The sequence below is a fragment of the Bombina bombina genome, chromosome 8, assembly GCF_027579735.1.
Source record: "Bombina bombina isolate aBomBom1 chromosome 8, aBomBom1.pri, whole genome shotgun sequence".
Lineage (NCBI taxonomy): Eukaryota > Metazoa > Chordata > Amphibia > Anura > Bombinatoridae > Bombina > Bombina bombina.
The window spans coordinates 28,102,939-28,247,117 of NC_069506.1; the positions used below are offsets into that span (position 1 = coordinate 28,102,939).

The 144,179-nt window shown below is 40.2% G+C and overlaps 2 protein-coding genes across 3 annotated transcripts in view; both read left to right on the forward strand.

Moving 5' to 3' along the window:
* The first annotated feature begins 13,590 nt into the window (after window positions 1-13,590).
* SH2D5 (SH2 domain containing 5) lies at window positions 13,591-74,658 on the forward strand. Of its 2 annotated transcripts, XM_053690239.1 has the most exons (11): window positions 13,591-13,612; window positions 13,900-13,988; window positions 31,222-31,312; window positions 39,876-39,956; window positions 40,960-41,034; window positions 43,067-43,213; window positions 43,790-44,032; window positions 57,772-57,949; window positions 63,802-63,889; window positions 65,231-65,390; window positions 73,242-74,658. In XM_053690239.1, exons 2-11 carry the CDS (start codon window positions 13,939-13,941, stop codon window positions 73,464-73,466), a joined length of 1,338 nt encoding a protein of 445 aa, XP_053546214.1. In that variant the 5' UTR covers window positions 13,591-13,612; window positions 13,900-13,938; the 3' UTR covers window positions 73,467-74,658. The 2 variants fall into 2 exon arrangements, with proteins under 2 accessions (XP_053546214.1, XP_053546215.1); XM_053690240.1 differs by lacking the exons at window positions 13,591-13,612; window positions 13,900-13,988 and adding an exon at window positions 14,549-14,901.
* A 22,499-nt stretch (window positions 74,659-97,157) lies between these two features.
* Window positions 97,158-144,179, forward strand: part of KIF17 (kinesin family member 17) — a 53,270-nt gene continuing 6,248 nt past the window's right edge. The window contains exons 1-13 of the mRNA XM_053689847.1: window positions 97,158-97,294; window positions 108,287-108,522; window positions 109,674-109,820; window positions 109,908-110,009; window positions 133,948-134,137; window positions 134,293-134,739; window positions 136,112-136,200; window positions 137,165-137,312; window positions 137,974-138,023; window positions 138,727-138,872; window positions 140,031-140,262; window positions 140,672-140,930; window positions 142,240-142,304. Coding sequence (XP_053545822.1) covers window positions 108,292-108,522; window positions 109,674-109,820; window positions 109,908-110,009; window positions 133,948-134,137; window positions 134,293-134,739; window positions 136,112-136,200; window positions 137,165-137,312; window positions 137,974-138,023; window positions 138,727-138,872; window positions 140,031-140,262; window positions 140,672-140,930; window positions 142,240-142,304 — 2,106 coding nt within the window. The 5' untranslated portion in view covers window positions 97,158-97,294; window positions 108,287-108,291. The remainder of the gene's footprint in view (window positions 97,295-108,286; window positions 108,523-109,673; window positions 109,821-109,907; window positions 110,010-133,947; window positions 134,138-134,292; window positions 134,740-136,111; window positions 136,201-137,164; window positions 137,313-137,973; window positions 138,024-138,726; window positions 138,873-140,030; window positions 140,263-140,671; window positions 140,931-142,239; window positions 142,305-144,179) is intronic.

Below are 144,179 nucleotides of genomic sequence, written 5' to 3' on the forward strand. Positions count from 1 at the left end.
CCCCACCCAGTCATTCTCTTTGCCTGTGTTAGTGATAGGAGTGAGGTGTTAGTTTAGATTCTGCAATCAAGAGTTTTTTATTTTTAAATGGTGCCAGAGTGTACTATTTTTCTACCGGGCAGCTTCTAGATCCTTTTAGGGGAACTTGTGAGGTTTTAGTCTCACTATGCCTCCCATATTGGTGCTGCCTGGATATGGACTTAGTGAACTTTTCCTAAGGCCTTTCTTTCTTTACAGGACCTCAGGAGGAGGAGTGGACCTCTTGACACTGAGTATTTTCATGCTGTTCCTCAGCATAGAGGCAAGTGCAGTCTTTTTATTTCTGGGGCTTTGAGGCATATTCTCAGAAATGGCTGTACTATACTATTGCACTTTGGGATTATAGGCTCTGATAGGGGTCTTCCTATGCTAGTATGTTTGATATCATTATAAAGAGACAGATGACAACCCACACACTGTTAAAAAACATTCCAGACAGTCCGGCATCATTTTACATTAGCCAGAAGCGCTGGGAGGTTAATTATAGTGCTTATCTTCGAGTACGATAACGGGCATAATTTTATTTGTGGTTGGCTGACGCTGGGGAGATATACTGTGTAACTGAACTACATGGCGTTTTGACATTCCTTTTTCCCGGGTTCGTTGCTTGTTTACACCCATGATGGGCGGGACTTGATTTTGCGCACTTAGCTCGCGCAGTTACGCTTCCGGTGATACAAGTACTTGGAAGCAGTGTACTAGTGCAGCCCCTAGGTCCGCTTGTCACTATAATCTCCAAGCGGTCTTAGGCTTGCTGTTGGAGGGTAACGGTGGTCACGGAGACGGGTAGGAGCTGCAGCGGAGAGGTGACCCTGTTTTTTCAGGGACTGGTGTGTAAGCAGGGAGTGTGGGGTATACATCGGTCTGCTCCTAACTGATATTAATTTTGTGACTGATACCCCGGCTACCCCGACTGGGTAGCTCTGCCAAACGGGTCCTGCTGCCCACTGCAGCTATGTAGCTGTCAAGTGACCACAGCCTGTAACCAACCCTGATGCCTGACAGCACCAGTACTCAGGATCCCACCCTGTGGCAGACTCCAGCTACCAGACTAGGTAGCTCTGCCAGTGTCTCCTTCCTCTGCCTGGAAAGGGCTGCTATGTAGCCCAGGAAAAGTGATTTTAGCTGGAGCCAAACCAAATAACTAGACCGACTAGCTTTCAGGTTGGACACAAACTGATTTTATTGTAAAACATACACTCCTTTTATACACAGAGCTCATATTGATAACACAAAGGACAATCCCACAATTTTCCCGCCCCTCCAGACTGACCGGCGCCTCCATAGGAGCCACAGTCCCACATAATCTCAATACTTAGGGGTGGCGGCTTCGGGGTGATCCATTTTAAAGCTCTCGGTCTCCAGATTTCACAGTCCAAAAATCAGCATGATTTGTTACTGGGGACCGGAGTTACAGTCCGTTGAAGTTAGGGGTGTTCAAAACCCCCGGTTCCCAAAGGAGCTCCCCTCCGGCAATTCCCCCACCCCTTGTACTCAACAGGGGCTACTAATCCCCAAAAGAGCGGAGCTCTGGGGCACATGGTTGCCTGGGCGACCTGAGTTAAATTTAGCAGGTGTTCTGCTGTCCTGTGGCCGACCGGGAGTTCCAGGAGCCTGGCCAGCCTGAGAGCGATTAGGCGGATGTCCATTGTGAGGCGGCCGACCGGGAGTACCAGGAGCCCGGCCAGCCTAGGAGGGTTTTCCTGGTCATAAACCATCTCTCTTCTCTGAAGATAAAAACAAGCCAAAGAAAACAAACAGCTTCCAGAGATGGTGGTTGCTCTGAGGAGCCCAAAACCACTGAGAAACAGGGGTGAGGTTGTAGGGGGGTGGGGGATAGCCTTAGCCGTAGTATCAGGTGTCCGTGACAAATTTGTTTTAGCTTTTTTTGGGACTAATGTAAAAACGTTTTAAAGACAACAGTACAGGTGGATCTCGTTTTACAACGGTTCAATTTACACAGTTTCAGAATAACAACCTTTTTTTCCAGTCATGTGACTGCTATTGAAAAGCATTGAGAAGCAGTGCATTTATTAAGATAGCCAGTAGGTGGAGCTGTCCTCTTGTGTTGCAGCAAAGCCAAGCAAGCTGAAATTAATCAGTTTAACCAGACCTGAGCTATCGAGCAGATTTCAAAGGAACAAGATCTTTCTGTCTATAAATCAGTCCAGATTGGAATGCATAGAAAGAACTTTGCAGAAAAATGCAAGTGAAGTCTGTGTTGTGTGATTATTTTATTAGGTTTGTAATGCTGTTTAGCAAATGTTTTTGTTCATTTAACTTAGTTTAATTATATTTTCTGTGCTGTGTGGTTATTTTATTAGGTTTATAATGCTGTTTAGCATTTAAAGTCTTCATTTCAAAGCTTTAAAAATAATGTATTAGGTGTTACTTATGACAATTTTGAGAGGAGCCTGGAACCTATCTCCCTCACTTCCCATTGACTTACATTATAAACTGGGTTTCAATTTACAACGGTTTCGATTTACAACCATTCCTTCTGGAACCTAACCCCGGCGTAAACTGAGGATTACCTGTACACTATTTTTTGTTACACTGATTTTTTTATTTATCAGTGACTTGACCACGCTTGCCTTGAAATCTGATAATATGGAGGACGTTGAACACAGTAGATGTCCCATGTGTTTGGATGTCATTGTGGAACCCCCTGTTACACTTTGTGACACTTGTATTGAGAGAGCCTTACAATGTAAAGAGAAAATATTCTTTAAGATACGTCTAAAGAATGTTCTCAGACCAATGAGATTCAGGGTATGCCGCAATCTTCTCCCCAAGCGTCACAGCCTTTAACGCCCGCACAATCGACGCCATGTTCTTCAACGGCGTCTGCGTCTTTCACTTTGCAGGATAAGGCTGCAGTTATGTCATCCACTCTCAGAGGTTTTGTCTAAGTTGCCAGTGTTGCAAGGCAAACACAGCAGGGCAGAAACCCATGTGGTCCCTGCAAATTCTGATGCTTTGATGGCTATTTCCGATGTACCTTCCCAGGGATCTGAATTGGGGAGCAGGGGGACACTTTCTGAGGGGGAACTGTCTGACTCAGGTAGTGCATTGCCTTAGACAGATTCGGACGTCACGTCCTTCAGATTTAAACTGGAACACCTCCACTTGTTGCTGCGGGAGGTTTTGATGACTCTGGACGACTGTGATTCTGTTGTGTTACCACCAGAGAAATTGTGTAAGATGGACAAATAGAAACTCCTTCTTACTCTGATGTCTTTCCGGTTCCTAAGAGAATTTCGGAAATTGTTTCGCGGGAATGGGAAAGACCGGGTATCCCTTTCTCTCCTTCCCCTATTTTTAAGAAGATGTACCCTATAGTTGACACCGTTCGGGACTCTTGGTAGAAGGTCCCTAAGAAGGAGGGAGCTATTTCTACCCTGACTATGCGTACGACTAAAAGTTGGAGGGTCTTCTAAAATAACTTAGGTGCAAAAGGTCCCTAAGTTGGAGGGTCTTCTAAAATAGCTATTTGTTCATCAAGGGTCACGACTGCGGCTGCCTTTTGGTTTGAAGCCTTAGAAGAGTCTCTTAAAACTGAGACTTCTTTAAAGGAGATAATGGATAGAATTAAGGCCCTTAAGCTGGCTAATTCTTTTGTCTCGGATGCCGCCTTTCAGATCGCCAAATTGGCGGCTAAAAATACTGGATTTTCCATTTTAGCACGCAGAGCCTTATGGTTGAAATCTTGGTCTGCGGATGTGTCCTCTAAATCCACATTTTTGGCTATTCCTTTCAAGGGAAAGACCCTATTTGGGCCTGACTTGAAAGAAATCAATTTCTGACATTACGGGAGGTAAGGGTCACCTCCTCCCTCAAGATAAGACATCTAAGCAAAGGGGACGACAAAGTAATTTTCTATCCTTTCGTAATTTCAAGGGAGTCCCCTCTTCCGCTAAACAGGAAGGGAATTATCCTGAAGCCAAACTCACCTGGAGACCCAACCAGGCTTGGAACAAGGGCAAACTTACCAAAGGAGCCCGCTGCTGCTCCCAAGACGGCATGAAGGGGGGGCCCCCCGATCCAGGACCGGATCTTGTAGGGGGCAGACTTTCTCTTTGTCCAAGCTTGGATGAGAGATGTTCAGGATCCCTGGACACTAGAAACCGTGTCTTAAGGGTATCAGTTGGAGTTCAAAAATTCTCTCCCAAGGGGAAGGTTTCTTCTTTCACGATTGTCTGTAGACCAGACAAAATGAGAGGCGTTCTTAAGTTGTGTAAAAGACCTCTCCACTATGGGAGTAATTTGTCCCGTTCCAAAACAGGGGCAGGGGTTTTACTCAAACCTTTTTGTGGTTCCCAAAAAAAGAGGGAACGTTCCAACCTATTTTAGATCTCAAGAGTCTAAACAAGTTTCTCAGAGTTCCATCCTTCAAGATGGAGACTATTCGGACTATTATTCCATTTATTCAGGAGGTTCAATATATTCCTACTGTGGACTTAAAGGATGCATATCTTTATATTCCTATCCACAGAGATCACCAATTCCTAAGGTTTGCCTTCCTGGACAAACATTTTCAGTTCGTGGCTCTTCCTTTTGGTTTGGCCACGGCACCCAGGATCTTCACAAAGGTTCTAGGGTCTCTGCTGGCGGTCCTCAGACCACGAGGCATTGCAGTGGCGTCTTATCTGGATGATATTCTGATTCAGGCGTCTTATCAACTGCCAAAGTCTCATACCGACTTGGTTCTGTCTTTTCTAAGGACTCACGGGTGGAAAGTGAATCTAGAAAAGAGTTCACTAATTCCACAGACAAGGGTTCCTTTCCTGGGAACTCTTAATTGACTCTCTATCCATGAAAATCTTCTTGACGGATGTCAGAAAGTTAAAGATTCTGACCACTTGCCAAGCCCTTCAGTCCAATCCTCGGCCGCCAGTGGCTCAGTGCATGGAGGTAATTGGACTGATGGTGGCGGCAATGGACATCATTTCATATGCTCGTTTTCATCCCAGATCTATTCAACTGAGCATGCTCAGTCAGTGGAATGGAGATTATGCAGATTTGTCTCCTCAGATAGATCTGGAACAGGAGACAAGAGACTCTCTTCTTTGGTGGTTGTCACTGGATCATCTGTCCCAAGGGACGTGCTTCCGCAGACCTTCATGGGTAATAGTGACAATGGATGCCAGTCTGGAATTCCCTGAAGATGGGGCAGGCTTGGAGCTGGATCTTATGGCATCTTGTCAGAAAGCCAAGCTCCCGAGATATAGATCCTCAGGCCGAACTGATAGGCTAGGTTGAACGACCAAGGCATCTATGTGTTTCCACCGTTTGCTCTCCTCCCACGGGTGAGTGCTTGGATCAAACGGGAGAGGGCTTCAATGATTCTCATCGCTCCTGCATGGCCTTGCAGGACTTGGTATGCTGACCTGGTGGACATGTCATCTCTGCCACCGTGGAAACTTCCATTGAGGCAGGACCTTCTCATTCAGGGACCCTTTCATTATCTGAATCTAATTTCTCTACAGCTGACTGTTTGGAGATTGAACGCTTGATTTTATCTAAGCGAGGGTTCTCTGATTCGGTCATTGATACTTTGATTCAGGCACGTAAGCCTGTTACTAGAAGAATGTACCATAACATATGTCGTAAATATCTTTATTGGTGCGAATCCAAGGGTTACTCATGGAGTAAGTTTAGGATTTTGTCCTTTCTCCAGAAGGATTGGAGAAGGGGTTATCAGCAAGTTCCTTAAAGGGACAGATTTCTGCTTTATCTATTTTGTTATACAAACGTCTGGCAGATATCCCGGATGTTCAATCCTTTTGTCAGGCTCTGACTAGGATCAGGCTGGTGTTTAGACCAATTGCTCCTCCTTGGAGTTTGAATTTAGCTCTTAAAGTTCTTCAAGGGGTTCCGTTTGAACCTATGCATTCCATAGATATTAAGTTGTTATCTTGGAAAGTTTTATTTTTGGTTGCTATTTCCTCTGCTCGCAGAGTTTCTGAGCTTTCAGCATTACAATGTGATTCTCCTTATCTTATTTTTCATTGCGATAAGGTGGTGTTGCGTACCAAACCTGGTTTTCTTCCTAAGGTTGTTTCTAACAAGAATATTAATCAGGAAATTGTTGTTCGTTCCTTGTGTCCTAACCCTTGTTCTAAGAAGGAGTGTCTGTTACATAATTTGGACGTAGTCCGTGCCTTGAAGTTCTATTTGCAGGCAACTAAGGATTTTTTGTTAAACATCTTCATCATTTGTTGTTTTTGCTGGGAAACGTAGGGGTCAGAAAGCTACGGCTACCTCTTTCTTTTTGGTTGAAGAGTATCAGCTGTGTTGCATATGAGACTGCTGGACAGCAGCCTCCAGAACGAATTACGGCTCATTCTACTAGGGCTGTGGCTTCATGGGCATTTAAAAATGGTGCTTCTGTTGAACAAATTTGCAAGGCTGCAACTTGGTCGTCTCTTCACACTTTTTCCAAATTTTCCAAATTTGATACTTTTGCCTCATCTGAGGATGTTTTTGGGAGAAAGGTTCTTCAAGCAGTGGTGCCTTCCATTTAGGTTCCTGTCTTGTCCCTCCCTTTCATCTGTGTCCTATAGCTTTGGTATTGTATCCCATAAGTAAGGATGAAATCTGTGCACTTGTCATATCTTGTAAAAGAAAAGGAAATATATGCTTACCTGATAAATTTATTTCTTTTACAATACGACAAGTCCACGGCCCACCCTGTTGTTTACTAAGACAGGTTTTTGTTTTTTTAAACTTCAGTCATCTCTGCTCCTTGGCTTTTCCTTTCTCTTCCTAACTTCGGTCGAATGACTGAGTTGGGGGGGAAGGGAGGGGCTATTTATGCAGCTCTGCTGTGGAGCTCTTTGTCTCCTCCTGCTGACCAGGAGGCGATATCCCATAAGTAAGGATGAAATCCATGGACTCGTCATATCGTAAAAGAAATACATTTTATCAGGTGAGCATAAATTTCATTTTTGTTGTTTTACACAGAAGACACAGGAATTTGGCACTAAAACTGGTATCTGCATTTTATTGGGGACTTAAGCTCCTGTTGTTAAACAGGTGTATTAGGCAGGAAGCAGGCACTTGGGCTTTGAGAGGTTAAATGTATGGGGAGAACCCAGGCACTTAAAGTGGTTCAATGTAGTTCTATCTGGAATGTGTTGGAACTTAGATATGACTAATTCCTGAGACATGTTCACGGAGTGCTTTTCTTTTTTTATACTATTTTTGTCACCAACATGATAAAACCGAATGCTTTTACACATAGAGAGAAAAAAACATAATTTATGCTTACCTGATAAATTTATTTCTCTTGTAGTGTATCCAGCCCACGGATCATCCATTACTTATGGGATATTCTCCTTCCAAACAGGAAGTTGCAAGAGGATCACCCACAGCAGAGCTGCTATATAGCTCCTCCCCTAACTGTCATATCCAGTCATTCGACCGAAAACAAACAGAGAAAGGAGAAACCATAGGGTGCAGTGGTGACTGTAGTTTAATTAAAATTTAGACCTGCCTTAAAAGGACAGGGCGGGCTGTGGACGGGATACACTACAAGAGAAATAAAATTATCAGGTAAGCATAAATTATGTTTTCTCTTGTTAAGTGTATCCAGTCCACGGATCATCCATTACTTATGGGATAGCAATACCAAAGCTAAAGTACACGGATGATGGGAGGGACAAGGCAGGATTAAGGAACCACTGCCCTGAAGAACCTTTCTCCCAAAAACAGCCTCAGAAGAAGCAAAAGTATCAAATTTGGAAAAAGTGTGAAGCGAAGACCAAGTCTTGGCCTTGCAAATCTGTTCAACAGAGGCCTCATTTTTAAAGGCCCAGGTGGAAGCCACAGCTCTAGTAGAATGAGTTGTAATTCTTTCAGGGGGGTGCTGTCCAGTAGTCTCATAGGCTAGGCGTATAATACTCCGAAGCCAAAAGGAAAGAGAGGTTGCCGAAGCTTTTTGACCTCTCCTCTGTCCAGAATAAACGACAAACAGGGAAGATGTTTGACGAAAATCTTTAGTAGCTTGTAAGTAAAACTTTAAAGCACGAACCACGTCCAGATTGTGTAATAGACGTTCCTTCTTTGAAGAAGGATTAGGACACAAAGACGGAACAACAATCTCTTGATTGATATTCTTATTAGATACCACCTTAGGTAAAAACCCAGGTTTGGTACGCAGAACTACCTTATCTGCATGGAAGATCAGATAAGGAGAATCACATTGTAAGGCAGATAACTCGGAAACTCTAAGAGCCGAGGAAATAGCTACCAAAAAAAGAACTTTCCAAGATAAAAGTTTGATATCTATGGAATGAAGAGGTTCAAACGGAACCCCCTGAAGAACTTTAAGAACCAAATTTAAGCTCCAAGGTGGAGCAACAGGTTTAAACACAGGCTTGATTCTAACTAAAGCCTGACAAAATGCCTGAACGTCTGGGACATTTGCCAGACGCTTGTGCAAAAGAATAGATCGTGCAGAAATCTGTCCCTTTAAGGAACTAGCTGACAATCCTTTCTCCAATCCTTCTTGGAGAAAAGATAATATCCTGGGAATCCTGACCTTACTCCATGAGTAGCCCTTGGATTCACACCAATAAAGATATTTACGCCATATCTTATGATAGATCTTCCTGGTGACAGGCTTTCGTGCCTTAATTAAGGTATCAATGACTGACTCGGAGGAACCACGCTTTGATAAAATCAAGCGTTCAATCTCCAGACAGTCAGTCTCAGAGAAATTAGATTTGGATGGTTGAAAGGACCTTGAAGTAGAAGGTCCTGTCTCAGCGGCAGAGTCCATGGTGGAAAGGATGACATGTCCACCAGATCTGCATACCAAGTCCTGCGTGGCCACGCAGGCGCTATCAAGATCACCGATGCTCTCTCCTGCTTGATTTTGGCAATCAGACGAGGGAGCGGTGGAAACACATAAGCCAGGTTGAAGGACCAAGGCGCTGCTAGAGCATCTATCAGCATTGCCTTGGGGTCCCTGGACCTGGATTCGTAACAAGGAAGCTTGGTGTTCTGGCAAGACGCCATGAGATCCAGTTCTGGTTTGCCCCAACGATGAATCAATTGTGCAAACACCTCTGGATGGAGTTCCCACTCCCCCGGATGAAAAGTCTGACGACTTAGAAAATCCGCCTCCCAGTTCTCTACACCTGGGATATGGATAGCTGATAGGTGGCAAGAGTGAATCTCTGCCCAGCGAATTATCTTTGAGACTTCTAACATCGCTAGGGAACTCCTTGTTCCCCTTTGATGGTTGATGTAAACCACAGTCGTGATGTTGTCTGACTGAAATCTGATGAACCTCAGAGTTGCTAACTGAGGCCAAGCCTGAAGAGCATTGAATATCGCTCTCAGTTCCAGAATATTTATTGGAAGGAGTAACTCCTTCAGGGAGTTCCAGACTGCACCCCAACCTAGAAGGCTGGCATCTGTTGTTACAATTGTCCAATCTGGCCTGCGAAAGGTCATACCTTTGGACAGATGGACCCGAGATATCCACCAGATAAGAGAATCCCTGGTCTCTTGATCCAGATTTAGTAGAGGGGACAAATCTGTGTAATCCCCATTCCACTGACTGAGCATGCAGAGTTGCAGCAGTCTGAGATGTAGGCGTGCAAACGGCACTATGTCCATTGCCGCTACCATTAAGCCGATTACTTCCATGCACTGAGCCACCGAAGGGCGAGGAATGGAATAAAGAACACGGCAGGAATTTAGAAGTTTTGATAACCTGGACTCCGTCAGGTAAATTTTCATTTCTACAGAATCTATCAGAGTCCCTAGGAAGGAAACTCTTGTGAGGGGGGATAGAGAACTCTTTTCCTCGTTCACCTTCCACCCATGCGACCTCAGAAATGCCAACACTATGTCCGTATGAGACTTGGCAATTTGAAAGTTTGACGCCAGAATCAGGATGTCGTCTAAATAAGGGGCCACTGCTATGCCCCGCGGCCTTAGGACCGCCAGAAGCGACCCCCAGAACCTTCGTAAAAATTCTTGGGGCTGTAGCTAACCCAAAGGGAAGAGCTACAAACTGGTAATGCCTGTCTAGGAAGGCAAACCTGAGAAACCGATGATGATCTTTGTGTATTGGAATGTGAAGATAAGCATCCTTTAAATCCACTGTAGTCATGTATTGACCCTCCTGGATCATAGGTAGGATGGTACGAATAGTCTCCATCTTGAATGATGGAACTCTGAGGAATTTGTTTAAGATCTTTAGATCCAAAATTGGTTTGAAGGTTCCCTCTTTTTTTGGGAACCACAAACAGATTTGAGTAAAATCCCTGTCCCTGTTCCTCCTTTGGAACTGGATGGATCACTCCCATAACTAGGAGGTCTTGTACACAGTGTAAGAATGCCTCTCTCTTTATCTGGTTTGCAGATAATTGTGAAAGGTGAAATCTCCCTTTTGGGGGGGGAAGCCTTGAAGTCCAGAAGATATCCCTGGGATATAATTTCCAACGCCCAGGGATCCTGGACATCTCTTGCCCATGTCTGGGCGAAGAGCGAAAGTCTGCCCCCTACTAGATCCGTTACCGGATAGGGGGCCGGCCGTTCCTTCATGCTGTCTTAGAGGCAGCAGCAGGCTTTTTGGCCTGCTTACCTTTGTTCCAGGCCTGGTTAGGTCTCCAGACCGTCTTGGACTGAGCAAAAGTTCCCTCTTGTTTTGCATTAGAGGAAGTTGATGCCGCACTTGCCTTGAAGTTTCGAAAGGCACAAAAATTATACTGTTTGGCCCTTGATTTGGACCTATCCTGAGGAAGGGCATGACCTTTTCCTACAGTGATATCAGCAATAATCTCCTTCAAACCAGGCCCGAATAGGGTCTGCCCCTTGAAGGGAATGTTAAGCAGCTTAGACTTTGAAGTAACGTCAGCTGACCATGATTTAAGCCATAGCGCTCTGCGCGCCTGGATAGCAAAACCAGAATTCTTAGCCGTTAGTTTAGTCAAATGAACAATGGCATCAGAAACAAAAGAATTGGCTAGCTTAAGTGCTCTAAGCTTGTCAAGTATGTCATCCAATGGAGTCGCTACCTGTAAAGCCTCTTCCAGAGACTCAAACCAGAACGCCGCAGCAGCAGTGACAGGAGCAATGCATGCAAGGGGCTGTAGGATAAAACCTTGTTGAATAAACATTTTCTTAAGGTAACCCTCTAACTTTTTATCCATTGGATCTAAGAAAGCACAACTGTCCTTGACAGGGATAGTAGTACGCTTTGCTAGAGTAGAAACTGCTCCCTCCACCTTAGGAACTGTCTGCCATAAGTCCCGTGTGGTGGCGTCTATTGGAAACATTTTTCTAAAAATAGGAGGGGGAGAGAACGGCACACCTGGTCTATCCCATTCCTTAGTAATAATTTCTGTAAACCTTTTAGGTATTGGAAAAACATCAGTGCACACCTGCACTGCATAGTATTTGTACAATCTACACAATTTCTCTGGCACTGCAATTGTATCACAGTCATTCAGAGCAGCTAAAACCTCCCTGAGTAACACGCGGAGGTGTTCAAGCTTAAATTTAAATGTAGAAATATCAGAATCAGGTTGCATCATCTTCCCTGAGTCTGAAACATCACCCACAGAAAGAAGCTCTCCTTCTTCAGCTTCTGCATATTGTGAGGCAGTATCAGACATAGCTCTTAAAGCGTCAGTATGCTCTGTATTTCGTCTAACTCCAGAGCTATCTCGCTTTCCTCTAAATTCAGGTAGTCTGGCTAATACAGCTGACAGTGTATTATCCATGACTGCCACCATGTCTTGTAAAGTAAACGCTATGGGCGCCCTGGATGTACTTGGCGCCATTTGAGCGGGAGTCAAAGGATCTGACACGTGGGGAGAGTTAGTCGGCATAACTTCCCCCTCGTCAGATTCCTCTGGTGATAAATTTTTTAAAGACAATATGATCTTTATTGCTTAAAGTGAAATCAGTACATTTGGTACACATTCTCAGAGGGGGTTCCACCATGGCTTTTAAACATAATGAACAAGGAGTTTCCTCTATGTCAGACATGTTTGTACAGACTAGCAATGAGACTAGCAAGCTTGGAAAACACTTTAAATCAAGTTAACAAGCAAATATAAGAAATGGTACTGTGCCTTTAAGAGAAACAAATTTTGTCAGAATTTGAAAAACAGTGAAAAAAGGCAGTAAATCAAATAAAATTTTTACAGTGTGTATAATAAGCTAACAGAGCATTGCACCCACTTGCAAATGGATGATTAACCCCTTAGTTAAAAAAAAAAACAGATAAAAAAAACGATATAAACGTTTTTTAACAGTCACACCAACTGCCACAGCCTTGCTGTGGGCCTACCTTCCCCAACAAACGATTTTGGAAAGCCTAAGAGCCCTTTAGAGATGTCCTATAGCATTCAGGGGGCTCCTGGAGGAAGCTGGATGTCTCAGTCTGTAAAAGTTACTGCGCAAAAAAGCGCAAATTAGGCCCCTCCCACTCATAGTAACAGTGGAAAGCCTCAGGAAACTGTTTCTAGGTAAATTTAAGCCAGCCATATGGAAAAAACTAGGCCCCAATAAAGTTTTATCACCAAAGTATATATAAAAACGTTTAAACATGCCAGCAAACGTTTTATATTGTAAATATAAAAAAGTATTACCTCAGAAAGTAAGCATGATACCAGTCGCTATTAAATCGCTGTATTCAGGCTTACCTTACATAAATTTGGTATCAGCAGCATTTTCTAGCATTCACATCTTCTAGAAAAAATCTTAACTGCACATACCTCATAGCAGGATAACCTGCACGCCATTCCCCCGCTGAAGTTATCTCTCTCTTCAATCATGTGTGAGAACAGCAATGGATCTTAGTTACAAGTTCAACCTGCTAAGATCATAGAAATCACAGGCAGATTCTTCTATTTTTCAGCCTGGGACAAAATAGTACAACTCTGGTACCATTTAAAAACAAAAAAACTTTTGATTGAAGCAAGATAACAGCTACATTTCACCACTTTCCTCTTACTACCTCCATGCTTGTTGAGAGTTGCAAGAGAATGACTGGATATGGCAGTTAGGGGAGGAGCTAAATAGCAGCTCTGCTGTGGGTGATCCTCTTGCAACTTCCTGTTGGGAAGGAGAATATCCCACAAGTAATGGATGATCCGTGGACTGGATACACCTTACAAGAGAAACAGTTTACTTTCCAGTCATAATACGAGTGCAACCCGATGAGCGCAAAAAGCTTACTTCTAGCACAGTTAACGCTCGAGTGGGAGTGTTACTTAGCACGCCACATGTAATCTGGCCCATAGTAAATTAGGGTCAGCAATGCAGTTATTTAGGGCATGTTATTTTTCCAGTAGACTGTCCCTTTAAAGCGTCAGAATTAACAAAAGGAATCCTTACAGAAAATTGTATTACATCATATTTTATGATATTTGATAAGTGATGCTGTCTGGATATGTCTATAAAGTTAGAGCCCAGAGAAAATCTGTGTCTTCTGGCGAGGGAAAGTGAGTCATACTTGCTGGCGCATGCTGAGACTTATTGAAAAACGATTTTGTCTGCTTGTCACATCTCTCTCACTAACTGTACAAATATCTTTAGGATACAGGTAAGTAAACACATATCCAACATGAAACATGTAAAAGTAAAAAAGGTATAATATTGATACAACAAATCCATTATACAAATTAATAGAAAGAGTAAAAATTGGGGTGTTAGAACTTAAAAATGGCATGCTGTGTGTAGAGGTCATATTTTGATTTATAGTCCTGCTTTTCTTATTGAAAGGGGCATAAAACTGCAAATGGAAGATGATCTTATGCGTTAGCATTTTATTATTGCACAATTGCTTGTATATAACTGTGTTTAACCCTTGCAATGTGATCAAACACATAGCTAAACTCAGCTCCAGAGCAGCAATGCACTTCTGAGCCAATGAGAAGAGGCATGAAGGTGTGTAGCCACCAATCACTGAGCCTACGTAGGTATGCTTTTCAACAACGTATACTAAGAGAATGTAAATTTGATGATGGTAGTAAATTGAAAAATCTCTTAAAATTGCATGTTATATGTGAATCATGAAAATTTCATGCCCCTTTAAATGCTTCATTTTTCCTATCTATTCCTCTCCTAAATAGGGACGTGCTTGCAAACTTATGGCTGACAATTGGAGGGCGATACAAAATGATGGAATAAGCAGCTCAAAGCACCCCCCCCAAAAAAAACAACCAACAATACAAAGGCAACAAGCAACACAATGCAGAATAATATTTCTATAGATAAGGAAAGTCAGTACAACAATTTTGTATGATAATAATAATATCAGCTTAAAAACACATTTAAATAATTACTAATAGGAGGTTTCTGTGTAGCATCCCAGAAGTGTGTATCAGTTCAGAATTCAGTGTCCAAGAGGAGCCTCCTATTGGGGTTCAGTGACCTAGAGATGTTCCCCATTTTATGGATGTAGTGGAGTTTAGAGGAAAACCCACAATTTTCAGGGTTCATTTATTGCAAAGTTGTATAAACATTTAAACATATTTTATATTACAGCCTTGAGAAGATTCATAGGAGACTAGAAATCCCCTGTGCACTCTGATTATGCTGGACAGTACATTGTATAGCTGTATTACATGACCGGCTAAAAAGGTGTATCTCTGAGATGAAATCGCCCCTAGGTAGCTGTCTGCATTGTCCAATGACAAATCCAACCCTGTCTGGAGGAGCCCCTCACCAGGTGATGTAGTGTCCTACAGGTACCTCCCACTTGGGCGTGTAGTACCCTAGAGGCGCTTCCAGGCTCAGTCTGCACACACAGGTGAGGGAAGGATTCTCAAGAAGCCACAAACACTGTACAGGAGGGAAACTGAGAATCAAACTGGGGCTGGAACTGCACAGGTCAGTGAGTGTGTGAAAGGCTGGGGTATGAGACTGTTAGTGTGTGAGTACATGACAGAGGCTGGGGCATGAGACTGTTAGTGTGTGAGTACATGACAGAGGCTGGGGCATGAGACTGTGTTAGTGTGTGAGTACATGACAGGGGCTGGTGCATGAGACTGTGTTAGTGTGTGAGTACATGACGGGCTGGTGCATGAGACTGTTAGTGTGTGAGTACATGACAGGGGCTGGTGCATGAGACTGTTAGTGTGTGAGTACATGACAGAGGCTGGGGCATTAGACTGTGTTAGTGTGTGAGTACATGACAGGCTGGTGCATGAGACTGTTAGTGTGTGAGTACATGACAGAGGCTGGGGCATTAGACTGTGTTAGTGTGTGAGTACATGACAGGCTGGGGCATGAGACTGTTAGTGTGCGAGTACATGACAGAGGCTGGTGCATGGGACTGTGTTAGTGTGTGAGTACATGACAGAGGCTGGGGCATGAGACTGTTAGTGTGTGAGTACATGACAGGGGCTTTTGCATGAGGCTGTGTTAGTGTGTGAGTACATGACAGGGGCTGGGGCATTAGACTGTGTTAGTGTGTGAGTACATGACAGGGGCTGGGGCATTAGACTGTGTTAGTGTGTGAGTACATGACAGGGGCTGGGGCATTAGACTGTGTTAGTGTGTGAGTACATGACAGGGGCTGGGGCATTAGACTGTGTTAGTGTGTGAGTACATGACAGGGGCTGGGGCATTAGACTGTTAGTGTGTGAGTACATGACAGGGGCTGGTGCATGAGACTGTTAGTGTGTGAGTACATGACAGGGGCTGGTGCATGAGACTGTTAGTGTGTGAGTACATGACAGGCTGGGGCATGAGACTGTGTTAGTGTGTGAGTACATGACAGAGGCTGGGACATGAGACTGTTAGTGTGTGAGTACATGACAGGCTGGGGCATGAGACTGTGTTAGTGTGTGAGTACATGACAGAGGCTGGGGTATGAGACTGTTAGTGTGTGAGTACATGACAGGGGCTGGGGCATGAGACTGTTAGTGTGTGAGTACATGACAGAGGCTGGGGCATGAGACTGTTAGTGTGTGAGTACATGACAGAGGCTGGGGTATGAGACTGTGTTAGTGAGTGAGTACATGACAGAGGCTGGGGTATGAGACTGTTAGTGTGTGAGTACATGACAGGGGCTGGTGCATGAGACTGTTAGTGTGTGAGTACATGACAGAGGCTGGTGCATGAGACTGTTAGTTTGTGAGTACATGACAGAGGCTGGGGTATGAGACTGTTAGTGTGTGAGTACATGACAGAGGCTGGTGCATGGGACTGTTAGTGTGTGAGTACATGACAGGGGCTGGGTCATTAGACTGTTAGTGTGTGAGTACATGACAGAGGCTGGTGCATGAGACTGTTAGTGTGTGAGTACATGACAGAGGCTGGGGCATGAGACTGTTAGTGTGTGAGTACATGACAGAGGCTGGTGCATGGGACTGTTAGTGTGTGAGTACATGACAGAGGCTGGGGCATGAGACTGTGTTAGTGTGTGAGTACATGACAGAGGCTGGGGCATGAGACTGTGTTAGTGTGTGAGTACATGACAGAGGCTGGTGCATGAGACTGTTAGTGTGTAAGTACATGACAGAGGCTGGGGCATGAGACTGTTAGTGTGTGAGTACATGACAGGGGCTGGTGCATGGGACTGTTAGTGTGTAAGTACATGACAGAGGCTGGGGCATGAGACTGTTAGTGTGTGAGTACATGACAGAGGCTGGGGCATGGGACTGTTAGTGTGTGAGTACATGACAGGGGCTGGGGCATGAGACTGTGTTAGTGTGTGAGTACATGACAGGGGCTGGGGCATTAGACAGTGTTAGTGTGTGAGTACATGACAGAGGCTGGTGCATGGGACTGTTAGTGTGTGAGTACATGACAGAGGCTGGGGCATGAGACTGTGTTAGTGTGTGAGTACATGACAGGGGCTGGGGCATTAGACTGTGTTAGTGTGTGAGTACATGACAGAGGCTGGTGCATGGGACTGTTAGTGTGTGAGTACATGACAGGGGCTGGGGCATTAGACTGTGTTAGTGTGTGAGTACATGACAGGGGCTGGGGTATGAGACTGTTAGTGTGTGAGTACATGACAGGGGCTGGGGCATTAGACTGTGTTAGTGTGTGAGTACATGACAGAGGCTGGTGCATGGGACTGTTAGTGTGTGAGTACATGACAGAGGCTGGGGCATGAGACTGTGTTAGTGTGTGAGTACATGACAGGGGCTGGGGCATTAGACTGTGTTAGTGTGTGAGTACATGACAGAGGCTGGTGCATGGGACTGTTAGTGTGTGAGTACATGACAGGGGCTGGGGCATTAGACTGTGTTAGTGTGTGAGTACATGACAGGGGCTGGGGCATTAGACTGTTAGTGTGTGAGTACATGACAGGGGCTGGGGTATGAGACTGTTAGTGTGTGAGTACATGACAGGGGCTGGTGCATGAGACTGTTAGTGTGTGAGTACATGACAGGCTGGGGCATGAGACTGTGTTAGTGTGTGAGTACATGACAGAGGCTGGGACATGAGACTGTTAGTGTGTGAGTACATGACAGAGGCTGGGGCATGAGACTGTGTTAGTGTGTGAGTACATGACAGAGGCTGGGGTATGAGACTGTTAGTGTGTGAGTACATGACAGGGGCTGGGGCATGAGACTGTTAGTGTGTGAGTACATGACAGAGGCTGGGGCATGAGACTGTTAGTGTGTGAGTACATGACAGAGGCTGGGGTATGAGACTGTGTTAGTGAGTGAGTACATGACAGAGGCTGGGGTATGAGACTGTTAGTGTGTGAGTACATGACAGGGGCTGGTGCATGAGACTGTTAGTGTGTGAGTACATGACAGAGGCTGGTGCATGAGACTGTTAGTGTGTGAGTACATGACAGAGGCTGGGGCATGAGACTGTTAGTGTGTGAGTACATGACAGAGGCTGGTGCATGGGACTGTTAGTGTGTGAGTACATGACAGGGGCTGGTGCATGAGACTGTTAGTGTGTGAGTACATGACAGAGGCTGGTGCATGAGACTGTTAGTATGTGAGTACATGACAGAGGCTGGGGCATGAGACTGTTAGTGTGTGAGTACATGACAGAGGCTGGTGCATGGGACTGTTAGTGTGTGAGTACATGACAGGGGCTGGGGCATTAGACTGTGTTAGTGTGTGAGTACATGACAGAGGCTGGGGTATGAGACTGTTAGTGTGTGAGTACATGACAGGGGCTGGTGCATGAGACTGTTAGTGTGTGAGTACATGACAGAGGCTGGGGTATGAGACTGTTAGTGTGTGAGTACATGACAGGGGCTGGTGCATGAGACTGTTAGTGTGTGAGTACATGACAGGGGCTGGTGCATGAGACTGTTAGTGTGTGAGTACATGACAGGCTGGGGCATGAGACTGTTAGTGTGTGAGTACATGACAGGCTGGTGCATGAGACTGTTAGTGTGTGAGTACATGACAGGCTGGGGCATGAGACTGTTAGTGTGTGAGTACATGACAGGGGCTGGGGTATGAGACTGTGTTAGTGTGTGAGTACATGACAGAGGCTGGGGTATTAGACTGTGTTAGTGTGTGAGTACATGACAGAGGCTGGGGTATTAGACTGTGTTAGTGTGTGAGTACATGACAGAGGCTGGGGTATTAGACTGTGTTAGTGTGTGAGTACATGACAGAGGCTGGGGCATGAGACTGTTAGTGTGTGAGTACATGACAGAGGCTGGGGTATTAGACTGTGTTAGTGTGTGAGTACATGACAGAGGCTGGGGCATGAGACTGTTAGTGTGTGAGTACATGACAGGGGCTGGGGTATGAGACTGTGTTAGTGTGTGAGTACATGACAGGGGCTGGTGCATGAGACTGTGTTAGTGTGTGAGTACATGACAGAGGCTGGGGCATGAGACTGTTAGTGTGTGAGTACATGACAGGGGCTGGTGCATGAGACTGTTAGTGTGTGAGTACATGACAGGGGCTGGGGTATGAGACTGTTAGTGTGTGAGTACATGACAGAGGCTGGGGCATGAGACTGTGTTAGTGTGTGAGTACATGACAGGGGCTGGTGCATGAGACTGTGTTAGTGTGTGAGTACATGACAGAGGCTGGGGCATGAGACTGTTAGTGTGTGAGTACATGACAGGGGCTGGTGCATGAGACTGTTAGTGTGTGAGTACATGACAGGCTGGGGCATGAGACTGTTAGTGTGTGAGTACATGACAGGCTGGTGCATGAGACTGTTAGTGTGTGAGTACATGACAGGCTGGGGCATGAGACTGTTAGTGTGTGAGTACATGACAGGGGCTGGGGTATGAGACTGTGTTAGTGTGTGAGTACATGACAGAGGCTGGTGTATTAGACTGTGTTAGTGTGTGAGTACATGACAGAGGCTGGGGTATTAGACTGTGTTAGTGTGTGAGTACATGACAGAGGCTGGGGTATTAGACTGTGTTAGTGTGTGAGTACATGACAGAGGCTGGGGTATTAGACTGTGTTAGTGTGTGAGTACATGACAGAGGCTGGGGTATTAGACTGTGTTAGTGTGTGAGTACATGACAGAGGCTGGGGCATGAGACTGTTAGTGTGTGAGTACATGACAGGGGCTGGGGTATGAGACTGTGTTAGTGTGTGAGTACATGACAGGGGCTGGTGCATGAGACTGTGTTAGTGTGTGAGTACATGACAGAGGCTGGGGCATGAGACTGTTAGTGTGTGAGTACATGACAGGGGCTGGTGCATGAGACTGTTAGTGTGTGAGTACATGACAGGGGCTGGGGTATGAGACTGTTAGTGTGTGAGTACATGACAGGGGCTGGTGCATGAGACTGTGTTAGTGTGTGAGTACATGACAGAGGCTGGGGTATGAGACTGTGTTAGTGTGTGAGTACATGACAGAGGCTGGGGTATGAGGCTGTTAGTGTGTGAGTACATGACAGAGGCTGGGGCATTAGACTGTGTTAGTGTGTGAGTACATGACAGGGGCTGGGGCATTAGACTGTGTTAGTGTGTGAGTACATGACAGAGGCTGGGGCATGAGACTGTTAGTGTGTGAGTACATGACAGGGGCTGGTGCATGAGACTGTTAGTGTGTGAGTACATGACAGGGGCTGGGGTATGAGACTGTTAGTGTGTGAGTACATGACAGAGGCTGGGGCATGAGACTGTGTTAGTGTGTGAGTACATGACAGGGGCTGGTGCATGAGACTGTGTTAGTGTGTGAGTACATGACAGAGGCTGGGGCATGAGACTGTTAGTGTGTGAGTACATGACAGAGGCTGGGGCATGAGACTGTTAGTGTGTGAGTACATGACAGGGGCTGGGGCATGAGACTGTTAGTGTGTGAGTACATGACAGAGGCTGGGGTATGAGACTGTTAGTGTGTGAGTACATGACAGGGGCTGGGGCATGAGACTGTTAGTGTGTGAGTACATGACAGGCTGGGGCATGAGACTGTGTTAGTGTGTGAGTACATGACAGAGGCTGGGGCATGAGACTGTTAGTGTGTGAGTACATGACAGAGGCTGGGGCATGAGACTGTTAGTGTGTGAGTACATGACAGAGGCTGGGGCATGAGACTGTTAGTGTGTGAGTACATGACAGAGGCTGGGGCATTAGACTGTGTTAGTGTGTGAGTACATGACAGGCTGGGGCATGAGACTGTTAGTGTGTGAGTACATGACAGAGGCTGGGGCATGAGACTGTTAGTGTGTGAGTACATGACAGAGGCTGGTGCATGGGACTGTGTTAGTGTGTGAGTACATGACAGAGGCTGGGGCATGAGACTGTTAGTGTGTGAGTACATGACAGAGGCTGGGGCATTAGACTGTGTTAGTGAGTGAGTACATGACAGGGGCTGGGGTATGAGACTGTTAGTGTGTGAGTACATGACAGGGGCTGGGGCATGAGACTGTTAGTGTGTGAGTACATGACAGAGGCTGGGGCATGAGACTGTTAGTGTGTGAGTACATGACAGAGGCTGGGGTATGAGACTGTGTTAGTGAGTGAGTACATGACAGAGGCTGGGGTATGAGACTGTTAGTGTGTGAGTACATGACAGGGGCTGGTGCATGAGACTGTTAGTGTGTGAGTACATGAGAGAGGCTGGGGCATGAGACTGTTAGTGTGTGAGTACATGACAGGCTGGTGCATGAGACTGTTAGTGTGTGAGTACATGACAGAGGCTGGTGCATGAGACTGTTAGTGTGTGAGTACATGACAGGCTGGTGCATGAGACTGTTAGTGTGTGAGTACATGACAGAGGCTGGGGTATGGGACTGTTAGTGTGTGAGTACATGACAGGGGCTGGGGCATTAGACTGTGTTAGTGAGTGAGTACATGACAGAGGCTGGGGTATGAGACTGTTAGTGTGTGAGTACATGACAGGGGCTGGTGCATGAGACTGTTAGTGTGTGAGTACATGAGAGAGGCTGGGGCATGAGGCTGTTAGTGTGTGAGTACATGACAGGCTGGGGCATGAGACTGTTAGTGTGTGAGTACATGACAGAGGCTGGTGCATGGGACTGTTACTGTGTGAGTACATGACAGGGGCTGGGGCATTAGACTGTGTTAGTGTGTGAGTACATGACAGAGGCTGGGGTATGAGACTGTTAGTGTGTGAGTACATGACAGGGGCTGGTGCATGAGACTGTTAGTGTGTGAGTACATGACAGAGGCTGGGGTATGAGACTGTTAGTGTGTGAGTACATGACAGGGGCTGGTGCATGAGACTGTTAGTGTGTGAGTACATGACAGGGGCTGGTGCATGAGACTGTTAGTGTGTGAGTACATGACAGGCTGGGGCATGAGACTGTTAGTGTGTGAGTACATGACAGGCTGGTGCATGAGACTGTTAGTGTGTGAGTACATGACAGGCTGGGGCATGAGACTGTTAGTGTGTGAGTACATGACAGGGGCTGGGGTATGAGACTGTGTTAGTGTGTGAGTACATGACAGGGGCTGGGGTATGAGACTGTGTTAGTGTGTGAGTACATGACAGAGGCTGGGGTATTAGACTGTGTTAGTGTGTGAGTACATGACAGAGGCTGGGGTATTAGACTGTGTTAGTGTGTGAGTACATGACAGAGGCTGGGGTATTAGACTGTGTTAGTGTGTGAGTACATGACAGAGGCTGGGGTATTAGACTGTGTTAGTGTGTGAGTACATGACAGAGGCTGGGGTATTAGACTGTGTTAGTGTGTGAGTACATGACAGAGGCTGGGGCATGAGACTGTTAGTGTGTGAGTACATGACAGAGGCTGGGGCATGAGACTGTTAGTGTGTGAGTACATGACAGAGGCTGGGGTATTAGACTGTGTTAGTGTGTGAGTACATGACAGAGGCTGGGGCATGAGACTGTTAGTGTGTGAGTACATGACAGGGGCTGGGGTATGAGACTGTGTTAGTGTGTGAGTACATGACAGGGGCTGGTGCATGAGACTGTGTTAGTGTGTGAGTACATGACAGAGGCTGGGGCATGAGACTGTTAGTGTGTGAGTACATGACAGGGGCTGGTGCATGAGACTGTTAGTGTGTGAGTACATGACAGGGGCTGGGGTATGAGACTGTTAGTGTGTGAGTACATGACAGAGGCTGGGGCATGAGACTGTGTTAGTGTGTGAGTACATGACAGGGGCTGGTGCATGAGACTGTGTTAGTGTGTGAGTACATGACAGAGGCTGGGGCATGAGACTGTTAGTGTGTGAGTACATGACAGAGGCTGGGGCATGAGACTGTTAGTGTGTGAGTACATGACAGGGGCTGGGGCATGAGACTGTTAGTGTGTGAGTACATGACAGAGGCTGGGGTATGAGACTGTTAGTGTGTGAGTACATGACAGGGGCTGGGGCATGAGACTGTTAGTGTGTGAGTACATGACAGGCTGGGGCATGAGACTGTGTTAGTGTGTGAGTACATGACAGGGGCTGGTGCATGAGACTGTGTTAGTGTGTGAGTACATGACAGAGGCTGGGGCATGAGACTGTTAGTGTGTGAGTACATGACAGAGGCTGGGGCATGAGACTGTTAGTGTGTGAGTACATGACAGGGGCTGGGGCATGAGACTGTTAGTGTGTGAGTACATGACAGAGGCTGGGGTATGAGACTGTTAGTGTGTGAGTACATGACAGGGGCTGGGGCATGAGACTGTTAGTGTGTGAGTACATGACAGGCTGGGGTATGAGACTGTTAGTGTGTGAGTACATGACAGAGGCTGGGGCATGAGACTGTGTTAGTGTGTGAGTACATGACAGGAGCTGGGGCATGAGACTGTGTTAGTGTGTGAGTACATGACAGAGGCTGGGGCATGAGACTGTGTTAGTGTGTGAGTACATGACAGGAGCTGGGGCATGAGACTGTGTTAGTGTGTGAGTACATGACAGGAGCTGGGGCATGAGACTGTGTTAGTGTGTGAGTACATGACAGAGGCTGGGGCATGAGACTGTTAGTGTGTGAGTACATGACAGGGGCTGGGGCATGAGACTGTTAGTGTGTGAGTACATGACAGGGGCTGGGGCATTAGACTGTGTTAGTGTGTGAGTACATGACAGGGGCTGGGGCATGAGACTGTGTTAGTGTGTGAGTACATGACAGGGGCTGGGGCATGAGACTGTGTTAGTGTGTGAGTACATGACAGGGGCTGGGGCATGAGACTGTGTTAGTGTGTGAGTACATGACAGAGGCTGGTGCATGAGACTGTTAGTGTGTGAGTACATGACAGAGGCTGGTGCATGAGACTGTTAGTGTGTGAGTACATGACAGGGGCTGGTGCATGAGACTGTGTTAGTGTGTGAGTACACAGGGCCACCATCAGGGGGTGAAAGGGGTGACTCCTGTCAGGGGCCCAATGGGCCAGGGGGGGCCCATGAGGCAAAAACTAAAAAAAAAAAAAAAAAATTGGCAGCCACAAGTGGGTACTACAGCTAAGTGCTAATTGAGCATGGGAAATGTTATAACAAGGAGTAAAGTATTAGCATTTGAGAGGATTTCTGAGTGTGCACTAAACCACTATGCACAGTGTGAGACAGAGTTGGCACTTTGTTTGTATAGTGTGTGCCTGCGTCAGACGGCAGATCACTTTCATTTGCAGAGGAGGCAGGACTTACTTAGCAAATGTTTTTTATTTCTTTGTGCAATTTCGGATTGTAACTTCAGTGTGGTAGTAGTTGTATGGTGGGGCCAGGGGTCCATAAAAACACATTCTTTTTAGCAGCAGTGTATTTATTATTATTTGACAATGCTGTAGAAATTCTATATTTAAAACCATGCAGAACTGTTTCCTCCTCAATACACAAATGGTAGGTGCCCTTTTGGCAGATATGCATTTTTTTTATTTATATATAAATTACATTCCAGTTTACTGCCCCTTTATGCAAGGACTTTCCAGATGCAAGGAGGCATTTTATCTAAGATTTTTACACCTACATAAAATGTTATACTCTCAGACTAAGATTGCTCAGTGTTTGAAATGATACAGGTTAACTTAAAACTTCTCAGTTTACACTACATTTGACTTAATTTTGAAATACATACCAACAAGCCTAAATCCTGCATTTAACCAGATCTAATGGTATGAGTAGCACAGCTTATGGTTCCACCAAGACCATATAGAGTACAGCATTTTAAAAATCCATAAGTACAGCTGACAGATGGGAACATTTGTACATTATATTTGAAGTGGTGCTCTTGGTTGGGGAAAATGGGGAAAAAAACAAACAAACATATGTCAACCTTTTAAAAGTACTTTTCTTCATCTAGCCATCTACCCAGATCATTAATGTACAATTTTGAATTCACAGAATTATTTTTGTTTGCACATTTACAAATATGATTCTTTAAAAAGTCATCTCTTAATTTCTGCAATTTTTTTATCATGCATGTCACACACTATTGATTTAGGGCATGCAAAGTGCATAAATGTTTCCTCCTGTGAGTGTTTCTGTGGTGGGTGTCTGTGTTTATGTCTTTGTGCTTTGTTTTGTGTCTCTATAAGTGTGTATGTATTTTTTTCTGTGGGTCTCTCTGTGAGGGTGGGTGTGTATGTCTTTGTGCATTTTCTGTGGATGTCTGTGAGGGTGTGTGCATATGTCTGAGCTTTTTCTATGGGTTTCTCTGTGAGGGTGTGTGTATGTTTGTCTTTGTGTATTTTCTCTGGATGCCTCTGTGATGGTGGGTGTGTATGTCTGTGTTTTCTGTGGATGTCTCTGTGAGGGTGTGTGTTTTCTGTGGGTGTCTCTGTGAGGGTGTGTGTATGTCTTTGTGTGTTTTCTGTGGATGTCTCAGTGAGGGTGTGTGTATGTCTTTGTATGTTTTTTGTGGGTGTCTCTCTGTGTGTGTATGCCTTTGTGTGTTTTCTGAGGCTGTCTCTGTCTGTGTTTCCTTGGGTGTATGTGCAAGTTTGAGTTTGTGTGTGTGTCCATTCCTTTTTAGGAAATTTTGACCATACTACTGATTATTCACATCTTTCTATAGACTTTGAGACTAACAAGACCTTTCCGGAAGTCACCAATCCACCATTTAACCTTTAAATTATTGTTTAGGCAGTTCAGGGCCCTTCCTTTCAGCCACTGCATGCTGTTGTCATCATTTAGTTTACAAAAATATAATCAGAACTCCATATTTAGTTTTCTAAATCTCCTTTTTTTTACAAAACTGTAGTTTACCTCATTACTTGTAAGGTCAATGTAAACAAGTGCTGAGTGTCTGTTTGGGTGTCTGCTAGAGTGTCTATATGTGAATCCTTATGTGTGAGTGTGTGTGTTTCAGTGTATGAGTGTGTCTGTATGTTACTACCTTTACAACATTTCCAAGTTTAAACAGACACTTAAGAATAAAGTGCATATACGTTTTAGTCACTTGGTCAAAAATTGCACATGTCAAAGGAGGGGGGGGGGCCTGATCAATGGTTAAGTCAGGGGCCCCAAATTACTAGTGGCGGCCCTGTGAGTACATGACAGGCTGGTGCATGAGACTGTTAGTGTGTGAGTACATGACAGAGGCTGGGGTATGAGACTGTTAGTATGTGAGTACATGACAGAGGCTGGGGTATGAGACTGTTAGTGTGTGAGTACATGACAGGGGCTGGTGCATGAGACTGTGTTAGTGTGTGAGTACATGACAGGGGCTGGGGTATGAGACTGTGTTAGTGAGTGAGTACATGACAGAGGCTGGGGTATGAGACTGTGTTAGTGAGTGAGTACATGACAGAGGCTGGGGTATGAGACTGTGTTAGTGTGTGAGTACATGACAGAGGCTGGGGTATGAGACTGTGTTAGTGTGTGAGTACATGACAGAGGCTGGGGTATGAGACTGTGTTAGTGTGTGAGTACATGACAGAGGCTGGGGTATGAGACTGTGTTAGTGTGTGAGTACATGACAGAGGCTGGGGTATGAGACTGTGTTAGTGTGTGAGTACATGACAGAGGCTGGGGCATGAGACTGTTAGTGTGTGAGTACATGACAGAGGCTGGGGCATGAGACTGTGTTAGTGTATTAGTACATGACAGGCTGGTGCATGAGACTGTTAGAGTGTGAGTACATGACAGAGGCTGGTGTGGTACAGCGCTGTGTGCGCGTGTGTATATCTGTGTGGTACAGCGATATTTATTTGTGTGTGTGTGTATCTGTGTGGTACAGCGCTGTGAGTGTATCTGTGTGGTACAGCGCTGTGAGTGTATCTGTGTGGTACAGCGCTGTGAGTGTATCTGTGTGGTACAGCGCTGTGAGTGTATCTGTGTGGTACAGCGCTGTGAGTGTATCTGTGTGGTACAGCGCTGTGTGTGTATCTGTGTGGTACAGCGCTGTGTGTGTATCTGTGTGGTACAGCGCTGTGAGTGTATCTGTGTGGTACAGCGCTGTGTGAGTGTATCTGTGTGGTACAGCGCTGTGTGAGTGTATCTGTGTGGTACAGCGCTGTGTGAGTGTATCTGTGTGGTACAGCGCTGTGTGAGTGTATCTGTGTGGTACAGCGCTGTGTGAGTGTATCTGTGTGGTACAGCGCGGTGAGTGTATCTGTGTGGTACAGCGCTGTGTGTGTCTGTGTGGTACAGCGCTGTGTGTGTCTGTGTGGTACAGCGGTGTGTGTGTGGTACATCGTTGTGTGTGTGTGTGTGGTACATCGCTGTGTGTGCATGGTACAGCGATGTGTGTGTGTCTGTGTGGTACAGCGCTGTGTGTGTCTGTGTGGTACAGCGCTGTGTGTGTATCTGTGTGGTACAGCGCTGTGTGTGTCTGTGTGGTACAGTGTTGTGTGTGTGTGTGTCTGTGTGGTACAGTGTTGTGTGTGTGTCTGTGTGGTACAGCGCTGTGTGTGTCTGTGTGGTACAGCGCTGTGTGTGTGTCTGTGTGGTACAGCGCTGTGTGTGTGTCTGTGTGGTACAGCGCTGTGTGTGTGTCTGTGTGGTACAGCGCTGTGTGTGTGTCTGTGTGGTACAGCGCTGTGTGTGTATCTGTGTGGTACAGCGCTGTGTGTGTGTATCTGTGTGGTACAGCGCTGTGTGTGTATCTGTGTGGTACAGTGCTGTGTGTGTATCTGTGTGGTACAGTGCTGTGTGTGTATCTGTGTGGTACAGTGCTGTGTGTGTATCTGTGTGGTACAGTGCTGTGTGTGTATCTGTGTGGTACAGCGCTGTGTGTGTATCTGTGTGGTATAGCGCTGTGTGTGTATCTGTGTGGTATAGCGCTGTGTGTGTCTGTGTGGTACAGCGCTGTGTGTGTGTCTGTGTGGTACAGCGCTGTGTGTGTGTCTGTGTGGTACAGCGCTGTGTGTGTGTGTCTGTGTGGTACAGCGCTGTCCCATTCCCAGTACATTAGGACAGCATACATGCAGCAGATCCTAAGACAGACAAGACAAGAGTGGGTTCTACCATAAACTGTGACTCACACCTCTTCCTCAGGAGTGGCCCCAGGGTACAAAGAGCATTATAGTACCTGTGTGTCACTGTAGCTCACTGTCTGATTGCCTGAGACTGCGGATTGTTCCCACGTACACAAATAATTAATCCTGTCATCTAGACACTTCCTTAAAGATTTCCTGGGATTATCAATTTGCGCAACCTCTTACGCCTACAGTGATAGTGCTAAATCTGACTGATATCCCTGCTAGTCTCAGGTGCTGCACACAGGCTGCCAGTGAGCACAGACAGATCCACTGAGGTAATTATGTATTAGCCTGGGATGGATTAACCCTATGACACTGAGGCAGAATTTAGTGGCCCTGATTTTGTTGAGCTATGGTGTGATCTTAATGGATACAATCTTAGGTTAAAGGGACACTATACCCAAAAAATTTATTTCGTGATTCAGATAGAGCATGCAATTTTAAGCAACTTTCTAATTTACTCCTATTATCAAATGTTCTTTATTCTCTTGGTATCTTTATTTGAAATGCAAGAATGTAAGTTTAGATGCCGGCCCATTTTTGGTGAACAACCTAGGTTGTCCTTGCTGATTGGTGGATAAATTCATCCACCAATCAAAAACTGCTGTCCAGAGTTCTGAACCAAGAAAAAAGCTTAGATGCCTTCTTTTTCATATAAAGATAGCAAGGGAATGAAGAAAAATTGATAATAGGAGTAAATTAGAAAGTTGCTTAAAATTGCATGCTCTATCTGAATCACAAAAGAAAATTTTTGGGTACAGTGTCCCTTTAAGGTTGCTAGGGATGTAGCTGAGTGGATATGACTAATAATGAGATATATTATATATATATTAAGATAAAACGGTTTATGATGATTTTAAAGCTATCAGGAAGTGCATGTATGACTGGTGTAAAATGTTTTTTTCCCTCTAATTACTTTTTATACCAGCTGCAAAACATTAAATGTATAAGGAGTTGCTCCTCTATTTTTATTCATGCTATTGAAATAGCTTTTTTGCTCAGTGACCACCTGTTGTTCTCAAGAACATTCATATTCAAATTGTCTGAGCCTGCAGGAAGATCAGACTGGCTTATTTTATCTATCTATTTACACAATTAAAAATACTTAGGTACTGATATTTTCATTATGGGTGGTGGTTTCACTGAGCAGAGCCAGCTTACTCAATTGCAAGAATAAACCCAAATGAGTAAGTTTTAATACATAGTATAATACTCTGCAGCAGGTATTACAAGCCATTGGGGAAAATGAACAGTGCAATGTCCCTTTAACTCCCACTACTACATTGTTAGACAAGCAAGCATTAAAACAAGAGGTCTCCCACCCCAGGAACATTTGTTTTACAAAAACAAACTGTAATACACATGAGGATATCTTCCGTTAGATACAATAAGAAATAAACATTTACTTTATGGTGTCCCTGAATGGATATGACACTGAGTGGGTTTGTTAAACCATTGAAATGAAGACATGGGATGTAGGTAGCATCAAGTAACTGCAACCTTTGTATGGTTCACTGGTGACCGTCTGTGGGTGGTGTGGAACCAGACAAATTAAGCTGAGCATTGGATCTGCCTGATTCTCCAAACTATTGACAAAAAGGGTTCATTTATGAATCTGCAGATGCATCTTCGGAGCTCTTTGTGGTGCAGCTGACCCTGCAACATCATGTTAAAGGGACACTGAACCCAATTTTTTTCTTTCATGATTCAGATAGAGCGTGCAATTTTAAGCAACTTTCTAATTTACCCCTATTATCAATTTTTCTTCGTTCTCTTGCTATCTTTATTTGAAAAAATAAGGCATCTAAGCTAAGGAGCCAGACAATATTTGGTTCAGAACCATGGACAGCACTTGTTTATTGGTGGGTGAATTTATCCACCAATCAGCAAGAACCCAGGTTGTTCACCAAAAATGGGCCGGCATCCAAACTTACATTGTTGCTTTTCAAATAAAGATATCAAGAGAATGAAGAAAATGTGATAATAGGAGTAAATTAGAAAGTTGCTTAAAATTGCTGCTCTATCTGAATCACGAAAGAAAAAAATTAGGTTCAGTGTCCCTTTAAGAAGCAGAGGTGGCAGACTTTAATTATACCTCCTGACATTTCCTGGAGGGGGGGCTTTCTGGGATGCAGGAGGTTGGGAAGAGAGAGAGCAGGGTCTCATGTGTGCCTGGGTAGACGATGGCTGTGGTTCAGACAGTACCTTAAAATTAGGACAATGAATGTGTGTGGCTGGTTAGCGGGCTATACCTCCCAACCCTTGACAGTCCTGTGGGATGGTTATGAGCTATGCAATTGGTTGTGCAACCCTTACCACGCTCTTACACAAGTACAAACAGGTGGCAGATTTCACTTCCAAAATACACCAAAATGCAGATGGACAGGTTCTCTGGCAGGGAACATTGTCCCCCTGCTTCTTGATAAAAAAAGGCGCATAGAAGTAATACCCTAGTTGCTACCTTTTCTGGAAAAAATACCGGCTATGCTCAGCATAAATTTGCATAAACATTTATACAGCATAACTTAAAGACTAAACCTGCTAGTACTGATATTAAATAATCATTGGTTTACAATTAGATTATAACACACTTAGAAGTCTGTGACGGCATCAGAACGAGGTTCCCATAGTAGCCTATGGAAGCGCGCTCTTGCGATTTGCTTGTAATACCAGTGCACATTATCATGCGCTGGTATTACAAAGTGGAGCGCTTATATCACTTGCATGCAAGCGATATTTAGCACTCCACTTGTAATCTGGCACTATGTGTTGCTGCTCCTAAACCTACTTAGATTTACTCTTCAAAAAAAGATACCAACAGAACAAAGCAAATTGGAAAGTTGTTTAAAATTGCACTCTTTATTTAAAGTATGACCGTTTTAATTTTGACTTTACTGTCCCTTTTAATTTAAAATAAAATATTCCATCTAATCAGTGTTAAAAATACCTATACAGTATGACAAAATTGATAAAGATTTAGCAAATATAAATATTAAATGGACACTGAACCCAAATGTTTTCTTTTGTGATTCAGATAGAGCATGACATTTTAAGCAACTTTATAATTTACTCCAATTCATTCTCTTGGTATCTTTATTTGAAAGGCAAGAATGTAAGTTTTAATGCCGGCCCATTTTTGGTGAAGAACCTGGATTATTCTTGCTGATTGGTGGATAAATTCATCCACCAATAAAAAGTGCTATCCAGAGTTCTGAACCAAAAAAGAAGCTTATATGCCTTATTTTTCAAATAAAGATAGCAAGTGAACGAAGAAAAATTGATAATAGGAGTAAATTAGAAAGTTGCTTAAAATTGCATGATCTTGAAAGAAATTGAAAGAAAAAATTTGGGTTCAGTGTCCCTTTAACTAGGGAAGCCATATAATATTTTTTTAATCTCATTAATATTTTCCTGCAGTGCAAATTTCTCTATCACCATGAGAAGGAAACCTGAAGACCAGAAAACCACATGTGGTGCCAGACACAGAGTAATAACCAAATTTGCAGAGGTACAATAAGTATATGGACTTTGCCTAACTGCTATAAGTTTGTCTGTGGCCAGTTTCTGACTAGTGGGCTAATCTCTTTGGCCAAATTCTGATTGGTGGGCTGACCTCTGTAGCCAGTTTTTGATTGGTGGGCTGAGCTCTGTAGCCAGGTTTTGATTGGTGGGCTGAGTTCTGTAGCAAGATTTTCTCTGTATATTATAGATATTTCCTTTTGTATTTCTTTCAGTCCACGGAAACATACATATCAGTGTGTGCATATACAGTGTATGTGTGTGTGTGTGTGTATGTGTATGTGTATATATATATATATATATATATATATATATATATATATATATATATATATATATGTGTGTGTGTGTACATCCACTAGTCCTAAAGCCCGTGCACATGGGCCATTTTTTGCAGTACAGCGGTTCCACCCCTTGCACGCTCTCTCTGCCCCCTCTCTTCTGCTCTCTCTCTCCCCCCTCTCTCTATTTTGCTCTCGCTCTTCCCCTCTCTTTTGCTCTTTTGCACTCTCTCTCCTCCCTCTCTCTATTTTGCTCTCTCTCTCCCTCTTCTCTTTTTACTCCCTCTCTCTCTCCCCCCTACCTTTTGCTGTCTCTCTCCCTCCCCCTCTCTTTTGCTCTCTCCCCCCCTTTCTTTTGCTCTCTCCCCCCCTTTCTTTTGCTCTCCCCCCCTTTCTTTTGCTCTCTCCCCCTCTCTTTTGCTCTCTCCCCCGCTCTTTTGCTCTCTCTCTCCCCCCTCTTTTGCTTTCTTTTCCTGTCTCTCTCCCTCTCTTTTTCTCACTATCCCCCTCTTTTGCTCTCTCCCCCTCTATTTTGCTCTCTATATCCCCCTCTTTTGCGCTCTCCCCCCTCTCTTTTGCTCTCTCCCCTTTCTCTCCCTCTCTTTTGCTCTCTCTCCCCTTTCTTTTGCTCTCTCTATCCCCCTCTCTTTTGCTCTCCCTCCCCCCTCTCTTTTGCGGTCTATCTCTCTCTCTCTCTTTTGCTGTCTCTCTCTCTCTCTTTTACTCTCTCTATCCCCCCTCTTTTGCTCTCTCTTTGTCCCTCCTCTTTTGTTCTCTCTCTATCCCCCCTCTTTTGCTCTCGCTCTCCCCTCTCTCTTTAGCGCTCTCCCCCCTCTCTTTTGCTCTCTCTCCCCCCTCTCTTTTGCTTGCTCTCTCCTCTTTTGCTCTATCTCTCCTCTTTTGCTCTCTCTCTCCCGTTTCTCCCCCCTCTCTTTTGCTCTGTCTATCTCCCCTATTTTGCTCTCTCTCCCCTTTCTTTTGCTCTCCCTCCCCCTCTTTTGCTCTCTCTATCCCCCCTCTTTTGCGCTCTCTCTATCCCCCCTCTTTTGTGCTCTTTCTCTCCCGCCCACCCGCATTGCGCCGGCCCGTCACGACCGGGCCCGCCCCCATCACACATGGTCGGCCCCAGATGCCAGGTCAGTGTGTTGAAGGCCAGGTGTGTTTGTCCTTGCGCTGTCTCTACTGCGCATGACAGCTTTGGACAAACACACTTGGCCTTTTATATTATAGGATATACACACAGTATATATGTGCGTGTGTATGTATGTATGTATGTGTGTGTGTTTGTGTGTGTGTATATATATATATATATATATATATATAAAGTCCAAAAGGAAAAAAGTGAATGGCTCCAGCACTGTTTCTTTAAAAGTGAAAAAACCTTTATTAAGGTGACAAAATGAACAGACAGCGACGTTTCGGGTAATGCAGACCCTTAATCATGCTATGGATTGCTCTGCAGCACAGCTTTAAATAGCTTTAAACATATTAACTCCATATTGGCTACACTTTTTTTGACCATTGATAGAGATTACTACTGCCATCTATTGGGGCAATTCATGAATTACACATGTAGAAAAACAGACATTTTTTTTGTCTAAACAAAAATGTTAAGTACATAGGTAAAGTTAAACACATGAGCAGTGATGCAAAGTTTAATCATGACATCCAAAATTAAAAATGCATATATATATGAAGAAAGATAAAATTTATAAAAACAAATGGAGATCATAATCTCTATTCAGACCTACTGGATGTAGAGTTTGTAGTTGTTGAATCCACCATACCTCTCTCTTTTTGAGTTCAAGTTCCCTATTCCTCCTCTCCTAAGTTTAGGGATATGATCTATTATTTGGTACCTGAGTTGGCTGACAGTGTGTCCCATTTCAAGAAAATGGGAAGAAACTGGAAGGGTTTTGTCTTGGCATCTAATAGATGGCAGTAGTAATCTCTATCAATGGTCAAAAAAAGTGTAGCCAATATGGAGTTAATATGTTTGTAATTAATGTAATTAAGCCATCCGGCCTATTTAAAGCTGTGCTGCAGAGCAATCCATAGCATGATTAAGGGTCTGCGTTACCCGAAACGTCGCTGTCTTTTCATTTTGTCACCTTAATAAAGGTTTTTTCACTTTTAAAGAAATAGTGCTGGAGCCATTCACTTTTTCTTTCATGTAATTAACAAGAGTCCATGAGCTAGTGACGTATGGGATATACATTCCTACCAGGAGGGGCAAAGTTTCCCAAACCTTAAAATGCCTATAAATACACCCCTCACCACACCCACAAATCAGTTTTACAAACTTTGCCTCCAAGGGAGGTGGTGAAGTAAGTTTGTGCTAGATTCTACGTTGATATGCGCTCCGCAGCAAGTTGGAGCCCGGTTTTCCTCTCAGCGTGCAGTGAATGTCAGAGGGATGTGAGGAGAGTATTGCCTATTGAATGCAGTGATCTCCTTCTACGGGGTCTATTTCATAAGGTTCTCTGTTATCGGTCGTAGAGATTCATCTCTTACCTCCCTTTTCAGATCGACGATATACTCTTATATTTACCATTTCCTCTACTGATTCTCGTTTCAGTACTGGTTTGGCTTTCTACAAACATGTAGATGAGTGTCCTGGGGTAAGTAAGTCTTATTTTCTGTGACACTCTAAGCTATGGTTGGGCACTTTATTTATAAAGTTCTAAATATATGTATTCAAACATTTATTTGCCTTGACTCAGAATGTTCAACTTTCCTTATTTCCAGACAGTCAGTTTCATATTTGGGATTATGCTTTAAATTATCATATTTTGTCTTACCTCAAAAATTTGACTTTTTTCCCTGTGGGCTGTTAGGCTCGCGGGGGCTGAAAATGCTTCATTTTATTGCGTCATTTTTGGCGCGGATTTTTTTGGCGCAAAAATTCATTTCCGTTTCCGGCGTCATACGTGTCGCCGGAAGTTGCGTCATTTTTTGACGTTATTTTGCGCCAAAGATGTCGGCGTTCCGGATGTGGCGTCATTTTTGGCGCCAAAAGCATTTAGGCGCCAAATAATGTGGGCGTCTTATTTGGCGCCAAAAAATATGGGCGTCGTTTTTGTCTCCACATTATTTCAGTCTCATTTTCATTTGCTTCTGGTTGCTAGAAGCTTGATGTTTGGCATTTTTTTCCCATTCCTGAAACTGTCTTATAAGGAATTTGATTTATTTTGCTTTATATGTTGTTTTTTCTCTTACATATTGCAAGATGTCTCACGTTGCATCTGAGCCAGAAGATACTACAGGAAAACCACTGCCTGCTGGATCTACCAAAGCTAAGTGTATCTGCTGTAAACTTTTGGTAGCTATTTCTCCAGCTGTTGTTTGTAATAATTGTCATGACAAACTTGTTAAAGCAGATAATATTTCCTTTAGTGATGTACCATTGCCTGTTGCAGTTCCCTCAACATCTAAGGTGCAGAATGTTCCTGATAACATAAGAGATTTTGTTTCTGAATCCATAAAGAAGGCTTTGTCTGTTATTTCTCCTTCTAGTAAACGTAAAAAGTCTTTTAAATCTTCTCTCTCTACAGATGAATTTTTAAATGAACACCATCATTCTGATTCTTTGGACTCTTCTAGTTCAGAGGATTCTGTCTCAGAGATTGATGCTGATAAATCTTCATATTTATTTAAGATGGAATTTATTCGCTCTTTACTTAAAGAAGTACTAATTGCTTTAGAAATAGAGGATTCTAGTCCTCTTGATACTAATTCTATACGTTTGGATAAGGTTTTTAAAGCTCCTGCGGTTATTCCAGAAGTCTTTCCTGTTCCTAATGCTATTTCTGCAGTAATTGCTAAGGAATGGGATAAATTGGGTAATTCATTTACTCCTTCTAAACGTTTTAAGCAATTATATCCTGTTCCGCCTGACAGGTTAGAATTTTGGGACAAAATCCCTAAAGTTGATGGGGCTATTTCTACCCTTGCTAAACGTACTACCATTCCTACGTCAGATGGTACCTCGTTTAAGGATCCTTTAGATAGAAAAATTGAATCTTTTCTAAGAAAAGCTTATCTATGTTCAGGTAATCTTCTTAGACCTGCTATATCATTGGCTGATGTTGCTGCAGCTTCAACTTTTTGGTTGGAAACTCTAGCGCAACAAGTAACAAATCGTGATTTTCATGATATTATTATTCTTCTCCAGCATGCTAATAATTTCATCTGTGATGCCATTTTTGATATTATTAGAGTTGATGTTAGATTTATGTCTCTGGCTATCTTAGCCAGAAGAGCTTTATGGCTTAAGACTTGGAATGCTGATATGGCTTCTAAATCAACTCTACTTTCCATTTCTTTCCAGGGAAACAAATTATTTGGTTCTCAGTTGGATTCTATTATTTCAACTGTTACTGGTGGGAAAGGAACTTTTTTACCACAGGATAAAAAGTCTAAAGGTAAAAACAGGGCTAACAATCGTTTTCGTTCCTTTCGTTTCAACAAAGAACAAAAGCCTGATCCTTCGTCCTCAGGAGCAGTTTCAGTTTGGAAACCATCTCCAGTCTGGAATAAATCCAAGCCTGCTAGAAAGGCAAAGCCTGCTTCTAAGTTCACATGAAGGTACGGCCCTCATTCCAGTTCAGCTGGTAGGGGGCAGGTTACGTTTTTTCAAAGAAATTTGGATCAAATCTGTTCACAATCTTTGGATTCAGAACATTGTTTCAGAAGGGTACAGAATTGGTTTCAAGATGAGACCTCCTGCAAAGAGATTTTTTCTTTCCCATGTCCCAGTAAATCCAGTAAAAGCTCAAGCATTTCTGAATTGTGTTTCAGATCTAGAGTTGGCTGGAGTAATTATGTCAGTTCCAGTTCCGGAACAGGGGATGGGGTTTTATTCAAATCTCTTCATTGTACCAAAGAAGGAGAATTCCTTCAGACCAGTTCTGGATCTAAAATTATTGAATCGTTATGTAAGGATACCAACGTTCAAGATGGTAACTGTAAGGACTATATTGCCTTTTGTTCAGCAAGGGAATTATATGTCCACAATAGATTTACAGGATGCATATCTGCATATTCCGATTCATCCAGATCATTATCAGTTCCTGAGATTCTCTTTTCTAGACAAGCATTACCAATTTGTGGCTCTACCGTTTGGCCTTGCTACAGCTCCAAGAATTTTCACAAAGATTCTCGGTGCTCTTCTGTCTGTAATCAGAGAACAGGGTATTGTGGTATTTCCTTATTTGGACGATATCTTGGTACTTGCTCCGTCTTTACATTTAGCAGAGTCTCATACGAATCGACTTGTGTTGTTTCTTCAAGATCATGGTTGGAGGATCAATTTACCAAAAAGTTCTTTGATTCCTCAAACAAGGGTAACCTTTCTGGGTTTCCAGATAGATTCAGTGTCCATGACTCTGTCTTTAACAGACAAGAGACGTCTAAAATTGATTACAGCTTGTCGAAACCTTCAGTCACAATCATTCCCTTCGGTAGCCTTATGCATGGAAATTCTAGGTCTTATGACTGCTGCATCGGACGCGATCCCCTTTGCTCGTTTTCACATGCGACCTCTTCAGCTCTGTATGCTGAACCAATGGTGCAGGGATTACACGAAGATATCTCAATTAATATCTTTAAAACCGATTGTTCGACACTCTCTAACGTGGTGGACAAATCACCATCGTTTAATTCAGGGGGCTTCTTTTGTTCTTCCGACCTGGACTGTAATTTCAACAGATGCAAGTCTCACAGGTTGGGGAGCTGTGTGGGGATCTCTGACGGCACAAGGAGTTTGGGAATCTCAGGAGGTGAGATTACCGATCAATATTTTGGAACTCCGTGCAATTTTCAGAGCTCTTCAGTTTTGGCCTCTTCTGAAGAGAGAATCGTTCATTTTTTTCAGACAGACAATGTCACAACTGTGGCATACATCAATCATCAAGGAGGGACTCACAGTCCTCTGGCTATGAAAGAAGTATCTCGAATTTTGGTTTGGGCGGACTCCAGCTCCTGTCTAATCTCTGCGGTTCATATCCCAGGTGTAGACAATTGGGAAGCGGATTATCTCAGTCGCCAAACGTTGCATCCGGGCGAATGGTCTCTTCACCCAGAGGTATTTCTTCAGATTGTTCAATTGTGGGGGCTCCCAGAGATAGATCTGATGGCCTCTCATCTAAACAAGAAACTTCCCAGGTATCTGTCCAGATCCCGGGATCCTCAGGCGGAGGCAGTGGATGCATTATCACTTCCTTGGAAGTATCATCCTGCCTATATCTTTCCGCCTCTAGTTCTTCTTCCAAGAGTAATCTCCAAGATTCTGAGGGAATGCTCGTTTGTTCTGCTAATAGCTCCGGCATGGCCTCACAGGTTTTGGTATGCGGATCTTGTCCGGATGGCATCTTGCCAGCCATGGACTCTTCCGTTAAGACCAGACCTTCTGTCACAAGGTCCTTTTTTCCATCCGGATCTGAAATCCTTAAATTTAAAGGTATGGAGATTGAACGCTTGATTCTTGGTCATAGAGGTTTCTCTGACTCCGTGATTAATACTATGTTACAGGCTCGTAAATCTGTATCTCGAGAGATATATTATAGAGTCTGGAAGATTTATATTTCATGGTGTCTTTCTCATCATTTTTCTTGGCATTCTTTTAGAATACCGAGAATTTTACAATTTCGTCAGGATGGTTTGGATAAGGGTTTGTCCGCAAGTTCTTTGAAAGGACAAATCTCTGCTCTTTCTGTTCTTTTTCACAGAAAGATTGCTATTCTTCCTGATATTCATTGTTTTGTACAAGCTTTGGTTCGTATAAAACCTGTCATTAAGTCAATTTCTCCTCCTTGGAGTTTGAATTTGGTTCTGGGAGCTCTTCAAGCTCCTCCGTTTGAACCTATGCATTCATTGGACATTAAATTACTTTCTTGGAAAGTTTTGTTTCTTTTGGCCATCTCTTCTGCTAGAAGAGTTTCTGAATTATCTGCTCTTTCGTGTGAGTCTCCTTTTCTGATTTTTCATCAGGATAAGGCGGTGTTGCGAACTTCTTTTGAATTTTTACCTAAAGTTGTGAATTCCAACAACATTAGTAGAGAAATTGTGGTTCCTTCATTATGTCCTAATCCTAAGAATTCTAAGGAGAAATCATTGCATTCTTTGGATGTTGTTAGAGCTTTGAAATATTATGTTGAAGCTACGAAATCTTTCCGTAAGACTTCTAGTCTATTTGTTATCTTTTCCGGTTCTAGGAAAGGCCAGAAAGCTTCTGCCATTTCTTTGGCATCTTGGTTGAAATCTTTAATTCATCTTGCCTATGTTGAGTCGGGTAAAACTCCGCCTCAAAGAATTACAGCTCATTCTACTAGGTCAGTATCTACTTCCTGGGCGTTTAGGAATGAAGCTTCGGTTGACCAGATCTGCAAAGCAGCAACTTGGTCTTCTTTGCATACTTTTACTAAATTCTACCATTTTGATGTATTTTCTTCTTCTGAAGCAGTTTTTGGTAGGAAAGTTCTTCAGGCAGCGGTTTCAGTTTGAATCTTCTGCTTATGTTTTTTGTTAAACTTTATTTTGGGTGTGGATTATTTTCAGCAGGAATTGGCTGTCTTTATTTTATCCCTCCCTCTCTAGTGACTCTTGTGTGGAAAGATCCACATCTTGGGTAGTCATTATCCCATACGTCACTAGCTCATGGACTCTTGTTAATTACATGAAAGAAAACATAATTTATGTAAGAACTTACCTGATAAATTCATTTCTTTCATATTAACAAGAGTCCATGAGGCCCACCCTTTTTTGTGGTGGTTATGATTTTTTTGTATAAAGCACAATTATTCCAATTCCTTATTTTATATGCTTCGCACTTTTTCTTATCACCCCACTTCTTGGCTATTCGTTAAACTGATTTGTGGGTGTGGTGAGGGGTGTATTTATAGGCATTTTAAGGTTTGGGAAACTTTGCCCCTCCTGGTAGGAATGTATATCCCATACGTCACTAGCTCATGGACTCTTGTTAATATGAAAGAAATGAATTTATCAGGTAAGTTCTTACATAAATTATGTTTTTCCTTTTGGATTTATATATGAGAGGTGAGCAGGACCCTCTGGCTACCGTGCACTTTGCTAATCAACTCGGAACTGTTACTTGTGCTGGACCTATTGCTCTCTTTTTATATATATATATGTATGTGTGCGTTCTACACCCTTCATGTGAAATACAAGAATAGCATGCTAGATCTTTATCCATTGTGCGCTTTAATCTGATTTTCTGAAATAAAATCTAATGTTTATTTATCTCTGTCTCAGTATGTTGGGTCATTTCCTGTGAAGGAAGTTGATTGGAGGAGAAGAGTTTGGATAATAGAAGAACAGATGCGCTTCTTGAAGGTGATTGTGTTACACCTCTCTTTGGCAATTGAGGGGTTAAAGGGTTATTATGTTTAGCATATATCTGTGATTAAGCCCTGTGTTACAAAAGATCTGCATATAAAATGCACGTTATAAAGATATTTCAGTTGCCATTTCATTAATAGAATATGTATTATGTTAGTCTATGGATATGCACCATAAAAAAACTTCTTGAACACTGCTTATCTCCTTTAATGTAACTAGTTAGGGACAGGTGTAAACAAGTCCCTGCATCGATTCAGGAATCACTGTGTAGTATGTTGCTGGGTTAGTTTCAGAAGACATGTCATTTTAAACAACTTTCCAATTTACTTCTGTTATCAATTTTGCTCAGTTCTCTTAATATGCTTTGTTAAAGAGTGACCCTAGGTGAGCTCAGGAGCGTGCACGTGTCATACTTAGAAAGAACATTTGAAAAATTAACATTTTTCTACCTCTCTCCCACCCCCACTGGGAGTGTGATTTCTTAAAGGGACATGAAACCCAAATGTTTTCTTTCATGATATAGAAAGAGCATACAATTATAAACAACTTTCTAATTTGCTTTATTCTCTTGATATTATTTGCTGAAAAGCATATCTAGATATGCTTAGTAGCTGCTGATTGGTAGCTGCACATAGATGCTTCCTGTGATTGGTTCACCGTGTGTATTGCTATTTCTTCAATAAAGTATATCTAAAGAATGAAGCAAATTAGGTAATAGAAGTAAATTGGAATGTTGTTTAAAATTGTATTCTCTACCTTAATCATGAAAGAAAATGTTTGGGTATAGTGTCCCTTTAAGAACCTTCTTATTTATGTAGCTTTAATATAACAAGTACTTATGTACTGAGATTGCCATTAAAGGGGCATGAAATGTACTGAGATTGCCATTAAAGGGGCATGAAACCCAAAAATGTTATTTTGTGATTAAAAGCGTAACATTTTAAACTGCATTCTAAATTTATTTCTATTATCAAACCTGTATAGTTTATTCCTACAGGACTGTTGCAGGCGGAGAGCAGTAGTCCTGAAGTTCTGCCTACAGGGAGTGAAGATGTATGATGCACAGGAAGAGGTATTTATTTAATGCTGTCTTGTACACGTCACAAACATACACACATCCTGCGCATCCCATTTCTCTTTCCTCCATTTCCTCCATTTCTGTCATTTGACACACAACTGGTCCCATAAAAAACAAATAGTTAATTTCTATATAAATGTATCTTTCAAACAATGTAAAGGAAAATATATTCAACTGAAGTCTGTATAATCAAAGAGCTTCTAAATTTACTTAAAGGGATACTGTCATGAAAACCTCATGATTTAGACGATAAGGGGTTAATTTCCTGTGTGCTAGAAAACATTTGTTTTTTTCAAGAAGAACTGTGTTGCTGTGTTTTTTGTTTTTTTTTAATGAGTTTTCCCTTTGATCAGCCAGGACCCCTTATAAATACTTTGTAAGATACACAGAAGAGAACTTTGTCTAAATGGTCATTTCATTACCCCAACCTTTAAGCACAGGGAATGATGGAACAAAGAGACTCTATCTAGGAACTACACTGGGGTCATTGATAGGCCAGCCAACCCTGCCAATTAGTGATTTTATAAGTAATAATGCCACAGAAACATAAATATTGCAATATATATGGTGTTTGGTATCAAAATACACAACATCACTAAGGGATTGCCTTTCAGTGTATATGGAATAAATGTACCTTACAGAAATTATAAGGTGTTCTATAATTTCAGGCAAAGACTCAGGAATTTTTTTACCTGTCGTGAAAGAGAGGGGTTTCCTAGCCCTCTGGAAAGAGAGTGGGTCATATCATGGAAACATATATAAGAATTTTGTGTTTAACAATTAAAGTGATCATTCTTACATGGGAGGCTGTATACGAACAGAGTAAGGGACCATCTTTTCCTGCCAACCTCTCTGGCACAGACATCCAAAGCTAGTACAGTATAAGGTTTCTGTTATTTCTCCTTTTTTTCTTTTTAAAACTGTTTGCTTGCATTGTGCTAATTTTTCGCATAATAAATCATTCAATTATTAAGCTTTGGCCTTTGTCTAATATTTGAACCACGTTACTGAAAGAGACTGGTAGTATCATTACTGTGATTTTAGGTTATTCTTTGCTAAATTGTATTCTGGGATTTAACTTGTTTGCTTGGGTTTTTCTTAAGATTTCCCAAATATTATAATCTTAAATGGTGGCAGCTTATTTAGTTTGGTTTGAGTGGCAGTAAAGGGGAGTTTTGGGCATTTTTCTAAGTCTAGGACAGGCTAGAGAATGTTGTTAACCCTTGCACCCACTGAACTAAGTCACAGGCTTGCCTGGAGTGGCTGGACTGTGACAGATTAGTGAAAGTGGAAAGGGTCTGTTAACACTTTCTGTGCCAAACAAGTGACTGGCGCAGGGTTAGTTAACCCTGGTCGTCATAGATACTAAACCCAAATGTTTTCTTTCATGATTGAGATAGAGCAGGCAATTTTAAGCAACTTTCTAATTTTAATCCTATTATAATTTTTTCTTCATTCTCTTGCTATCTTTATTTTAAAACACAGGAATCTAAGCTAAGGAGCCGGCCCATTTTTGGTTCAGCAACCTGGATAGCGCTTGCTGATTGGTGGCTACATTTAACCATCAATCAGCAAGCGCAACCCAGGTGCTGCTGAACCAAAAATGGGCCACCTTCTAAGCTTACATTCTTGCTTTTCAAATAAAGATAGCAAGAGACAAAAAGAAAATTTGATAATAGGAGTAAATTAGAAAGTTGATGCAAAGAATATTTTTTTTCATGATGTATATAGAGCATACAATAAAAAAACAAAACATTATATTATCAATTTGCAGTTTAATGTCCCTTTTAAAATTGCATGCTCTATCTCAATCATGAAAGTTTTTAACTTTTGATTATGGTCCTCACTTGCCCAGACCTCTCTCTTCTGTTATAGAAGCAGAAACGATGCAGCCAATCAGAAGCGAGCTAGCTTGTATAGCAGGTGCACACTTGTGTTTCCTTCGCCTCTTCTCAAGTTCCTCTTGCTGTCCTGTTGGAGCACAATTCTGTAGGATTCTTTCTTATCACCTTCGCTGCTGTTCTAGAAGCTGCTTATGGCTCACGCGCTCAGACGGATTCAGTACACTACCTGCCGACCTGAAGACTACCAGTTTGCTTTTGTGTCCCGTAACCCACATGGATCAGCACATCAGCTGTTCTGCCACTTGTTTGTTGGCAGTCAGCCCAGTGAGGTATGCCAGTTGCAATGACATTATAATCTGACTCCCACACTCTAAAGATTACAATTTCACTACCCCCCTGAACCCTTAATACCTAAAGGGACATGAAGCCCAATCCTTTTCTTTCTTGATTTAGATAGAGCATACAATGTAAAGAAAACTAAGTTTCCAAATTACTTCTATTATCAAATCTTCCTTTGTTGAAAAGCAGGTAGGGAAGCTCAGGAGCGGGCCCATGTCTAAAGCCCTATATAACAGCAGTTTTGCAAGTGAACTATATGTCATCAGTAGTTGCTGCCATTAAGTGCCCCAGACATGTGTACGTGTGTACGCTACCCAGGAATGCTATTCAACAAAGAATACAATGAGAATTAAGCATATTTTGATAACTGAAGAAACATTTTTATTTTTTTTATTGTATGCTCTGTCTGAATCATCACCCACAAATTTGGGTTTCAGTTTCCTTTGTAGTTTTTTTTTTTTTAAATCCGAAAATCTTGTGTTCTAGAACTGCCCCCAGAGACAAGCTGTATATTGTTTTTTTTGCCCATTGTCTGATAACCTGTTTATTTCTCTCTCTTTCCCCAGGCTCAGGGTTTAAACCTATTGCTGTGCCGTTCCTTCCAGCTTCAGTATCTGACCATGCACCCAGAGGCAGCGGATCCTGAGGTGCCCATGCAGGGAATCACCGCAAAACCCCAGAGAAAATGTGCAGGAGCTGCAGTGGCAAGGAAGCCATTAGACCCTGAGGAAGTTTCTCAAAGTGTCAATGCCTTGGTGTCATTCAGACGGGTTCCGGCATCCAGCGAGGATGGGCTCTCCAATAACCAGGTAATGCTTTACTTTGTAATATTGCGCATGCGCGGTTTGCCTTCTAAACTACATGAGTAAATGAAATGTATCAAAACCTCAGTGATACCTTTTTTTATACAGAAACCTGTATTTTTAAGAGGACAAAAAAAACTTTAAAAATATATATTATGCATATGAAAGAGTTAAATATTTTAAAACATTTTAGTGTCTAAATGTAGCCACCAATCAGCAAGCGCTACCCAGGTTCTGAACCAAAAATGTGCCTAAGCTCACATTCTTGCTTTTTCAAATAAAGATATCCAGAGAATGAAGAAAATGGATAATAGGAGTAAATTAGAAAGTTGCTTAAAATTGCTGCTCTATCTGTGCAAGAGGAGGAGCTTAGCGCAGGTCACGTAGCGCTGCTCTCCAAGCCCCTGCATCTGAGCCTTAGGCGGAGGATTCGCGCCTGGTGCCTTGTGACCCGGCAATATGTGCAGCAGAGATATCCACCCTTCTTGGGAACTTAAGGTGGCCCAAAAATATCAGCGCCTGCCTTGTAAATCTCGGCAAAGAAGAAAACCGCCAAATCCCTAAGCTACATTAAGGTACAGAAGAACCTATCAGTTGAAAACATCATTCTGTTTTGTTCCGGCTGCCCTGACTGGAATGCCCCCTCCCACCGGTGCTGCGTGAGGGGGACAAACTAACTCCGGATTGCGGTAAATTCTCAAACCACACTCTCTTGTCTTAGAAAGGGCACAAAAAGGAACGCTGACCACAGTTTGGCTAGCAAAAGCCAACACCCCTCACACTGACTTGTGAAAAGGGTGGATTACGTGCCAAAGTCGTCTCTCTGAAACCCCAGGGACCTACAGTTTGATTCAGACACCGGAGGGGTGCTGATAGCAGAGGAAACTCTGCTCCCGGTGGCTGACCGACACTGAGTTTATTCTGGGCCAGGGAAAGGATTGATGAGCAAGTATTTTGAAAGAAGTTACACTGGAAAACAGGTCGTATACTGTTAAAATATACAACTTTTTCTGGAAATATCTTACTCCTGCTTGGATACATATGATCTTAGTGTGGGCTAAGAGTTGCTTCAATATGACTGCCTTCCCATGCATAACTTGCTTAAAAAACTTTCTGCTCCCTCCTTGTGAATAAGCATTACATGCCAGAGGACTGTCTAAATGCTTGGTTGCTTAACAGGTTCATATTAACCCTCACATTTCTGCTTTGGCACGGCTAATATAGTAGGAACACCTGCTTAAAACTTTCTTTGCTTTTGCTAAATGGGCTATATACTGTTGAATTAATAAACCTGCTTAATATTTGCTTGGCACCAATCCTCTATAAATTGGCAGCAGGCAGATGCCTAAGATACCAAGGATTGATTTGTATTCTCTTCAACGTTAGCTATTGAGAATTGACAGGCTGTGGATTGTTTTAACAAATCATACTTCGATACAGTTACATTACCTCTGAAGTTGCCTACTAACAAGAGTTGCTTTTTCTGCATTGCCTTATCTCGTTTTTTTAATTTAAAAAGAGAGGTTGAAGATATTAATTAACTGTTTATCATAAATAGCTGGGATCCTATGCAAATGCCTGACTGCGTCTGAAACGTATAAAAAGCACTTTAAAATCGTGTCAATACTGGAAAAACTGGTTATTTAACAAAACTTCCTGCTCTGACACAGCTGACCTAATACCCCGTTTTGCCTCAAATACCTTTCTTTCTAGGGTCATTTTGAGAGAATTTTTCTCCTTTAATTGGCCTCATCAGTTTTACAGATGTATATTGAAATTTACTATGAGAAGCCATTTAAACTGGTATAGTAGTATAAAAGGTTGAATATATAATAGATTTCTGTATAAACATTTATTTCTATGTTATGCTACGGCTAACCTAATAATAACTTATTATTTCTGAAATACTTTTTTGTCTTAGGGACATATTGTATAGGTTGGAATGTTGGCTAAATTATATAGCTTGATAACAATATAAGGAATTTTTTATATTTTCGGCATTTAAAACGATGATTGATGTTAAAAAATTTGTCAGAAAAATGACTTTAAAAAGGTTTTTTAAACTACAGGAGAAAGATCAAAGTAATTTTATTGACAATGCTGTTAACTGTAATACCAATACTATCACTGATAATGAGGGGAATACCTTTAGAAATGAGAGTGTCAAACAAGCTGACTTCAAATTTGGCGATTTCATAACATTAAATCAGCACAGATATAATGAGGATACTTATGGTCCCAGTGATTGTGAAATTCCATCGCCAAATAGGAAGCCATCTGAATTTGATCCTACTAATGCTAGGGGGTATGCAATTAATCTTTTTCATAAGAAGGTACAAAAGGAATTGCTAGAGCTAGAAACCACTACCAAGGGGCACATTGTACATTCAAATCTAACTAAAGCAGAGAAATTAGCACTTCAAAGGTTACAATCTAATGACAATATAGTCATTAGGGCCTCGGATGAGGGAGGCAATGTGGTGGTCCTGGATAAGGACTACTACATTAATGAAGCTAAACGCCAGCTATCAGACAATAAGACCTATAGAAAGTTAGAAAGGAACCCCACTGAAATATTTAAATCCAAGCTCCTAAGTATCATTGAACAAGGGGTTGCCTTAAGTATCTTTTCAGAAGATCAGGCTAAATCTTTGATTCCCTTATATCCAAAGGTACCCATATTCCATCACGTACCTAAAACTCATAAGGATATTAATTCTCCCCCGGGTAGACCCATTATTTCGGGCATTGGCTCTATGTTTGAATAGGTCGATTCGGTTTTGCAACCCCTTGTCAAAAATCTCAATAGTTATCTGAGGGATTCCACTCATCTTATACATTACTGACAAAACACGAAGTGGTGTGGAAGTTATAAGTGGGTGGTAGTGGATGCTACAGCATTATACTCAAGCATACCACATGCATTGGGAATCAAAAGGCTTCAAGAGGCTGAGCTGAGGATATCCGACCTGGAAGGATAATAATGTGTTGTTACAAACTAAACTTTAAACCAACAGCCTTACTCTTCAAAAATGCAATACAAAATAGAAAACCTTGAGAACAGGTCACGCAGAAATAACATTAGGATAATTGGACTTCCCGAGAATAAAGCAAATTAAAATCTGATAGAGTTTATTCCAACAACTCTAGTTAATCTCCTGGGCATCCCTGCCTCATACCCCACTATTGTGGTGGAACAGATACACAGAGTAGGGGGACAAATAGCTAATACCAGTAAGGAACAGTAGCCAAGACCAGTTATAGCTAAACTCCTTAATTTCCAAGATAAAGTAACCTTGTTGCAATACTATCGGAAAGCTCAACCGGTCCTATTAGGAGGGGTGAAGATTTCTCTATATGGAAAAGGGAAATGTCGCCGCTATGCACAAAACTCATTAACCAAGGAATTCAAGCTACAATAGTATACCCAGCTAGACTAAGAATAACAATAGTCAAACAAGTTTCTTTGATAACCTTAAGGAGGCTGAGAAATTTATGTCAGAAAAGGGAATAACCCAAATAGTGTAGTTATAATAATGACTCTTGTTTTCTCTTTCTTCTTTTATTCTCTTTAAATGCACTATATGTACTTTCAGGGTTGGTGGTTACTTAATAAATGGGGGGGTGGGGGGAGTTTCCCCCCAAGATGTATATAAATGAAAAGTGGAAAAGAAGTTTTTAAGACTGGATTTTATGATGAGGGGAGGAGGGGGGAATGGTGGGGCTCCCTTTTTGTTTTGTTTATTTGCTTATTTGTTTGTTCTGTTTAGACTATGGCTGAGTATAATAACTTAAACATAGTATCCTGGAATATAGGGGGTGTTACTTCCCCAATCAAACGGAAAGCAGTTCTCACACACCTCAAGAAATTAAAAAGCGATATATCTCTTATACAGGAAACACATTTAGATTTATTTAAAACACTCAAATTTCAGTCTTCCTGGGTTGGAGAGGTAGTGGACGCTCCAGGCAAGAATAGAAAGGGAGGAGTGGCAATCCTAAAAGGAAAGAAGATCACTCACCAGATACTCCAAATATACGCAGATCCTGAGGGCAGGTATCTTCTGCTAAAGTTTAAAAATAATGAATTGCACTTATATGATTTGTAATATATACGTACCTAATATAATTAGCCCAGACTTTTGGGATACGGTTCAAACAAAGATTTTGCAATGTACATAGGGCTATCTTATTATCGGATGGGATTTTAATATGGCCCCCCAATACCCATTGGATAGGCTTAGGAAAATATCTCCTTTAGTTAAAACAAAAATAGATTCCTTAAAATCCAAGTTGTTTAAAAAGATTTTCTCAAATTTGGCAGTTAGAGATATATGGAGGATTCAAAATGCTGATGTTAGAGAATTTACATGCCTATCCAAAGCCCACAAATCATTATCCAGGATTGACCTGTTTTTGGTGGATGATAAAACAGCCAAACTCCAGGTTAAAACAGATATATACCCTATCTCTATATCAGATCATGCACCTATATCTTTACGGATTGCCATCTCCAGCTGCACTCCAGCATCTAAACATTTCCCCCCCCCAAATATCTTTATACGGATATTAAATTTAAGGACTTTCTTAAAAAGAAATTCAATGAATTTGTACAATTTAATGGTGATTATATAACCAAACCAGTGATTTTCTGGGAAACAGCGAATGCGGTTTTGAGAGGAGAAATCATAGCATATACATCAATAGAACGGAAAAAATATTTGAAGAAAGAACAGGAAGTTCTAAAATTCTTAACTAAATCGTATAATAGTTATCTGGCAGACAGATCTATGGAAAATTGGGAGACTTATAATAGAGACAAAAAAGAAAGAGATACTTTCTTATTACATAGAACAACGCAATCTGAAATTAGGTCCCAAGGCAAGTTTCATAAGTATGGGAACAAAACTGGGAAGTTATTAGCATCATTGGTTAAAACATCAATAAATCCCCAATAATTGATAGGATACAAAACAGGGAAAAACTGGTAACATCACCGGATGAAGTGATGCAAGTTTTCTCCACGCACTATGATAATCTATATGCCTGGCAAGAATCAAACATATCACATAGAGATACATTTTGGGAGAAGATTCAAAATCCTACTTTGACCTCTGATCAAGGTACGAATCTGAACTCCTCTATCTCGAAACTTGAAATTAAAAAAAGGTATTAAGAACTTAGACAAGGCACCAGGCCCGGATGCAGTCCCCAATGAGTTTTATAAAATTTTAAGTTAAGATATTACCCCATATCTAGAAAATATTTTTAACTTTTACTATGCTGGAGATAATATTATCCCATCTAATTTTTCAGCGTCAGTAACTACGCTGATCTTGAAGCCAGGAAAGGATCCTCTAAAAAAAGAATCTTATAGACCCATAGCACTCCTTAATTCTGATTACAAAATACTTACCTCCATTCTTGCCAGTCGTTTGCAAACTCTCTTGCCAAATATTATCCATCTAAATCAGGCAGGGTTCATGCATAAGAGAAACTCCCCAGCCAAGATAAGATAATTTTTTGTAACTATTGATTATTATAATGCTTTAGAAGGAATCGCTGAAAAGGGGAAAATAAACTTGCAAGATTTAGCGATTATTTCAGTAGATGCAGAAAAAGCGTTTGACTCCATTCACTATGACCATTTAATTTTTTTCCTTACATAAATTTGAATTCAAAGAAAATTTTGTCAGATTTATTCAATTCTACTACAAAATTAGCTGTGAATAACAATTTATCACCAGATATACGACTTAGCAGAGGTACACGACAAGGATGTCCTTTGTCCCCTTTTTTCTTTAATATTATAATTGAACCCTTGGCTATTATGATTAGGCAATGTCAGGAGGGCATTAAAGTAAGGCATAAAGAACTTAAAATAGCTCTATATGCAGATGATATCCTTTTATATGTGTTGAATACTAAAATAAATATTCCAAGAATATTAAATACTATCGAGCAGTTTGGATCCTTTTCTGTCTCCATTGGGTATCAGATACTTATTTCTCAAGAAGGTGATTTTAATGTGAGAGAAATCTCCCAACAGTGGGGTAACCTAATTCCTTCGGCATCAGTGACTGCAAGCGTGGTCTAAAGGTCTCTTGGGTTGGTAATGCAAACTACACTGTCATCAACCTGGACAGAAGCACACCTGAAATTAATATATAGAACCTATTACAACCCAGAAAAGGGTTGGAAATGGGGAAATTCACCCTTTAGTTCCTGCCCTAAATGCTCTTACCCTAGGGCCAATTTGATTCACATGATCTGGGAATGCCCGAAAATGTATCAGTTATGGCAAAAAATAATATATTGGGCACTCAAGAGACTCAAGCTGCCCATGAGCAACATTCGTATCATACATATAGTCTTTCTTTGGGAGGGGACTCCTGAGGGCCAATATAAGAAATTAATTAATTTGATAATTTGGCGGTTAGATACCTGATTCTCAGGAAATGGAAAGATTCAGTTGTCCCTAATATTCTGGAAGTTAGGAATTATTTGAAAAAAACAGTATATACTAGAACAATATAACGTAGACCTTTAATAATGACCGAGATATATGTATTTTTTTCAAAAAATGGTCTCCTTTCATTAAAACTTTCCCCCCGAATGAAATCAATTATCTCATCTATCCCTTTAGAAATTCTGAAATAGTTTTACTAGGGGTATGGTGAAAAATGTTGTGGGGGTGTTTTTTTTTCCCCTCCCTTTCTCCACCTCCTCCCTCAATCAAATGAATTAAGTGAACTAGCAGAAAGAAAGATCAAAAATGATATTATAACTTCTAAATAGTGTTGCACTATTAAGATATTCTGGAGATTTTTATTGTATTTTTCTTGAAAATAATATATGAAATTTAATACACCATTTTTGATAAGGTCTGTTATGACAAAAGAAAATGCTTTGTAAAATTATATGACAAGAATATGATTACGTAATCAAAGCAAAAAGAGTTTTGTTAATATGATTGTCCAGACTAACAAATCCTAAATTATAGGAGATATACAAGATTTAGTTTTTTCTATCCTTTTTTTTTTTGTATGTCCTTTTTTACTTGGGATGAAAAGTGTTTTGTTTCAGTTATGTAGTATGGTTCCAAAGTAAAATGAATGTATAATTATGTTCAAATACTGTATCCTTGTTTCCACTTTATAAAATAATAAAAAAAAAAAAAATTGTTGCTCTATCTGAATCATGAAAGATTTATTTTGACTAGAATATACCTTGTTAAAATCAAAATAATATTAATATGCGTTGTGCATTTTTTTCATTATTCTGAGTTTTCATTAAAAAACAAATTGCAATTATAGCATCAGCAATCCTCGAATCATTCATTTATACTTAATCAAATATTAAAGTGTATTTGACAATCGTTATTAGTTTGCAAGCGAAAACTCTGCATAACATTAGAGATCACAAACCTAGGCCTAGATTTAGAGTTCGGCGGTAAAAGGGCTGTTAACGCTCCGCGGGCTTTTTTCCGGCCGCACCATAAATTTAACTCTGGTATCGAGAGTTAAAACAAATGCTGCGTTAGGCTCCAAAAAAGGAGCGTAGGGCATTTTTACCGCAAATGCAACTCTCGATACCAGAGTTGCTTACGGACGCGGCCGGCCTCAAAAACGTGCTCGTGCACGATTCTCCCATAGGAAACAATGGGGCTGTTTGAGCTGAAAAAAAACCTAACACCTGCAAAAAAGCAGCGTTCAGCTCCTAACGCAGCCCCATTGTTTCCTATGGGGAAACACTTCCTACGTCTGCACCTAACACTCTAACATGTACCCCGAGTCTAAACACCCCTAACCTTACACTTATTAACCCCTATTCTGCCGCCCCCGCTATCGCTGACCCCTGCATTACACTTTTAACCCCTAATCTGCCGCTCCGTAAACCGCCGCAACCTACGTTATCCCTATGTACCCCTAATCTGCTGCCCTAACATCGCCGACCCCTATATTATATTTATTAACCCCTAATCTGCCCCCCACAACGTCGCCGACACCTACCTACACTTATTAACCCCTAATCTGCCGAGCGGACCTGAGCGCTACTATAATAAAGTTATTAACCCCTAATCCGCCTCACTAACCCTATCATAAATAGTATTAACCCCTAATCTGCCCTCCCTAACATCGCCGACACCTACCTTCAATTATTAACCCCTAATCTTCCGATCGGAGCTCACCGCTATTCTAATAAATGTATTAACCCCTAAAGCTAAGTCTAACCCTAACACTAACACCCCCCTAAGTTAAATATAATTTACATCTAACGAAATAAATTAACTCTTATTAAATAAATTATTCCTATTTAAAGATAAATACTTACCTGTAAAATAAACCCTAATATAGCTACAATATAAATTATAATTATATTATAGCTATTTTAGGATTTATATTTATTTTACAGGCAACTTTGAAATTATTTTAACCAGGTACAATAGCTATTAAATAGTTAAGAACTATTTAATAGTTACCTAGTTAAAATAATAACAAATTTACCTGTAAAATAAATCCTAACCTAAGTTATAATTAAACCTAACACTACCCTATCAATAAAATAATTAAATAAACTACCTACAATTACCTACAATTAACCTAACACTACACTATCAATAAATTAATTAAACACAATTCCTACCAATAAATACAATTAAATAAACTAGCTAAAGTACAAAAAATAAAAAAGAACTAAGTTACAGAAAATAAAAAAATATTTACAAACATAAGAAAAATATTACAACAATTTTAAACTAATTACACCTACTCTAAGCCCCCTAATAAAATAACAAAGCCCCCCAAAATAATAAATTCCCTACCCTATTCTAAATTTAAAAAGTTACAAGCTCTTTTACCTTACCAGCCCTGAACAGGGCCCTTTGCGGGGCATGCCCCAAGAAGTTCAGCTCTTTTGCCTGTAAAAGAAAACATACAATACCCCCCCCCCAACATTACAACCCACCACCCACATACCCCTAATCTAACCCAAACCACCCTTAAATAAACCTAACACTAAGCCCCTGATGATCTTCCTACCTTGTCTTCACCATGCCAGGTTCACCGATCCGTCCTGGCTCCAAGATCTTCATCCAACCCAAGCGGGGGCTAGACATCCACTGAAGAAGTCCAGAAGAGGGTCCAAAGTCTTCCTCCTATCCGGCAAGAAGAGGACATCCGGACCGGCAAACATCTTCTCCAAGCGGCATCTTCTATCTTCTTCCATCCGGTGCGGAGCGGGTCCATCTTGAAGCAGGCGACGCGGATCCATCCTCTTCTTCCGATGTCTCCCGACGAATGACGGTTCCTTTAAGGGACGTCATCCAAGATGGCGTCCCTCGAATTCCGATTGGCTGATAGGATTCTATCAGCCAATCGGAATTAAGGTAGGAATTTTCTGATTGGCTGATTCCATCAGCCAATCAGAATCTAGTTCAATCCGATTGGCCGATCCAATCAGCCAATCAGATTGAGCTCGCATTCTATTGGCTGATCGGAACAGCCAATAGAATGCGAGCTCAATCTGATTGGCTGATTGGATCAGCCAATCGGATTGAACTTGATTCTGATTGGCTGATGGAATCAGCCAATCAGAAAATTCCTACCTTAATTCCGATTGGCTGATAGAATCCTATCAGCCAATCGGAATTCGAGGGACGCCATCTTGGATGACGTCCCTTAAAGGAACCGTCATTCGTCGGGAGACATCGGAAGAAGAGGATGGATCCGCGTCGCCTGCTTCAAGATGGACCCGCTCTGCACCGGATGGAAGAAGATCGAAGATGCCGCTTGGAGAAGATGTTTGCCGGTCCGGATGTCCTCTTCTTGCCGGATAGGAGGAAGACTTTGGACCCTCTTCTGGACTTCTTCAGTGGATGTCTAGCCCCCGCTTGGGTTGGATGAAGATCTTGGAGCCAGGACGGATCGGTGAACCTGGCATGGTGAAGACAAGGTAGGAAGATCATCAGGGGCTTAGTGTTAGGTTTATTTAAGGGGGGTTTGGGTTAGATTAGGGGTATGTGGGTGGTGGGTTGTAATGTTGGGGGGGGGGGTATTGTATGTTTTCTTTTACAGGCAAAAGAGCTGAACTTCTTGGGGCATGCCCCGCAAAGGGCCCTGTTCAGGGCTGGTAAGGTAAAAGAGCTTGTAACTTTTTAAATTTAGAATAGGGTAGGGAATTTATTATTTTGGGGGGCTTTGTTATTTTATTAGGGGGCTTAGAGTAGGTGTAATTAGTTTAAAATTGTTGTAATATTTTTCTTATGTTTGTAAATATTTTTTTATTTTCTGTAACTTAGTTCTTTTTTATTTTTTGTACTTTAGCTAGTTTATTTAATTGTATTTATTTGTAGCAATTGTGTTTATTTAATTTATTGATAGTGTAGTGTTAGGTTAATTGTAGGTAATTGTAGGTAGTTTATTTAATTATTTTATTGATAGGGTAGTGTTAGGTTTAATTATATCTTAGGTTAGGATTTATTTTACAGGTAATTTTGTTATTATTTTAACTAGGTAACTATTAAATAGTTCTTAACTATTTAATAGCTATTGTACCTAGTTAAAATAAATACCAAGTTGCCTGTAAAATAAATATTAATCCTAAAATAGCTATAATATAATTATAATTTATATTGTAGCTATATTAGGATTTATTTTACAGGTAAGTATTTAGCTTTAAATAGGATTAATTTATTTAATAAGAGTTAATTTATTTCGTTAGATTAAAATTATATTTAAGTTAGGGGGGTGTTAGTGTTAGGGTTAGACTTAGCTTTAGGGGTTAATACATTTATTAGAATAGCGGTGAGCTCCGATCGGAAGATTAGGGGTTAATAATTGAAGTTAGGTGTCGGCGATGTTAGGGAGGGCAGATTAGGGGTTAATACTATTTATGATAGGGTTAGTGAGGCGGGTTAGGGGTTAATAACTTTATTATAGTAGCGGTGCGGTCCGCTCGGCAGATTAGGGGTTAATAAGTGTAGGTAGGTGTCGGCGACGTTGAGGGGGGCAGATTAGGGGATAATAAATATAATATAGGGGTCGGCGGTGTTAGGGGTAGCAGATTAGGGGTACATAGGGATAACGTAGGTGGCGGCGCTTTGCGGTCGGAAGATTAGGGGTTAATTATTTTAAGTAGCTGGCGGCGATGTTGTGGGGGGCAGATTAGGGGTTAATAAATGTAATATAGGGGTCGGCGGGGTTAGGGGCAGCAGATTAGGGGTACATAAGTATAACGTAGGTGGCGGTCGGAAGATTAGGGGTTAAAAATTTTAATCGAGTGGCGGCGGTGTGGGGGGACATCGGTTTAGGGGTACATAGGTAGTTTATGGGTGTTAGTGTACTTTAGGGTACAGTAGTTAAGAGCTTTATAAACCGGCGTTAGCCAGAAAGCTCTTAACTCCTGCTATTTTCAGGCGGCTGGAATCTTGTCGTTAGAGCTCTAACGCTCACTGCAGAAACGACTCTAAATACCAGCGTTAGAAAGATCCCATTGAAAAGATAGGCTACGCAAATGGCGTAGGGGGATCTGCGGTATAGAAAAGTCGCGGCTGTAAAGTGAGCGTTAGACCCTTTAATCACTGACTCCAAATACCAGCGGGCGGCCAAAACCAGCGTTAGGAGCCTCTAACGCTGGTTTTGACGGCTACCGCCGAACTCTAAATCTAGGCCCTAGTTTGTGTTTAATCCCTTCCCCCTGGACTTATAGGTTCCAATGTAAACAAATAAGTAAAAATTTAAATCACGCAATCGCGTAATTTCAATGAGAGGGATGTGTGCCTATGACGCTAGGCACGCCTTCCAACTTGCGATCCCATTCAGAAATCTGCAGAGGCAGCATGGAAAGTCCGAACAGCGGGAAGGGGTTAAATAGCGTTCTTTCTTATGCGTGTTAGAAATGTTTAGATAGTAATATCCCATTAAATCTACAGTGCTCAATGTGCTCTCACTGATAGTATTTCTGATTCATAGCTTAGAAAATAAACTAAAATAATTTATGTACATTTTATTTTCTGATTGTGGTAACTCCTGAATCAGATCATTTGAATAGCTACATTTACCACAACCAATGGTAATTATATTGTGCAGGTCGCCATGCCTACAGGACAAGTGCAGCCCAGAAAAATTTGGTTTGTCTGAATCTGTTGTAAGGAATATTCGGGCAAAATTTGTTTCCCCGAATATTGGTTGGCTGTACTATTTGGTATTCATTTAAATTAAATTAATACTAAATACAGGCATACTTCGTTTTATTGCGTTTCACAGAAATTGCTCTTTTTACAAATTGTAGGTTTGCAGCAAACCTGTGTCGAGCAAGTCTATCTGTGCCATTTTTATATATATATATATATAAACACATAAATACACATATATACACACACCTGTATAAACCTGCAAAAGGATTATGACTCATTGAAGGCTCAGATGATGGTTAGCATTTTTTAGAAATAAAGTATTTTTTTAGTAAAGGTATGTACATTGTTTTTTTTAGACATAATGCTATTGCACATGTAATAGACCAGTGGTTCTTAAACCAGTTCTCAGGACCCCACAACCAGTCCAGGATTTTGGGATTACCCAGGTGTGTCTAAGGTGTTTTCCAAAAAACAAAAAAACACAACTGGGTAATCACTAAATCCTGGACAGGTTGTGGGGTCCTGAGGACTGGTTTAAGAACCCCACAACCAGTCCAGGATTTTGAGATTACCCAGGTGTGTCTAAGGTGTTTTCCAAAAAACAAAAAAACACAACTGGGTAATCACTAAATCCTGGACAGGTTGTGGGGTCCTGAGTACTGGTTTAAGAACCACTGTAATAGACTACATTATAGTGTAAATATAACTGGGAAGCCAAAACAATTAGTGTGACTCACTTTATTGCGGTGGTCTGGAACTGATCCTGCAATATCTCCGAGGTACACCTGTATTTGTAGAAAATGTACATTTGTTTCGTTACACGAATGTAAATGTTCCTACGCTACAGGTGAAAAATTTCACTTGTAGCTTATACTTAACCTTATTGTGCCAGAGAGCCACGCTTATCCTGACCGTTCTTCCAAGAGTCCTAGTTGCGCTAATAGGAGGCTTAGTGTGGTGGCTCCCAGGGTCTGCACTAAAGGAGAAGGTTTTAGTTGCAGGCGCTGGGAGCCACCACACTAAGCCTCCTCAGCGTAGCTGGGGCTCAGTGAAGAGGAGAAGCAGGTTAGCGTGGGTCTCCAGCTCGCTAAAGGTAAGTATTTAACCTGTCAAAAGGTAATTTTAAAAAAAATGAATACGGACGAATTTCATCATTTCTTTAAAGGGACAGTCAAGTCAAAATTAAACTTTCCAATTAACTTCCATTACCTAATTCTGCACAATCTTTTTATATTTACACTTTCTGAGACACCAGCTCCTACTGAGCATGTGCAATATTCACAGAATATACGTATATCTATTTTGTGATTGGCTTATGACTGTTACATAATGCAGTGGGAGAGAAAATAGAACTAAGTTTAAAATTTGTAAGAAAGAAATCTACTACTCGATAGAAATTCAAACTAAGTGCTTTTGCATTGTCTTTTTATTATGCATTTACTGATTTTGATATTCTTCTTTGTTTAGTGGTTCTTTAAATTTTGTTGGCGCATTTGTTTGGATATTTGTTCCATTACAACAAAACAAATATCCGTTTTTCATTACGAATATGCATCTGTAACTAAACAAATGTACATCTCTAACTAAATATACATTGTATTTTCCCCAGATGGAAGACTCTGACAATTTAAGCATTCCCAGAAAACAACTATTGGGAAATCCCTACTGTTCTCCAACACTGGTTCGTAAAAAGGCCATTCGCAGCAAAGTACTTCGTTCCGGAGCCTATCGATGTCCCAATTACGAGGCCCAACTCCAGAAAGCTTTAGATGAAACAAATAAAACAGGTTTGTGTCCTTAAAGGGACAGTCATCTGAAAGTTCTTCATGTGGTTAAACCGCAACCCCCCCCCCCCCAACACAATTACAGTTTTTTAAAGGGACATTTAACTGCTGGGTACAACTACAGTAGAATGGTTACTAGTTATGTCATTGTTTTTCCTCTTGTGTCTTTAACCGTTTACAAGTGCTGGTTAGTGAAGTTCTGCATTTTCACACTGGATGCCGCCATCTTAGAGTTTGTTTACTCACTGTGCGCCACCATCTTGGAGTTTGTTTACTCACACTGGTTACCGCCATATTAGAGTTTAAGTATACTCACACTAGGTAAAAAAAAGAAGGAATAGATGTACATAAACAAAACTCCTTTAGAGGGCAGGCTTATAAGGTGAAATATAAAACCAAACAAAAAAAACCTGATATTTAACCAAAATAAACAAAGTGATACACAAGTCCATATACAATCCTGGTGAAAAGGCAGCTCTTTGTCGGAAGATGGTCAGGATCCTGATAGTATAAGTGATCTGAAAAAGGAAAACACAGAGGCGCCAAAATGGCCTAGTACCATCACAACAACTGGTAATATAGATGTGACAAATGGCTACTCACAAGCGTGGAGTACCCAGTGGCGCTAGTAAGGCCGGGTGGTACTTCTCAGTTGTCCAGCTAACTGTGTATAGGCAAACCGCTACAGAAGTCTGGGCAACTGAGAAGTACCACCCGGCCTTACTAGCACCACTGGGTGCTCCACGCTTGTGAGTAGCCATTTGTCACATCTACAGTCGTATGCAAAAGTTTAGGCACCCCTAACAATTTCCATGATTTTCATTAATAAATAATTGGGTGTTTGGATCAGCAATTTCATTTTGATCTATCAAATAACTGAAGGAAACAGTAATATTTCAGTAGTGAAATTAGGTTTATTGGATTAACAGAAAATGTGCAATATGCATCAAAATTAAATTAAAATAAATAAATAAATATGGGCACTATTGTCATTTTGTTGATTTGAATACCTGTAACTACCTAGCACTGATTAACTGGAACACACAATTGGTTTGGTAAGCCCATTAAGCATTGAACTTCATAGACAGGTGCATCCAATCACGAGAAAAGGTAATTAAGGTGGCCAATTGCAAGTTGTTGTTCTCTTTGACTCTCCTCTGAAGAGTGGCAACATGGGGGCCTCAAAACAACTTTTAAATTACCTGAAAACAAAGATTGTTCAACATTATGGTTTAGGGGAAGGCTACAAAAAGCTATTGCAGAGATTTAAGCTGTCAGTGTCCGCTGTGAGGAAATGGAAGACCACAGGCACAGTTCTTGTTAAGGCCAGAAGTGGCAGGCCAAGTAAAATATTGGAGAGGCAAAGGATGGTGAGAATGGTCAAAAACAGCCCACAGACCACCTCCAAAGACCGACATCATCATCTTGCTGCAGATGGTGTCACTGTGCATCGCCAACAATTCAGGGCACTTTGCACATGGAGAAGCTGTATGGGAGAGTGATGCGGAATAAGTCACGAGTCGCTTAAGGTATGCAAACTCACATTTGGACAAGCCAGCTTCATTTTGGAAGAAGGTGCTGTGGACTAATGAAATAAAGATTGAGTTATTTGGTCATAACAAGGGGCGTTATGCATGGCGGCAAAAGAACACAGCATTCCAAGATAAACACTTGCTACCCACAGTAAAATTTGGTGGATGTTCCATCATGCTGTGGGGCTGTGTGGCCAGTGCTGGTACTGGGAATCATGTTAAAGTTGAGGGTTGCATTGATTCCACTCAATATCAGCAGATACTTGAGAATAATGTTGAGGAATCAGTCACAAAGTTGAAGTTACGCTGGGGCTGGATATTTCAACAAGACAACAACCCATAACACTGCTCAAAATCTACTCTGGCAATTATGCAGAGGAACAAGTACAATGTTTTGGAATAGCCATCCCAGTCCCCAGGCCTGAATATCTTTGAAAATCTGTGGGGTGATTTTAAGCAGGCTGTCCATGCTCGGCAACCATCAAACCTAACTGAACTGGAGATGTTTTGCAAGGAGGAATGGTCCAAAATACCTTCATCCAGAATCCAGACACTCATTACAGGCTATAGGAAACGTCTAGAGGCTGTTATTTCTGCAAAAGGAGGCTCTACTAAATATTGATGCAATATTTCTGTTGGGGTGCCCAAATTTATGCACCTGTCTAATTTCATTTTGATGCATATTGCACATTTTCTGTTAATTCAATAAACCTCATTTCACTACTGAAATATTACTGTGTCCGTCAGTTATTTGATAGATCAAAATGAAAATACTCATCCAAACATCCAATTATTTATAAACTTTTGCATACAACTGTATCTTACCAGTTGTTGTGATGGTACTAGGCCATTTTGGTACTCACACTAGGTGACAGAAGCAGTTTTTCATGCACAATGGGAGTGGGAGCTTTTTTTTTTTTTTGCAAAGGCTGCATTTTTCTATATTATTCCTAAGGGCATTTTTATATTTCTTATGTAAAAAAAACACCCGGAAAAAAATGTACATATTCTGCTTTCTATTGTGTGAGCTAATTCAAAGTGCAAGGTACAGCTGCCAAATAGCCAGTAACGTCACTGTTATGGGAAAGTGCACTGCGTCGGTCACATGATGCAGTGATACTTGTATACTAAGATGGGCGCATCCAGTATAAAGATGCAGAGCTTTACCGACTGGCTTCTGTAACGCTTCAGTAGTTGTATTCAGCGTCCCTTTAACATTAACTTAACTGTAACAATGTAATGAGCGGTTTGCAATAAGTAGAAAATTACAGGAAGCGTAGTTATGGGACCCTGAACATATTAGCTTTGGCACTCAAATACCCTGGACATTATACATAACAAACACTAGTATGAAATCTGTCACACCTCAGAACTGAGCAGTTTTTATACTACTACTAGAAATTAACCTGCATACATAGTAATAACAGTGCCATTCAAACCATGGGAATAAATATATGATTTTTGTGGGGACAGAACAACATACAAATGGCCAGTAAAGCTCTTGGTGCATCAGAATGCTAAGGGCAGAGAAACCTAGAATTCTGAAGTATCAAACTACTTCCTGTTACAAATGTTTAAATGGAAATGATTTGATGCAGAATCAATTATATGCTGTAACTGTTGGTCTTTTGGTCAAGGCCATCCTTGGCATTTGAGGGGTCCTGGGCAAGATATATTTTGTGAGGCAGCTCAGCAACCCCCCTGTATCCCCACCCTTGTCCCAACATTCAGTGTGTATATGTAAAGAATAATACTATATATAATACCTCCTGATAGGATGAACATTGCACCTTCTCATACCCTCACCCCACCCTCCTGTAAAAGCACAGTGCCTGGGGCAGGTACCCCTCTTTCACAAAGGGCAGCCGTGACTTTGGTCCCCATTGCCATAAAAGCTGGTGTGTGTGTCCCCTGTGTAAACAAGACCTGACCTCCGTGGGGATTTCTCTCCTTCATAAGATAAAATGCTGGCTTCTTGCCATTGTAAACTCTTACAACCCTTTTCATGTATTCTTACATTGCAGGAGAAGGGATAGATGGTTTGGTATAAATATTTTATCACATTCTCATTATCAGATCATGTGAGCAGCATTCTACAAAGAAGATTATTTCTTCTGTTTAGTGAAAGTAGATACTGAATATATATTGCATGACTGTAGACTGGTACAAAAGGTGTTGTCAAGCATGCTACTGTTACAGGAACTATTCCTTTAAAAGTAATGAGTAATTAGTAGGATTTAAAGGGACATTAAACCTACATTTTTTTTACTTTCATGATTCAGATAGAGAATGCAATTTTCCAATTCATCTCTTTATCTAATTTGCTTTATTCTCTTGGCATTCTTTGCTGCTGCAGCAATGCTGTACTGGGCGCTAGCTGAATACACTGGGTGAGCCAATAACATGAGGCATATATGTAAAGCCACCAATCAGCAGCTCCTGAGCATACCCTTTTCAACAAAGAAGACCAAGAGTATAAAACAAATTAGACAATAGGAGTAAATCAGAATGTTTTTTAAAATGACAGGCTCTATCTGAATCATGACAGAAACAAAATTGGTTTCATGTCCCTTTTAACGACTACATAAAACCTTGGGTTATTCCTCTGAAAAGAAAGACTGTGAGTACCCTGTTTGATTCAGACAATGCACTGGAATTAGTTTGTCCCAGACATTATGTTTATTCATCAGACTAACTGATAATGCCTGAATCACACTACAACGTGCGCCTGTATAATTTAATCCTGTGACTTAAAGGGGCACTCAATCAAAATTAAACTTTCATTATTCAGATAGAGCATGCCATTTTAAACAACTTTCCAATTTACTTCTATTAACAAAATGTGCACAGTGTTTTTATATTTAAACTTTTTTAGTCACCAGCTCCTACTGAGCATGTGCAAGAATAAGTGTGTATGCATTTGTGAATGGCTGATGGCTGTCACATGGTACGTGTATGCATTTGTGATTGGCTGATGGCTGTCACATGGTACAGGGGGAGTGGAAAAAGACGTAACCTTTAAAATTGTTAAGACTAAGTGCTATTGCATTGTCTTGTTATCTTGCATTTGTTGATTATGCAAATCTAATGTGTTCACTGGTCCTCCAAAAAAATGGGTGGAGTCACAAGTGCACCATGGATAGACAGGTGTGTCATGAGTGGTGTTGGCTGTTTTTATAAATGTTTTTTTTTTTGTTTCAAGACCTAATATTGCGGATAATTCTGATCAGCTGGATGTCGCAGCTGTAGTAATAGTTTTAACTGTTTGATATCCATCATCTGGGTGGTTATTACACTCAATGCAGTAGAATTGTATAATTAACAAGTGCATAATAAAGACTGATTTAACACCTACTCTGAATTTCAGATAAACAGATTTGTTTCTGACAAATTTATTTTCTCTCTCATTTCCCGGCCCCTGCATCATGTGACAGACATCAGCCAATCACAGACTCGTATACATATACACAGGGAACTTGTGCACATGCTCAGTACGATCTTGTTCCCCAGAAAGTGTGAATATAAAAAGACTGAGCAAAATTTGGTTATGGAAGTAAATTAGAAAGTGACTTAAAACTGCTGCTCTTTCTGAAGAGCTACCACACACATTGAGACAACTGACAGTGTGTACCACATGGTTAGATATGATTTATTTGCTCAGTTTATAAAAATGTACCAGATAAGTCTAGCTGTGATCCAGGCTGACGGGCAGCAGCTTGTACACACCCACTCAAATGGTTTATATGACCCATTGTTAGCCCTTGTACTCAGCACTCACACTAGGAAGAGCTGGGTTTTGGGGAGGGCGTTTATCTTTCAGCTGGAAATAAACCACATGTAATATAAGTGAGTAGGTGGGAAAATAAAACGGCAATAATAAAGGAGCGGTTCTCGTTTTCAGCCTCTCCTCACATTAAAGGGATAGGAAAGTCAAAATTAAACTACTTGCATGATTCAGATAGAGCCGGTCATTTTAAGACACTTTTATATATTCACTTCTATTTTCAAATGTGCTTCATTCTCTTGGTATCCCTTGTGGAAAAAGAATACGCACATATCCTACACTAGTGGGAGCTAGGCTAGCTGCTGATTGGTGCCTGCACACGTTTATCTCTTGTGATTGGCTAACTAAATGGGTTCGGCTAGCTGCCAGTAGTGCAACGCTGTTCCTTCAGCAAAGGATAACATGGGAATGAAGCAAATTTGATAATACAAGTAAACTGGAAAGTTGTTTAACGTTGTATGTTCTATCCAAATCATGTAAGAATTTGTTGGGGGTTCCCTATCCCTTTAACCCTTTGTGCTCCTTTGTTTACTCTACAGACCCTCAGACTCACATTGCCGCTGTGGAGCTCTCAGAGAGATTGGAACTTTTGTTGAATACAGTTTGGTTTTATGCAGGGATCGGAAGGTAAGAACAGTTCTCGCTGCTTCTATGAACAATGAACATATATATATATTTACTTGTGGTGTGACACAGGTTCTACTTGAAGCGACATTAAACTCAAAATGCAATTCCTCAGCCTTTTCGGCTGCAGCTGAAGCCCAGATGGGCTCCTCTTAATAAGACATGTGATTGGGTAGCGTGTGGCTATTGAAAAAACAACTGCAGCAAGCAAGATGTCCGTTTTGTATTAAAAATGTTTAAACTTGGTTGATAGGCTGTTTTATAGCAATACAACAGAGATGTCTTGTGATTACAAGGTGTTCATTGTCCCTTTAATTATGACATCCTTGTTCTTTAAAAGGCAGTTGCCCAAAATGTTGCTTTAAACAAAATGATATTTTAAGATATTTTAGATGAGTGCTACTGCTTTATGATGTTGTTTTAAAGGGATATTAAACCCCAAAAAAATTATTTTGTGATTCAGACAGAGCATAACATTTTAAAAAAAGTTTCAATTTACTTCTATGATCAAATTTGCTTCGCTCCTATGATATTCTGTGTGGAAGAGATACCTAGGTAGCATCTGGTGCACTACATGACAGGAAATTGTGCTGCCGTCTAGTGCTCCTGCATTCTTGCCAAACTGCTGACATATAGTGCTCCAGAAATGGGCCGGCTCCTAAGCTTACGTCCCTGCTTTTCAACCAAAGGTACCAAAAGAATGAAAATAAATTGAGAAGTAAATTAGAAAGCTGTTTAGCATTGTACACTCTATCTGAATCACAAAAGAGAAACATTTTGCCTTTAAAGGGACAGTCTAGGCCAAAATAAACTTTCATGATTCAGATAGAGAAGGTAATTTTAAACAATTTTCCAATTTACTTTTATCACCAATTTTGCTTTGTTCTCTTGGTATTCTTAGTTGAAAGCTTAACCTAGGAGGTTCATATGCTAATTTCTTAGACCTTGAAGCCCACCTCTTTTCAGATTGCATTTTAACAGTTTTTCACCACTAGAGGGTGTTAGTTCACGTATTTCATATAGATAACACTGTGCTCGTGCACGAGAAGTTATCTGGGAGCAGGCACTGATTGGCTAGACTGCAAGTCTGTCAAAAGAACTGAAAAAAGGGGCAGTTTGTAGAGGCTTAGATACAAGATAATCACAGAGGTTAAAAGTATATTATTATAACTGTTGGTTATGCAAAACTGGGGAATGGGTAATAAAGGGATTATCTATCTTTTAAAACAATAAACATTCTGGTGTAGACTGTCCCTTTAATATTGGAATTTAGATGAATTAGTTTCCATCAGACCAGATACCAAGTCCATATGGTGCAGAACGTTAAATACCCACCTTTCCTAGGGATTTTGGACTCACATTGCTGAAAGAAGACAGAGTGGGGGCTTTCCTCTTCTGTGCAGATGCAGGCTGTGAGGGTCAGTGGACCTTGTTCATGAGAACACAGTGTGGAGTCATCCCATACAAGGTCCACAGAACTCAGGAGGGTAGATACTGCTTTGAGGTAAGTGTACTTGACTGGAACACTGTACTAAACCTTTTTTTTCTTCCTGTATTCTATTTAAAATAAACGTAATAAATGTATTATTATGATTTTCCCCCAGTATGGAGGAGGTTTGTCTCTCTCCACCAACTGACTTGTAGAATCTGTCTTTCTCAGCCAGTGAACATGGATACTGCAGTATCAGTTGCACAACAACACAAAGAAAGTTTTAATTGATATTATAGTAAAGTGTATTTACTTAAAGGGACATGAAACCCAGGTTTTTTCTTTTGGGATTCAGATAGAGCATACAATTTTAATCAACTTCCCAGTTTACTTCTATTATTTAATTTGTTTTATTCTCTTGGTATGCTTTGTTGAAGAAACAGCAATGCACATGGGTGAGCCAATAATATAAGGCATATATGTGAAGCCACTAATCAGCAGCTACTGAGCCTATCTAGATATGCTTTTCAATAAAGGATACCAAAAGAACAAAACAATTTTGAAAATAGAAGTAAATGATAAAGTTATTTGAAATTGCATGCTCTATCTGAATCACAAAAGAAAAACAAAATAGGTTTCATGTCCCTTTAAAGGGATATAAAACTCAAACTTTTTCTTTCATGATTCAGATAAGAGCACTGTTTCTCAACTCTGTCCTTAGACCTCCCCAACAGGCCAGGTTTTCAGGATTACCTTGGGTGAGAGCCGGTAAAATTACTATATTTACTACTCAGCTGATTGTTTCACCCGTGCTCTGGTTCAGATAACCTCAAAATCTGGCCTGTTAGGGAGATCTGAGGACAGGTTTGAAAACCAATGAGATAAAACATACAATTTCAAATGACTTTCTAATTTACTATATATTTATTTTAATACTTTTATTATCAAATGTGCTTCATTCTCAGCATACCCACTAAACCTACCGGAACTACAGCTTTGTGACTTACAGACTAAACACTCAGCATACCCACTAAACCTACCGGAACTACAGCTTCCTGACTTAGACTAAACACTCAGCATACCCACTAAACCTACCGGAACTACAGCTTTATGACTTACAGACTAAACACTCAGCATACCCACTAAACCTACCGGAACTACAGCTTCCTGACTTACAGACTAAGCACTCAGCATACACACTAAACCTACCGGAACTACAGCTTCCTGACTTACAGACTAAACACTCAGCATACCCACTAAACCTACCAGAACTACAGCTTCCTGACTTACAGACTAAACACTCAGCATACCCACTAAACCTACCAGAACTACAGCTTCCTGACTTACAGACTAAACACTCAGCATACCCACTAAACCTACCGGAACTACAGCTTCCTGACTTACAGACTAAACACTCAGCATACCCACTAAACCTACCAGAACTACAGCTTCCTGACTTACAGACTAAACACTCAGCATACCCACTAAACCTACCGGAACTACAGCTTCCTGACTTTCCAATTTACTATATATTTATTTTAATACTTTTATTATCAAATGTGCTTCATTCTCAGCATACCCACTAAACCTACCGGAACTACAGCTTCCTGACTTACAGACTAAACACTCAGCATACTCACTAAACCTAACGGAACTACAGCTTCCTGACTTACAGACTAAACACTCAGCATACCCACTAAACCTACCGGAACTACAGCTTCCTGACTTACAGACTAAACACTCAGCATACCCACTAAACCTACCGGAACTACAGCTTTGTGACTTAGACTAAACACTCAGCATACCCACTAAACCTACCGGAACTACAGCTTCCTGACTTACAGACTAAACACTCAGCATACCCACTAAACCTACCGGAACTACAGCTTCCTGACTTACAGACTAAACACTCAGCATACCCACTAAACCTACCGGAACTACAGCTTTGTGACTTACAGACTAAACACTCAGCATACCCACTAAACCTAACGGAACTACAGCTTCCTAACTTACAGACTAAACACTCAGCATACCCACTAAACCTACCGGAACTACAGCTTCCTGACTTACAGACTAAACACTCAGCATACCCACTAAACCTACAGGAACTACAGCTTCCTGACTTACAGACTAAACACTCAGCATACCCACTAAACCTACCGGAACTACAGCTTCCTGACTTACAGACTAAACACTCAGCATACCCACTAAACCTACCAGAACTACAGCTTCCTGACTTACAGACTAAACACTCAGCATACCCACTAAACCTACCAGAACTACAGCTTCCTGACTTACAGACTAAACACTCAGCATACCCACTAAACCTACCGGAACTACAGCTTCCTGACTTACAGACTAAACACTCAGCATACCCACTAAACCTACCAGAACTACAGCTTCCTGACTTACAGACTAAACACTCAGCATACCCACTAAACCTACCGGAACTACAGCTTCCTGACTTTCCAATTTACTATATATTTATTTTAATACTTTTATTATCAAATGTGCTTCATTCTCAGCATACCCACTAAACCTACCGGAACTACAGCTTCCTGACTTACAGACTAAACACTCAGCATACTCACTAAACCTAACGGAACTACAGCTTCCTGACTTACAGACTAAACACTCAGCATACCCACTAAACCTACCGGAACTACAGCTTCCTGACTTACAGACTAAACACTCAGCATACCCACTAAACCTACCGGAACTACAGCTTTGTGACTTAGACTAAACACTCAGCATACCCACTAAACCTAACGGAACTATAGCTTCCTAACTTACAGACTAAACACTCAGCATACCCACTAAACCTACCGGAACTACAGCTTCCTGACTTACAGACTAAACACTCAGCATACCCACTAAACCTACCGGAACTACAGCTTTGTGACTTAGACTAAACACTCAGCATACCCACTAAACCTACCGGAACTACAGCTTCCTGACTTACAGACTAAACACTCAGCATACCCACTAAACCTACCGGAACTACAGCTTCCTGACTTACAGACTAAACACTCAGCATACCCACTAAACCTACCGGAACTACAGCTTTGTGACTTACAGACTAAACACTCAGGATACCCACTAAACCTAACGGAACTACAGCTTCCTAACTTACAGACTAAACACTCAGCATACCCACTAAACCTACCGGAACTACAGCTTCCTGACTTACAGACTAAACACTCAGCATACCCACTAAACCTACCGGAACTACAGCTTCCTAACTTACAGACTAAACACTCAGCATACCCACTAAACCTACCGGAACTACAGCTTCCTGACTTACAGACTAAACACTCAGCATACCCACTAAACCTACCGGAACTACAGCTTCCTGACTTACAGACTAAACACTCAGCATACCCACTAAACCTACCGGAACTACAGCTTCCTAACTTACAGACTAAACACTCAGCATACCCACTAAACCTACCGGAACTACAGCTTCCTGACTTATAGACTAAACACTCAGCATACCCACTAAACCTACCGGAACTATAGCTTCCTAACTTACAGACTAAACACTCAGCATACCCACTAAACCTACCGGAACTACAGCTTCCTGACTTATAGACTAAACGCATATTGCAAGTCTAAAGTAAAAATTAAATTAAAAAATCTATTTTTTTGCACAAAAAAAAAAAGACTTAAAAAATTGATGTAGAGCTTTATATATGAGATGTGATGACCAGTTCTGGCATAATATTTAAAACCACTTCAGTATATTTTAATCAAATTAACCCTGCACATTTATAATGTTCAGAGCAGCAGTATTTGTTTAATTTCCTTGCACTGTATCAGCAGGGGTCTGAATATACCCAATACAGTGGCTAAAACTATTGACAATGTTTATCGGCAACAAATTTTGTACATAAGTAACTTCCCGAAGAGATCTAAAATGTATATGCAGACCTTATTGATGACAGCACATAATAGCAATGCAATAGACAAACCTATGCAAGCCTGTAAGAAAAAAGCCTGTCATTTATGTACAAAATGTGGCCTCGATCACAATCTTTCTGATGTTGACTCACAATGAGGTTGCGGCCGATATTACAAGTATGTTTTAAAAAAAATGTATTGTTTGTATAATTTAAAATGTTCAGGCATTATTTTATTAGAATATAATACAATTATTGTTTTGGTACTTCAAAAAAAAAAAGGTGCTTTATTCTCTTTGTATCCTTTGTTGAAAAGCATATATGGGTAGATTCAGAAGCAGCATTGCACTACTAAGATCTAGCTGCTAATTGGTGACTGCACATATAATCTCTTTCTGATTGACTCGTTTGATGAGTTCAGTTATGTGTAGCCACCAATCAGCAGTTAGCTCCCAGTACTGCTTTGCTGCTTCCAAGCCTACCCAGGTATAATTTAAAACAAAGGATATCAAGAGAACAAATCAAATTGGGTTTTCTGTCCCTTTAACTTGTCATGTTGCTTATCATTATGCATGAAAGAAAATGTATCCATACAATGGTCCTTTTTTAGCTCACAGTCCTTGTCAATGCTTCAAGTACTTTATAGTCTGATAATGAACCTTTCCCAGAGATGTTACTTATTAACATTTAGTGAGATCAATTTGTTTACAGACAGGAGAAAAAAAGAAATTAATATCATGTCATATAGTGGAAAAGTAAAGGATTTAATTCATTAGAGCACTAGCGACCATTAAAAGGGACATATTACTCATATGCTAAATCGCTTGAAACTGATACAGCATAACTGTAAAAAGCTGACAAGAAAATATCACCTGAGGATCTCTATGTAAAAAAAGAAGATATTTTACCTCACAATTTCCACAGCTCACCAGAGTAAGTGCTGTGTAAAAAGTTATACTTCAGTTACTGCCCAGCTGCAGGTAAAAAAAAAAGAAGGAAGAAATGAACAGCAGCCAATCAGCATCAGCAGTGCTGAGGTCATGAACTCTTTTACTGTGATCTCATGAGATTTCATAGTAAACTTCCTTAAACTGAATAGGGAAATAACATGAGTGTGCATAAGGCACGCTCCCTTGCAAGTCCTGGGACAGGCATACTGATTGGCTGATTTAAAGTCCTTTACAATGGGGTGTGAATACTTAGGATATTTTGAGGTAAAATATCTTTCTTTTTTACATAGAGATGTTCAGGTGATATTTTCTAGTCAGCTTTTTACAGCTATGCTGCATCAGTTTTAAGTGCTTCAACATTTGGGTATAATGTCCCTTTAAGTATGTGTGTTTTATAACTCCTGCAGTGGGTTAAACACATAGTTAGAATACAGCTCAGAAGCCACAGAGAACTGCTGGTTCCAAGCAGACACAGCCAGAGAGCTAATGACTGCACAATTGCTGCTCCTAATTGGTTCACCAGCAATTCTTCACGGCTAAGTACTTTTAAGTGATGGTAAATCCAAGCGTATAACAAACACTAGGATTTACCACCACTAAAAATAAACATTAGCTTCAGTCATCATTTACTAAAAAAGATGTGTTAATCTCGCCCTATATGTGCTGAAACTATATCACTAACTCAGCGCCTCCGGCCGCCCACGGCAGAGCGCTCTTCTCCAATGAGGTGACGTTTCCACCTCTAAACCCATAGCCGTGTATGGATACAGAACACAGTCAGTTGGTCTAGAGGTGGAGACGTCGCCTCATTTAAGAAGAGCTCTTTTGCCGTGGGCGGACAGAGGCGCTGAGTTAGTGATATACTTTAGGCACAGATAGGGTGAGATTAGCACATTTTGTTTTTTCAGTAAATGATGACTGAACCTAATGTTTATTTTTAGTGATGGTAAATCCTAGCATTAGTTAAAGTTATGGTAAATCCAAGCTTATAACAATGTGTTTAATAGTCTCTAGCTCTAAAAATGTTTTGCCCTATAATAGCCCTTTAAATATATGGTATTAGATATGATAAATAATGCAGATTTCAAAGTGTGGGTTATCACACAGGAATTAATGTTATTTCATGGTGTAGTTTTACTGATCACATAGTATGATGTGAAGAACAGACCTGAAATACCATATCATGCTGTGTCACTTTGAGATATATATATATATATATATATATATATATACACACACACATGTTCTATGGCGATTTACCACTTGGGTGCAGCTTCTTTTTAGCCTAATAATGCTTTTCACAGAGTAGAACTTTCCTGTAGTATATCAGTCTGATCCTGATGTACGTGTTGCTGTGAACCAAGCGCTAGAGGCTACCAGAAAGTCCCCTAGAAGACTTCAAGAAATACAAAGTAACGATAAGGGAAGGGAGCACTAAATAGCTTAAAAGGCTAAAAATCTAGATATAAAAATCTATTTAATTATACACATATAAAAGTAAAAATACAAAAAATATAAATGTCATAAAAATACAAATGGCACAAAAATACAATTGTGGCTATGTCATAAAAATATTGCATAAAAGAGGTATACCTTTAAAACCTACATGGATCCATGCTAAAGTCAAGTGGATTGGCACAGGTGATGGGTGATTATAAATATACCAACAACTAGATAAGATCAATCCTAATTGTATATAACAAGATAAACAAATGCTGATTGTGTGGAACAAATAGTAAGTATGTGAATTAGCATTGAGTCCAAAATAACATAATAATAAAAAACAATAGCTTACAATCAATCACAAATCAATAGTCTAACAAAACTTATGTAAAAAAGTGAATAAGGAAAATTAATAGATGTCCAAATCCTTATAAATACATCCTTAACAATCCATAGTGGGTACAATGAGTGTCCTAAAAAAGGTGATCCAAAACAGAAGTCCTGTAATCCAAAATAGTGTGATTCAAGAAAAAATGGTGGAGCAAAATCAAAAAATGTAAACAAAAGAAAGAAAGTGACAAAGCACAAAATTTCAATGTCCAACGTGAAAAATTATATGGGTGATGACCAGTGATGGTGCTCTAGGTGGGTGTAAGATTGCAGATTAAAAAACACATAAAAATGATGGTTTTAAAAACATGAAAATGACAATAATTATGGAAAAAATTATGAAAAAAACTCCTGAACCTGAAAATAGAAGAAGAATACAATGGTGCAATAAAGTTTGTACACTTATCTATTATTAAAATATAGCTCACCAGTATGTCAACGCGTTTCGGCCTTATCATAGGCCTTTTTCAAGACTATACTGTATACAGTGCACTGGGAGCTTTTATAGTGATATCCTGACTGTTTTTTTGGCGCCAAACCTTATAGGCTCCGCCCCTTCCTGTTAGAACAGATGTCTGCTGGGAGATTTCCTCTATTCTCTCTAATGGTGCTTATGTTTATACTATATATATATATATACACACACACATTTATATTTTTTGTATTTTTACTTTTATATGTGTATAATTAAATTGATTTTTAGCCTTTTAAGTTATTTAGCGCTTCCTTCCCTTATCGTTACTCAGTCTGATCCTGACTAATGAGATCAGTCCAGCCCCGAAATACCAGACAATTCCTCTCTTAACACGGCAATCTGGACGATCATTTCAGCCTTTATTGCTCCTCGTCAGTGAGGTGCAGCCATATTCCTCTAAGCACACTGAGCAAAGAGTCCACATCTGGTTGCCCCTTTTTCCCTTAGGGGGACATAATACACACAGAGAGAAGCCCATGTGTGTATGTGTGTGTGTATATATGTATATGTATGTGTATATATATACACACACACACATCTATATATCTAATATATACATTATATAGTAACCTGTCTCAGAAAAAACCTGGTCACCAATAGCTTCATCATACTGACGCAGTCACCATGCAACAATGGGTTATTCATAGTGTTATCTGGAGAATAAATCCACATAGTATGTCATGATTACATAGTCAGTCTTAATAGCTGCATGCATTATTTTTTTAATATATAGTAATATATTCATTGTATTGTTTATGTTCTCCCTCAGCACCTTCCAGAAGAATTTGCCAGCTTGGCTTCCTTGGTGGAGCACCACACTAATGCCGAAAGTTGCCCGTTTTACCAATTGGCTCATGGTCGCGTTAATCCTTGCTACGAGGAGCTGGAACCCAGCACCAACAGTAAAAGTGAACCAGCCTTCTGTCCAGGCCAACACGAAAGCAATGTGAACTTGGGAGAAGCATTCCATGTAGAAGAGTATGTCGCAGACTAAGTAACTCAAGCAAAATGCTGGAACAACATTAAAAGACTTTCATGCAGGATGTCACTCACAGATGTCAGCGATATGGGACATTTGCATAAATGTTTTGTAGATGATCCATGTATATATACCATCTGGGAGTGTTTTTGTAAAAATGTATAGTTTTGCTTATATTTAAATAACATTGTGCTGATTAGAAGACTCCTAACCAAGCCCCAAAGTTTTAGATGTATACAGACTCCTGGTTGTGTAATGGGTCTTTTCATATGCAGGGGAAGGGGGGGGGGGGTCTACTCTTCCTGCTTTCTCAGCCCTTTCAGTGGGTGTCCCAACCTAGCCTCATCAACAGTGCTTAAACTTGGAGCCGTTAACTAAGTTTTACAAATGTTTTATACTGGATTTTTATATCAGTATCTGTACATCTTCTTCTTTGTAGTAGAGTCTATTACATGCAGTTATATTAAAATTGGTGTATACTGTCCCTTTAAGCTAATGCAGCAATGTTTTAACGTTTGTTGATTTGAGAAGATGAGGTGAAAGACAGAGGGAAATTCAGAGTCCTGTAGTGTGAGCTGTATCCTTATTCTCTTTTATTATTTGTTCAGCAATTAATTACTGGACCCCTAAATTATATAAGCTTAAAAACTGTAACCTCTTGTGTATTCTGATGACTGAACAACAGTTAGCTATGTAGCAGATTATTGGCTTGATTTGTTTTCTGTACAAAATAGTGAATTTGTAAGGCAGTTGTTTTTTTTTTTTAGTAAAAGAATCATTGCGGGCATAAGTAGAAAAAGTAGATTTATTCAGCATGTGAATATTAATTTAAAAAAGTAAAGTTTTGACAATGCCCTCTCTTAGCCTGAGTGTATAAATAATTCAACAAACTTTTATGGAGCCCAGTATTGCAGGTCAAAGGTTTTGCACCACCCAAGGCATGAACTCTACACTTTGCCATAAATTATTCCCAACTCCATCATGCTTCAACACAAATAAAACCCACAATCCCACTGTTTTGCAAACCTTTACTCACCAACACACTCTGCATTCTATACAAGATGAGCGAACTCCAGAGATATTTTGATTACCAATGTATATTTATGTGCAAATTATTTATACTTTTTTATGAATATTTAGTTCAGAAAAAGGTTACTGTTTGTCTTATTTATTGTAACATAATAAATACTTATTTGATATATTACAATCTGTGTTCTATGTGCTTGGATTTATAAACCATAACGTACATAGTGCCGACTAAAACATATTTATATATTGCATTTATTCTATTGAGTGTTAAAAACTTCAAAGTAAATCGGAGATAAAAATATAATATGCACAATGGGAATACTAGAATATCTGTGTTGGTTTCTTACATGTTAAGAATCATACGCCTAGATTTAGAGTTTGGCGTTAGCCGTCAAAAGCAGCGTTAAGGGGTCCTAACGCTGCTTTTTACCGCCCGCTGGTATTTAGAGTCAGGCAGGAAAGGGTCTACCGCTCACTTTCTTTCCGCGACTCGAGGCTACCGCAGATCCCCTTACGTCAATTGCGTATCCTATCTTTTTAATGGGATTTGCCTAACGCTGGTATTACGAGTCTTGGAAGAAGTGAGCGGTAGAGCAGCCATTCAGACAACTCTAAATTCCAGCGTTGTCTTAAGGGTGCGCTGGGAAAAAAAGCAGCGTTAGCATCGCGGGTCTTTACCGACAAAACTCTAAATCTAGGCGATAGTCTTTTGAGATTATTGGAATTATTTGATGGTGACTTTAAAACATAATTTATGCTTACCTGATAAATTTATTTCTCTTGTAGTGTAGTCAGTCCACGGGTCATCCATTACTTATGAAATATATCTCTTCCTAACAGGAAGCTGCAAGAGGATCACCCAAGCAGAGCTGCTATATAGCTCCTCCCCTCACATGTCATATTCAGTCATTCGACCAAAACCAGACGAGAAAGGAGAAACCATAGGGTGCAGTGGTGACTGGAGTTTAATTAAAATTTAGATCTGCCGTAAAAACAGGGCAGGCCGTGGACTGACTACACTACAAGAGAAATAAATTTATCAGGTAAGCATAAATTATGTTTTCTCTTGTTAAGTGTAGTCAGTCCACGGGTCATCCATTACTTATGGAATACCAATACCAAAGCTAAAGTACACGGATGAAGGGAGGGACAAGGCAGGAACATTAAACAGAAGGAACCACTGCCTGAAGTACCTTTCTCCCAAAAACAGCCTCCGAAGAAGCAAAAGTGTCAAATTTGTAAAATTTTGAAAAAGTGTGAAGTGAAGACCAAGTTGCAGCCTTGCAAATCTGTTCAACAGAGGCCTCATTTTTAAAGGCCCAGGTGGAAGCCACAGCTCTAGTAGAATGAGCTGTAATCCTTTCAGGAGGCTGCTGTCCAGCAGTCTCATAGGCTAAACGTATTATGCTACGAAGCCAAAAAGAGAGAGAGGTAGCCGAAGCCTTTTGAACTCTTCTCTGTCCAGAGTAAACGACAAACAGGGAAGAAGTTTGACGAAAATCTTTAGTTGCCTGCAAATAGAACTTCAGGGCATGGACTACGTCCAGATTATGCAAAAGTCGTTCCTTCTTTGAAGAAGGGTTAGGACACAGTGATGGAACAACAATCTCTTGATTGATATTCCTGTTAGTAACTACCTTAGGTAAGAACCCAGGTTTAGTACGCAGAACTACCTTGTCTGAATGAAAAATCAGATAAGGAGAATCACAATGTAAGGCAGATAACTCAGAGACTCTTCGAGCCGAGGAAATAGCCATCAAAAACAGAACCTTCCAGGATAACAGCTTGATATCAATGGAATGAAGGGGTTCAAATGGAACGCCTTGAAGAACGTTAAGAACTAAGTTTAAGCTCCACGGCGGAGCAACGGTCTTAAACACAGGTTTAATCCTAGCTAAAGCCTGACAAAAAGCCTGAACGTCTGGAACTTCAGCCAGACGTTTGTGTAGAAGAATAGAAAGAGCAGAAATCTGTCCCTTTAACGAACTAGCAGATAAGCCCTTTTCTAAACCGTCTTGTAGAAAGGACAATATCCTAGGAATCCTAACCTTACTCCATGAGTAACTCTTGGATTCGCACCAATATAAATATTTACGCCATATCTTATGGTAAATTTTTCTGGTAACAGGCTTCCTAGCCTGTATTAAGGTATCAATAACCGACTCCGAGAAGCCACGCTTTGATAAAATCAAGCGTTCAATCTCCATGCAGTCAGCCTCAGAGAAATTAGATTTGGATGGTTGAAAGGACCCTGAATTAGAAGGTCCTGTCTCAGAGGCAGAGACCACGGTGGACAGGACGACATGTCCACTAGGTCTGCATACCAGGTCCTGCGTGGCCACGCAGGCGCTATCAGAATCACCGAAGCTCTCTCCTGTTTGATCTTGGCAATCAAACGAGGAAGCATCGGAAATGGTGGAAACACATAAGCCATGTTGAAGACCCAAGGGGCTGTCAGAGCATCTATCAGCACCGCTCCCGGGTCCCTGGACCTGGATCCGTAACAAGGAAGCTTGGCGTTCTGGCGAGACGCCATGAGATCCAGATCTGGTTTGCCCCAACGATGAATCAGTTGAGCAAAGACCTCCGGATGAAGTTCCCACTCCCCCGGATGAAAAGTCTGGCGACTTAGAAAATCCGCCTCCCAGTTCTCCACGCCTGGGATGTAAATCGCTGACAGGTGGCAAGAGTGAGACTCTGCCCAGCGAATTATCTTTGAGACTTCCAACATCGCTAGGGAACTTCTGGTTCCCCCTTGATGGTTGATGTAAGCCACAGTCGTGATGTTGTCCGACTGAAATCTGATGAACCTCAGAGTTGCTAACTGAGGCCAAGCTAGGAGAGCATTGAATATTGCTCTTAATTCCAGAATATTTATTGGGAGGAGTTTCTCCTCCTGAGTCCATAGTCCCTGAGCCTTCAGGGAGTTCCAGACAGCGCCCCAGCCTAGAAGGCTGGCGTCTGTTGTTACAATCGTCCAATCTGACCTGCGAAAGGTCATCCCCTTGGACAGATGTGGCCGAGAAAGCCACCATAGAAGAGAATCTCTGGTCTCTTGATCCAGATTTAGTAGGGGGGACAAATCTGAGTAATCCCCGTTCCACTGACTTAGCATGCACAATTGCAGCGGTCTGAGATGCAGGCGCGCAAATGGTACTATGTCCATTGCCGCTACCATTAAGCCGATTACTTCCATGCACTGAGCTACTGACGGGTGTGAAATGGAATGAAGGACACGGCAAGCATTTAGAAGCTTTGATAACCTGGCCTCTGTCAGGTAAATTTTCATCTCTACAGAATCTATAAGAGTCCCTAGAAAGGGAACCCTTGTAAGTGGTAATAGAGAACTCTTTTCCACGTTCACCTTCCACCCATGCGACCTCAGAAATGCCAGAACTATCTCTGTATGAGACTTGGCAGTTTGAAAACTTGACGCTTGTATCAGAATGTCGTCTAGGTACGGAGTCACTGCTATGCCTCGCGGTCTTAGTACCGCCAGAAGTGAGCCCAGGGAAGAGCTACAAACTGGTAATGCCTGTCTAGGAAAGCAAATCTTAGGTACCGATAATGATCCTTGTGAATCGGTATGTGAAGGTAGGCATCCTTTAAGTCCACTGTGGTCATGTATTGACCCTCTTGGATCATGGGAAGGATGGTACGAATAGTTTCCATTTTGAATGATGGAACTCTTAGGAATTTGTTTAGGATTTTTAAGTCCAAGATTGGTCTGAAGGTTCCCTCTTTCTTGGGAACCACAAATAGATTTGAATAGAATCCTTGCCCGTGTTCCGTCCGCGGAACTGGGTGGATCACCCCCATTAGTAAGAGGTCTTGTACACAGCGTAGAAACGCCTCTTTCTTTATTTGGTTTGCTGATAACCTTGAAAGATGAAATCTCCCTCGTGGAGGAGAAGTTTTGAAGTCCAGTAGATATCCCTGAGATATTATCTCCAACGCCCAGGGATCCTGGACATCTCTTGCCCAAGCCTGGGCGAAGAGAGAAAGTCTGCCCCCCACTAGATCCGTTTCCGGATAGGGGGCCCGCTCTTAATGCTGTCTTAGGGGCAGCAGCAGGTTTCTTGGCCTGCTTGCCCTTGTTCCAGGACTGGTTAACTTTCCAGCCCTGCCTGTAACGAGCAACAGCTCCTTCCTGTTTTGGAGCGGAGGAAGTTGATGCTGCTCCTGCCTTGAAGTTACGAAAGGCACGAAAATTAGACTGTTTGGCCTTTGATTTGGCCCTGTCCTGAGGTAGAGCATGGCCCTTACCTCCCGTAATGTGAGCTATAATTTCTTTCAAGCCGGGCCCGAATAAGGTCTGCCCTTTGAAAGGAATATTAAGCAATTTTGATTTAGAAGTCACGTCAGCTGACCAGGATTTAAGCCATAGCGCTCTGCGCGCTTGGATGGCGAATCCGGAGTTCTTAGCCGTAAGTTTGGTTAAATGTACAACGGCATCAGAAACAAATGCGTTATCTAGCTTAAGTGCTTTAAGCTTGTTCATAATTTCATCCAATGGAGCAGTGCGAATGGCCTCTTCCAGAGACTCAAACCAGAATGCCGCCGCAGCAGTGACAGGCGCAATGCATGCAAGGGGCTGTAAGATAAAACCTTGTTGAACAAACATCTTCTTAAGGTAACCCTCTAATTTCTTATCCATTAGATCTGAAAAAGCACAACTATCCTCCACCGGGATAGTGGTACGCTTAGCTAAAGTAGAAACTGCTCCCTTCACCTTAGAAACCGTCTGCCATAAGTCTCGTGTGGTGGCGTCTATAGGAAACATTTTCCTAAATATGGGAGGAGGGGAAAAAGGCACACCAGGTCTATCCCACTCCTTGCTAATAATCTCTGTAAGCCTTTTAGGTATAGGAAACACGTCAGTACACACTGGTACCGCATAGTATCTATCCAACCTACATAATTTTTCTGGAATTGCAACTGTGTTACAATCATTCAGAGCCGCTAATACCTCCCCTAGCAATATACGGAGGTTCTCAAGCTTAAATTTAAAATTAGAAATCTCTGAATCCAGTCTCCCTGGATCAGATCCGTCACCCACAGAATGAAGCTCTCCGTCTTCATGTTCTGCAAACTGTGACGCAGTATCTGACATGGCTCTCACCTCATCCGCGCGCTCTGTCCTTAACCCAGAGCTATCGCGCTTGCCTCTTAATTCTGGCAATTTAGATAATACTTCTGTCATAACAGTAGCCATGTCTTGCAAAGTGATTTGTAAGGGCCTCCCTGATGTACTTGGCGCCACGAAATCACGCACCTCCTGAGCGGGAGGCGAAGGTACTGACACGTGAGGAGAGTTAGTCTGCATAACTTCCTCCTCGTTGTCTGGTGATAATTTCTTTGCATGTAAAGATTGACTTTTATTTAAAGTAACATCAATGCAATTAGTACACAAATTTCTATTGGGCTCCACATTGGCCTTTAAACATAGTGAACAAAGAGATTCATCTGAGTCAGACATGTTTAAACAGACTAGCAAGCTTGGAAATACTTTTCTAAATAAATTTACAAGCAATATAAAAAACGCTACTGTGCCTTTAAGAAGCACAAAAAGCTGTCACAGTTGAAATAACAATGAACCAAAATAGTTATAGCAACCAATTTTTCACAGTAAATGTATTAAGTTAGCAAAGGATTGCACCCACCAGCAAATGGATGATTAACCCCTTAATACCCAAAAACGGATAACAATTTAATAATTAACGTTTTTCTCACAGTCAAAACACACTGTCACAGGTCTGCTGTGACTGATTACCTCCCTCAAAATGAATTTTGAAGACCCCTGAGCTCTCTAGAGACGATCTGGATCATGGAGGATGAAGTAGACAGATTGTGACTGAATTTTTACTGCGCAAAAAAAGCGCTAAAATAGGCCCCTCCCACTCATATTACAACAGTGGGGAAGCTCAGATAACTGTTTCTATGCAGAAAACAAAGATGGCCATGTGGTAAAAATCATGCCCCAATAAGTTTTATCACCAAGTACCTCACAAAAAACGATTAACATGCCAGTAAACGTTTTAAACATACATTTGAAAAGTTATGAAGTGTTATTAATAAGCCTGCTACCAGTCGCTTTTACTGCAGTTAAGGCTCATACATTATTTCAGTATTAACAGTATTTTCAGAGTCAATTCCATTCCTTAGAAAAATACATTCAGTGTACACACACTCATCAGCCTAATACCAGTCGCTATCACTGCATTTAAGGCTGAACTTACGTTACATTGGTATCAGCAGTATTTTCTCAGTCAATTCCATTCCTCAGAAAAATAATTTACTGCACATACCTCGTTTGCAGGGGGGCCCTGCATGCTATTCCCCTTTTCTGAAGTTACCTCACTCCTCAGATGAGAACAGCCAGTGGATCTTAGTTACGTCTGCTAAGATCATAGAAAACGCAGGCAGATTCTTCTTCTAATGCTGCCTGAGAACAAACAGCACACTCCGGTGCCATTTAAAATAACAAACTTTTGATTGAAGAAATAAACTAAGTTAAAAAACACCACAGACCTCTCACAGCGACCTATCTTTAGTTAGGCTGCAAGAGAATGACTGAATATGACATGTGAGGGGAGGAGCTATATAGCAGCTCTGCTTGGGTGATCCTCTTTCAGCTTCCTGTTAGGAAGAGATATATTCCATAAGTAATGGATGACCCGTGGACTGACTACACTTAACAAGAGAAAAAGAGCGTAAATAATTGTATGTGTGTGTCTGGTGGTTAGATATGGGCATTTGTTCTTGGACGAATGTGTTTAAAAAAAAAAAAAAAAGAATTGTTTCCATATTTGTTACATTCTTCTGACAACAATAAACAAATGTCTCTTTCTTTAACATAAAACTAGCAAACCAAATGCACACGAGAAAATTTTTGTTTTCTTGGTATTCTTTGTTGAAAAGCAGGCAAGTATGCTCAGGAGCTTTAGTACTATTTGGCAGCAGTTTTACAAGAATGTTTTACACTTGCAAGGACACTAGATGGCAGCACTTTTTCCTGTGATGTGGTGCTTGAGACGTGCATGCTGCCTAGTTAGGTATCTCTTCTACAAAGAAGTAATATTAACAACTAAACTTTTGATTGGGCAGGAGATCTTCCGGTGGGCGGGATGTCTGCAAGGTAGGAGCAATAGCAGACAGAGGGGGAGAACTATCGAGTGCCTAATCCTCCTAGGCGCCCAAGGATCTGTGGATGCCGGAGGCACTGACGAAGGTTGGTGAAACGGGTCGAGGGGCCTTTTTCGAAGTCGCTCCCACCCCGGAAATCCCAGGCTGCATCAAAGTACACCAGTGCGCAACGGCTTGGTGAGGAAGGCACCTGTGCATAGGAAGCACGTGCAGGGCACACGGCCATACAGAAACAAGAGGAGTAACATGATCCATATATAGAGGAAGAGCCTCCATGTTATATAAGCTTGTGTCCCAGCTGGCGTGTAAGTCTAAGGGCTAGATTTATTAAAGCCCTACGGCTGCAAGTTCTCACAAGAACTTGCTCGCCGTCATTTATCAAGCAGCGGTCACCAGACCGCCGCTTCCCTAACCTCTTCGCCACCTCTAATGTGGCGAAATTAAGTCTCCTCGGTCTAGTCAGACCGAGGAGATTGACAGCTCCCGCCCGCACGTGATTGGCTGTGCGCGGGCAGGGGACGGCATTGCACGCAAGCGCAAAATTGCGCTCGTGTGCAATGGCGAATACCTGCGGGTAATTTCGCCCCGCCACAGGCCCTAAGGGGTGCTGTTCGGTGACCGTAGCTCAATGTCCTGTGGTATGGGATGAAGAAATGTGAGTACAATAATATTTATCTGCAAGGGTTAGGTCTTAAATAACCAAAAAGGGGCCGAAAACGCATACAACAAATAATCTTAGTGAAGAAGCCAGTTGGGGCTGACAATATTAAAAGGGAGGAAAAGTTTGAATAAGAAATTCTCCTACTACTAGGATCTGTGTTTTGTTTTTTAACCTAATCGTCTTTAGAGACGTTATGTGCTGGGAACATTCAGGATTAAAAAGAACTGTCTCAATAAGTATATAGAGGAAGGTCAGGCACAAAAAAGTTATACATACATAAGAGGAAAGGAGAAAAAAATATCTTTCAAAAACTGCTCTTTTGAAAAAGAGGAGGAAATGGAAGATACTAAAAGGGAGGAAAACCAACAATAAGAATAACAAAAAATTCTCCTTTTACCAGGAACTGTGTTTTGTATTAAATCTTATTGCTTTTAGCATCACTGCTTGTTGGGAATATACAGGAACTCGGTGTTAACAAGTGCAAGTAGATAAAGATTTTCAAGTGTGAACATATAATATATATATATGTAATAATTACCATTGAATAAGTAACCTACAATATATCAGGTGGTGTAATTTAGACAATTAAGGGCTGCTTGTGTTGGTAAAAAAAAAGAAGAAGAATAGCCTTATGTAATTAAGGATAACAGATGCAGAAAATAAATATACATCCTCTGAGTGGTATATTTATGAATGTGGTATAACATACAATGTGGTATAATTCTGACAGTTAGAAGAGGAACTCACATTAATTAAGGTATTTAACTAACCATAAAGGTTAAGGCTAGATAACAAAAAAAGAGAGGTTCTAGCCTTTATGGTGGAACTTATTAAAAAAACATAATTTATGTAAGAACTTACCTGATAAATTAATTTCTTTCATATTGGCAAGAGTCCATGAGCTAGTGACATATGGGATATACAATCCTACCAGGAGGGGCAAAGTTTCCCAAACCTCAAAATGCCTATAAATACACCCCTCACCACACCCACAATTCAGTTTAACAAATAGCCAAGAAGTGGGGTGATAAAGAAAGGAGTAAAAAGCATCAACAAAAGAATTTGGAAATAATTGTGCTTTATACAAAAAATCATAACCACCATAAAAAAGGGTGGGCCTCATGGACTCTTGCCAATATGAAAGAAATTAATTTATCAGGTAAGTTCTTACAGAAATTATGTTTTCTTTCATGTAATTGGCAAGAGTCCATGAACTAGTGACGTATGGGATAGCAATACCCAAGATATGGAACTCCACGCAAAGTCACTAGAGAGGGAGGGATAAAATAAAAACAGCCATTTTCCGCTGAAAAATAAATTCACAACCCAAAATATGAGTTTTAATCTCATAAATGAAAGGAAAAAACGTAAATCAAAAGCATAAGAATCAAACTGAAACAGCTGCCTAAAGAACTTTTCTACCAAAAGCTGCTTCAGAAGAAGCAAATACATCAAAATGGTAGAATTTAGTAAATGTATGCAAAGAGGACCAGGTCGCCGCTTTGCAAATCTGATCAACTGAAGCTTCATTCTTAAAAGCCCACGAAGTGGAAACTGATCTAGTAGAATGAGCTGTAATTCTCTGAGGCGGGGCTTGACCCGACTCCAAATAAGCTTGATTAATCAAAAGCTTTAACCACGAAGCCAAGGAAACGGCAGAAGCCTTCTGACCTTTCCTGGAACCAGAAAAGATAACAAATAGACTAGAAGTCTTCTTGAAATCTTTAGTAGCTTCAATATAATATTTCAGAGCTCTCACCACATCCAAAGAATGTAAGGATTTTTCCAAAGAATTCTTAGGATTAGGACATAAAGAAGGGACAACAATTTCTCTACTGTTGTTAAAATTCACAACCTTAGGTAAGAATTTAAATGAAGTCCGCAAAACTGCTTTATCCTGATGAAAAATCAGAAAAGGAGATTCACAAGAAAGAGCAGATAGCTCAGACACTCTTCTAGCAGAAGAGATGGCCAAAAGAAACAAAACTTTCCAAGAAAGTATTTTAATGTCCAAAGAATGCATAGGTTCAAATGGAGGAGCCTGTAAAGTCCTCAAAACCAAATAAAGACTCCAAGGAGGAGAGATTGATTTAATGACAGGCTTGATACGAACCAAAGCCTGCACAAAACAATGAATATCAGGAAGTTTAGCAATCTTTCTGTGAAATAAGACAGAAAGAGCAGAGATTTGTCCTTTCAAGGAACTTTCAGACAAACCTTTATCCAAACCATCCTGAAGAAACTGTAAAATTCTAGGAATTCTAAAAGAATGCCAGGAGAATTTATGAGTGGAACACCATGAAATGTAAGTCTTCCAAACTCGATAATAAATCTTTCTAGAAACAGATTTCCGAGCCTGCAACATAGTATTAATCACGGAGTCAGAAAAACCTCTATGACTAAGCACTTGTCAGGGTTTTTTCCATGTTGTATTTGCCATGTGCTGCTGGCAGCCATTTTGCTCACCTCTCTTCCTGACTATGGTGCATTGTGGGGGATTCTGCTCATTTCCTGTACTTTCTTTTATAGCCAGACTGGTGTGCATCATCCATATGAGACAGGATGCAGTCTCAGAATTGTGATGTCATCACTTATTATTTAAAGGGCCTGTGTTCAGTATGCTTTGCCTTTGCGTTGTCTCAGATCTGTTTGTGAGAGTTCCTGTGTATTACCTGGCTGCCTGACGTCCTTCCTGGTTCCTGATCCCTGGCTTGTTCCTGACTCTGCTGTTTTCCTTGTTCCTGATTCCGGCTCGTCTGACTATTCGCTTTGGCTCCTGACTCGGCTCGTCTGACTACCAGCTCTGGTTTTGACTCCTGGCTTGTTATTTGACTTGTGGACTTATTATTTTTTGCTATTAATAAAGGTGTGATTATTTTTGCACTTCTCGTCTCAGTCTGATTCCTGGCACCCTGACAGCACTAAGCGTTCAATTTCCATACCATCAAATTCAATGATTTGAGATCCTGATGGAAAGGTTGATAACACCAAGGAAGTGTCAACGCATCCACTGCTTCCGCCTGAGGATCCCTGGACCTGGACAGGTACCTGGGAAGTTTCTTGTTTAGATGAGATGCCATCAGATCTATTTCTGGAAGACCCCACATCTGAACAACTTGAGAAAACACATCTGGATGAAGAAACCACTCTCTTGGATGTAAAGTCTGACGACTGAGTTAATCCGCTTCCCAATTGTCTATACCTGGGATATGAACTGCAGAAATTAGACAGGAACTGGATTCCACCCAAACAAGTATCCGAGATACTTCTTTCATAGCTTGAGGACTGTGAGTCCCACCCTGATGATTGACATATGCCACAGTTGTGATATTGTCTGTCTGAAAACAAATGAACGGTTCTCTCTTCAATAGAGGCCAAAACTGAAGAGCCCTGAGAATCACACAGAGTTCCAAAATATTTATTGGTAATCTCAATGCTGAGAAGTGCATATCAACGTAGAAATCTTAGCACAAACTTACTTCACCACCTCCACAGGAGGCAAAGTTTGTAAAACTGAATTGTGGGTGTGGTGAAGGGTGTATTTATAGGCATTTTGAGGTTTGGGAAACTTTGCCCCTCCTGGTAGGATTGTATATCCCATACATCACTAGCTCATGGACTCTTGCCAATTACATGAAAGAAATAGGGAATTGGAATGGTATTCCCCTGAGATGTTTCTGGTCTTAAAACACACACTGTTTTTTGTTTTTAACTTCTAATCACTTAAACTCTTAGAGATTATAGGATACACTTGGTCTAAGGTTCCCACCACTCCCCCATTCCCCACTAAAATTGGTTTATTTTTCTGTTTTTTTTATTTCATAAATAAATTTATTGCACTACACAAAACTAATTCTCTAGTAATGTCTTCCAGGGAAAGGAAGTCAAAAAACAGTAATGAACCCATTGTAGAAAACTAAATGAAAGTGTAAGTCAATGGGACATACAAACAATAGTGAAAAATCTATCAGATATCTTTTTACCCTAATTTGAACAGATAAAAACAGAAATTACAACACTGACTAGTGAATGAAGACAATACGCCTCTAGACTTGTAGAAGCAGAACAACGTATATCAGACATGGAAGATGAGATGGTTGGCATAAGAAACAAAACAAATGTATATGATAAAAAATATGAATTAATGCAACAAAAAATAGAAGATTTAGAAAACCGGTCACGTAGGAATAACCTTAAGATTATTGGAGTGCCAGAGTCAATATTACATAAAGATTTAAGTATGTTTATGTCCGTTACACTTCCAAAGTTACTGGGAATTCCTGAACAAACTCTTCCAATCATAATAGAAAGAATATATAGAATAGGTACAAGATATGAAAACAGAGAAAGGCCGAGACCTATAATTGCAAAAATACTTAATTTCCAAGACAAAATAACATTGTTACAGTATTATAGGGAAAAAAGAGAGGTTTACATGGAGGATAAGAGATTTTTTTTAACACAGGATTTTTCCTTTGAGGTATGTAATAAATGGAGGGTCATGGCTCCCATATGCACTAAAATGATAAATTCAGGCCTGAATGCCACTCTGTTATATCCAACCAAAATTAAGGTTCAAGTTGATGAAGAGATAAAAATCTTTGTGAATGAAAAAGAAGCAGAATTCTCTGTTTAATAGGCTGGAAATGTAAAGATGTATAAAGAGTGTTTTGAAAAGGGGAAACTCACCAAGGGTAATGAATGTATGTGGAGTAAATGAGAGTGGGGTGCTTATGGGGTGGTTTTTTTTTTTTTATGTAGTATATCATTATTTTAAAATATGAATAAAAAAAGTTGTGTGGTTTCTTGGAATGTAGGCGGAATAACGTCCCTAATTAAAAGAAAATAAATATTCAAACAGTTAAAGGGACACTGAACCCAATTTTTTTTCTTTCCTGATTCAGATTGAGCATGCAATTTTAAGCAACTTTCTAATTTACTCCTATTATCAATTTTTCTTTGTTCTCTTGCTATCTTTATTTGAAAAAGAAGGCATCTAAGCTTTATTTTCTGGTTCAGAACTCTGGACAGCTCTTTTTTATTGGTGGATGAATTTATCCACCAATCAGCGAGGACAACCCAGGTTGTTCACCAAAAATGGTCCGGCATCTAAACTTACATTCTTGCATTTCAAATAAAGATACCAAGAGAATGAAGAAAATTTGATAATAGGAGTAAATTAGAAAGTTGCTTAAAATTCCATGCTCTATCTGAATCACGAAAGAAAAAAACTTGGGTTCAGTGTCCCTTTAAGAGAGGAAGGGACGGATGTCGCCTTCATACAAGAGACCCACCTTAAAGGAGAAGAATTGGTTAAGCTAAGGTCTGGGTGGGTAGGGGAAGTCTTAGGTACCCCCTGTAAATCAAGAAAAAGAGGGGTAGCCATTCTAATAAAAAAAGATCTTCAATATGTAATAAAGTCTAGTATTTGTGATACAGATGAGAGATATATGATTTTAAAAATAGAAATTGGGAAGATTATGTTCACACTTTGTAATGTATATGGCCAGAATGAATATGCACCAGGGTTCTGGCAAAATCTACAAATAAAAATAATAGAGTTCTCTGAAGGAAACCTTACAGTAGGAGGGGATTTCAATATGGCAGCACAGGTCCCTCTAGACAGATTTAGGCCATTTAAAAATTGGAGGAAAACTAGGAGGGACAAATTAAATGTAAGCACCATGTGTTCCACACAGTGCAAGTTGATCACACAACAGGCTTGCATTTAGTGTATAGTAGAAAATTTTACTATTACTAGAGGATCTCACCATCCCTCTAACCAGGCTGTGCTACAGCTCCTCCCACCAGCTGCAGCAGTGTTTACTGAAGCGTTTCTGTTCTCTGTCCAGAGGGAACTTAGTTCCACCTGAAAAACAATAGTGCAGGAACTCCGTTCCCATGCATTCCCGCTCGATTTGACCCCTGTACTAACCCAATGGGCACTCATCTAGCATTCTACACAACACTCTTAAAACACTTTTTAAATACACCTCCACAACCCCCCCCCCCCCAATTACTTATTTTTTTCTGGGCTCTATGATGCCCTCTTTTAACTCATTTAAGGGATATGAAACTGAGCTCTTTTAGTAAAAAATAAATAAATTGTTAAATCAAAGTAAACCTAAAAAAGGCAGATTGTGTTAAAGGGACAGTAGAGTCCAAATTAAACTTCCATGATTCAGTCAGATAGGACATGCAATTTTAAACAATTTTCCAATTTACTTTTTTTTTTTTTTTTTTTTATGTTGTCTTTTTATTTTCAATTCAAGACATTAGGTGAACAAATAAAAAACATAACATAACAGTTTACCGTCATATCATAGCATTGAGAATTTTTACCCATAAGGTAGGAGCTAGGTGAGGAAGAACATAGCGTTTATTATGAGGGTTGTCCATGATATAGGGTTGTACCAAAGTCCAATGTTCATTAAAGTTGTACATCTTGTGCTGTGGCGAAAGAGCACCCTGGTATAAGAAGAGTTAACGTTCAGCATATTAAAAGGCGCACTTGTTGTGTCAAAGATAGGACTAAGGGTTCCCCATTCAATGGGGGTGTTGATAGTTATTACCCAGGACAAAGTGCTCCATAGTTATGTATTAAATACGGTAGACTTATCTCAAAAAATGACACTTAACATGTATTAAGGAAAGAAAAAGGAAAAGAGAAAGAAAAGGGACGAAAAGTATAGAATGATAGAATAGAAGAAAAGTATAAGAACAGACGTAGGCTCTCATAATGACTATGTGTAGGGTGCCTAGTCTATCTCCTTTATACCTTCTGATATCATGCAATTACCATCACCATTGGGCTGGGATTGAAATTTCTGTGGGGCAGATCGCTCATGGTTCATTACGTGTTGTATTAAGTAGAGGCGGAAATATCACAGTAAGGGAGGGCGAATTTGGATCGCTGTGTACACATTAGGGGGGAGGTTATATGTTGATTAAAATCTACTTAGCAGCAAGTGTGAAAGATTCCCATAGAAAGAGCATATCCTGGTAAAGGGTTATTTGGCCTAATTTGAGGTAGTATATTCTTTCCAAAAGGAGATTTTTTTGAACTAGTGCTACCCACTCTTGGATAGAGGGAGTCGCCACAGATTTCCATTTTTTAGGGATTAACTGGTTTGCAGCGTTTAACATTAATTGATAGAGGTGTTTTCTTGTTTTACAGGTAATGTCAGGGGGTTGACACAATAAGATTAAGTCTGGAGAGGGTGATAGATTTGTGCTTAATATTTTATTCATATTTTTGAAAATTCGTGACCAGAAAGGCTTTATATATTCGCAATCCCACCAAATGTGGGTAATGTGTCCCTCTTGTGCACTGCATCTCCAGCAGAGTTTTGACGCATTTTTGTATATGGATTTTAACCGCGCTGGTGTTAAGTACCATCTCATCGCAATTTTAATATTGGTTTCTTTGGCTTGTGCTGAGTGAGCAGAATGTGTTAATGTGATGAATCTACGCGCCCAAGTTTTGGGGGTAGTGTTAGTCTTAAGCTCAAGGTCCCATCTTTTGGTGTAGGAAGGGAGGAGGGGGAAAGTATCAAGCAGAATTAGTTTATGAAGTTTGGAGATTGTTCCTGGTGTATCTTCTGTTGATTGACATATTTGTTCAAAGGGGGTTAGAGGCCGTGTTAGGTCTTTTATATATTTGTGTGTTGATATGTAATGCCTCACTTGATGTAGTCGAAGCCAAGAGGATAGAAATGGATGGTTTAAGGAGTCTAGTTGGTTTATAGTTTTGAGTTTGTGTGTGCTATCTGTCAAGAGGTGAATAGGAAGGGGATTGGTGTGAGTTAAGGAGTAAGGAAGATTCTGGTTAAGGCCCGGGGGAAATTCTGGATTGTTAAGGAGCGGGGTGAGGGGAGAGTATCTAGAAGATACTTTGTTTGGTGTTTTGCTAATTCGTCTCCAATCAGACCAAGTCTCGTTTGTTATAGATGAGGCTGAAATAATATACTTATTGAAGAATTCAGGGTTCCAGCAAATATTGTCTAATTTATGAGACAGGGATAGGGTGTTTTCTATTTGAACCCATTGTTTGGGGTCCGGGCTACAGAGTTTGCACCAGTCGGAGATTCTTTGTAACGAAATAGCTAATTTATAGGAGCGAAGATGGGGGACTCCCAGTCCCCCGTCTTTAGGGAGTTTATACAGCGTGGTTTTATTAATTCTAGGGGGCCTGCGTTTCCAGATATAATCGTTTATGATTTTTTGCAGTGTGTCTAGGTCTTTCTGGATGCCTGGGATAGGGAGAGTTTGAAGAGTGTAAAGGACTTTTGGCAGCAAAGTCATTTTTGCCGCGTGTATTCTGCCTAGCCAAGATATATTTTTGGGTAGCCAAGATGAAGTAAGGGTTTTAAACTCAGAGATAAGGGTACCATAATTTTGCAAGCGCAGATCTGCTGTATTGGGGGTAATGCGGAGACCTAAGTATTTCAAAAATTTTGTCTGTAGTTTGAGGGGGCAGTGTAACTTCAATTCGTCTAGTGATTGATGTGATATATTGATAGGAAGATATTCAGATTTTGTCACATTGATCTGGAAGTTGGAAACAGTCCCGTATAAATCTAGCTCTGAAATAGTAGCTCTTAGGGAGGGGAGCGGATTTGTGAGAGTCAGGAGTATGTCATCCGCGAAGATGGCTAATTTATGGGTGTGGTCACCAACGACTATCCCATGAATCTGATCATTATATCTTATTTTGGTAGCTAGCGGTTCCAGAGCTATAATAAACAAGAGTGGGGAAAGTGGACAACCCTGTCTAGATCCGTTTCTAATTTCAAAGGGATTTGATAGCGTGCCATTTATTCTGATTTGGGCTGTAGGATTAGTGTAGAGGGCCATTATCTTTTGGATAAAGGGGTCTGGGAAGTTGTATCGTCTCAGAGTTTCTTGTAGATAAGTCCAGTCGAGTCTGTCAAATGCCTTTTCGGCGTCAGTCGATAGGAAAACAGTCGGGGAGTTGCTTGTCGAAATGTACTCTAGAAGATTGAGAATTTTAACTGTGTTGTCTTTAGCTTCTCTACGGGGCACAAAGCCCACCTGGTCCTGGTGGATTATGTTCGGCAGGATTCTATTAAGACGGGAAGCAAGAATCTTAGAGTAGAGTTTTAAATCAATATTAAGTAAGGAAATAGGTCTAAAATTGGCTGGAGAGTCCGTATTTTTGCCGGGTTTAGCAATAACAGAGATATTGGCTTGGAGTGTATTGTCTGGGAAGGGATGCGAGTCATTTATGTGATTAAATAAGTCTGTTAGATGGGGGATTAGCAAGTTCGCAAATGTTTTGTAATATAACCCTGTGAAACCATCTGGGCCTGGGGCTTTATTTTGTTTAAGTTGCCGTATTGCATCTTTTACTTCCGCGGGGGAAATGGGTTTTTCCAATAGTTCGCCTTGCTCTTGGGTCAACTGTGTGATCGGGATATTTTTGAGGTATTGAGAGCATAAATGGCGGTGTTTTTGGATGTCTCTGTCCGGGAATAGGTTGTATAGTTTATGATAGAATGTTTGGAATTCGTTCGCTATAGAATAGGAATCTTCTAAGTGTTTGCCTTTAGATGATTTTATGTAGTGTATATATGTTTTCTGTTGTTGCTTTTTTAGAGCTTTTGCAAGATATTTCCCTGGTTTGTTACCCTCCTTATAGTAAGTTTGTTGGAGAAATAACAATTGTCTTTGTGCCTTGATGTGAAGAATGGAGTTTAAATTATCTCTTTTTGCCTTGAGATCCTCTAGGATCTTATTATCTAGGGGGTTGACTTTATGTGCATAGTCTAGATTAGATATTTCAGAGGAAAGGCGGTCAATCTCTATTCTGTTTTTCTTTTTGATTTGTGCTTTTGCTTTTATAAATTCTCCCCTAATAGTACATTTATGAGCTTCCCAAAGAGATGTAATGTTCATATCTGGTGTGGAGTTAAGCGCAAAGTATTCTACAATATGATTTGTAAAATGCTTGGACTGAATTGGATCTAGTAGGATAGAGTCATCCAGTTTCCACTGGAAGGCTCTAATGGGAGCTGACGGCCATTTAATATGGCAGGAGACAAGGGAATGATCAGACCAGGATGTGTGTTTTATCTGTGATTGTTTGGAGTGGGATAATAGTAAGTGGTCGACTAATATGTAATCTAGCCTGGAGTAATTGCGTTTGGGATGGGAGAAGAAGGTGTAGTCGCGTTTTTGGGGGTTAAAATATCTCCACACATCGTGAAGGCCTAGGGATTTAAATTTCCACCAAATCTTGGTAAGGTTTGGGGTCTTGGTTCTAGACTCTGGGTTTGAGCAGTCAATCTTGGGATCTAAAGGGAAATTGAGGTCCCCCGCTACTATAAGAGAGCCTTTTGATTCTTTCATGATGAAGTCTGAAATGGAGTTCACAAATCTGTCTTGTTTGGAATTAGGGGCATAGATGTTAATTAAAGTAATCGGTTTTCCATAAAGTAAACCTTTTAGACATATGTATCTACCTTCTTTGTCTGAAATGCATCTTGTCTTTGTAAATGGGATAGATTTGTGGATGAGGATGCTGACCCCATTGATTTTCTTGCTAGGGTTTGTGCTATGATAATGATGTGGGTATTGTGGGGAAAAGTATTTGGGGATGTTTTTAGATTTGAAGTGTGTCTCCTGAAGCATCAGTATGTGTCCTCCTTTTTTCTGAAGGTCATTAATGGCCATTCTTCTTTTTTGGGGGCAATTTAATCCTTTAACGTTTTGCGTAAAAACAATTAAATCATGTGATGTATGATTACTCATTTTGTGTGTATGAGAAGGGATGATTCATTTTGAGATATGGTAGTTTGTCTGGTGAGATAGACTTTACGTGTGCTAGAGTTCTGAAGTATGAGAGGAGAGAGAAGAAGAAGGTTAAAAGAATTAGGGGAAGAGAGAAAGATATTGAAGAATGGAAGAAACAAATTTCAGTTAGTACATTAAGTACATAAAACATTCCTATGATGAGGAGAAAGTCTCCCAACTGCATGAGAACAATTAAACATTATTGCTAACAACAAATAGGCAACATTTTGTAAATAACAAATGTATCAGTATACACTAAGTGGGTTGATAAACAGCTTAATTTGGGGGAAATTTAGAAACAAGGGATCAAGTCCCGATTTATTTTGAGAAAGACTTCAACAGGGGCAAATAGAAACTCCCCTATGTGTCTTAAATAACCAGAACAGTGAAATATAAAGGTGATTTATAAAGGTATGGATAACCTCTGTATGTCAATGTCAGCCTACTTCACCTCTAGGAGACATCTGGGGTTGAGATGATTTCTGCGGCTTTTTTTGACGGGCTGGGATCCACTCCTTCCTCTGTGGGAGGGGTGGGGGCATCGTGGCAAAACGATGCTTGTTGTGGGAAGAAGGGCACTCATTCAGCTGTGGTGGTTGGATGTCTAGTTCTTTGCAGATTGCAGGGATGTCGTCTATGGAAGAGCAAGTCATACGTCTGCCCCTCCAGAGTATTATCAGATGAAAGGGGAAGCCCCATCTGTATGGGATATTTCTTTTTCTTAGAAGCGTTGTTAACGGCTTAAGATCCCTTCGCTTGGAGAGTGTCCTTTGAGATAGGTCAGCATACATCTGGATCTCCACATTTTCATGTTTGAGGGGTTGTTGCTCTCTAGCAAGTTTCATTAATTCTTCTTTTACTTGGTAATTGGTGATTCTAACTATGACATCCCTCGGCGGTTGATCAATTTGTGGTTTAGGGCGAAGGGCTCTGTGAGCTCTATCAATATCAATTTTTTTCGGTATTTCTTCTTTTTTCAGGGCGTTGAAAAAACTTTGGAGGTATTGTTCGAGGTCTGGTGTAGCAATTGTTTCTGGTATACCTCTCAACCTGATGTTATGACGTCTGCTGCGGTTTTCAGCATCGTCTAATTTGTCCTCCAACTCTGAGATGTTAGCGCCCTGACGTTGGATAGTATTGTGGAGCTCTGATATAGCTTCTGCTTGTGCATCTTGTGCATTTTCGAGAGTATCTACCCTTTGCCCTATTTCTGAAATATCCTTCTTTAAGTCTGAAATTTCTTCTTTTATGCATTGCTTGACTTGAATTATTAGTGAAGAAAAGTCTTTTTTTGAAGGGATAGAATTAAAAAGCGCTTTTGGTATAGTGATATTCTCAGCAGATTGTTCTCCTTCAGATTCAGAAGAGCTTTGACATGAGGGTAAATCAGGTGGATCTACATCATCTGCAATATTGGTTTTAGCTTCTAGGGTCTTAAAAAAAGTGTTCACAGTGTGAGATGTAGTTTTCAACTGCTTGCTGCTTTTATTTTGCTTATTACCTTTTTTTGGCGACATTTTAGTTATAGCTGAGAGAGGGATGTGTCACCAGATATTGCCCAATGAGGAGTGAGAGGAGTCCCCAAGATCTGTGACTTTAGTGGCCCCTCTAAGGACTTGTTTAGATTAGATGATGAGTGATCCCTGTTAAGATAGATAAGGACACCCCCAGGGCCCTCTACCAACACTATCTTGATGGGTTATAGCTTAAGTATTCTTTGGAGTAATCAAAGTTTGCCCCTCTAATTGTGAGTCATAGATCTGAATTATATGAGCATGCTGGGAATAGTCCAGAGCCTCCGGTATTACTTTATAAGGGGTAGTTGTAAATAAAAAGCACTGGCCAGAAATGTGTATGGAGACTCATTGCAGGGTAGCTGATCATGGATCTGACCGGCGATATAGGTTTTCCCTGTGGTGCCACATATCAGTGCTGCTCGCCTCTGTTAGAATTACAAGTTGCGTGTGAAACTTTAGGGTAGGCTGCGGCCTACCACGGAGCTCACCTTGTCTTCTATGGGCCGGATTTTGTAGCCCACCGTCTCACTACTGCTTCCAGGAGCTCTATAACTGATCCGGTCAGCCAGTAAATATAGGCAGGGAGCTCCGGTGCTGCGGTGTTGATTCGTGACTTGCCGCCGGTGATGAGGTGATCGCGGTAATGCGGTACTGTTACGGGAGGTGCTCCTGTGCTGTAATTTGTGGAATAGCCTACTCCGGGGTGAAGAACCTCAAGTTAGATGGATTAGCCACTCAGTGCAACTGTTAGGCAGGCTAAGGCATGAGCCTATATCGTCCTCATACAGATAGGGCTGAGGAGCTCTAGAGGAAAGCAGCCATCTCCTAGGCTGGCAAGCTCCGCCCTCCTCCTCAATTTTCCAATTTACTTTTATAATCAAATTTGCTTTGTTCTCTTGGTATTCTTAGTTAAAAACTAAACCTAGGCAGGCTCATTTGCTAATTTCTAAGCCCTTGAAGGACAACTCTGTAACGCCTGGTGGAGGCGTTTGTGAGAATGCTAGTTACACATAGCAACAATATACATGCACGTTAAGATGTACAGTCCAGGCGCTCAGATAAGAGTTCTTTGATTTCAAGAACAGTTGGGACATAAGGATTGCATTTCTAGATTTTTACTCCATATATAGGGCTGCCATATTGCCGCTTTAAGGGAGGACACTTGCATCTTTTGTTGAAAAGGGAGGACACTTTAAGGGAGGACACTTGCATCTTTTGTTGAAAAGATGCAAGTGTACTACTTAGGTGCCGGTGTTCTGGTAAGGGGCCGAACTTTTGAAAAGAGCGAACCACGTCACTCCCTGTGACGTTACAACAGCTGTTTTACACATTTTGGCCTTAATGCGCATACCTGGCCGCATACATCACTGGGAAACGATTTAGACCTGTGAAATTCAGAAGCCTTTCTATAGCGCATGCGTGGGATTTTCTATCACAAATGGGGGGGTTTATGGAAAGCTGTTTATTCGTCTCCTCAGCAATATTCGGAAGTCCACTGAAACTACTCCCGTTAAGCTGAGTCTCCGTGCGTGTATGACAAACAGACACTCGGCTATCGCCACTGCTTCTTCTGCTGATCCAATGCTTACTGCTGCAACAAATGTTTAAACAATGACATTGAAGGGGGCCTGTGAAAAGCTGCATTGGATCAGCAGAAGAAGCAGTGGCGATAGCAGAGTGTCTGTTTGTCATTACACGCACGGAGACTCAGCTTATTGGGAGTAGTTGCAGTGGGGGGCGGACTTCAGAATATTGCCGAGGAGAATAAACAGCTTTCCATAAACCCCCCCATTTGTGATAGAAAATCCCACGCATGCGCTATAGAAAGGCTTCTGAATTTCACAGGTCTAAATATTTTCCCAGTGAGGTATGTGATGACGCTGGCACGCATGCGCATTAGGGCCAAAATGTGTACAACAGCTGATGTAACGTCACAGGAAGTGACGTGGTTCGCTCTTTTCAAAAGTACGGCCCCTTAACAGAACACTGGCTCATTTATGGAGCACTATATGGTAGCAGATTTGCTAGAGCACTAGAGGGCAGCACTAGTTCCTGCCATGTAGTGCTCCAGATGCCTACCGAGTATTTCATCAACACAGAATATCATGGGAACAATGCAGATTTAAAAATAGAAACTTTTTTTTAAATATCTGCTCTGTCTGAATCACAAAAGAAAATGTTTGGGCTTCAAAGTAGCAATATGGCCATCCCTATATATCACTCTTACATTTTTTTAGATAACAATGTTATTTTTAACTACAGTTACCAAGCTGTTCATCTATAAACGTTATATAAGTTCCAGGCGTGCGGTTATAGTAAATCAATTTCCCCCTTGAGATATGATGTAACATTTATATGTTCTGGTAAAAAGTAAACGTGTTTCCCTAAGCGCCTGGACGGTAATACTCACGTACACGTAAATCATTCGTTACTATGTGGGACTAGAAATGTCACAAACGCCTCCACCGGGAGTTACAGCCAATCACGAAGTGTCCCATGTGGGATCTGCGAAAATGCCCCTGTCCAGAAGCCCCTGTGCTCTGAGACGAGAGCTTTGCAGACGATCCCCGAACCCTGACGTCACGGTTGCTAGGTAACGGGGACGCTGTGTAAAGGTGCTAGGGGAAACATCTGGACTGAGGCCCAAGACGGTGATACCCGCGGAGCGGCGGGAGGTCAGTAGGGGGCAGTGGAGATGGATGGGGCGTCAGGGGGTGCTGTGTGCCGACCGAAAAAACTTAGTAAAGCTACAGCTGTGAGGTGGTCACCGGGGCATAATGCTGCGGCCCTGATTGGGATAGTAGAGACGTAATGTGGTCCTGCAGGTGGGGGGCTGCTGGGGGCAGGTGGGGGGCCCTGAGTGGTGTATTATGGGTATAGTGCTGGGAGAGGGGTTCTAAACTGGCGGCTCTGGGGTCTGCAGGCTGGAGTCAGAAGTTATATCAGCACTTGCTTGCATAGAACTTTTAGTAATGGGAACTTAGGTGGAGTCCTGAGTTGTTAATGGGGGCTCAGTATCAGGGGTCAAGTCTGCAGCCCACTGGGTGGCATTTATAGTCAGGGCTTCAGTTGAGGACATTGGGTATAAGTGCACGTGCACCCACTGATAGATTGTCACATGGAATAGTATCAGGCATGAAGCTTATGTATTGCACAATATCAACTCGAGTTAAACAGCATATCTAGTACTAGAGAAACTCACACAAAGTATAACTATATTATTCCTGCTGTGCTCTGCCAGATTTATTATTAGGCAATATATGTGTCTGCCTAGGGGAACTTTCTCTCATAGAGCGCTCCCTGCAATCTTTCTGAGTGAATGTGACAGAGCATCAGACAATGATAACAGTTTTTAATCACTTTAAATTAAATTGATTTATTTTTGCCAACCCCTATTTTATTCCACATAATGATGCATATTTGTTACTTCCTCAAAAAACTAAGACTGATATATATTTAGTCATTTTGCTAAAACATTGCCCATGTGATTTGTCTGAGCAAAAGTCTGCTTAATATCATTGGTGAAAAAAGTGTTAAGGTCCTGAGTGAAAATAATCCCCCCCCCCCATAAATCCAATGAGAGGGCTGGATAGGGCCACTAAATTGTGGACTGATAGAAAATGATTGCCATAGGCTGACAGTTCTCCCCTGGGGCGCAATCCGATATACGGCGCAGGTTTTGGCGCAAGCGTGGAGACCTGCGCCGCCCGTAGTTTCACCTCACACAGCGAGCTATCACATATACGGTGCCGACAGTTGATAAAGTGCCGTAAGTCAGACAAACTAGCGATGTCCAGAAATAAGCGTAAGTACAAATTTCTGGAGTCACCAGTGACTTACGGCACTTTAGTAACTGCCGCCGCCTAAAAAAACTAACTAAAGTCTTAAATCTGCCGTTACTGTCTAACACGCCTCCCAAAAATAGCCCGACACGTATACTCCTCTATCTGCAATCCCCCCTCTCACTCCTAACAATAAATGTATTAACCCCTAAACCGCCGCTCCCGGACCCTACCGCCACCTATATTATATGTATTACCCCCTAATCTGACCCCCCTACACCGCCGCCACCTATATTATATGTATCACCCCCTAATCTGACCCCCCTACACCGCCGCCACCTATATTAACCCCTAATCTGAGCCCCCCTACCCCGCCGCCACCTATATTAACTATATTGACCCCTAATCTGAGCCCCCTACCCCGCCGCCACCTATATTATATGTATTACCCCCTAATATGAACCCCCTACACCGCCGCCACCTATATTAACAATATTAACCCTAATCTGAGCCCCCTACACCGCCGCCACCTATATTAAATTTATTAACCCCTAATCCCCCTACACCGCCGCCACCTATATTAAATTTATTAACCCCTAATCTAATCCCCCTACACCGCCGCCACCTATTTTAAATATATTACCCCCTAATATGATCCCCCTAAACCGCCGCCACCTATTTTAAATATATTACCCCCTAATATGATCCCCCTACACCGCAGCCACCTATATTAAATTTATTAACCCCTAATCTAATCCCCCTACACCGCCGCCACCTATATTAAATTTATTAACCCCTAATCTAATCCCCCTACACCGCCGCCACCTATATTAAATATATTAACCACTAAACCTAAGTCTAACCCTAACACCCCCTAACTTATTATTGAAATAAATCTAAATAATATTAATATTATTAACTAAATTATTCCTATTTAAAACTAAATACCTATAAAATAAACCCTAAGATAGCTACAATATAATTAATAATTACATTGTAGCTATTTTAGGGTTTATATTTATTTTACAGGTAACTTTGTATTTATTTTAACTAGGTACAATAGCTATTAAATAGTTAATAACTATTTAATAGCTACCTAGTTAAAATAATTACCAAATTACCTGTAAAATAAATCCTAACCTAAGTTACCATTACACCCAACACTACACTATCAATAAATTAATTAAATAAACTACAATTATCTCAACTAAAATACAATTAAATACACTAAACTATATTACAAAAAACAAACAAACACTAAATTACAAAAAATAAAAAAAGATTACAAGAATTTTAAGCTAATTACACCTAATCTAAGCCCCCTAATAAAATAAAAAAGCCCCCCAAAATAGTAAAATTTCCCTACCCTAAACTAAATTACAAAAGTAATCAGCTCTATTACCAGCCCTTAAAAGGGCCTTTTGCGGGGCATTGCCCCAAAGTAATCAGCTCTTTTACCTGTAAAAAAAATAACAACCCCCCCACATTACAACCCACCACCCACACACCCCTACTCTAAAACCCACCCGATCCCCCCTTAAAAAAACCTAAGTCTAACCCCCAAGTGCTCCTTACCTGTCCTGAAGATCGTCGGAGAAGGTCCTGTTGCAGGCGGTGAAGTCTTCTTCCAAGCGGCGACATCTTCTTCCAGGAACCAGCCGGCGCGGAGCGGAGGAGTTGAAGACCGATGACCACGGAGCTGAAGACCATCCACTCTGGAACTGAAGACCGGCGACGCTGGAACTGAAGACCGGAGCCATGAAGCGTGGAGGATCCTCTTCATACGATCTCCGCCGTACACTGAATAGGAATTCAAGGTACGCGGTTAAAAATGGCATCCCTTGAATTCCTATTGGCTGATTTGAGCCTTCAAATTCAAATCAGCCAATCGGATGAGAGCTACTTTAATTCTACTGGTTGATTTGAATAGCCAATAGAATTACAGTAGCTCTTATTCTATTGGCTATTTAAATCAGCCAATAGAATTAAAGTAGCTCTCATCCGATTGGCTGATTTGAATTTGAAGGTAATTTGGTAATTATTTTAACTATTTAATAGCTATTGTACCTAGTTAAAATAAATACAAAGTTACCTGTAAAATAAATATAAACCCTAAAATAGCTACAATTTAATTATTAATTATATTGTAGCTATCTTAGGGTTTATTTTAAGGTAAGTATTTAGTTTTAAATAGGAATAATTTAGTTAATAATATTAATATTATTTAGATTTATTTCAATAATAATTAAGTTAGAGGGTGTTAGGGTTAGACATAGGTTTAGTGGTTAATATATTTAGAATAGGTGGCGGCAGTGTAGGGGGATTAGATTAGGGGTTAATAAATTTAATATAGGTGGCAGCGGTGTAGGGGGATCATATTAGGGGGTAATATATTTAAAATAGGTGGCGGGGTAGGGGGCTCAGATTAGGGGTTAATATAGTTAATGTAGGTGGCGGCGGGGTAGGGGCTCAGATTAGGGGTTAATATAGTTAATGTAGGTGGCGGCGGGGTAGGGGGCTCACATTAGGGCGTAATACATATAATATAGATGACGGCAGTGTAGGGGGCTCAGATTAGGGGGTAATAAATTTAATATAGGTGGCGGCGGTGTAGGGGGATCAGATTAGGGGGTAATACATTTAATATAGCTGGCGGCGGTGTAGGGGGATCAGATTAGGGGGTAAGTAATACATATAATGTAGGTGGCGGCGGGGTCCGGGAGCGGCGGTTTAGGGTTAAACACTTTATTAGGGATTGCGGCGGAGGATTGCGGTTGACAGGTAGATAGACATTGCGCATGCGTTAGGTGTTAGGTTTTATTTTGCAGGCAGTTTAGGGAGTTACGGGGCTCCAATACTCAGCGTAAGGCTTACTACGCCTGCATTTTGTGGCGAGGTGAAAATGGAGTAAGATTTCTCCATTTTCGCCACGTAAGTCCTTACGCTGTATATTGGATACCAAACTGCGCGGGTTTGGTATATCACTCTATGGGCCAAAAAACTACGGCCGAAGGGTGAAATATACGAGCGTAACTTCTATGTTACACCGTATATGTGATACCAAACCAGCGCAAAATTTGGCGTTGCCGGCTTTTGCTGCATATCGGATCGGGCCCCTGATGTTTTATACGTGAAATGTCCTTATGCTGTCTTGCATCAGTTGTCTTATTTTTAATTTGTGTATTTTATGTATTGGGTGTGATACACCAATACCTATATTCTTCACTTAAAAGAAAATGTTATTTTATAGTATATATATATATATATATATAAATTTATATCTACTTAAAAATAACATTTACATTTTCTTCTAAGTTCAGGACATACAGTAGGTATTTGAAGTATGTATAGATATTTGTATGAGTGTGTTTATATATATATGTGTGTGCACATACATACGTACATATATAAAAACACACAAATATCTACACAATTATACACCTTTAAACCCTTCCTCATCTAACACCTTGAAACTTAAAAAATATCCTATTTAGGGGGACTTCCGGGCAGCGGCCATCTTAGGTCGCAATATGCAGTGCTGCTCCGATTTGCCACAATACTCCTTTAAAATCTTTGCATCAAATGCTGCAATCCCTAGATACTTCGACGTGAAGAATTTCTACTTCATTTGAGCTGAGTATTGTGCTGATCTACCGCCTGAGTGTTCCGGAGACTACAGTGAGGCCGCGTCCTCCCCACATGACCCCCCAGCAAGTGTCTATAGATGCTTCCTGTTAAGCAGTCTTTGGTAAGTTCTGTGAGATCGACAGGATTGTTGCAGGGACACAGTTGAAAGATGGTTTGACTCGTCATACATCGCCTTACTTAGTTGCGGAGGGAGCCTCCACAGAAATGACAGATGCCTTATACTCGCAGACAGCACAGGTATTTACCTTAACACCTGCATAGCCTTTGCATGAGCCCAGACCAGATGAAGGAGTTAACTCAGGGTGAGTATTACAGAAAACCTCAGTGAACTCCCCTTATTTAACTACACAATATTAGGATGTGGATCCTTTCAACTCACCTGAAGATATATCCAGAGGGCTCTCTTTTTCTCTCTCAAGTGGGAGCAAGATCGTGGATTTGTGTAAGAAAAATTGGTATGGTGACCGAGTTATTGCGTCTGGGAGTGTGGACGACTCCCATGTGTGCAATGCTGGTATTCTTGTCCCACCGAAGCTTCTCCAACAGAGGATTACCCATTCTGCGCCTGTATTAGGAGACATGATTGCATGGACTGCCTTAGAGTCCTGCAGAGACTGGAGCCCCGAGATGCGTTGCGCACAGGACTCAGCCATAGACATAGTTTCCCATTAGATGATTGTGCAGCGTGTGTGCTCTTAGTATGCTGGTTTCTATGTGAAATCAGGTGTTGGGTGATATTTTAAGTTTAGAAATGGATGCCAGATCTTCAGGTCTGGTACAGTATTCTGACTCTGAACTTCTCATGAAAATTATTCATTATACATATTATACATATTAATATATCTAATATTGCTGGACTCTTGTGCTCATCCACAGTTTAGTTCCCTTACTTTTTTGCTTGATGTTTCATGTTTATTGTGTATGTCCTTTTTGAAAGTATTTACATATTTGCACATCTGGACCTATGCGCCCCTGGTAAGAAGGGCTCATTTGCCCAGGGTTAGAAGTATAAAAGTTTTCTTACCTCAAGATGTGAGTAGTAACTTTAAGCAGATGAGATGACTGGTATTGCTATGTTATAGGCTACACTTACACTTAGTTTAGTTAATTGAGAGCTATCTCATATTTTTATTGTGTAGGAACATCATATCCTAATGCCATTTTGTTAAGAATTAGATACAGTACCTTATTGTGTACACAGCATGACAACCTTATATTAGGTTTTTCCTTAGGATTCTATAGATATACACATAGGGGTATGGATTCATAGGCTTAGGTTATCATCACAGTTCCTATCGGTTCGGTTATTGTATTCTTTTATGTAAATATGTGAGTTTGCCAAATAGGGGCATAGGGTACCTTTCTCACTTCTACTGAATGTGACATATCTCTCAGCTAGTAAGCCTACCTCATGGGTATATACTGTGTGACATCAAGGCATACTATGCAGGGCGATTGTAATTGCCAGTAACATGCCTATGCAATATACTGGCTTATGTCTGATATGTTATATACAGCAAGTTTAGAATTAATGGCCGGGTGGTACCTATAGATTTTCACCTACACATATAGAAGTAATATTGGAATATGCATATCTGTTACGATATTATTGCCCACATACATGCTCTGGCCAAACCTTCTAGAGGCATAGTTCAGCCTTTCATTATAGCCACCTCATCCCTAGATTGATGTAGCTAACAGAAGGTAAAATTATTAAGGCTTTAGGGGCCTAAGTAAGGGCTGACATCTACATTTATATGGGACTTATCTAGCTTAATATAGTCGCTCCTCCTTATCGTTACTTCTTACTATATATATCATGAATAATACTCAAAACTTATGTTGTACTAAACAATATTTAGAGGCCCAAAAGTGGCCTATATATCTTTTAATATGTCATTTTATTTGGAATAGGTCCAAGAGTGGCCCTGTTAATACTTCCCCCAATCTTTACCCCTTGTTTATACTCAAAATCCGTGGTCCAAGAGTGGCCCTGTTAATACTTCCCCCAATCGTTACCCCTTGTTTATACTCAAAATCCGTGGTCCAAGAGTGGCCCTGTTAATACTTCCCCCAATCTTTACCCATTGTTTATACTCAAAATCTGTGGTCCAAGAGTGGCCCTGTTAATACTTCCCCCAATCTTTACCCCTTGTTTATACTCAAAATCCGTGGTCCAAGAGTGGCCACAAATTTTTATTTGGGGTATGCCTAACTTCTACCTGTTTGTGTATCCTAGGGGCTATTTGGTAAAACATGAGTTTTGTTTAATTTACTGAGTTGTGTAGGACATTGATAGAACCTTACTGATCACAGCCAGTCTACTTGTGATACGTGTTGGTACTGTATACCAAGGTCTTTTATTCATAGTTATCACATAACCAAGAGTCTCACAGAATTTGATGCTTCTATATTGTATGGTGTATACAGGTATATTATTACACAAGCTCTGTAATGTGTTTTATATTGTCTGTACTTTTTTTTTTTTTTTTTTCCAAACAAGCTTTATTGAAAACATAAAATTATGCATACAGAGTGATCATGACATAACATACTTCTTCTGTTTGTGTTTTAACCAGTGTGTTCAAAACTGTTTCAGTGAATTATTCATACAATCTCAAATTATTTATCTGTACATGCATATTATAATAAACTTCTTTGCTTAACAAGCCTGCTATATTTTTTATCTTTTCTAATATACTCCTTCCTTCATCGAAGTCCAATTAATACTACAAATCCTATTTAACCTTGTGTCTGCTGAACGCAGCTGAAAAAGAAAAAAAAAAGAAAAAAAAAAGGGGGGGGGGGGAAGGGTTCATGTGGGTGGTGGATGGGGGACAGGAAAGGGTGGGGAGTGTATTTCTGAGTTTGCTTCGGCCAGTTCCAACTTAATTACATACCAGTGCCCCTCCAAGTGGCCAACATCATCTCATGTATGTCTATCTGATTGACTCTAAAGTAATGGAATCTCTCCAGCATGAGCAGCTCATCAACTGCGTGAACCCATTCCTCTAAGGTTGGGACAACCCCTGTTTTCCACCTCCTAGGTATTAGCTTTTTAGCTCCTGTGAGCATTATTAGCATCAGCGCTCGTGTGTGCTTTGATTTGACTCCAGGCAAGTGAAATAACAGGGTCGCTTCTGGAGTGTTTGGAATGGTGATCTGCAGCCTATCTGACATATGGGTAATCACTCTGTGCCAAAAGTCTTTTATTTTTGGGCACTCCCACCAAATGTGTAGAAGCGTGCCATGTTCACCGCAATCTCTCCATTGTCTGTACTTTTTATGTGAACCTCAATAAAAACTTAAATTTTTTTTATCCTATTTAAACAGTTTTTATACATTTTAATAATAAACTTATATTTTATATTTAATATCTATATTCATGAGTGTAATACTTAATTCATTGTGGTGAAAGTTCAAGCATACTGGCTCTATGAACGATCACGGTGTATATAGAAAATGGCGAAATATATGCACTAAACAAACAAAATTGTCCAAGGCCCAATATTTCTGTGAAAATCTGAACAATAACATATCTAACCCTAAAAAGTTTTGGAAACTCATAAATAACTTACAAAATCCTCGAATCCACTCCCAACCCCCCACCGTCAATGTGGACAACCATACCCTGCAACTCCCCTTAGAAGTAGCAAATGCCTTTAATAGTTATTTTGTCGGATGCTCCACCACCCTGATTGACAAACTAATAAATGACACGCATCCTGAAACTACAAATGTGGATCAGGCACCACTAAATCAGCAAAGACCCATTATAGAGAAGTTCAATTTTAGACCTGTAACCATGAATGTCATTAAGAAACACCTTAAAAATCTAAAAATGAAAAAACAGTCTGGACCTGATCAAATCCCAGCAATGCTGTTGAAGCTCAGTGCGCCGGCGATTGCTAAATCGGTCACAACCCTAATTAACGAATCCTTGGTGTCTGGATACATACTCAAACTTTGGAAAACTGCAAGAGTAGTGCCTATCCATAAAAGTGGGGAGTTAGCCTTGGTTTCTAATTATCACCCTATATCTTTGCTCCCAGTATTGTCAATAATCTTAGAAAACTGCGTCCATACGCAATTATGTGAGTATTACCAACAATCTAACTATCTGACCCCTGATCAATCAGGTTTTCGCCCGAATCACTCCACTACAACTGCCCTCCTAAAAGTTTGCAACAACATCCAAACTGGCATGGAACAAGGAGACCTAACTGGAGCTATTTTCCTTGATTTTGCAAAGGCCTTTGACACAGTAGACCACGACATACTACTGCTCAAACTAAAAAACTCTGGTATTGCTGATCGTCCGTTAACCTGGTTTTCGATCATATGTATCAGATCGATCACAATATGTGTCCATTTCTGACAGCGACTCCCTCTCCCAGTCACGTGTGGTGTACCCCAAGGTTCCATTCTCGGCCCCCTACTATTCACATTATTTATAAATGATCTGCCTAATGTCTGCAAATCATCAACTGTACACATGTACGCTGATGACACGGTAATCTATGCAAACAATTCCGATCTGCCACAGCTTGAAGCAGTGCTCCAAGACCAGTTCACAGAGGTAGAAAAGTGGATCTCAAAAAACAAACTCTTCCTAAACACTGACAAAACTGTTGCAATGATCTTTGGAACGGGACCTAAATTACACAAATTACAAAATTCCCATCTTCGCATCAAAACAAAATCCAATTGCACGCTGACCGCAGTCCACTCTTTTAAATACTTAGGTATGTTGTTAGACCCCAATCTATCTTTTGGCCTCCACATAGAAAAACTTGCATCTAAACTTTATCCAAAACTAGGTGCCCTGTACAGAAACAAATCCTGCCTCAGCCATACAGTAAAGGAAAAGATTGTACAGCAAATGCTGATGCCTATCTTGGATTACGGGGACGTAGTATATGCACATGCACCTCAAACTCACCTTAGTAAATTAAATACATTGTATAACTCGTTCTGACGCTTTGTGCTACAATGTAATTACAGGACCCACCATTGTAACATGCTAAAAGAACTAAACTGGCTGTCGCTGGAATCCAGACGCACCCTCCATCTTTCCTGCCTTGTGTTTAAGAGCCTTTCTGGGAAGCTCCCACCCTACCTGGGCAGAATGCTCTCCCCTGCTATTCCCACCTCCTATAACCTCCGATCCAATAACAGCACATTATTTAGCTTGCCTCAATACAAAAAGAAAGCAGCTCGATCCTCCTTTTCCTACAGAGCACCACAGCTATGGAATGACCTCCCTCACACTTTAAAAACTTCCCCAAGCCTAATATCCTTTAAGAGATCCCTCTCTACATATCTCAAAACAGAATGCGCCTGTCATGGTTGATTAAATATTTCCTACCAGTTCTATGTTAAATGGTTGCATATATTGTGTATTATTATTGTTTTTGTATTTTATTGTACCCTATTGTATCAATGCAATGTTTTGTGGTCCCAGGACATACTTGAAAGCAAGAGAAATCTCAATCTATCCTTCCTGGTAAAATATTTTATAAATAAATAAATTTTACTATGTCTTACATGTGTTTTGTTATACTTTTATTCTAGCTCTAATACTTATACTTGTATTCAAGTTGCGCTAAAAATGTTTTAGTGCGGTTATGCGTAACTGTCAACTGGTAATATGAGCGTTGTTTATCTTGCTCATCATATCCAGTAAAAGTATCATCTGTGGTAAAGGGATGTTGGCCGCTCTAAATATTTTCTGGTTATTCTGTTTTACCGTGGACTTGTAATACCAGATTGCGCGCTAATTCATGCGCGGTCCAGTGATATTGAATGCACTCTCCAACTGTAACCTAGGACTAAATATTTAATTGACCGTTGGGGAACTTTATATGATGCTGCTATTGTACATTGCATTTATAACTTCTTGTCTTTACCACTGAATCTATGACAAAAACTTTCCTATAGGTGGAATCTTTTTATAGTATAGAACTCTACTTGTATTTTAAAGTTTTTATAAAAAATATTGATTGTACCACTCCTGTGTTTTGTATGTGAATCCATTCACAGTACCTAGGTACAGAGCCAGAGCGTGTTGCTTGTTCTACAGAGGAGTCTTACATGTCTGGCTGTTGGGTGTCCTCCTTATAAATCTTTTTAAGCTTCTAAGAGTGAGAGTGTTGTGGGTAAACCAACTGGTTGTGGTGTATCTATGTGAGCTCATTGTTTGCTAAGCCCACTCTCTTGCAATTATGTCCCCCACAGTAATAATGGCCTCAGAGTCTGTGAAAGTGGTTGTGCGATGCCGGCCCATGAACGACAGAGAGAAAGAAATGAACTGCCAAGCTGTGGTCACAATAGACAGTAGTCGGGGTCAGTGCTTTATCAGAAAGCCAGTGGAAGATGAGGAGACCCCAAAACAGTTCACATTTGATGGCGCATACTACGTGAACCATTGTACAGAGCAGATTTACAATGAGATTGCGTACCCTTTGGTTGAGGTAAGTAACACACATCATACAAGTCCAGTAATGTGTTTGGGGGATAATTTAGTCACAGATGTGTACGAACATTTTATAACATTGTCCCTTTTTATGGTAAGGGGGCTTTAAAAAAAAAAAAAAAGTGGTGACATAAAACTGGGGCTTGAACTACAGATGTCCCTCCTGTAATACAACCGCCAAGTGTATTATTCTTTGTCAGGTTTGAGAAAAAGCAAATCAAATAGGCATGTGAGACTTTTCATTTGAAACCCCTGATTTCTATTATAAGGTAACACAGGATCTAAAATGTATAAAAAAATGAAAAACATTTTCAATATACAATTCAGTAATGAGATATATGTTGAATAATTATATACAGATGAAATCTAAAGCTATATCATTCTAGATTCAGTATGTATAGTAATAGAAGGAATATGCTCAATCTATATAAATATTTTTATATATTTATTTGTTGGTTCCCTTTTACTGTGTTGTGTACATCACATAGCCAGATATGATAGAATGTTGTAATGTTGACATCTAAATTGTATAATTAAATGTTCCCCTTGACATTAGTTCTGCTGTTTAAATATTTCTATAGAACACATATCTACATTAGCATATTGAATGATAAAATATGAATAGCTGTTTTATCAAGCCCCCTGAAACTTAAAAAAAGTTCTGCTATTCATTTAAAGCACTGGTTTTTAAACCTATCCTCAAGCCTCCATTAAAGACCAGATTTTGATGATATCTGAACTAGAGCACAGATGAAATAATCAGCTGATTAGTAAACATGGTTATGCTATCTGCTCTCACCCAAAGGTAATCCTGAAAAGCTGGCCTATTAGGGAGGCCTGAGGAAAGCAACATCTGTGCTTAGACCAGCTATTTGATTTGCAGCATTTGCAGTTTAGGGAGTGTGGCACAAGCACAATTGTACACAAAATCAAGAGGTCATATTAAATGGGCATGAAAGAGCATGTTCTGTGCACAGAAAGGATAGTTACAAACCAAGCTGTTATCTAGTGCATATTTTATTATATGTGCATTTCTTTGTAAACTTGCATGAGATTGAACTACATACTGGCTTCTGAAAGCCCTCAGTGGCTTTGTTGTAATCACCTTTTACATAAAGCCAGGGTATCACCTTTGCTTCCTTCTCACAGGGTGTCACAGAAGGATACAATGGTACCATCTTTGCCTATGGGCAGACAGGCAGTGGTAAATCCTTCAGCATGCAGGGAATCCCAGACCCTCCTACCCAGAGAGGAATCATTCCCAGGGCATTTGAACATATTTTTGAAAGTATACAGGTACGAATACATTTAGCAAAGACTCAGCATCCCCATATGGGTGTCCCCTTCAGACTAAACACTTACCTCCCTCTCTCTTCTGTATAGTGTGCAGAAAACACCAAGTTTCTCGTCCGAGCTTCATACTTGGAGATCTACAACGAAGAGATTCGAGATCTGCTAGGAGAGGACACAAAGCAAAAAATGGAAGTAAGAGGCCATTGATGGAGATTTACAAGGAACATTGGTTCGGATGGGATTATATAGTCTGATTGTACTATGTGTGACATATAGGCGCACGGTTAGTCTGATTGTACTATGTGCGACATATAGGCGCACGGTTATATAGTCCGATTGTACTATGTGTGACATATAGGCGCACGGTTATATAGTCTGATTGTACTATGTGTGACATATGGGCGCACGGTTAGTCTGATTGTACTATGTGTGACATATGGGCGCACGGTTAGTCTGATTGTACTATGTGTGACATACAGGCGCACGGCTAGTCTGATTGTACTATGTGTGACATATAGGCGCACGGTTAGTCTGATTGTACTATGTGTGACATATGGGCGCACGGTTATATAGTCTGATTGTACTATGTGTGACATATAGGCACACGGTTATATAGTCTGATTGTACTATGTGTGACATATAGGCGTACGGTTATATAGTCTGATTGTACTATGTGTGACATATAGACGCACAGTTATATAGTCTGATTGTACTATGTGTGACATATAGGCGCACGGTTATATAGTCTGATTGTACTATGTGTGACATATAGGCGCACGGTTAGTCTGATTGTACTATGTGTGACATATAGGTGCACGGTTAGTCTGATTGTACTATGTTTGACATATAGGCGCACGGTTAGTCTGATTGTACTATGTGTGACATATAGGCGCACGGTTATATAGTCTGATTGTACTATGTGTGACATATAGGCGCACGGTTAGTCTGATTGTACTATGTGTGACATATAGGTGCACGGTTAGTCTGATTGTACTATGTTTGACATATAGGCGCACGGTTAGTCTGATTGTACTATGTGTGACATATAGGCGCACGGTTATATAGTCTGATTGTACTATGTGTGACATATGGGTGCACAGTTATATAGTCTGATTGTACTATGTGTGACATATGGGTGCACAGTTACCTAGTCTAATTGTACTATGTGTGACATATGGGCACACGGTTATATAGTCTGATTGTACTATGTGTGACATATAGGCGCACGGTTATATAGTCTGATTGTACTATGTGTGACATATGGGTACACGGTTATATAGTCTGATTGTACTATGTGTGACATATGGGCGCACGGTTATATAGTCTGATTGTACTATGTGTGACATATGGGCACACAGTTATATAGTCTGATTGTACTATGTGTGACATATAGGCGCACGGTTATATAGTCTTATTGTACTATGTGTGACATATAGGCACACGGTTATATAGTCTGATTGTACTATGTGTGACATATGGGCACACGGTTATATAGTCTGATTGTACTATGTGTGACATATAGGCGCACGGTTATATAGTCTGATTGTACTATGTGTGACATATAGGCGCACGGTTATATAGTCTGATTGTACTATGTGTGACATATAGGCGCACGGTTATATAGTCCGATTGTACTATGTGTGACATATAGGCGCACGGTTATATAGTCTGATTGTACTATGTGTGACATATGGGCGCACGGTTAGTCTGATTGTACTATGTGTGACATATGGGCGCACGGTTAGTCTGATTGTACTATGTGTGACATACAGGCGCACGGCTAGTCTGATTGTACTATGTGTGACATATAGGCGCACGGTTAGTCTGATTGTACTATGTGTGACATATGGGCGCACGGTTATATAGTCTGATTGTACTATGTGTGACATATAGGCACACGGTTATATAGTCTGATTGTACTATGTGTGACATATAGGCGTACGGTTATATAGTCTGATTGTACTATGTGTGACATATAGACGCACAGTTATATAGTCTGATTGTACTATGTGTGACATATAGGCGCACGGTTATATAGTCTGATTGTACTATGTGTGACATATAGGCGCACGGTTAGTCTGATTGTACTATGTGTGACATATAGGTGCACGGTTAGTCTGATTGTACTATGTTTGACATATAGGCGCACGGTTAGTCTGATTGTACTATGTGTGACATATAGGCGCACGGTTATATAGTCTGATTGTACTATGTGTGACATATAGGCGCACGGTTAGTCTGATTGTACTATGTGTGACATATAGGTGCACGGTTAGTCTGATTGTACTATGTTTGACATATAGGCGCACGGTTAGTCTGATTGTACTATGTGTGACATATAGGCGCACGGTTATATAGTCTGATTGTACTATGTGTGACATATGGGTGCACAGTTATATAGTCTGATTGTACTATGTGTGACATATGGGTGCACAGTTACCTAGTCTAATTGTACTATGTGTGACATATGGGCACACGGTTATATAGTCTGATTGTACTATGTGTGACATATAGGCGCACGGTTATATAGTCTGATTGTACTATGTGTGACATATGGGTACACGGTTATATAGTCTGATTGTACTATGTGTGACATATGGGCGCACGGTTATATAGTCTGATTGTACTATGTGTGACATATGGGCACACAGTTATATAGTCTGATTGTACTATGTGTGACATATAGGCGCACGGTTATATAGTCTTATTGTACTATGTGTGACATATAGGCACACGGTTATATAGTCTGATTGTACTATGTGTGACATATGGGCACACGGTTATATAGTCTGATTGTACTATGTGTGACATATAGGCGCACGGTTATATAGTCTGATTGTACTATGTGTGACATATAGGCGCACGGTTATATAGTCTGATTGTACTATGTGTGACATATAGGCACACGGTTATATAGTCTGATTGTACTATGTGTGACATATGGGCACACGGTTATATAGTCTGATTGTACTATGTGTGACATATGGGCACACAGTTATATAGTCTGATTGTACTATGTGTGACATATGGGCGCACGGTTATATAGTCTGATTGTACTATGTGTGACATATAGGCGCACGGTTATATAGTCTGATTGTAAGAGGCCATTGGAAGTAAGAGGCCATTGATGGAGATTTACAAGGAACGGTTATATAGTCTGATTGTACTATGTGTGACATATGGGTGCACAGTTATATAGTCTGATTGTACTATGTGTGACATATAGGCGCACGGTTAGTCTGATTGTACTATGTGTGACATATAGGCGCACGGTTAGTCTGATTGTACTATGTGTGACATATGGGCGCACGGTTATATAGTCTGATTGTACTATGTGTGACATATGGGTGCACAGTTATATAGTCTGATTTACTATGTGTGACATATGGGTGCACAGTTACCTAGTCTAATTGTACTATGTGTGTCATATGGGCGCACGGTTATATAGTCTGATTGTACTATGTCTGACATATGGGCGCACGGTTATATAGTCTGATTGTACTATGTCTGACATATGGGCGCACGGTTATATAGTCTGATTGTACTATGTGTGACATATGGGCACACGGTTATATAGTCTGATTGTACTATGTGTGACATATTGGCGCATGGTTATATAGTCTGATTGTACTATGTGTGACATATGGGCGCACGGTTATATAGTCTGATTGTACTATGTGTGACATATGGGCGCACGGTTATATAGTCTGATTGTACTATGTGTGACATATAGGCGCACACGGTTATATAGTCTGATTGTACTATGTGTGACATATGGGCGCACGGTTATATAGTCTGATTGTACTATGTGTGACATATGGGCGCACGGTTATATAGTCTGATTGTACTATGTGTGACATATGGGCGCACGGTTATATAGTCTGATTGTACTATGTGTGACATATAGGCGCACGGTTAGTCTAATTGTACTATGTGTGTCATATGGGCGCACGGTTATATAGTCTGATTGTACTATGTCTGACATATAGGCGCACGGTTATATAGTCTGATTGTACTATGTGTGACATATAGGCACACGGTTATATAGTCTGATTGTACTATGTGTGACATATGGGCGCACGGTTATATAGTCTGATTGTACTATGTGTGACATATGGGCGCACGGTTATATAATCTGATTGTACTATGTGTGACATATAGGCGCACGGTTATATAGTCTGATTGTACTATGTGTGACATATGGGCGCACGGTTATATAGTCTGATTGTACTATGTGTGACATATAGGCGCACGGTTATATAGTCTGATTGTACTATGTGTGACATATAGACGCACAGTTATATAGTCTGATTGTACTATGTGTGACATATGGGCGCACGGTTAGTCTGATTGTACTATGTGTGACATATGGGCGCACGGTTAGTCTGATTGTACTATGTGTGACATACAGGCGCACGGTTAGTCTGATTGTACTATGTGTGACATATAGGCGCACGGTTAGTCTGATTGTACTATGTGTGACATATAGGCGCACGGTTATATAGTCTGATTGTACTATGTGTGACATATAGACGCACAGTTATATAGTCTGATTGTACTATGTGGGACATATGGGCGCACGGTTAGTCTGATTGTACTATGTGTGACATATAGGCGCACGGTTATATAGTCTGATTGTACTATGTGTGACATATAGGCACACGGTTATATAGTCTGATTGTACTATGTGTGACATATGGGCGCACGGTTATATAGTCTGATTGTACTATGTGTGACATATGGGCACACGGTTATATAGTCTGATTGTACTATGTGTGACATATAGACGCACAGTTATATAGTCTGATTGTACTATGTGTGACATATAGGCGCACGGTTAGTCTGATTGTACTATGTGTGACATATAGGCGCACGGTTATATAGTCTGATTGTACTATGTGTGACATATGGGCACACGGTTATATAGTCTGATTGTACTATGTGTGACATATAGGCGCACGGTTATATAGTCTGATTGTACTATGTGTGACATATAGGCGCACGGTTATATAGTCTGATTGTACTATGTGTGACATATAGGCACACGGTTATATAGTCTGATTGTACTATGTGTGACATATGGGCACACGGTTATATAGTCTGATTGTACTATGTGTGACATATGGGCACACAGTTATATAGTCTGATTGTACTATGTGTGACATATGGGCGCACGGTTATATAGTCTGATTGTACTATGTGTGACATATAGGCGCACGGTTATATAGTCTGATTGTACTATGTGTGACATATAGGCACACGGTTATATAGTCTGATTGTACTATGTGTGACATATGGGCGCACGGTTAGTCTGATTGTACTATGTGTGACATATAGGCGCACGGTTAGTCTGATTGTACTATGTGTGACATATGGGCGCACGGTTAGTCTGATTGTACTATGTGTGACATATGGGCGCACGGTTATATAGTCTGATTGTACTATGTGTGACATATGGGTGCACAGTTATATAGTCTGATTGTACTATGTGTGACATATAGGCGCACGGTTAGTCTGATTGTACTATGTGTGACATATAGGCGCACGGTTAGTCTGATTGTACTATGTGTGACATATGGGCGCACGGTTATATAGTCTGATTGTACTATGTGTGACATATGGGTGCACAGTTATATAGTCTGATTTACTATGTGTGACATATGGGTGCACAGTTACCTAGTCTAATTGTACTATGTGTGTCATATGGGCGCACGGTTATATAGTCTGATTGTACTATGTCTGACATATGGGCGCACGGTTATATAGTCTGATTGTACTATGTGTGACATATGGGCACACGGTTATATAGTCTGATTGTACTATGTGTGACATATTGGCGCATGGTTATATAGTCTGATTGTACTATGTGTGACATATGGGCGCACGGTTATATAGTCTGATTGTACTATGTGTGACATATGGGCGCACGGTTATATAGTCTGATTGTACTATGTGTGACATATAGGCGCACACGGTTATATAGTCTGATTGTACTATGTGTGACATATGGGCGCACGGTTATATAGTCTGATTGTACTATGTGTGACATATGGGCGCACGGTTATATAGTCTGATTGTACTATGTGTGACATATGGGCGCACGGTTATATAGTCTGATTGTACTATGTGTGACATATAGGCGCACGGTTAGTCTAATTGTACTATGTGTGTCATATGGGCGCACGGTTATATAGTCTGATTGTACTATGTCTGACATATAGGCGCACGGTTATATAGTCTGATTGTACTATGTGTGACATATGGGTGCACGGTTATATAGTCTGATTGTACTATGTGTGACATATGGGCGCACGGTTATATAATCTGATTGTACTATGTGTGACATATAGGCGCACGGTTATATAGTCTGATTGTACGATGTGTGACATATAGACGCACAGTTATATAGTCTGATTGTACTATGTGTGACATATGGGCACACGGTTAGTCTGATTGTACTATGTGTGACATATAGGCGCATGGTTATATAGTCTGATTGTACTATGTGTGACATATGGGCGCACGGTTATATAGTCTGATTGTACTATGTCTGACATATAGGCGCACGGTTATATAGTCTGATTGTACTATGTGTGACATATGGGCGCACGGTTATATAGTCTGATTGTACTATGTGTGACATATGGGCGCACGGTTATATAGTCTGATTGTACTATGTGTGTCATATGGGCGCACGGTTATATAGTCTGATTGTACTATGTCTGACATATAGGCGCACGGTTATATAGTCTGATTGTACTATGTGTGACATATGGGCGCACGGTTATATAGTCTGATTGTACTATGTGTGACATATGGGCGCACGGTTATATAATCTGATTGTACTATGTGTGACATATAGGCGCACGGTTATATAGTCTGATTGTACGATGTGTGACATATAGACGCACAGTTATATAGTCTGATTGTACTATGTGTGACATATGGGCACACGGTTAGTCTCATTGTACTATGTGTGACATATAGGCGCATGGTTATATAGTCTGATTGTACTATGTGTGACATATAGGTGCACGGTTATATAGTCTGATTGTACTATGTGTGACATATAGGCGCACGGTTATATAGTCTGATTGTACTATGTGTGACATATGGGCGCACGGTTATATAGTCTGATTGTACTATGTGTGACATATGAGCGCACGGTTATATAGTCTGATTGTACTATGTGTGACATATGGGCACACGGTTATATAGTCTGATTGTACTATGTGTGACATATGGGCGCACGGTTATATAGTCTGATTGTACTATGTGTGACATATGGGCGCACGGTTATATAGTCTGATTGTACTATGTGTGACATATAGGCGCACGGTTATATAGTCTGATTGTACTATGTGTGACATATAGGCGCACGGTTATATAGTCTGATTGTACTATGTGTGACATATAGGCGCACGGTTATATAGTCTGATTGTACTATGTGTGACATATAGGCGCACGGTTAGTCTGATTGTACTATGTGTGACATATAGGCGCACGGTTATATAGTCTGATTGTACTATGTGTGACATATGGGCGCACGGTTATATAGTCTGATTGTACTATGTGTGACATATAGGCGCACGGTTATATAGTCTGATTGTACTATGTGTGACATATAGGCGCACGGTTATATAGTCTGATTGTACTATGTGTGACATATGGGCGCACGGTTATATAGTCTGATTGTACTATGTGTGACATATAGGCGCACGGTTATATAGTCTGATTGTACTATGTGTGACATATGGGCGCACGGTTATATAGTCTGATTGTACTATGTGTGACATATAGGCGCACGGTTATATAGTCTGATTGTACTATGTGTGACATATAGGCGCACGGTTATATAGTCTGATTGTACTATGTGTGACATATGGGCGCACGGTTATATAGTCTGATTGTATTATGTGTGACATATGGGCACACGGTTATATAGTCTGATTGTACTATGTGTGACATATAGGCACACGGTTATATAGTCTGATTGTACTATGTGTGACATATGGGCGCACGGTTATATAGTCTGATTGTACTATGTGTGACATATGGGCGCACGGTTATATAGTCTGATTGTACTATGTGTGACATATAGGCGCACGGTTATATAGTCTGATTGTACTATGTGTGACATATAGGCGCACGGTTAGTCTGATTGTACTATGTGTGACATATGGGCGCACGGTTATATAGTCTGATTGTACTATGTGTGACATATAGGCGCACGGTTATATAGTCTGATTGTACTATGTGTGACATATAGGCGCACGGTTAGATAGTCTGATTGTACTATGTGTGACATATGGGCGCACGGTTATATAGTCTGATTGTATTATGTGTGACATATGGGCACACGGTTATATAGTCTGATTGTATTATGTGTGACATATGGGCGCACGGTTATATAGTCTGATTGTACTATGTGTGACATATGGGCGCACGGTTATATAGTCTGATTTTATTATGTGTGACATATGGGCACACGGTTATATAGTCTGATTGTACTATGTGTGACATATAGGCACACGGTTATATAGTCTGATTGTACTATGTGTGACATATGGGCGCACGGTTATATAGTCTGATTGTACTATGTGTGACATATGGGCGCACGGTTATATAGTCTGATTGTACTATGTGTGACATATAGACGCACGGTTATATAGTCTGATTGTACTATGTGTGACATATGGGCGCACGGTTATATAGTCTGATTGTACTATGTGTGACATATAGGCGCACGGTTATATAGTCTGATTGTACTATGTGTGACAAATAGGCGCACGGTTATATAGTCTGATTGTACTATGTGTGACATATGGGCGCACGGTTATATAGTCTGATTGTATTATGTGTGACATATGGGCACACGGTTATATAGTCTGATTGTACTATGTGTGACATATAGGCACACGGTTATATAGTCTGATTGTACTATGTGTGACATATGGGTGCACGGTTATATAGTCTGATTGTACTATGTGTGACATATGGGCGCACGGTTATATAGTCTGATTGTACTATGTGTGACATATAGGCGCACGGTTATATAGTCTGATTGTACTATGTGTGACATATAGGCGCACGGTTAGTCTGATTGTACTATGTGTGACATATAGGTGCACGGTTAGTCTGATTGTACTATGTGTGACATATAGGCGCACGGTTATATAGTCTGATTGTACTATGTGTGATATATAGGCGCACGGTTATATAGTCTGATTGTACTATGTGTGACATATGGGCGCACGGTTATATAGTCTGATTGTACTATGTGTGAAATATAGGCACACGGTTATATAGTCTGATTGTACTATGTGTGACATATGGGCACACGGTTATATAGTCTGATTGTACTATGTGTGACATATAGGCGCACGGTTATATAGTCTGATTGTACTATGTGTGACATATGGGCGCACGGTTATATAGTCTGATTGTACTATGTGTGACATATAGGCGCACGGTTATATAGTCTGATTGTACTATGTGTGACATATAGGCGCACGGTTATATAGTCTGATTGTACTATGTGTGACATATGGGCGCACGGTTATATAGTCTGATTGTACTATGTGTGACATATAGGCGCACGGTTATATAGTCTGATTGTACTATGTGTGACATATAGGCGCACGGTTATATAGTCTGATTGTACTATGTGTGAAATATAGGCACACGGTTATATAGTCTGATTGTACTATGTGTGACATATGGGCGCACGGTTATATAGTCTGATTGTACTATGTGTGAAATATAGGCACACGGTTATATAGTCTGATTGTACTATGTGTGACATATGGGCACACGGTTATATAGTCTGATTGTACTATGTGTGACATATAGGCGCACGGTTATATAGTCTGATTGTACTATGTGTGACATATGGGCGCACGGTTATATAGTCTGATTGTACTATGTGTGACATATAGGCGCACGGTTATATAGTCTGATTGTACTATGTGTGACATATAGGCGCACGGTTATATAGTCTGATTGTACTATGTGTGACATATGGGCGCACGGTTATATAGTCTGATTGTACTATGTGTGACATATAGGCGCACGGTTATATAGTCTGATTGTACTATGTGTGACATATAGGCGCACGGTTATATAGTCTGATTGTACTATGTGTGAAATATAGGCACACGGTTATATAGTCTGATTGTACTATGTGTGACATATGGGCACACGGTTATATAGTCTGATTGTACTATGTGTGACATATAGGCGCACAGTTATATAGTCTGATTGTACTGTGTGTGACATATGGGCGCACGGTTATATAGTCTGATTGTACTATGTGTGACATATAGGCGCACGGTTATATAGTCTGATTGTACTATGTGTGACATATAGGCGCACGGTTATATAGTCTGATTGTACTATGTGTGACATATAGGCGCACGGTTATATAGTCTGATTGTACTATGTGCGACATATGGGCGCACGGTTATATAGTCTGATTGTACTATGTGTGACATATAGGCGCACGGTTATATAGTCTGATTGTACTATGTGTGACATATAGGCGCACGGTTATATAGTCTGATTGTACTATGTGTGACATATGGGCGCACGGTCACATCTGTAACATAAATGCATCCAAAAAAATGCAACTTTTAATAAGTTTCAGATTCAGCTGTGAATGGGCAGTTTTATAAATGCACTGCATATATCAGCAATGAAGTACTTTACTATAAAAGGTCTGCATACAAAATAAATATTCTAATATGATTTAAAGGCACATAAACGGTTATCTTGTGTTAGAGCATTTTTTAGTGCAATAATTGCTTAAACAGAACTATTAACCCCTCACATATTTAAAGCTTCTGACTGGCAATGCACCACTGGCCCTAAGGCAAACACAACCACTGAGCCAGCTAGGGACAGTATATGTGCATAGCAGCCAATCACATTTTCTCTCCTTTGCAGGATTTATGTTCAAGCAGTAGTGTGATAATAAAATATAATAAAGTTCCCTAGCACATTAAGAACATTTTTTTGTCTTTAATTTTTTTTAGTCCCTTTAATAAACAAGCCCCATGTCACACAGTATGGTGCAGGAGGGAAGATGTTAAAGTTTCATCTGGGATAGAGTTTCTTTTGCACTAACAGTTTCTTTAGGCGGGGAGGGGGTTGCTTTGTTCTACAAGCTCAGTGACTTAAGTTTCCAGGACAACGGCAGGCACTATGGCTGCTTAATGCTTTACTGTAGTAGTTATAGCAACACACTGACAACCAGTTCCTCTGCCGTCCTTCACACAAACTGCCATCCTTTTATTCCACATGTAGACAAAGTCCAGAAGCAATCTTATCCTCTAATACACGGTTCTTCAAACCATGGGTCAGGGCCCATTACTGGGTCGCAACACCATGTTTACTGGGTCACGGCTTGTTTGTGTGTTATATGAAAGTGTGTGTGTTTTCTATGAGAGTGTGTGTGTGTTTCTATAAGTGTTATATGAGTGTGTGTATGAGAGTGTGTGTGGTGTGTGTGTTATATGAGAGTGTTTTGTTTGTGTGTTGCATGAGAGTGTGTGTTTTGTATGAGTGTTATATGAGAGTGTGTGTTGTGTTTGTGTTGTATGAGAGTGTGTGTGTGTTGTATGAGAGGGTGTGTGTTATATGAAAGTGTGTTGCATGAGAGTGTGTGTTTTGTATGAGTGTTATATGAGAGTGTGTGTTGTGTTTGTGTTGTATGAGAGTGTGTGTGTGTTGTATGAGAGGGTGTGTGTTATATGAAAGTGTGTTATATGAGAGTGTGTGTGTGTTGTATGAGAGGGTGTGTGTTATATGAAAGTGTGTTGCATGAGAGTGTGTGTTTTGTATGAGTGTTATATGAGAGTGTGTGTTGTGTTTGTGTTGTATGAGAGTGTGTGTTGTATGAGAGTGTGTGTGGTGTGTGTTATATGAAAGTGTGTTGCATGAGACTGTGTGTTGTATGAGTGTGTGTGGTGTGTGTGTTATATGAAAGTGTGTTGCATGAGAGTGTGTGTTGTATGAGTGTGTGTGTGGTGTGTGTGTTATATGAGAGTGTGTTTTGTGTGTGTGTGTTATATGAGAGTGTGTGTTGTGTGTATGTTGTATGTCGTATTAGTGTGTGTATGGGTTATATGAGAGTGTGTGTTGTGTGTATGTCGTATTAGTGTGTGTATGGGTTATATGAGAGTGTGTGTTGTGTGTATGTCATATTAGTGTGTGTATGTGTTATATGAGAGCGTGTGGTATGAGAGTGTGTGTTGTGTGTATGTCATATTAGTGTGTGTATGGGTTATATGAGAGTGTGTGTTGTGTGTATGTCATATTAGTGTGTGTATGTGTTATATGAGAGCGTGTGGTATGAGAGTGTGTGTTGTGTGTATGTCATATTAGTGTGTGTATGTGTTATATGAGAGTGTGTGTTGTGTGTATGTTGTATGATAGAGTGTGTGTGTTATTATCTTTTACAACCCTTTGAAGTTCAACTAAAATCAGGAATTAAGTACGCACACATTTTAGTCACTATGCCAAAAACTGCAGCTATCTTATATATTAAACTTAAGCTGGAGAAGGATCATAGGCAAGCCACTTATATAAATGTTTGTTACAGCACTTAACTACACATGATGTGTGCAATATACCTTATCTGACCCTTACGTTAATTAATATATATTTTAAAAGAGTGCTGTGGTCCCTGTCTTGTTGTGATACGCACACTAGCGTATCTTTCTCTCTCTTAAGTGATTGTATCTTGTATATTACTTCAGAAATTTTCAGACCAAGCTTAAAATTAGGGTTGTGAAGGTATGTAGTATGATGGCCCTGGGTTTTGGGAAAAAATGTTTGAAGAACCCTGATTTAGTAAACACATATACCAATGTACTTAAAATCGTATGTGACATATGATTCTCCTGGTGTACACAATGCTGGGCCAAATTCACTAAACATCCTTTCCAGCTTCCCTAGACACCATGTTATTGAAAGAGTTGCCTGTAATAACATATGGACTGGTAAAGTTGGAGAGAACTTTATTACATATTACCCACTGTTGTCCAAATAAGGACCATATGCCCCAGGGTCTCATGAATTCTGTGATAGTGTATCATTCTGTGGAAAAGAGAAATAAGACAGAGGTAGAGTCGTATGTAGCAGGTGTATGGTTCTGGAGAAGAATTGTGTTTTACTTTATGTAGTGATCTGGAGTTGCTGCTAGAAAAGAATTCTCAGAATTTAAGGAGACATTACAGTACTAGATGCAACTTCAACAAAATGTTGAGTATGAGCATCATGTTTTGTTTTTCCTCCTGTCCACAGCTTTTTTCTGAGCCATTCTTTTATTTTAACCCTTTACAGGTGCCGGTTGGTGGAGCTTTGCATTTTTATACTGGGCTTTGCCATCTTGGAGCTTGTGTACTCTTGTATTCGGTGACAGAAATGGTGAACATTCAAAGATCAGTGATGTTGCTGACTTTTTTAAAGCTGTGTCATGCACTTTGGGTAGTGCATCTAATTAATTTCTGTAGAATACCACATGAATAATATAGAATAATGCAGCCACTGCGGAGGAAATATAAAGCTCCCGCCCTGGATCATGTGCACTAACCCAAAAATGCACAATACAGCTGTCAAAAAAACAGTAATGTCATTGATGATGTGTACCGCTTCTGTTACAGTGTGCAAGAACAGATATACAATATAATGGTATGGTAGACCAAGTGCTAGTGGGTACACCTTAAGCTCTCTTGCAAAAGTCCCCTAGTGGACTTTGATAAACGGAAAAAAGATGGATTGAGGAAGTGAGCGCTAAACGCAAAAAGGCTCAGGTAGATGCAATAAAGGATACAATACAATGTACCGGTATGTTAAAAAGCTTCATGGATCCATGATAAACATATAAACAATGAATTGGATACAATCCAATGTAAAAATGGCAATATAATGGTGTACACAAATGTTACACTACGTGACAATAATAGATATGTAGATATTTGACATACAGTATAATAGCTATATAAAAAGATTCCAAAAAGTGTAGGAGATGTTCCTAAAGGTGACTACAAGAGGGAAGTTTGGGAAACTCTTCCCTCATGGGTGGTGAAACTAAACAATGTTGCAAGTAATGGAAAAGGTCTTCCTTGATGGTGTTAATTCCCTGTATTTGTGTTACACATCCAAAATAAAGTGTCCAATGGAAAATTAATTCAAAGTGTCCGGTAAAAATTTTCTCATTCAAAGTGTCCAATTAAAAAGTTTTTTAAAAAGTTTCAGAAAAATCTCAAAAAATTCCACAGAATTCCAAAAAATGTAAAAATAAAAAAAAATCAATGTGAATATAAGAAAAATCGATTAGTGGTAACAACAGTGTACTGATGTGTCTTCAAAAAATAAAATCATAAAAATAGTGGAAATATCATTGTAAACAAAGGCTTTGTGAAGTGCTGTAGAAGAAAAATTCTGCATATAAAATCTCCAAAAGAGTGAATAAATGTACAAAAAACAACAAGAATGATGATACTAGATGAAGTAGTGAGGTTCTAAGTAGAAGGATGATAATATAAAGTGTGTATCTAAAGGCTATTGAACTGGAATCTTTATTTCTTAAAGGGTGCCAGCATGAGGCCAAAAAAGCCAAAAGGAAGATTATATATATAAAATCCTAAACCTGTTGAAAAACAGAAAATAATATAGTGCAATAAAGTTAAAAACTCCTTATAAGATATTAAAATTAGGCTCACCAGTAGTATGTCGACGCGTTTCAGCCTTTCCCAGGCCTTTCTCAAGACTATACCACTGTGTATGTACTGGGAGCTTATATAGGTGGACAGCAGCCTGTGGTACAATCTGAGTACCGGACATTGATATGAATGTATAATAAACAGTGTAATGGACGTGTATGGAGATCAATAGTCTGTTTGATTATATTTCCAGAGTAATAGATGTTTTACAAGCCTTTCATTTTAATCTCTATGAAGGCTTGTAATGACTGGTATGTATCGTGTTTTTTATTTCTGGAGTGGATCAAATCTTCTCAAAAGGATATTTGAACTTACAGGGTACGTCTTGCACAAACTGGTCTTTAAAGACCAGCGACGTACCCTGTACGACGTTGGGGATTAAAGCGGCTGGAAGCGATCCTGATCGCTTCCAGTTGCTTTCCGCTTATTGCAGTGATGCCTCGATATCGAGGCATCCTGCAATAACAGTTTTTCCCCATCCGATGCAGAGAGAGCCACTCTGTGGCCCTCTCTGCACCGTACATCGATGGCCGCAATCGTTGGTGGGTGGGAGCCGACGTGGGAGGCGGGTGGGGGGCCATCGATGGCTTGCTGTGTTCAGAGGTGGGCGGGATCGTGGGCGCGTGCACAGGGGAGGCGGGCGGGCGGGTGCACGGGGAGGGAGCGGGTGGGAACCATTACACTATGGAACAATTTGTTTAAATTTAGTGGGAGAAAAGGGGAATAAAAATTTTAATATTCATAATCAAAGTGATCTGGGAAGGGGTGGGGGTTTAGTCTTGGGGGGGGAAGCTACACTACAGAAAAGTGGGAAGAAAATTAAAAAATATATTTTTTTTTGTAAACTGGGTACTGGCAGACAGCTGCCAGAACCCAAGATGGCTCCCAATAATGTGGAGGGGGAGGGTTAGAGAGCTGTTTGGGGGGGATCAGGGAGGTTTGGGGCTAAGGGGGATCCTACACAGCAGCATATGTAAATATGCTAAGAAAATAATAAAAAATAAATAAAAGATAACATTTATTTTAGTACTGGCAGACTTACTGCCAGTACTTAAGATGGCGGGGGCATTTGTGGGGTGGGGGAGGGAAGAGAGCTGTTTGGGAGGGATCAGGGGGTCTGATGTGTCAGGTGGGAGGCTGATCTCTACACTAAAGCTAAAATTAACCCTGCAAGCTCCCTACAAGATCCCTAATTAACCCCTTCACTGCTAGACATAATACACGTGTGATGTGGAGCGGCATTTAGCAGCCTTCTAATTACCAAAAAGCATCACCAAAGCCATATATGTCTGCTATTTCTGAACAAAGGGGATCCCAGAGAAGCATTTACAATCATTTGTGCCATAATTGCACAAGCTGTTTGTAAATAATTTCAGTGAGAAACCTAAAATTTGCGAAAAATTTTACTTTTTTTTCAATTTGATCGCATTTGGCAGTGAAATGGTGGCATTAAATATAGCAAAATGGGCCTAGATCAATACTTTGGGTTGTCTACTACACTACACTAAAGCTAAACTTAACTCTACAAGCTCCCTACATGCTCCCTAATTAACCCCCTCACTGCTGGGCATAATACACGTTTGGTGCGCAGTGGCATTTAGCAGCCTTCTAATTACCAAAAAGCAACGCTAAAGTCATATAAGTCTGCTATTTCTGAACAAAGGGGATCCCAGAGAAGCATTTACAACCATTTGTGCCATAATTGCACAAGTTGTTTGTAAATAATTTCTGTAAGAAACCTAAAGTTTGTGAAAAAAATTGTGAAAAAGTGAACAATTTATATATATATTTATATATATTTATATATATATATACATGTCAAGGGATATTCAGGTATTCCTGACAGATATCAGGGTTCCAATGTAACTAGCGCTCATTTTGAAAAAAAGTGGTTTGGAAATAGCAAAGTGCTACTTGTATTTATTGCCCTATAACTTGCAAAAAAAGCAAAGAACATGTTAACATTGGGTATTTCTAAACTCAGAACAAACTTTAGAAACTATTTAGCATGGTTGTTTTTTGGTGGTTGTAGACGTGTAACAGATTTTGGGGGTCAAAGTTAGAAAAAGTGTGTTTTTTTCGATCTTTTCATCAAATTTTATAATATTTTTAATAGTAAATTATAAGATATGATGAAAATAATGGTATCTTTAGAAAGTCCATTTAGTGGCGAGAAAAACGGTATATAATATGTGTGCGTACAGTAAATGAGTAAGAGGAAAATTACAGCTAAACACAAACACCGCAGAAATGTAAAAATAGCCCTGGTCCTTAAGGGAAAGAAATTGAAAAATGGCCTTGTCCTTAAGGGGTTAATGTAAGGAAGGTAGACTTATACTCATGCTATACACAATAGTTAATGTGGGACTTGGAAAATGTATGAGAAACATAAATAAATGAATGAATAAAAAATGAAAGTGTATCTATTAGTAAAAGGTTGTATGTTAGTGATAATTCAAAGTGCATCTTCACAATGGTGTATAGTCTAAAAATTATGTATCTCTATGCACTTGTTCGTCTTATCACCTCGGGTCAGAATGAGAACTAGTGTGAAAACACATGTGATCAGTATGTGATCCTAATGTGAATTTTTGACCGATAGGTTTACTACTTTTTCAGGTACAGGAGATGTGAAAGATCTTCTTTGTGGTTTAATTCCTTTGAATAGAGACAGTCAAGTGTGAAGATCCATTTGGATTCATTTAAGAGTAGTCTATTCTCGTAATCGCCTCCTCTCCAATTCTTGTTCACCTTTTGTATTCGAAAGAATTTGAAGTCTTTACTATTACCACCATGTTTCGTAGAGAAGTGTCTGTACAGTGGGGTGTCAGTATTTTTCTTCTCAATACATAGTATATGCTCCCTGATTCGATCCTTGAGAGTTCCTGATGTCTGCCCCACGTATTGTAAGCTGCATGTACAATGGATCAGGTATATTACCCCCTTATCATGACACCTTATACATTCCTGAATTTTATGTTGGTCTCTCTTGTAATGTGAGGAAAATAGATTGGTTTTCAACCCACTTTTGCAGGCCTTACAGCTCGGGCAGGGAAAAAAAACTTTTATTGGTTTACCTTGCCAGTTCGTAAGATTTTGTCTCTTGTATCTCGGAATGCTTGGGGCTAACATGTTTTTCTGTATATGAACCTTGGCTGAGATGTCAATATTTCACCAATTACGTCATCGTCTTTAAGGAGTGGCCAATGTTTCTTAAATATTTTCTCTGTGTTTATTAGCACAATACTCTGCTATCATTGGCATGTCAATGGTGTTTTCCTCCAACCTCATTGTTGACTTGTCTTTGTTTTTGATGAGCTCGCTTCTGTCAATTTTCCTAGTTTCCTCGATTTTTTCGTCCAGGGTTTCTTTAGCATATCCTCTCTCTAGAAATAGTTGTTTTAGTATGATCGCTTGTTCCTCCCATTTCTCGGGGTTAGAACAATTTTTTCTCACCCTTAGCAATTGCCCCTTCGGGATATTCGCTTTCCAGATGGGGTGATGACAGCTTAGGCTGTGTATGTAATTGTTACAATCGACCTAGATGTTTTACAAGCCTTTCGTTTTAATCTCTATGAAGGCTTGTAATGACTCATGGTATACACAATAGTTAATGTGGGTACAGACTTGGAAAATTTATGAGAAACATAAACATAAATAAATGAATGAATAAAAAATGAAAGTGTATCCATTAGTAAAAGGTCGTATGTTAGTGATAATTCAAAGTGCATATTCACAATGGTGTATAGTCTAAAAATTATGTATCTCTATGCACTTATCCGTCTTATCACCTCGGGTCAGAATGAGAACTAGTGTGAAAACACATGTGATCAGTATGTGTATGTAATTATTACAATCAACCTCCTTAAAGAAGGTCGATGTCTCAATGTTACCCTCTACAATTGTGATTGTCAGGTCTAAGAAGTTGATCTTGTTATAGCTGTACTCGTATGTAAATTTTAGATCCATCGAGTTTTTGTTCATCACGTCGATGGTGTAGATTAGATCTGGGTAAATGGGAACAAATATTTTGGGACTCATGCCCAGCCAGCGCGGATCTGGTCCTATACTCAAGGTACATTGATGACATTCTTATAATCTGGAAGGGATCACTAGAGGATCTAATCTACACCATTGACGTGATGAACAAAAACTTGATGAATTTAAAATTTACGTTCGAGTACAGCTATAACAAGATCAACTTCTTAGACCTGACAATCACAATTGTAGACGGTAACATTGAGACATCGACCTTCTTTAAGGAGGTTGATTGTAACAATTACATACACATACTGATCACATGTGTTTTCACACTAGTTCTCATTCTGACCCGAGGTGATAAGACGGACAAGTGCATAGAGATACATAATTTTTAGACTATACACCATTGTGAATATGGACTTTGAATTATCACTAACATACGACCTTTTACTAATGGATACACTTTCATTTTTTATTAATTCATTTATTTATGTTTCTCATAAATTTTCCAAGTCTGTACCCACATTAACTATTGTGTATACCATGAGTTATTACAAGCCTTCATAGAGATTAAAACGAAAGGCTTGTAAAACATCTATTACTCTGGAAGTATAATCAAACAGACTATTGATCTCCATACACGTCCATTACACTGTTTATTATACATTCATATCAATGTCCGGTACTCAGATTGTGCCACAGGCTGCTGTCCACCTTAGCATCAGAGATTAATATACAATTTGGAACCCAATATTGAAGACCATATTATCTGACATTTATGGACTACACAGGCCGCTAGGTTTTAAGATACATATGTCTCTAAACATTGTTTCTAATTTTAATATTTTGGTTTCCCATTGTTTATAACTTGTTGATATATGTTTTTAATAATTTGGTATTGTTTGTATAATTTATATACCCATTATGTCCCTTTATATTCATCTTATTCTACCTCATTTAGCCCAAATTGTATGTTATACATACTGCACTGCTATTTAGCGTTTCACAAAATATTTATGTAGATAGTAATATATCATTTACATATACACTTCTTTAGTCATCTCCTCTCCTAACATCTATCACTTTCTTATTGTCTAATAAGACACCTTCATACACAACTGATCATCTTACCAGTATACACACACCCTGTATCCATCTATATAGCAGAGTTCTAGCAAGCTACTGATATTTATAGATACAACGATCCTACGCATGACTATGAATCCGTCTCAGAATAAACATCCGGTTGTACCGAAACCGGAAGTGATGTCACAAGTTCGAAACCAGAAATGACTTTGCGCTAAATACAGACAAAAAATAACAAAACAAACAGTAGATTGTCAAGCTTATTAGTGTCCCACATTGACTGACATAAAACTAAGATCACATATGGGACCATCAACCCTACAAACAGTCTTTATTACTTTATATATTACTTTATATATATTTTTAGAGGCAAATAATCTTCTTTTAATAGACATCAGTACAAACAGGAAGGGGGCGTTTCAAATAGTTTTGGCACCCAAACAGACACAATTGATCTGTGTTCTCACCCTATATAAGCTCCCAGTACATATACAGTGGTATAGTCTTGAGAAAGGCCTGGGAAAGGCCGAAACGTGTCGACATACTACTGGTGAGTCTAATTTTAATATGTTATAAGGAGTTTTTAACTTTATTGCACTATATTTTTTTCTGTTTTTCAACAGGTTTAGGATTATATATATATATATATATATATATATATAATCTTCTTTTTGGCTTTTTTTGGCCTCATGCTGGCACCCTTTAAGGAATCAAGATTCCAGTTCAATAGCTTTTAGATACACACTTTATATTATCATCCTTCTACTTAGAACCCCACTACTTCATCTGGTATCATCATTCTTGTTGTTTTTTGTACATTTATTCACTCTTTTGGAGATTTTATATGCAGAATTTTTCTTTTACAGCACTTCACAAAGCCTTTGTTTACAGTGATATTTCCACTATTTTTATCATTTTATTTTTTGAAGACACATCAGGATACTGTTGTTACCACTAATCGATTTTTCTTATATTCACATTGAATTTTTTTTAATTTTATTTATTTATTTTTACTTTATTTTTTTTAATTTTTTTTACATTTTTTGGAATTCTGTGGAATTTTTTGAGATTTTTCTGAAACTTTTAAAAAAACTTTTTTATTGGACACTTTGAATGAGAACATTTTTACCGGACACTTTGAATTAATTTTCCATTGGACACTTCAGGGAATACAGGGAATTAACACCATCAAGAAAGACCTTTTCCATTATTTGCAACATTTTTTAGTTTCACCACCCCTGGGGGGAGAGTTTCCCAAAACTTCCCTCTTGTAGTCACCTTTAGGAACATCTCCTACACTTTTTGGAATCTTTTTATATAGCTATTATACTGTATGTCAAATATCTACATATCTGTTATTGTCACGTAGTGTAACATTTGTGTACACCATTATATTGCCATTTTTACATTGTATTGTATCCAATTCATTGTTTATATGTTTATCATGGATCCATGAAGCTTTATAACATAAATTTTATTGTATCCTTTATTGCATCTACCTGAGCCTTTTTGCCTTTAGCGCTCACTTCCTCAATCCATTTTTTTACAGTGTGCAAGAACACTTGTGTCCAACATGGTGGCGCTCTGTATGAAGAGGTGGAGCTTGACCAACTAGCACCAGTAAGGGTTAAAATAGGAGATAGAAAGCTGCAACAGTAGGGAAACAATAGCATGGCGAGTACTGACTATAATAGTGTACTTGTGCCCAGCAGGTCACTTTCCCTTTACGGCTGATGCTAAAGTCAGTAGTAACTGAAGAGTAAAGGATGAAAATGGCATAAACATGAATACTAGCAGTTACATGGAACATGAGAGCAGATGTTGGCAAATGGCATCTATTAAGATCACACAGTACAAGTGTACTGAAACTTAAAGGGATATGAAACCCATTTTTTTTTCTTTCATGATCCAGATAGAGCCTTTCCAATTTACGTCTATCTAATTTGCTTTGTTCTCTTGGTATCCTTAAATGAAAAGTATACCTAGGTAGGCTCAGGAGCTGCTGATTGGTGGCTGCACATATACGCCTCATGTTATTGGCTCACCTGATATGTTCATCTCACTCCCAGTAGTGCATTATTGCTCCATCAACAAAGGTTACCAAGAGAATAATCAAATTAGATAAAATAAGTAAATTTGCTTTATCATGAAAGAAATCATTTGGGTTTCATGTCCCTTTAAAGGAAAAGATGGTGCTATGTGTTCAGGCATATGTTGTATATATGCTACAGTCACCAAGTGTAACCTCATTAAATCACAACTTTGACTGTGTTCAAATCACTTGCAGGGGTTAAACTCATATATATATATAATGGTGAGATGCAAAGTGTTAAGCTATTCTGCTAGAGTTAAGCGAAATTGGCTTCCATTTTTCACCTAGTTCTTCTCCCTCATTCTAGTTTACAACTACACAAAAAAATTGTAAGTTCTTAATCTTAAGAGATAGTAAATTCAAAATGAAATGGAGGTGCATAAAATGTATTTAGTGGTTAGTGTCGCTTTTTATTAGTATGAAGTGCTTGTCAGCCAATGAGCATTAGTATGAAGAGCCTGTCAGCCATTGAGCATTAGTATGAAGTGCTTGTCAGCCAATAAGCATTAGTATGAAGAGCTTGTCAGCCAATGAGCATTAGTATGAAGTGCTTGTCAGCCAATGAGCATTAGTATGAAGAGCCTGTCAGCCAATGAGCATTAGTATGAAGTGCTTGTCAGCCAATAAGCATTAGTATGATGAGTCTGTCAGCCAATAAGCATTAGTATGAAGAGCCTGTCAGCCAATGAGCATTAGTATGAAGAGCCTATCAGTCAATGAGCATTAGTATGAAGTGCTTGTCAGCCAATAAGCATTAGTATGAAGTGCTTGTCAGCCAATGACTATTAGTATGAAGTGCTTGTCAGCCAATGACTATTAGTATGAAGTGCTTGTCAGCCAATGAGTATTAGTATGAAGAGCCTGTCAGCCAATGAGCATTAGTATGAAGAGCCTGTCAGCCAATGAGCATTAGTATGAAGTGCATGTCAGCCAATGAGCATTAGTATGAAGTGCATGTCAGCCAATAAGCATTAGTATGAAGTGCTTGTCAGCCAATGAGCATTAGTATGAAGTGCTTGTCAGCCAATGAGTATTAGTATGAAGTACTTGTCAGCCAATGAGCATTAGTATGAAGTGCTTGTCAGCCAATGAGCATTAGTATGAAGTGCTTGTCAGCCAATGAGCATTAGTATGAAGAGCCTGTCAGCCAATGAGCATTAGTATGAAGTGCTTGTCAGCCAATAAGCATTAGTATGATGAGTCTGTCAGCCAATAAGCATTAGTATGAAGAGCCTGTCAGCCAATGAGCATTAGTATGAAGAGCCTATCAGTCAATGAGCATTAGTATGAAGTGCTTGTCAGCCAATAAGCATTAGTATGAAGTGCTTGTCAGCCAATGACTATTAGTATGAAGTGCTTGTCAGCCAATGACTATTAGTATGAAGTGCTTGTCAGCCAATGAGTATTAGTATGAAGAGCCTGTCAGCCAATGAGCATTAGTATGAAGAGCCTGTCAGCCAATGAGCATTAGTATGAAGTGCATGTCAGCCAATGAGCATTAGTATGAAGTGCATGTCAGCCAATAAGCATTAGTATGAAGTGCTTGTCAGCCAATGAGTATTAGTATGAAGTACTTGTCAGCCAATGAGCATTAGTATGAAGTGCTTGTCAGCCAATGATCATTAGTATGAAGTGCTTGTCAGCCAATGAGTATTAGTATGAAGTGCTTGTCAGCCAATGAGCATTAGTATGAAGAGCCTGTCAGCCAATGAGCATTAGTATGAAGTGCTTGTCAGCCAATGAGCATTAGTATGAAGTGCATGTCAGCCAATAAGCATTAGTATGAAGTGCTTGTCAGCCAATGAGCATTAGTATGAAGTGCTTGTCAGCCAATGAGTATTAGTATGAAGTGCTTGTCAGCCAATGAATAGTAGAAGGAGGTACGCAACCGATACAGCTACATCCATTTAAATTTATAAAGCTTTTCCTTCACTTGTTTTAATGTAAGTTAACAGGTTCTATTTCATATGGATGACAATTTTTTTTCATAGTGTCATTATAAATAGATTAAATATTCATCCTTTTACATAAGTTTATATCTAAAATATTCATAGTCAACATGATTATTTTTTCTTATGATTTTATTGATTCTACCACATAAAATGAGTTGTAAAGTTGAACCAATTAAGCTGTAGATTTGAGTGGGAGCTGAAAACAGTCTTCAAAAGTAACTCGACCAGTGCAAAATGAAAATCCAACAGAAATCATGAAGATGTTCCCATTGATTGCTCTGTGTTTTTTTCAGCTAAAGGAGCACCCAGAGAAAGGCGTGTATGTGAAAGCTTTGTCACAGCACACCGTGCATAGTGTCACTGAGTGTGAGAAAATAATGGAGACAGGCTGGAGAAACAGATCTGTGGGATATACCTTGATGAACAAAGACTCCTCTCGTTCACACTCCATCTTCATCATCAACATAGAAATGTGTACCACTGGTATGTTTGGCCAAGACAACAAAGACTGCAGTCAGTGGTCATTTCAAGTAGTAGCTAACTTGTTGAGCATAGTTATATCAGTTATAGAACATATTGGTTATCTTCCAAATGATACAGTTCCACAATTATCCAAAATAATATCTCTTTTTAAATAGATGAAAATGGGAAAGATCACCTGCGGGCTGGGAAGCTCAACTTGGTTGATCTAGCCGGCAGCGAGAGGCAGTCTAAAACTGGAGCAACAGGAGATCGTCTGAAAGAGGCCACCAAAATAAATCTATCCCTCTCAGCACTGGGTAATGTTATTTCTGCTCTAGTGGATGGAAAATCCAAACACATCCCTTACAGAGACTCCAAGCTGACCCGTCTTCTCCAAGACTCACTTGGAGGGAACACCAAAACTCTCATGGTGGCATGCCTATCCCCTGCTGACAACAACTATGACGAGACCCTCAGCACCCTGCGATATGCTAACCGAGCCAAGAACATCAAGAACAAACCACGTATCAATGAGGATCCAAAGGATGCCCTCCTGAGGGAGTACCAGGAGGAGATTAAGAAGCTGAAGGCCCTGCTGACTTCACAAGCTGAAGACCTGCCAGGTAAAGCACAATCTCCATATTGCTTACGCTCACATGCGCACACAATCTCACACATGCACACACGCTAACATGTAAATACACACTGATACTGTGCCATTCACTTACACTGTCAGTATCTTGTCTATTCTGTGTCGGGCTAGAGCTGATCAAATAGAGATCTTACAGTTTAAACATTTTGATTAGAAGCATTTTTGCCTTATACACACAAAAGTGCAAGCTCAGAGTTAATAATAAAGAAAACAAAATTAAACTAAGCAGCCTTTATTAACAGCAAGTTGCTTGCAGACTTAAAGGGACTTGAAACCCAATGTTTTTCTTTCAGGATTTAGAAAGAGCATGTTATTTTAAACAACTTTCCAATTTACTTCTATTATCTAATTTCTTTTTATTCTCCTTTGTTTAAAAGCATATCTAGATAGGCTCAATAGCTGGTGATTGGTAGCTGCACACAAATACCTCCTGTGATTGGCTCACCCGTGTGCATTACTATTTTTTCAACAAAGATTATCTACAGAATTAAACAAATTAGATAATAGCAGTAAGTTGGAATGTTGTTTAAAATTGTATTCTCTATCTGAACCACGAAAGAAAAGTTTTGGGTTTCATGTCCCTTTAAAAAAACAAAAACAAAAAAAAAAACATTATGGGCTCTGTACATTAGTTTGTTTTGAAATGTGACTTTCAGATTTCCATTTTTTTAAAGATCAATTTGCAATTTAGATTTAGTATTTTTTCATTACATTTTACACACTTGTCTAATAGAAACGTACATCCTGGTAAACTAATGTGACAAGTAAAAAACATCTAAATAGCCATGTTGTCACCACACAAGCACATGGCTACTGTAAATGGAGCTAACAATGATTTTGTTATAGAGCATGCGTTAACATAAAGGAATATTGCAATTACATTTGTATGTCCTGCAAAACCACCCTGATACTGACAAAATAAATAGAAATATGATATTGTGATTAGAAATAGTAATTGTATAAAATATGAAGAAACCCCCCCCCCCCCACAAAAAAAATAGAATATTAAAACATATTAATGTGTCTCACTCACAGATAATTGCATAAATTCCCAGAATGTTCTCTGACTCCTCAATTGACACTAAAAAGGCCAGTGAGGATGAGGCATTGTCATGTTTTAGTAGTTTTTGTGTGTGCCCAATATACTGGCTTATACAAATGTAGCAAGTAATCAGATTTGTATTACACTGCAGCACATTTATTGTAGCAAGTAAGGGTCACAAGTTTTTTTGTGAATAAGTCAGTGGTTGCGATAAGCACTAGGTATTTTTCAAACAGCTCATCCTGGCTGTAATAATGTTTGTGTTTATATAATTGGTTAATTTTGGTTTCTTTCTCTGTAGCATTTGATAGATTGTCAATAAAAGAAACACAGCCCCAAGTAAATGCCAATGAAATTGATGCAGAGACTGAAAAACAAATGATCAGGCGGGTAAGTCCACGGAACACTAGAAGACATCATGCCATGTTGCAGACATCTCACCCACTACTCAGTACATTGCTGTTACCTATACAAAGATTGGCCTCTCTGCATATGGACCTGATGGCTAAATCATGTCTTCTATTCTTTGTTAGTATTATGATACCGATGCAGCTGTATTGGTTTTATCAATGGTGGATAAGGAAGTCCTTATTGTTATGATTAGCTCACAGCAGTATAATATTGCAAGATGCAGGGGGTTGTTTCTTAAAGGAGAGAACATTTGCAATACTAAGTTTAGAGCCCACAGATATCATTTTTGGCTTCCTAATAATTGGTTTTTTTTTTAAAGATGTCATTAAAGTATTTTTTTTGTGTGCATAATTTATAAAGCAATTAAATGATGCATTGCAAAATATATATATATATATAGATGTTTTTGATTAATTTAAAACTGTCCTTCCCCCGCCGTCGCAAGTCTCTTCTTACGTCACCAATAAAGAATCCGGCTTCCTCCAATCACGGTGTGGCCTCAGGCAATGTTTGCTCTGTGGGGGAAAAGCCATGATTGGAGGTAGCTGGATTCGTTATTGGTGACGTATGAAGAGACTTGCGACGGTTGGGGGAAGCGCTGGAGCGGCTGTCAGAATAAAAGGTAAGTATTTAAATAAATAGTAAAATCCTTTTTAAAATGACAAATAATACATAATGGGTGTTTTATTAAGTATTACTGCTTTTATATTACAACAATGTAACAGACTTTTTTATATACCTTTTAAGTATAGTTGTGAACATATAATATGGATTGGAAATCCTTATCAAAATGAACAAACCTATCTACACTCAGACAGCTGTTTCAGCTTTCTGGGCACAGTCATCTTGAAAATGACAGTTATCTGTTTTTGCTACAAACAATTTTAATTTAAAGTAATTGTTGCAATTTATATTTAAAGCTTACAATTGTCTTTATTGACAGGAATATGAGGAGAAGTTTGCCCGACTGAAGGCAGACTATGAGGAAGAACAGAAATCTCGGGTCCGATTGGAGGAGGATATAAACAATTTACGTAACTCTTATGACCTCCATCTGAGTACTCTGGAAGAGGATCTTAAGAAAAAAGCAGGTGGGTCTTTGGTTAGGACTTCAGTGTTTATAACTCAATGTCTGACATAGATATGAGACTACATATTGACGTACATTTGTGAGGCTAGCTAGGGACCAAGTACTAGCATCCTCTCTCAGTGGAGCAGCTATCAATGCCCAGTTTTCACCCCAGAAAACAAATACTGTACTCACTCTTCACTTGACTTTGTTCTGTAATCCAGTCTCTCTTACACATACACAGCAGTTTAAACCCCTTTTGCTTTGTATCCAATAGACACATGTAAAGTATCCTAGCCCTTTTGAGAACTTGTAAACCACATTTCCATTTGAACGTAACTAGTCACCTATTACTGCCGTAGTGGGTAATGCTATACAATCGAAATTGAGAGAAGGGGCATAAAAGAGGGTGTGCAAGAAAAGTGAACCATGAGTTGTAAGGGAATATGGAGAAACGAATAGGGTTGTGAGGTTAGTATGCAAGCTTTCCTCCAAAACAACTTGTGGCTTTAGTATTGAAGAGTGCTTTGTGGTGTCTGTGAGCTGAGGATGTTTCTAAAGAAACAATCTAAAACAAAATAAATATTTGCTCATTTGTAATTGTGCACTAATTGCATGTCCCCCCCCCCCCCCAAAAAAAAGACTTATGGTTAAAAATTAAAATTGTCTTTTTTTGTTTCCAGTTGCTGTCATTCCAGGTTCATCAGATCCAGATGAAACGCCATTACTCCAGGTACACATACAGTGCTATTCTCTTTGCTGTGACAGGAGGGCAGCAGTATATTTATTCCACCTTTTTTTGTGGAGGGCAAGTTTCTTGGGTACCATATACTGGCAGGAGCTGCACGCAGCCTTTTTGCAGACCATGGCCTTGCAGTGCTATTGCTAACAATAGTAATCTTAGCTAATAAATTGGTTTTAAGTGGTGGGATTTCTGTTACATACATGGTCTCTACTTGCCTAAGATAATTTGCTCTTTTATGATACATTAAAATGTATTTAGAATATCTTAAACATTGTTGTGAGTATAAACCTCCCCCAACAATGCTATTGACTCAGATGTAAAAAAAACAAAAAACATCCAAGCATTTTTTTCACCCATATTCCTACATAAAACTGTGGAATTATAACTGTATGCATCTTTAGTTTATTGTTTAGCAAAATAATGAGTAAACGTTTGAGAAGCAAATTTTGATGTATAACATTGATCTAGACATACTGATCAAAGCTCCAGTTAAGAATTATACAAATGTGTGTATTAAACAAGGTAAGCTTACTGGTAGGCTACATATGTATTTGTGCAACATCATGTACACAACGTATCTCCATAACAAAACCACTCAGAAGCAAAGTAAAAAGCGTGAAACATACAATAGTATTTGTATTTAAGGAACCAGAAGGTAGGGCTAATGATCTTTTCCTTTCCTTTTTTGCAGCCAGAAACTACACAACCACAGACAGCAGTGCATTTGCGAAGTATAAAACGGGAGACTAATGGGACTGATTTTGTTCCTGAAGAACTGGGTGTTGCTGAGGAGGCTGCTACCTCAAGGACTGACAGCCCCCAGCAAGTCCTTGCCAGGTCAGCTACAATTACACCTTGCTGATATATATCTCATAAACACAATGACACAAAGTGACTTTGTTTTATGGTTAAATAGCCTTATGAAACTTGACGGTTAGTCGCCCAGCTTCACTAAGAAGTAATGACCTTTCCAGTCCCTATGTAACCTTTAACTAAAGATCCTTCATCTCACCATTGTTTAGTGGATAGGCTCTAAAAATTAAATAAAAAACTGTCAGACTCGAAAGGACATTGCAGTTTTATTGGATCTAAGATAGTGTATCTTCTGCAGTGAACATTCTTATAAAACCTCCCCTTGGCAGTGCTTGATGTGGAACCCTCTAGGTCTAGGAAGACAAAAAGCTTTCACGTTGTTATTCTTTATAGTTAAGATTTATAAGTGAGCAATATTTTGGCAATAAATGGCAAATTTGTTTGTTAGCGGTGGCCGTCCCATGTCTAATGGATTAGAACTCCTTTTGACATTATCCTTTTTTATTAAATAGCTTAGTTGATGGCATCATATCTGAGTTTAAAAAAAATACATATTTTTGCCAGCCACTTCATGGCACTGTGGGATTAGAAGCCCTCTTAGATTCTATATGGTTTGTTTAGAGATCCATTGATGACCATTAAGTTGTGGAGAAAATTTCGTATGAATAAATATGTATCTTGCATATACAAATCTTATACAGAATGAAATGAGTCTTGATTCAGATAACGCACACAATTTTCTAGTTCACTTCTTTAATCAAAATGTTAACAATCTTAAACCGTTATGGGGACTTTACCATGAAATACAGTTATAAATATAGGACAAATTAAAACTTAAATTTTTTCAAAAGATAACCTGAGTGTGACTGTAAGAGTTCCCAGGCAAGTTAATATTTACTATCAGTCTATCGTTTGTAGTGCACCAGGTGAAGAATAGTTTTTGTTCCCAAAACTTGCTCTTCATAGTAGGTGTAATATTATGGATCTTTCCATTTTCTACTTATTTAAATTAATTTATTATAAAGTTTGATAGGTTGTTGACTGAAGCATGTCTAAACAGGTCTGATAAAGGAACCCATATATATTACTTATATGAAAAAAAATAGAATATCTAGAATATTTAAAACTTGAAAAATCCCAGCAACCTATGTCTCTAACTTTCTAACGTTTGTTACTGTTTAGGCTGCAGATGCTTGAGCAGCAGGTAGTCGGTGGAGAACAAGCTAAGAACAAAGCCCTGAAAGAGAAGCAAAAACGCAGGAAACGGTACGCAGATGAGAGAAAGAAGGAGCTGCTGGATGCTCTCCAGAATACGGATGAAGAAAGCAGTGAGTGCATCCTCTTAAATGTCTATGAGTCCATTCAGGAGGAGCTACAGGCTAAGAACCGTCTCCTGGAGAAGATGCACAAAAAGGTGAGAGAAATCCCAACCATTAAATGTTTTTGCCGTTCCATATAGCAGATTTTATTGTAGCCTGTAATTCAGCTGTATATTAATCACATCTTCCTATCACAACTACACAGTGGTACAAGTGTGATCTTGGCAAGAAAATAATATTGCATTACCAAGATAGCTGTTATTTTCATTCGTCCTAGACTGGCATTTCAGCTCTACGAGAACTTTAAAATAAGGACTATGTCTACTCAGCTACCACGCGTTTTGTAGACTATCATCTTGTCATACCATAATTTTATTTGACAACAAAATATATATAACTTTGTTTTATAGCATTTGAACGTCAACTGGTTTTTAATCTAATGTGCAAATGGCAGAACCATTTGTTCTTGTGTGTCATTATATGTTATGTATTATTACATTACAGCTGAAAGCTGCTGAGATTGAAATTGCTGATCTGCAGTCTGAATTTGAACATGAAAGGAACGATTACTTGACCACCATCCGCCGGCAGGAAAGAGAACTAATCTTGTCCCAGCAGATGCTCGATCAGATCCAACCACTCATACGACGGGATTGCAGCTACAGTAACCTGGACAAAATCCGAAAAGAGGCTTCATGGGATGAAGATAGTGGAAGCTGGAAGATGCCAGAGATTGTCATTCAGAAAACCAGTCTCCCCACGGGTGAGTTTGATAAAATGTTTTACAGGATACAAAACAATATTAAAAGGGACATTAAAGTGAAAATTAAACGTAAGTGAATTGGATAGAACCTAATAAATACCTTTCAAAATTACTTCTATTATCAATTTTGTTTAGTTGATATCCAGTGTTAAAGAGTAATTGTAGGTGAGCTCAATAGCGTGCACGTGTCTTTAGCCACCTGGCAGTAGTGTTTGCAACAATGTTTATAGCAATGTTGTACACTGCTACTAGCATTATTGTTTAACAAAATATATCAAGAGATCTAAGACAAATAATAATAGAAGTTAAAGGGACAGTCTACACTAAAATTGTTATTGTTTAAAAAGATAGATTTAGATAACTCCTTTACTACCCATTCCCTAGCATTGCACAATCAACATTGATATATTAATATACTTTATAACATTTAAACCTCTAAATTTCTGCCTGTTTCTAAGCCACTATAGACAGCCTCTTATCACATGCTTTTGTATTTGCTTTTCACAACAGGAGACTGCAAGTTCATGTGAGCCATATAGATAACATTGTGTTCATGCACAAGGAGTTATTTAAGATGTAGCACAACACAGCACTAAATGCAAGTTGAAGTCAATAGATAATAAATTAAATGTCGTGTGATCAGGGAGCTGTCAGAAAATGCGCAGATACAAGGTAATCACAGAGGTAAAAAGTATATTAATATAACAGTATTGGTTATGCAAAACTGGGGAATGGGTAATAAAGGGATTATCTATCTTTTAAAACAATACAAATTCTATTGTAGACTGTCCCTTTAAATGGAAAGTTGTTTAATATTGCATGCTCTATCTGAATCATGTACATTTTTTTTATTTTACTGTCCCTATAATACTAAGCTGAATCTGGCTTTGGTTTTATGCACAAAAGCATCCTCATGTGTTTCAGTAACAGAAATACTTTGAATATAAGAAATCGGTCGATTTGAGAGGCACAATATTTTAGGTAGAATTATTCATCCTTCCCCTGAATGTTTTTAGGCATTACTATTCTGCCAGAGATAATCTAGTAAGCCTGGTGTTAATCATAACTAGTGCTACAATATGCACTACATATATACTTAGATTTACATCTCTAACACAGTGCTGGTTTTAGCACATGGTAGATCACATTCCTGTGATTTTAAACATAAAAAAAAACAATTCTAGGGAGGATTTTAGTGAACATGAGCAAACAATGGTGCAGTAAATAGGGAGCATGTCGTGAGTTACTGTAGCTATATCTAATCTCTTTACATATCTGTGTGCAATAACAATGTAATTTCCCACTGCAGCTCCGGGTCTGCCACAGACTAAGCCAAAGAAGATGTCTCCTGTAGAAAATGGAGAGTACCAGATGGTATGTGAGACTATGGGATGTATGTGACATTTATACCCATTTGTACTATGAAAAAGTCCTATTGCTTATGCACGCTAGTGAGCAGAATTACATAGAATTTACTTATCCCTCTGTCCTCTCTTGACACAAAACTAGTCAATCCCAAGTATAGTGAATTTAACAGGACATGATTTGCCTTTCTTTTTACTAATTGCTCTTTCAGAATAATACAGGGAGTGCAGAATTATTAGGCAAATGAGTATTTTGACCACATCATCCTCTTTATGCATGTTGTCTTACTCCAAGCTGTATAGGCTCGAAAGCCTACTACCAATTAAGCATATTAGGTGATGTGCATCTCTGTAATGAGAAGGGGTGTGGTCTAATGACATCAACACCCTATATCAGGTGTGCATAATTATTAGGCAACTTCCTTTCCTTTGGCAAAATGGGTCAAAAGAAGGACTTGACAGGCTCAGAAAAGTAAAAAATAGTGAGATATCTTGCAGAGGGATGCAGCACTCTTAAAATTGCAAAGCTTCTGAAGCGTGATCATCGAACAATCAAGCGTTTCATTCAAAATAGTCAACAGGGTCGCAAGAAGCGTGTGGAAAAACCAAGGCGCAAAATGAACTGAGAAAAGTCAAGCGTGCAGCTGCCAAGATGCCACTTGCCACCAGTTTGGCCATATTTCAGAGCTGCAACATCACTGGAGTGCCCAAAAGAACAAGGTGTGCAATACTCAGAGACATGGCCAAGGTAAGAAAGGCTGAAAGACGACCACCACTGAACAAGACACACAAGCTGAAACGTCAAGACTGGGCCAAGAAATATCTCAAGACTGATTTTTCTAAGGTTTTATGGACTGATGAAATGAGAGTGAGTCTTGATGGGCCAGATGGATGGGCCCGTGGCTGGATTGGTAAAGGGCAGAGAGCTCCAGTCCGACTCAGACGCCAGCAAGGTGGAGGTGGAGTACTGGTTTGGGCTGGTATCATCAAAGATGAGCTTGTGGGGCCTTTTCGGGTTGAGGATGGAGTCAAGCTCAACTCCCAGTCCTACTGCCAGTTTCTGGAAGACACATTCTTCAAGCAGTGGTACAGGAAGAAGTCTGCATCCTTCAAGAAAAACATGATTTTTATGCAGGACAATGCTCCATCACACGCGTCCAAGTACTCCACAGCGTGGCTGGCAAGAAAGGGTATAAAAGAAGAAAATCTAATGACATGGCCTCCTTGTTCACCTGATCTGAACCCCATTGAGAACCTGTGGTCCATCATCAAATGTGAGATTTACAAGGAGGGAAAACAGTACACCTCTCTGAACAGTGTCTGGGAGGCTGTGGTTGCTGCTGCACGCAATGTTGATGGTGAACAGATCAAAACACTGACAGAATCCATGGATGGCAGGCTTTTGAGTGTCCTTGCAAAGAAAGGTGGCTATATTGGTCACTGATTTGTTTTTGTTTTGTTTTTGAATGTCAGAAATGTATATTTGTGAATGTTGAGATGTTATATTGGTTTCACTGGTAAAAATAAATAATTGAAATGGGTATATATTTGTTTTTTGTTAAGTTGCCTAATAATTATGCACAGTAATAGTCACCTGCACACACAGATATCCCCCTAAATAGCTATAACTAAAAACAAACTACTTCCAAAACTATTTAGCTTTGATATTAATGAGTTTTTTGGGTTCATTGAGAACATGGTTGTTGTTCAATAATAAAATTAATCCTCAAAAATACAACTTGCCTAATAATTCTGCACTCCCTGTATATGAGTGTATGTTCAATTATACTTTTGCTGTCTCAGGGACCCAACTACTGCCACTAATCTCATACATATCCTTACTCGTGCTGGGGAAGGGCAGCTGCACCAACCTAACCAATTATTT

What these genes read in the sequence shown, in the direction of transcription:
- SH2D5 (XM_053690239.1), top strand. Translation starts at nt 13,939, where the DNA reads ATGAGAAGAGGCATGAAGGTGTGTAGCCACCAATCACTGAGCCTACGT. An exon ending in ATGGGCTCTCCAATAACCAG is followed by an intron (nt 44,033 to 57,771) that starts GTAATGCTTTAC and finishes TATTTTCCCCAG; the next exon opens with ATGGAAGACTCTGACAATTT. An exon ending in AGGGTAGATACTGCTTTGAG is followed by an intron (nt 65,391 to 73,241) that starts GTAAGTGTACTT and finishes GTTCTCCCTCAG; the next exon opens with CACCTTCCAGAAGAATTTGC.